The 144179-nt window shown below is 39.7% G+C and overlaps 1 protein-coding gene across 1 annotated transcript; it reads left to right on the top strand.

The window, feature by feature from the left end:
• Nucleotides 1–76514: 76514 nt before the first annotated feature.
• On the top strand, nucleotides 76515–124259 carry LOC139323287 (zinc finger BED domain-containing protein 5-like). Its single transcript, XM_070952592.1, has 2 exons — nucleotides 76515–76944; nucleotides 122617–124259. The coding sequence occupies exons 1-2, from the start codon at nucleotides 76515–76517 to the stop codon at nucleotides 124257–124259; spliced, it is 2073 nt and encodes a 690-aa protein (XP_070808693.1).
• The last annotated feature ends 19920 nt before the right edge of the window (nucleotides 124260–144179 follow it).

Raw genomic sequence — 144179 nt, 5'->3', positions numbered from 1 at the left:
CCTCACCCCAAAACCACGGATTATCTCTCCCAGCGGCTTCATATAAATGTTGAACAGAAGAGGTGAGAGGACCGACCCCTGGGGCACCCCACAAGTGAGGGGCCTCATGGCCAACCTCTGCCCCCCCACCAACACCACTTGCGTATGACCCGAGAAGTAAGAGGAGAATCACCGTAAAACAGTGCCTCCCACTCCTAACCCTCAAGGCATCACAGCAGGATACCATGGTTGATGATATCGAAAGTCGCCGAAAGATCTAATAGGACCAGAACAGAGGAATAACCTCTGTCCCAAGCTCTCCAGAGATCATCCACCAGCGCGACCAATGCTGTCTCCATGCTGTATCCGGGCCTGAAACCCGATTGGCATGATGTCAGCGTTCCAAATTAGGCTCTCGTGGATTTAGGTACTCCGCTTCATCCAGGGCCACCGGGAGCTGATGTGCCACCATGCTCTCAACAAACTTTGCAAGAAAGCGAAGGTTGGAGACCGGACAGAAGGTGCTCAAAGTAGCTGGATCCAAGGCAGGTTTCTTGAGGAGGGGCCTAACCACCACCTCCTTCAAGGTGGCAGGAAAACTTCCCTCACCCAAGGAAGCAGTTATCACTGCCTGTATCCAGTCATGTGTCACCTCCCTAGCTGAATAAACCAGCCAGGAGGGACACGGGTCCAATACACACGTGGTCACACTCAGCTTCCTTATACAATCCTTGGTTGTATAAACAAAGGCATAAAATCAAGATCATGTGAAGTATTAGTACTGCTTTATAAAACCCTACTAAGATCATACCTAGAATACGGCAACCAATTTTGGTCACCATACTACAAAAAATATGTTGAGATCTTGGAAAAGGTTCACAGAAGAGCAACTAAGATGACCAAAGGCCTGGAGACTAAAACATATGAAGAACGGCTGCAGGATTTGGGTTTGGATAGTCTAAAGAAAAGAAGAATTAGGGGTGACATCATAGCAGTATTCCAGTATTTGAGAGGCTGCCACAAAGAAGAGGGGGTCAAATTATTCTACAAAGTGCCAAAGGGCAGGACAAGAAACAATGGTTGAAAACTAACGAAAGACAGAAGCAACCTGGAATTAAGGGGAAACTTCCTAACAGTGAGGACAATTAACCAGTGGACTAGCTTGCCTTCAGAAATTGTGGGCACTCCATCACTTGAAGTTTTTAAGAAGAGACTAAGGTAAGGTAAAGGCAAAGGTTCCCCTCGCACATATGTGCTAGTTGTTCCCGACTCTAGGGGGTATTTCAAAGCCAAAGAGCCAGCGCTGTCTGAAGACATCTCCGTGGTCATGTGGCTGGCATGACTAAATGCTAAAAGTGCACAGAACACTATTACCTTCCCACCAAAGGTGGTCCCTATTTTTCTACTTGCATTTTTTTACGTGCTTTTGAACTGTTAGGTTGGCAGAAGCTGGGACAAGTAACGGGAGCTTATCCCGTTATGCAGCACTAGCGATTCAAACTGCTGAACTGCTGACCTTTCGATCAACAAGCTCAGTGTCTTAACCACTAAGCCACCATGTCCCACAAGAAGATACTAGACAGCTAATTATCTGAAATAGTATAGGTTCTCCTGCTTCAGCAGGGGGCTGGACTAGAAGACCCCCAAGATCCCTTCCAGATTCTGTTCTGTCCTGTCCTGTCCTGTCCTGTCCTGTCCTATCCTATCCTATCCTATCCTATCCTATCCTATCCTATCCTATCCTATCCTGCCTGTCCTCATCTGTATGATTTCAGCCACACAATTTTTTTTCAGCCTTGCTCATTATTCTATTACATTTTAATGGTGCTTACAGGTTGTTCAGGATTAATGAGGCAAGAGTTCCCAGTCATAACATTGTTTAAGAACATATTGCTAATGCTAAATTTCATAATTTAATTGGGGTTAATCTTTCTTCTTTTTTTAAAAAAAATGAGATGATTAATAGATATATTGTCCCTTAAACTATAAAAGCTGTCCTGTGTGTATTTTGACACCATGATTCATAATGAACTAGAATCTTGTCTGCTACTTAAATGGAGGGGTTAAGAAAGAATTTTTTCCCTTCATTTGGGCCATCAGGAGCAGAACCTCTGAGGCAAATTTGATGGATTGAAACTCAACTGAGGATTTGAAAGGAGGGGATCTTTTGCCCCTGAGCAAATACATAACTTTCAAGTAAGGAAGGAACAAGACAAAAGTTTAGACAATGACAGAATGTTTATGCAAACCAGAAATCAATGAATAAAAATGGATTATATATGTTTATTTTAATCCAAAACTCCATGTGATCCTCCAATTAAAAACAAACACCCTGTTCCTTAATTGAGGAACATCTTGCAGTAAGCCAAATCCCTAAGTATTTTATTTTCTTGGTTATTTGAATTTTTGTACTACATTCAAATTCTTTCTCTTGTTTCTTTGTAAGATTTTTGGTTAATAATTTGGATTTAATTTTGTTAATTTTAAGTCCTGCTACTTCGTCAAATTCTTCTATTTTTTAAATCAATTTTGGGCCTGATTCTAATGGTTCCTTCACTATAAACACCAGATCATTGGCAAAAGCCTGAAGCTTATATTCTTTTTTTTTTTTTCACAGAAGATCACAGAGAGATGTTAAACCGGCCTATAACAATGCTGGAACTAATGGAAGCCCGCAAAAAACAAAAGAACAATAAGACTCCAGGACTGGATGGAATTCCTACTGAATTCTATAAACTTTGTCAACAATCGATAGACCAAATACTGTTACAAGTTTTTAACGAAGCACTATTGATAGCAGAAATTCCAAAATCCTGGACAGAAACTATTATTACATTAATACATAAAGAAGACTCAGATCCGACGCAAATTAAAAATTACAGATCAATTTCATTACTCAACGTGGATTATAAGCTATTCATGTCAATACTAGCTCAGAGACTCAAAGCAATAATACATAACTATATACACCCAGACCAAAATGGTTTCATACCTAAAAGACAAATCAAGACATCAACTCCAAAATGGCGATATAAATATTGATTGGTGGCACTATACTCAAATATATTCAAGATACAATGCGGATAAAATCAAGTATGGAATTGCAAAAGATCTGAACGAACTGGACAGAATTTTATTAGGAGCAGACCAGAAAATGATTACTAAAACATATAACTACCTTTTGAGAGACAAATTAATAGAAGAAACAGTTAAACATAACATGACAATGTGGGCCAGGGACATAGGACATAATATTCAATTGGCAGATTGGGAGAAATTATGGAAGCAGAACATTAAAATGACAAGAGCCACATCTTACAAGGAGAACCTCATTAAAATGTTTTATAGATGGCACCTACCACCAGCCCGACTTGCCAAAATATACCCAAACACTCTGGCATTGTGTTGGAAATGTAAAACAAAAAAGGGGACATATTACCACACTTGGTGGAAATGTAGGAAAGCCCAACACTATTGGCAAGATATAAAAAATATTATTGAGGAAATAACGAATATTCAAATAGAAAATAGTCCAGAATTCTTTTTATTTGGCATGATAACGGCACAATATCTTAAGGAAACGAAATATCTTATCATACATATCTTGACAGCAGCAAGACTACTGTTCACTCAAAACTGGAAATTAGACCAACTCCCATCCAAAGACAAAATCATCACAAAGATAACAGAATGTGCTGAAATGGACAGATTGACGCTGGAACTCCAGGAAAAGGAAGAAAGTGAATACTATCTTGTATGGCACCAATGGTATCAATGGCTGGAAAGGAAAATCAGCAAAAATGTAGAGGACAGAAATTAGGGTAAGAGTGGGACAAGATAATAAGATATAAAGTTATATTAAAAGAACAAGGAAATCTGAAATCAAAACAGGAATTGGAACAAGATCTAAAGAAAGAAATTGATTGGTGGACATATATGCAAATTCGGTCGAAATTTAAAGAAGACACAAAATTAAATGTGGTACAGACTGAACAAAATAAATTGGATAAAATTATACAAGGGACAGAGGAGAAATTAATTAGTAGAATATATAAATTTTTGCTGCGATATAAAATGGAAGAAGAAATAGTTAAAGATACTGTTATGTATCTAATTTTGGTGGGAAATTAGAGCGGGAAAAATCTCAATACTCATTGGTTAAGACACTTCAAAAGTAGCTATATAAGGAGAGCTGTCAAACTGCAAAGTTGCTGGATTCTCACTGTGTATTAAAGAGTTGTTGTTCACTTCGACCTGTCTCCTGTCTTTCAGTCGCCCGATCTAACACTGGCGATGAAGGTGGGATCAAGGTAGACAGGTTGTGCAAATAAGAAAAATCTGCACAAGCCAAGCACAGCAGAGAAATGTCCACCTTTGCATCACCAATGCCATTCAATCCCACGAAAGAGAAATGGGGATCTTACATGACATGGTTTGAATGCTTCCTTGAAGCAAATGACCTCCAAGGGCAATCAAAAGTGAGCCCTCTTTTTGAGCCACTGCTGCCCTGAAGTGTTTGACACAGCCGAATCGCTGTCAGAGCCAACACCGATGCAGTCTGTACCATGGCAGGTCCTGCAGACCACGTTGAGGATGCACTGTGCCCCTGTGCTGTCCAAATTTGTTCAGTGCTATGAATTTACTCTAGAGGGAGGGCGAGTCGACAAATACACACATGGCAGTGTTACACAAGGCCTCCAGGCGTTGCGAGTACCGTGATCTAGATGATGCTCTCCTAGAGCAACTAATCTGCGGGGTCTGGGACATTCGCCTCTAGAGGCAACTGCTGGCCAAGACTGTCACTGAGTTTTTGTATTTACCAGATGAGCTCATATTTTTGGATTTTCAGACTTTCTGTAGCTTGCCAAGTTCTTATCAGTAACTGATACTATGCATGTCTGCATTCCTTTCTTTCTACTTCACACTTTTCTTTGTTCTCTTGCCAAGAGGTCCGGCAGCAGAGAGGTGGTCGGCAGGAACATTGCCAAAATGTAATTATTTAGATTAGTGAGATGTTTTATTTTCTTTATAACAAATAAATGAGTTTTTTCTTAGAAAAAATATCTTTGGGGTATATTTTCTTGCAAAAGTATGCTTCAAGGGAAAAGTCTCGATCCACGTCTCTAAATCAAGGTGCGATTACCCAAAAAGCAGAATGGGATTAATTAGTGCCCTGACACCTGGTAGCAGAGGACAGTTGATTTATGGCTTTTTTCCTTGCTTGTTACTTTTGATGATAATCGCATAGGCAATTAGTTTTTAGCTACTGAGGTAAGCTAATTATTTTTGCAAATATGCCGAAAAAGAAGAAAAAGGGCAAAATGAAACTCAGAGCATTCCCTATTAATGATTTCAACCTCTCCTACAAAGAAGAGGCAGAAAGGAGGTTTTCAAATTTCCGGCCACTCGCCTCAGCCACTTGGCTAGAGGGAGCTGTGGGAGTAGAAGAAACGGATGAAATGCTCTTACAAAGGCTTCAGAAGGAAGATAAAGGCAGAGCTGCTTTTGAAGGTAATGTGCTGCGACCGAGGTCGGTGACGCCCCCTTCTAATTATGCATGCTCTCAAACAGTCATCCCAGAACCTTCTGAATTTGTAACACTTGGTGCAGGGCCAGATTTTCTACAAACGGCCGAGCATTTTCATCCCCACACAGAGAGAGAAATAATTCATTATTCTCCTCGAAGCTCTGAGCTCGCCCTGGATGAGCAAACTATAAAAGCCTATCATGACCATATAAAATTTTTTGAACATGAGCTATCCCAGGCAAAAATGGCTTTATCTATGTTTGAGCAAGATAAGAGAAAGTCTAGTGCTTTTAAAATCTCTAAAAACGCCATTTTGCCTTCTCCTTCGGAGCCAAAGACACACACCTTGGTGGATTTTCTGTCAGGCCAATCAGAACAGAGAGCTGTGCACATGTCACATTTGTCACATTATGTTCTCTCTGATCAAATTACATATCATGCCACAAAAGCAGAACGATTACCTGAGCTGCCTAAAACTAAAGTTGCAGCACCATCTGCTGGCGAAAGTAATTTACTAGAAAAAGCTGAAATGCACCGCATCTTGAGAGAGCAATTACAAATGTTGCAGAAAACTCTATCAGAGATGTCCTTAACTCATTCAGATATTCAGGCTGCAATGCCACAAGTGTCTCCACAGGCTCAATCTTCAGCACCCCCTAGTGGTGCTGGTGTCCTTTTAGATGGAACACAATGCTTAATGCAGCAAAGGCAAATGACTGCGTCTCCAGCAGTCCATGTTAATATTGCAGCTCAAATGCCACAGCCTCAACCACAAATGCATGCACACGTGCCTCCAGCTGTACAACCAGGACCAGCTCCTGGTCCACCTCCAGTGCAACAAGTGCCTTTACTTCCACAACAAACACAGCAAATACCACAGGTATTTTTACCGGCACAACCAGCATACCAAATGCATGTTCCTCACCAGGCATTTTCTGTTGCTCCACTAGCTGGTGAGTCGAAATTAAAGATGTCAGGACAGAATTATAAGGCCTGGGTCAGTGAGATTGGATTGTTACTTCGCAGAGAAGGTATTCACTGTATGGTTTTTAATCCTCCTGCTCAGCCATGGACTCCTGCAATAAGAGACTTAGAGACTAAACTTGCACAACATTATTGATATCCATGGATACTGAACTGCAGGTTACCTTTCCACCTGATGCAACAACCCAACAAATTTGGGCCCAATTAGAAAATTGCTACAGGCCTGTTTTAATTGAATCTTCATGTTTGCTCATGTCTGAGTTCCATGGTTCGAGATTGAAACCTGGTGAACAAATTGGAGGACATTTAACCAAACTGAAAGGAATCAGAAGAGAATTGAGAGAAAGAGGCTATAATATTGATGATATTCAAATGATCAGCATTATTATTAACTCATTGAATTATGAATGGAAAGATGCCATTACGAAGATTAATCTGCGGGGTTTGGGACATTCGCCTCCAGAGGCGACTGCTGGCCAAGACTGTCACTGCATTTTTGTATTTACCAGATGAGCTCATATTTTTGGACTTTCAGACTTTCCGTAGCTTGCCAAGTTCTTATCAGTAACTGATACTATGCATGTCTGCATTCCTTTCTTTCTACTTCACACTTTTCTTTGTTCTCTTGCCAAGAGGTCCGGCCGCAGAGAGGTGGTCGGCAGGAATGTTGCCAAAATGTAATTATTTAGATTAGTGAGATGTTTTATTTTCTTTATAACAAATAAATGAGTTTTTTCTTAGAAAAAATATCTTCGGGGTATATTTTCTCGCAAAAGTATGCTTCAAGGGAAAAGTCTCGATCCATGTCTCTAAATCAAGGTGCGATTACCCAAAAAGCAGAATGGGATTAATTAGCGCCCTGACAAAGACAAACCTCACTCTTCACATTGCTCTAGATGAAGCCAGAGCACATGAATCATCTAATAAGGCAGCAGAATCCCTGCAGCGACTGGCGCCACCCCAGGTGGCACAAAAGTCTACCCCTATCCACAGGGAATCAGCCCTGACTGATAGTGATGAAGAAGGCGATGAGCACGTCTTCAAAACTGACAGAAAGAAGAGGGATGATGATGGCCGGAAAGAGTGTAATGCTAGTTGTGGGAGATTCCATCAGAGACAGACTTGCCATTTCAAAGATGCCATTTGCCAGCATTGCGACAAAAAGGGACATTTGGCACGGGTGTGCAGGGCGAGTCAACTGTCCAGTCACAAACAGAGAGCATTCGTCAATCAAGCCAGTCAGCCGTGACTTCATAAGAAGGACGGAAATGTCCAACAAAATTGAGGTGCCTATTCCTAGACCCCCGAGACATTCCAGGCCCGCATCGGCCAAGCTCCCCAGAAAAAAAGTTGCATGTAACCATCGAAATTGAGGGATCACCATGCCAAATGGAAATAGACACTGGTTCATCTATTACCATCATGTCCTGGGCCGAGCTAAAAGTGGCAATTCTGGACATCAAGAAACATCAGCTAAAACATCAGTGTCTAAGGCTGAACAACTACCAGGGATATCGCATTCCCGTTGAAGGCTGTGGGACGTTCCAGGTGAAATTTGGCCATTTCAATGAGTGGCTGCCAATCACCGTGGTCAGCATACATCTACCAAGCCTCTTAGGACTCGACTGGTTCAAAGCCCTGGGCATGGGGGTAACTGGGATCCACTCTACCACTGGCGGCCTGACGAATGACCTGCTCTGAGAATTCCAGGACATTTTTGATGACTGCCTTGGCAAGTATGTGAGGACTCCTATTTCTTTTAACCTGGACCCTAATATAGCCCCCATTAGAATGACGGCAAGGAGAATGCCATTCGTGCTCAAGCCTAAAATAGACCAGGAGCTGGATAAACTCATACATCAGGGCATACTAGTACCGGTCGACCATTCAAAATGGGAGACCCCGATAGTCACCCCTCTTAAATCTGATGGGTCAGTGCACATCTGTGCAGACTATAAGTGTACCCTAAACAAAGCCCTCCAGCAAAGGGGAGGGCTGTCCCCATTGTGCAGCACCTGCTTCATTCCTTGGGCACCGGCAAGGTTTTAACTAAACTCAACCTTGCACAGGTGTACCAGCAACTGCCAGTAAATGAACTACCGTGGAAGCACAGACTATAGTAACACATAGAGGTGCCTTCAAGTGCACCAGACTACAATTTGGGGTTAGCGTTGCCCCTGGACCAGTGGTGGGATTCAGCCAGTTCACATCACTTCGGGAGAACCGGTTGTTAACTTTCGGAGCAGTTTGGTGAACTGATTGTTGGAAGAAATCATTAGGGCAGAGAACCGGTTGTTAAATTATTTGAACCCCACCACTGCCCTGGACTGTTTCAAAGTGTCATGGAATGCCTGCTGCAAGGACTGCCAGGGGTTGTGCCCTATTTCGATGATGTCTTAGTTACCACAGCAGATGAGCAACAGCTGCGGGATCGCTTGAGGGGAGTGCTAACTATATTCAGGAACATGGGGCTACAAGTTAAAAGGGACAAATGCTAGATTGCTATACCCACAGTTGAATTTCTAGGGTACAAGATCGATGGGGCTGGTATCCACCCCACCGAGAGCAAAGTCTGGGCCATTCGCAATGCACCCCAATGACCCAGGCGGAACTGCAGGCATTCCTGGGACTTTTAAACTTTTATTCTATCTTTTTAAAAGACAAAGCCACAGTGGCCGAACCACTCCACAAACTATTGGCTAAAAAACCTCTATGGGTTTGGGGTAGGGCAGAAGCCGTGGCATTTGCAGCTGTCAAAAGACTTCTCTCAGCATACAGCCTCCTAATCCAACACAATGAACTGCTTCCCCTTATCCTTGTCTGCAATGCCTCCCCCTTTGGCACAGACTGCCAAGTAGACAAGAAGCCCCCATCACCTATTTCTCCCGTACCCTGTCCAGCGCTGAGAGAAATTACAGCCAGCTGGACAGGGAGGCCCTGGCAGCTGTCACCGGGGTAAAAACGTTTCATGAGTATCTGTTTGGAAGGACTTTTGAACTCATTACTGGTCACGAATCCCTGCTGGGACTTTTGGCTGGGGATCGCCCCACCCTGGCAGCCATGTCCCCCCATCTGATTAGGTGGGCTATTTTTCTGGCTGCCTACTCATATCGACTCATCCATTGACCAGGTTGGTCAATGGGCATGCCAATGCCCTCAGCAGGTGCCCGCTGTCAGATTTGCTGGAGGATCCGACTCCAGGCATCCCTGTTCTGCTTATTGACTCTATGGACTCTGGCCCTATCACTTTTGCTGAAGTTGCAAGGGCCTCTGCTAAAGACTCTGTGTTGCAAACTGTTATTGGCTGGGTGTAGAGGGGATGGCCGAATGGCCCTGTTGGTGGGGAAATTAAACTGTTTGTCTATAAACAACATGAGCTGTCTACTCAAGAGGGTTGCTTGCTATGGGGTGACCAGGTGGTGATTCCATCGTGTCTAAGGGAACAAGTACTGGCCACATATCATATTGGTCACCTGGAAATTGTGAGGATGAAGGGATTGGCAAGGAGCTATGTGTGGTGGCCTAATATGGATGGTTGCTTTGCTGAATGGGTGGCCAAGTGTACTCCCTGTCAAGAGTCTCACCCCGCTCCCCCGACGGCCCAGTCCAAAGAGTGGGAAAGGCCCCAGGGACCATGGTCCTGCATTCATATTGATTTTGTGGGCCCATTCCATGGTCAAACCTTTCTGATCATGGTGGACACTTATTCTAAGTGGCTGGAGATCATTCTAATGCACTCCACCACTGTGGAGGCTGTAATTAAAGTGCTCCGGAAACTATTTGCCACGCATGGGCTCCCTGACACCCTGGTGTCAGATAATGGACCTCAACTTATGGCTATTCAATTTGAAGGGTACCTAGCTGAGATAGGGATCTGTCACGCACTTACAGCACTTTTTCATCCGGGCAGTAATGGTCAAGCTGAAAGGCTTGTTAGATCGGCCAAAGAGGCATTGGCCAGACTTGGACTGGGAGACTGGCAAGCTAGGATTGATACTTTTCTAGCAGCCCAGCATGTTACCCCGTGCATGGCAACAGGACAAAGTCCAGCAGAGCTCTTAATGGGCCAGAGACTCCATTGCACCGTAGATAGGCTACACCCCAATTACTCCCCTGAGGGATACATGGAAGCCAAAAGTAAGACTAGAAGTTTTTCTATTGGGTCCACTGTCTTTGTAAGAAATTATGCGGACGGTCCCCTCTGGGTGGCTGGGCAGATCACTGACATTACCGGGCCCAGGTCATATATTGTAGAAGTCAGTAATGGAAGGGTATGGCGAAGACATATTGACAAGTTAAGGAAGCATCTGGGCCAAACAATGCCCGACGAGTCAGAATGCTGATGGAATCTGATAGGTTCCAGATGGAGCTTGGGCCATTTCCTGAGGCTCTGGCACATGCCTCGACTGGAGAAGTAGTGGCCGCCTGGGATAGGTCGGCCACTGGAGCTCTGGATCAGGTCGTGCCTTTGCGGCCTCTGACCCTGCGCCAATCTCACCTGGCTCCCTGGTTCACTGAGGAGCTGAGGGAGATGAAGTGCCAGAAAAGATGCCTAGAGAGCAGTTGGAGGGCCAGCCTTTCCGAATCCGACTGGACACTGGTAAGATCTCATATTACGAATTACCTAGTGGCAATAAAAGCAGCAAAATGTAATTATTTTGCTGCTCTTATTGCATCATCAGATAATCACCCGGCCACCCTGTTTAGAGTGACCCATTCCTTACTCCACCAGGGAGCATGGGAGGACCCCTTGGAGGGTAGAGCTGAGGATTTTGTACAGTATCTGCATGACAAAATCACTCAGATTCGGGAGGATCTGGACTCTGACTGGGTAGGTTCAGGGGGGGACGACTGGGGCAGGTCTTGAGAATGTTATCTGGGATGAGTTTGATCCTGTGACTCCTGATGATGTGGACAGGATTCTGGGTAGACTGAATGCAACCACATGTTTGTTGGACCCGTGTCCCTCCTGGTTATTGCTGGCTTCCTGGGAGGTAATGCGAGGCTGGCTCCAGGGGATTATAAATGCTTCATTGGGTGAGGGTGATTTCCCCGCCACCTTGAAAGAGGCGGTGGTGAGGCCTATCCTCAAGAAGCCTTCCCTGGACCTGGCAGTGTTGTCTAATTATCGTCCGGTCACCAACCTTCGCTTTGTGGCGAAGGTTGTTGAGAGTGTGGTTGCATGACAGCTCCCCCAGCACCTGGATGAAACGGCGTATCTGGATCCATTCCAGTCGGGCTTCAGGCCTGGGTACAGCACAGAAACGGCATTGGTCGCATTGGTGGATGATCTCTGGAGGGCTTGGGTCAGGGGTTGCTCCTATGTCCTGGTCCTATTAGATCTCTCAGCGGCTTTTGATACCATCGACCATGGTATCATGCTGCACTGGTTGGAGGAGTTGGGGCCGGGAGGCACCGTGTTGCGGTGGTTCTCCTCCTTTCTCTCCGACCGGTCGCAGTCTGTGTTGGCAGGGGGGCAGAGGTAGACCCCGAGGCGCCTCATATGTGGGGTGCCACAAGGGTCAGTCCTCTCGCCCCTTCTGTTCAACATTTATGTAAAGCCGCTGGGTGAGATCATCTGTGGTTTCGGGGTGAAGTACCACCAGTACACTGACAATACTCAGCTGTACATCTCCACCCCAGACCACCCCAATGATGCCCTTGAAGTGATGTCCTGGTGCCTGGAGGCTGTGCAGATCTGGATGGGAAGTAACAGGCTCAGGCTCAATCCATCCAAGACTGAGTGGCTGTGGTTTCCGACATCCCAATATAGTCAGTTGATGCCATCGCTGACTATTGGGGGCGAATCGCTGGCCCCCACGGAGAGGGCTCGCAACTTGGGCGTCCTCCTAGATTCATGGCTGTCTTAGAAGAACACTTGACGGCCGTGACCGGGAGGATTTTCCATCAGGTCCGCCTGATTCACCAGTTGCGTCCCTTTCTGGATCGGGACTCCTTAAACACAGTCACTCATGCCCTCGTCACTTCCCGCCTGGACTACTGTAACGCTCTCCACATGGGGCTCTCCTTGAGGAGCACCCGGAGGCTCCAACTGGCACAGAGTGTGGCCGTGCAGGTGGTTATAGGAGCGACGTGGCGTTCCCATGTATCACCTCTCCTGCACGAGCTGCACTGGCTCCCGGTGGTCTTCCGGATGTGCTTCAAGGTTTTGGTTACCACCTTTAGAGCACTCCATGGCTTAGGGCCTGGTTATTTACGGGACCGCCTGCTGCCGCAAATGGCCTCCCACCGGCCGGTACGCTCTCACAGAGAGGGACTCCTCCGGGTGCTGTCGGCCAAACAATGTTGGCCGGCGGCCCCCAGGGGGAGAGCCTTCTGTGTGGGGGCACCTACTATCTGGAACGAGCTCCCCCCGGAGATACAGAGGATCCCGGATTTACGCACCTTCCACCGCGCTCTCAAGACCTTTTTATTTCACCAGGCTGGTCTGGCCTACCCTCTCCCATTCTCTTTTTAATGTAAATTTTAACGTAAATTTTAATTTGTTCTTAACCTGGGGTTTTAAATTTATCTTGGGCTAAATTGATTTAATTCGATTTTATTTCTGCTCTTAAATTTTTGTATTCTATGTGTTTTATCTTGTGCCTGTTCACTGCCCTGAGTCCTTCGGGAGTAGGGCGGTATATAAATCAAATAAAATGAAAATGAAAATGAAAAGAATGCAAAATAGACTAACCAGTCCTTGACTCACCGGTCATTCATCCAACAGTTAACTCAAATCCAAAGTGGCCGGAAGACTTACCTGATGACTTCGGTGTCCAGCGCCGCCTCCTCAAGAAGCCAGGCCCATCCAAAGTGGGCGATGCCCATCAAGAAATCTAGGAGGTTCCATTGGCTGGACTGGGAGAGACAAAAGGTCCCTCTGACCAGCCCAAATCCCTGCCTCAGACTGAATTACACAGGTCAACTAGAATCAGGGAACGCCCTAGTCACCTGCACGATTATGTATGTAAATAGTTTGGTAAAATGCTTTCTGGGAGGGGAGGAGTGTTATGTATCTAATTTTGGTGAGAAATTAGAGCAGGAAAAATCTCAATGCTCATTGGTTAAGACACTTGGAAAGTAGCTATATAAGGAGAGCTGTCGAACTGCAAAGTTGCTGGATTCTCACTGTGTATTAAAGAGTTGTTGTTCACTTCGACCTGGCTCCTGGCTCCTCACTCGTCCGATCTAACAGATACAATGATTAAATGGGCAAAAAACTTTAACCACTCAATAGAATTGGAGAAATGGGAAAAAATGTGACAAATAAATACAAAATTAACAATGTCCACGGCATACAAGGAAAACCAGTTGAAGATGTTTCATAGATGGCATCTACCTCCGGCTAGACTTGTGAAGATGTTTCCAAGTAAATCTCCAGTATGTTGGAAATGTAACAAGAGCTACGGAACATATTACCATCTTTGTTGGACATGTCCAGCTGCAAAGAAGTTTTGGGCTAAGATTAAAAAATGGTTAGAGAAAATAATAGAACAACCTATGAGCGGAAAACCAGAGAGATTTTTATTAGAGATATTTACTGAAAAATACACTAAGGAAATAAAATATTTGATTTTACATATTATAACAGCTTCACGTATAGTATACACACAAAATTGGAAAAAAGAAAATATACCAACAGAAGAAGAGTTGATAAAAAAAATCTTAGAATGTGCCAAGATGGATAAATTAACAAAAGAGCTTAAAGAAAAGGAGGATACGGAATATTATATAATCTGGCACAAATGGTATAAGTGGCTGGAGAATAGGAATAATGAAGAAGAAAAATAGGGGTGAAATGTAAAAAAAGGAAAGAATGAATATGTCAATATATAGAAAATATAAAATTAATATGAGTGTTAAGAAATACACTGTAATTAAAAGAGAAGGGGCAAGAAGAAACTGGAATAATATAAAGGAAAAGGGGGAAATGTGAATATTAGAAGATCATCACAAAATAGCTGTTAAAAGAGTATACATATAAATGTTGTATGTCTTGTAATGTCATTTTATGTTATAATAATAAAAAATATTTTTTTTAAAAAAAAAAAACCAAACAAACACCCTGTTATTTGCATACAGGCTCAGATAATCCTCAATTTATGTCTGCTCATTTAGCAAACTTTTGAAGTTATAAAGGACCCTTCCCAAAAAGTTATTTACAACCTGAGTCCGATGCCCAGCCCTCTATGTTCACATGACCACATTTTGGGTGCTTAACAACCAGCTTGCATTTACAGCTTTTGATAGCATCCCATATTCTCATGACCACAAATCATGTTTTTGTGGAAAACTGGCATTTAAGATGTCTTGCTCTCAAGTCATGTTTCCACCAAATTCTACGATCTGAAATATGTATTACCTAATTCTTGCTTGTGCTGAGCTTCCCAACTACCCTAGTTTTGCAACTAAGCGCTGTGATTACAGAAATAAGGTCTAATTTATAGATAGAAATAAAAATGCTGCTTATTTTTGTGGATCTTAAAACCTTCCAAGTTGCACTGTAGCAATTATTATCTAGGAAGGTCAATGAACCTATTAACATGTAAGTCTCAGAGTATGTGTGTGTCATTTGTTCTCCAAATCCTTCTGAGGACCACAAATAAAGTGTTTTAGCTAAAAAAAACATTCCACTCCTAAATTGTGTAACTATTTTCAAGGTATCTCGGTGTTTTATGTGTTATCTGTTTGTGTTATGTACCCTCTGAGGAGAAAAAAACATCTTACCTGAATGATTCCCCTTTCCCCACCTTGAGCTGACAATGATTCTGATAGACAATCCAGCTGGTATGAAAAAGCCTTTTTTTCCTTCTTGCAGATTAAAGTTTGTACCCAGTTCAGTCAGTCTAAAAAAACAAGTGAGAATGCCAGTAGCCAGCCAATTTGGCAGCTTCTGTCAAGCTTGTCAGTTGCCAAGACAATTTCTGAAATCATACACCTAAAATGCCCAGCTTTTTGTATTCCCCTAGGGCTGCTAACAATGAAATTCTACTGTTACTATTGAGGATGACAAAGATCTTAAGAAGAGGTCTCTCAGTTTGACATCAGCTAGTAAATCAGTGACATGAGATGAAAAGGGGGAAAGGGCACATAGATACATGTTAGAAGCTTTTGTTACAGGCAGCACTTCGTTCAGCGATGGCTTCTTTCCACCATAGATTGTTGAATAAATTACAATTGACTCGGTTCCCTGAATAGTTAACAATGCTTGAGTTTACCATGGTTTCTAGTCTGGCAAATAAAAATGCCTACTTCTACAATAAGCCGAGTCCCAACCAAACTGATCACAATATCGCTTAGGGCAATATTGATTTTGTGATCTATCCAATATTGAATTGTACCCTTCAGGATTGAGGCAGGTTATAAGCAGGGGTGAAATTCAAAATTTTTTCCTATCGGTTCTGTGGGCGTGGCTTGGTGGGCTTGGCTTGGTGGTCATAATAATAATAATAATAATAATAATAATAATAATAATAATAATAATAATAATAATAATAATAATAATAATAATAATAATATTTTATTTCTATACCGCCCTTCTCCCGAAGGACTCAGGGCGGTGTACAGCCAATTTAAAAACACAAGACACAACAATGATTAAAATTTAAAATAATAATTAAATAGATTTGGCCAGTTTAAAACCCCAAAAATTTAAAATACCCCAATTTAAAATTATTATCTTGATAGCCCGGCCTGGCGGAACAACAGGGTCTTCAGTGCGCAGCGAAACACCCGGAGGTCGGAGATCTTACGTATTTCCGGGGGCAGTTCATTCCACAGGGCTGGGGCTCCCACAAAGAAGGCCCTTTCCCTGGGTGTCGCCAGCCGACATAACTTGGCTGATGGCACCCTGAGGAGACCCTCTCTGTGGGAGCGGACTGGTCGGTGGGAGGCTATTGGTGGCAGAAGACGGTCTCGAAGGTACCCGGGTCCTATGCCATGGAGCGCTTTAAAGGTGGTAACTGGGCAGGCATGGCTTGGTGGTCATGTGACTGGGTGGATGGGTATGGCCAAGTCGACGTCACTTCTTTGCCTTAATGACCTACAAAAATAAGATATAACAATTATTTCGTGCATTTAATACTTAAATAAGAATAAACGTTCAATTAGGTTCTTATCGGAACCTAATTGAAACCTTATTGATGAAAAATAGCATATATCTTATCAATAAATGTTTAAAAATTGTTTACTTGCTTTATTTCCTTTATGGAGTCATCTAAAACAAGTTGGAGGCGATGGTTTAAGCAGTGCCATATTATGATCTTTAGAAACTCTTTTGCCATTCTAGTGCTCACTCCAGATTTTCTCCCAAGCATAACGCTGGCATCATCAGAGCAAAATGCTATTAATTTTTTTTTTTGGTAGTTCTGGGTAAACCCAACCTTACGTAAACTTTCCAAAACTGAAGAACATATTGTCTCTGCATCTGGTTTCTTCAATTCAACAAGCTCAACAAAAATTGTTGGTGGGTTCTCTGAATCCTCAACTTTTACAAAAACTCACAACTGGTTTGCAGGACTGTTGAGGTTTCGTCAATGATCAAACATATTTTCAGATTCTGTTCAATAAGGCTACTAAATATTTTGGTTTTAATTTCATTTGCAATGCACTCAACTATTTTCATTGCAGTTGGCCTTGAATGCAATCCTATTCCCAGATCTACTCCATTTTCAGTTTGCAATTCTATCAGTTCTTCTATGCGTGAAAATGGTCTACATCTTTTTACCAGGCTGTAAACAGTTTTGAATATGTTACAAGTGGTGCTTAAAAGTTTTTCAGACATCTTATTGATTCCTTTTGTTATAGTATCCTGCTCCCCTTGTTTTATGTTCTCTCTGCAAATGGTATGAGTTTTTGATGTAAAATGTTCTTTCATTTTCTTTGTTAGAGACACTTGCTGTACTTCTCTATTTTTCCCAGATGCCTCAATCTTGAAATGCTTCCATCCTTTAGACACCTAAACACCATTCTCTATTGCAAAGTCATGTTTCGCACAGTACGTGCAACCTAATTTCTTGTTTGAAACTTCCAGTCCCTCATACTTCTCTTGAAAGTTTTTCAACTGTTGCACATTCCAGCAGTCAGGAAGTTTAATTTCAATTTCGGTTCAAATCCAAATTCCTCTAAATCTTTTCTATATCTAGATTGCAATTGAAGATATGGCTTCCAATCTATGGTTATTCCCTGTTCCTTTAATTCTTGGTTAGTTTTTAATCTTCCTCCATTGTCCAAAATTTCATTGTATTTTACCATTTTACCAATATCTAATGTGTTGGCATAGATCATTAGATAAATTATTGACAGGCCCGGAAGAGAAATTATTATCTAAAATATATAATTATTTATTAAATTTTGATTTAGAAGAAGAAATTGTAAAGCAACCAATGATAGCATGGGCAAAAAATATTGGGCACAACATTGAGTTGGAAGAATGGGAAAAAATATGGGAGAAAAACTATACATTAACAAAATCCGCTGCATATAAAGAGAACCAGTATAAAATGTTCTATCGGTGGAACTTAGCCCCAACAAGACTCGCAAAAATGTACCCCAATTTAAAATCTAATTGCTGGAAATGCAATCAAGTACAAGGCACTTACTTCCATGTATGGTGCCTTTGCCCAGAAGTTAAAAAATTCTGGATTAAAATACAAAAATGGCTAAAAGAAATTACACACTATAAAATAGAATTTAAACCTGAACTGTTTCTTCTGGGGATTATTAAAGAAAATTATCCTAAAAGGATAAAATATTTAACTATTCATATAACAACAGCAGCTAGAATTGTACTTGCGCAAGCTTGGAAAATGTCCACTATTCCAACAGACTGTGCAATAATCCAGAAAATTTTTGAATGTGCAGAAATGGACAAACTTACTTTAGAATTAAATAATAAGGAAGACTCGGAACATTACTTAACTTGGGATAATTGGTATCAATGGATAGAAATTAGAAATGAGGAATGTATAGAATAAAATATATATCCAGGGAGCCTGGATAGCTCAACAGACAGAGCTCTGTAATTTAACACCAGCTGTCTGCAATTAAAGTAAGATCGAATCCCGCCAGGCTCAAGGTTGACTCAGCCTTCCATCCTTTCTAAGGTAGGTAAATTGAGGACCCAGTTTGTGGGGGCATAAGCTGACTTTGTATAAATATACAAAAGTATGAAGGCTATTGCTTAACACATTGTAAGCCGCCCGGAGTCTCCGGAGAAGGGCGGCATATAAATCAAATTAAAAAAAAGATATAAAATGTGATTAAATATGTTGATTAAGTAGGAATATGTGGGAATAGATGAAGAAAGTTAAGAATTAAGTCCCTCATACTTCTCTTGAAAGTTTTTCAACTGTTGCACATTCCAGCAGTCAGGAAGTTTAATTTCAATTTTGGTTCAAATCCAAATTCCTCTAAATCTTTTCTATATCTAGAAAAGATATTTTCTAATCTACAATTAACACATTGTAAGCCGCCCGGAGTGATTAAAATGTGATTAAATATGTTGATTAAGTAGGAATATGTGGGAATAGATGAAGAAAGTTAAGAATTAAGTGCTGTCAGAAAGACGTTGAATTGTATAATTATTACGGATGTATTTTTGTTATAGAGGTATTTTAACTTGTATTTTTGGATTTTAAGTGTTAATAAAGGTTTTTCAAAAATTTTAAAAAAAATAATTTCAATTTTGAACTTGGGTGACTCAATACTTGTTGCTTTCTCCAAGTTCAAGCAGTGGAAGTGGTGGTGTTTGTGACAGTTTTTTGGATCATCCAAGGTCAATTCTGATGGTTGTTGTTGTTCCAGTTTTGGTTTCTTGGTGAAGAAACTGGCCAAACTCTGTTGCCTCTTCATCCTTCCTATTAAAGGCTACTACTGCAAAAGAAAAAAATTGTGCTTTATCAACTGAGGACTAGTATTAACAGAAGGAATCTCTGTTTCACCCAGCAATGTGCAGTCTTTTCGGGATGTGACTGGGGTCCAATATACAAGTAAGATATAGTTTTTCATCTAAGGAATTAGATCAAGAAGAATGAATTTCATAGGTACATTCACAGAGCAATACTGAATTCTTTTTCTGAAAATTTATTCCTCAGTTCAAGAGATAGTGGTGTCATGGTTAGAAACAATGGAAAAGCAACATATAGATTTAAAACCAGAAATATTTTGTTGGGTATTTTAAAGGGAATACAATCATATTTAATTTTACACATGTTAACAGCTGCTAGAATTGTGTTTGCACAATAGTGGAAAAACAAAGAGATCTTCATCTGAATAAAAAAATGTTAGAATGTGCAAAAATGATGAAAATTAAGGAGAAGGCTTTGAATACTTTTTAATGTGAGATTTGCTTTATCAATAACTAACTAACAGAAACAGAAGTTAGAAATCTAAAAGTAAAAAAGAAAACACCAATTATATAAAATTCACTAAAATGGATAAGCAATTTTTTTTATTTTTTTTTATTAGATTACATTGTAATACAATACAAAAGATATTGGTCTGACAGTGGTAATATATATATAGGTTAGATACATTCTTTTATTATAGTATCTCCTAATTTACCCACTTATTTTACTATTTCTTATCCCTTCCTTATTCGATCTTCCATCCATTTATACCAGTGGGTCTCAACCTTCCTAATGCCGTGACCCTTTAATACAGTTCCTCATGTTGTGGTGACCCCCAACCATAAAATTATTCCATTGACCATTGAAAATATGTGTTTTCCGATGGTCTTAGGCGACCCCTGTGAAAGGGTTGTTCGACCCCCAAAGGGGTCCCGACCCACAGGTTGAGAACCACTCATTTATACCAAAGTCCCCACACCGTATAGTATTCCGATTCCTCTTTCTCATTGATCTCATATGTTAGTTTGCTCATCTCGGCACATTCTAGGATTTTCCGAATTATATGTTCTTCCGGTGGTGTTCCTTTTTCTTTCCAGTGCTGTGCATATGTTAATCTAGCTGCTGTAATGATATGTATAATTAAGTATCTCTTTTTTTTCTCGTACGTCCTCTTTAGTACTCCCAGGAGGAAGGTTTCGGGTGCCAAATCTATATTTTCCTCAATTACTTCTTGGATCCATTTTTGGATCTTTTTCCAATATTTCATCGCCTCGGGGCACGTCCACCACATATGAAAGAAGGTACCCTGGTGGTGACCGCATTTCCAACAATTTGGGCTTATGTTTGGGTAGATTTTGGCTAGTCTTGTGGGGGCTAGGTGCCATCTATATAACATTTTATATTGATTTTCTTTAAACGCTCTTGTCAATTTATAGTTTCTATTCCAAATTATTTCCCAATCATCCAGATTTAAACTATGCCGTATATGGTGAGATTTGAACTTGCAGTAATTGCAGGCAGCTGGTGTTAAGTTCCCCTATCTTTCTAAATCTTCTTTGATTTTTTTAATCAGGGGTATTGTTGTGGCTCCGACCCCTGAGCCCATCTTATCGGAGGAAGAAGGCGCCGAACATGAAGGAGAGGAGCCGGCCAGGCCTTCCTCTCCAGGCCCCTCCTCTCTGGCTATGCCTCAGGTGTCTGCCGAGGGAGAGGAGATTGGCCAGGAGCCAGGTGTCTCCGATGACAGCGATGGTGATACATTGTTCCTGGATCCACACCAATGAAGGCGAGATAAACGTTTGCAGCAGATGAGGAGGCATGCCAGGGATTAAGCTGAGTCACTGGACCACACCCCACAGGCTATATAAGAGAGTGTGGTGGCCATTTAGACTCTGTGACGGACAAAGCTAACTTCTGGCTAGTCACTTTGTACAACGCCTGAATCTGCTGAAGGTTTCTGTTTGAGCTGGACTGTTTTTGAAAACTGTGTGTATTTGTCGGTGTTTATCTGGTGGAGGAAAACTCCCTCTTCTTGAAGTAAAGCACTTGGCAGATGGTTATCGTATTGCTGCCAAGTTCCTGATAACGAACCTGGTGTGTGCCAAGTAATTCTTTAACCCCCGGCTGGCTGTTTGTGTGTGTGTGGGGGGACGGGGACAGAACAGGTATATAATTATCCTCTTTGAGGGCTGAGCATCTTTTTTTTTTTTATTGAAAAAGTTTTTCAAATACAAATTTTCCCCCCTTCCCCCCCTCCTCCCTAACCCTCCCTCCCCCTCCCCTCCCCCTGTGGCTTCTTCATAATAAAACCCAAATTCATAACAGATTATATAATACTTTACCATCCCCTTACTCTATCCCCATATGCTGACCCTTTCTTTCTAATAATATTATCATATCCCCCTTATACTATACATTTCAAAATGACATTCTACTATAACATTATATAATAACTCCTAATTTAGCATAATATTATTATTATATCTCCCAGTTTAGCAATTTCTGCTCATAATCTACCCTTTTTCTACCCCCCCCATATATATATCTCTTAAATCAAATATTTTATGTATATTAATATAACATTTCAAAGCAACCTTCCACTATAAAACTATATAATAAATCCTAATTTAACATTTATTCAATTCATAGTCTACCCATTTCCTTCACCCCCATCGTTATATCTCTTAACTCAAATCTTTTACATATATTCATATCTAAACATAATATCCCTTTTCTTAAACTAAACAATCAATAAATTAACCTGTCTCCACCCACTTTCCTACAAGACTACCATACTTAATAATTCGTAATATCTTTATTCTTCTGCCCACACCACTAAAAAATATTCCCTTATGTAAATAAAATCCTCTTAAAAAAGACTTTAAGCTTGTAATCCATATGATATCTTCTGTAATGTCTTTCAGCTGGATTGTAAACTCCATCACCCATGTTAGGGTAACATCACATCCTAATTCCAACAGTATGTTCGGTATCTTCAATTATCATCTGCCCCCATCAATAGCAAATATCTTCATAAAAAAAAAAAAAAAAAACCACCCGAGTGACTTTATATTTGTATTCCATATAGTGTCTATAGAGGTGTCTTTTATCCAAATTATTAATTCCAACCACCGTAATAGGGTAACAGCCAGATCATCTGCGTGCCCCAATTCCATAACTCTCTCGCCTTGTAGCTCAGCATAAACGTAGTATATTTATCAAAGAGTCCAAAAAAAAAAAAAGATAGTTCCAATCATTTCAGTTTAAGGCCCTTTTCACATCCCAAAAATACAGCACTGCAGAGGTCTGTCACTCTCCTCAGGATAATATAAACCAATACTTCGCCTCAACTATCTTTTCATATATTCAATCATCTCTTAAATAACTGGCATTACACTGTTGTTTGATTTAAAAGTTTTTGTTTTTGTGTGACCTGCTTCTTCTTTTCTTGACTTTTTGTGGGTTAGATCTCCACCCTGATTTCCTTTCTATAAATTGTATATCAACTGTTTGGTTTTCATGCTGATCTATAACTTGATCTTGTTGGTTTTGCTTTTATGGCTTAAATCTCCATTCTGGTTCTATGAGTTTTATATCAACTGATTGATTTCCATGCTGGTCTGTAACTTGATAAGTCATCACTTTAGAATCCAGAGCCGCCTCTCTTGTATTTATAAATAGTCCAGCTGAGACCTCTGAAGGAGAATCCAGAAGCGGCTCATCTACGGGGACCTCTGTAACTTGTTGTTTTTCCATTACTTCCACCTCCTTTTGCTTATCTTGAATTTCTATCTCTTGTTGATTTTGCTTTTGGAGAACCTTGTAGTAAAATTCTTCCGCTTTTTCAACAGTATTTAGCTGATATCTTTCTCCTTGTATCTCAATATTATACCAGCTGGAACGTCCCACCTGAATGAGATATTTTGTTTCTTTAGCTCAGTCACCAAAAATTCAAATTTCTTTCTATCTTTTAGAATCTTAGGCGGCAACTCTTTATATATCCAGATCTTACTTCCATACAATTGTAGAGTAGAATTAAAAGATTTTTGCACAATATCATTTCTTATTTCTTTGTCTGTGAAGTAAATCACCACATCTCTAGGCAATTGCCTTTGCTTTGCAATCCAAGAATTTTCTCTATAAGCCTTGTCAATCTTACAAGATACTTCCTCAGGATGAACCTTTAAAATCCCGGCCAGAACTTGAGCAGATATTTTTCTTAAATCATCTCTATTATTTTCCTGTAACCCTCTCATTCTAACCGCAAATTCCGTGAGCCTGTATTTCATCATTGTAATTTCTTTTTCAATCCCTTGCTTTATATCTTCTGCATTGTAAGTCTCGTGAGCAGCTTCCTTTTTAGACTTTACTTCTAAACTATTGTCTTGAATATTTGTCAAATCATTTTCAATTATTTGTATTTTATTGTCCAAATTATTAATCTTATCATCAACTTCCTCCATTTTAGACTCTAATAACTTGATATTTGTATCCATCTTTATAACAATTTCTGAAAAAGCATTAGTCACTGTTACAATCTTTCGTTGCAAATTATCATACTTTAGTTGTATCATTTCTTTAATTTCTTGCCTAAATTTTTCAAGTTTCTGGTTCACAGTCTCGTGATATCTTGCCATTTCCTCCTGGACAAATTCTTTCAAATTAAAGCCATTCTGCTGAGTCTGTAAGCTCAGAACTTGTTCATATAATTGTAAATGGGGGAACACCCCCCCCACACTGCTTGTTTGTCAGGCTTTATTAGTTTTAATGCCATCCTGCCACACAAACTCTTTTTAAAGAAAGAAAACTTTTCCCCAAGCAAGATCAAGTACAAATCTCCAAGAAAAAAGAAACTTAAAATAGATATTTTTCTTCCAGATTCTAGCCAGCACTGTTTATTCCGCTACTTTGTAGCTTGTTACGGAAGGACTTTCACTTTTGGCTTTCTTCTTCTTCTCAAGCCTCAGCAGTTGCCATTTTAAACTTTTTTTTTCCTTCACTCTGAAACGCTTGTAAAATCATTAAGAATACTTGCGATTTAGGGTCCCAAGTCCAAATCTCGTCCTTTTTAATTAGTCCATCTGTTAATTTCGTTGATTGGTCCGGTTCCAGCACCTAGCTCTGCAAAAAGGCAGAGTTCTCCCGAAGCCCGGAGCAGCGGTGAGCGGAAATAGGGAGCCACAACCTGCTCATTCCCAAGAGTAAAAAAAAAACTCTGGGGACTTCGCAGAGGGCTCTACCTGCCCTCGCCTGCTCTGTCTCACATTTCCTTCAGGAAATGGAGTTTTTTGAGCCGCCTTTCAGATGTAAAGGCGGCTCTTTACAGGCAACGGGGCTGGCGGTCTCAGAGGACCGTCTGGTGGCGATGGAAGCCAGACCGGAAGCCCTAGGGCCGAGCATCTTGATGTTATCCAAATTCCTAAATATTTAATTTTTTAAATAATTTGTAAGTCCAATATCTTTTCTACTTCTTCCTTTTGCCTTTCTGTCAAATTCTTGACCAACATTTAGTTTTGGCTTTGTTTAGTTTAAATCCGGACACCTCTCCGTATCTGCCTAATTCCTCCAAGATTCTTTGGCCCGATTCCAATGGTTCCTCCACAATCAACACTACATTGTTGGCAAAGGCCTATGTTTTATATTCCTCATTCCTGATCTTCAAACCTTTTATTTCATTATTGTTTCTAATCCTGTTTAACAAAATTTCTAAGGCCATAATGAATAGTAATGGTGATAGAGAGCATCCTTGTCTTACCCCCTTCTTAATCTGAAATGTTTTAGTCATATCTCCATTTAATATTATATTCCCCCTTTGTTTGTTGTAGATTGTTTTTATCATTCTCTCAAAATTCACTCCAAATTTCATTATTTTAATTTGTTCGATCATAAACTCCCAATTTAGATTGTCGAATGCTTTTTGGGCGTCTAGAAAAACTAAGGCCATTTGCTTTTCGGGGTCAGCCTCGTAATATTCTAGAATATCTATGACTTATTCTTATATTATTCCTTATTTGTCTGCTGGGGAGGAAGCCATTCTGGTCTGTATGTATCATAACATTTAATATTCTTTTCATTCTTTCAGCCATTATGCTCATAAAAATTTTATAATCTGAATTTAAAGGGAAAATTGGTCTATAGTTTTTTATTTGTTTTGGGTTGGTACCTTCTTTTGGTAGCAGTGTGATATATGCTTCCCTCCACGAATCAGGTGTTTTAGCATCCAATAACACCTCGTTGCAGATCTCCAATAGTTTTGGTAATAATATTTCCTCCAATTTTTTGTATAGTTCTCCTGGGAGACCATTCAGACCTGGTAATTTATTATTCTTTAATTTTGAAATTGCCATCTTTAATTCCTCTTTGGTAACTTCTCTATTCAACACTTCCCTCTCCTCCTCTCCTATCAATGTGGGTTCATCCTCTGAAAGATATTGCTCAATCCTTTTTCTTGGAACTTCTTCCTCTTTGTAGAGCTCTATATAGTATTCCCGAGCAATTTCAAGCTGATCTTCCTCTTTGTCTTGCAGGTTTCCCTTCTTATCTTCCAATTGATGAATAATCCGTTTTTCATTTTCTTTCTTTAATTTGTAGGACAACCATCTGCCCGGTTTGTTGGCATTTTCAAAATAATATTGTTTAGATTGTTTTATTTTATAGGCCAATTCCTCCTGCTCTAGTATATTCAATTTATGTTTTAACATTGTCCAGTTCTCTTTTATCACCTTATCTCCTGGATTTTGCTGCAACTTCTTTTCCACTTTCCCCAATTCTTCCTGGAGAGCATTTTGCACCTCCCGTTTTTTTTTTTATTCTTATGTGCATTGTATGATATTGTTAACCCTCTTAAACATGCCTTCATTGTGTCCCATACATTGGTTCGGGATGTTTCTTGATTCTCATTTTCTTTAAAGAATAATTTTAATTCTCTCCTAGTTTTTTCTATGTATTCTTTATCTCTCAGGAGTTGTGTATTTAATCTCCATCTCCTCATCTTTTTTCTCTGTGAGACCCTCCACTTTATTTCTAGGGGGTTGTGGTCTGCTCATATATTTGGTGTGATTTCTGCGGAATCAATTTTGAGTCCCAGTTTTTTGCTAACACACATATATCTATTCTAGACATGATATTTGAGGGTTTGAATAGAAGGTATATTGTCTCTTATTTGGATGTAGGGTCCTCCAGATACTGTATCTATTAAGTTCAATTCCTCTGTTAGGTCAAAAAAAGTTTTGGGTAGCTTATCCCCCCCCCTTTTTTTTGTTTTTGCCACTCCTATAATCTTTATCAGTGTCCGCTATCCCACTGAAATCACCCACTATGCAGATGTTGCTATATTCCATTTTACTTATTTGTTCATGGAGTTTTTTATAGTATTTTCCCTGATTTTTGTTTGGGGTGTATATGGCTACCAGTAGTACTAAAAAGTTTCCTCTTTTTATCTCAATCATTAACGTCCTTCCTTTAGACTCAACATATTTTTGTTCCGCGGCTATCCCTCCCTTAACATATATTACAACCCCCATCTTTTTTTTTCCGCTAATGAAGTGAAGGTTTTCCCTAATTTATTGTATTCTAAATATCTTTTATCATGCTTACATATGTGGACTTCCTGAAGGCATATAATATCAATGTTTTGTTTGGCTAGTTTTGTGAATATTTGTTTTCTCTTTCTGCTCTCATTCAGTCCATTAACATTGATTGATATTAGTTTCCAATCTTACTTTTGTAGTTTTCCTGGGTGACCTTAATTTTTATTTGCTCGTGTGGCTCTTTGAGTTCTTGGTTTCTTTCCTTTTGTGTCCTTACTTTCTTTTTCTTCTGGTTCCTTCTTTTCCAGGGATCCTTCTTTAGATTCTCATTGATAGGGGATTTCCTCTTCTTGGGCTGCTGTTTCAGTTTCTTCCTTGCTGCTCTGTTCTTCCTCCATCCCTACCAATTGATCAAGGGAGTCTTGCGTGGTTACTAGACTATCAATCTTGATTTTTTTTCCCTAGCCATGTAATTAACATGCCTTCCGGCAGTATCCATCTGAATAAAATATTTCTCTTATTTAATTGTATGGCTAGGAAGCAATAGTCCCTTCTTAGTTCCCTTACTCTCCTAGGAACTTGCTTCAGCATTGTCACTTCCTTCCTCTTGTAAATCATCAGCTCCTCCCTCATTACATTATACAGTATGTCTCTAATTTTCTTCCTAGCAAACCTGACGTGGACCTCCCTTGGCAACTTATTCCTTCTGGCATAGTTAGTCTGTACCTGGTAAACTTCATCCAGCTCCCCTCAGGTTCCCCAAAACACGGTGAAAAATGGGGTTGGGGAGCAGAGATCACTCTCCTACCACCATGTCGCCATGAATCGCCAACCGGAAGATGGATAAGCAAATATTACCAGTGATCATTAATCTGTAGGAAGTTACAGGGAGCATCATACACACACACACACCCCAAAATTAGGAAAACACCAAAAGAATAAAAACAGTTTCCCCCCAAAAGACTGCAGATAAAACCAGTTTTTTCCCTAACCCCAAGAACAGGAAAGACAAAACCACTGGAATACAGAATCTCATAAAGCCACACAACTTGTCTCACACAATATAAAAGCAGCTGGACTTCACATAAAATGTCCCTTGTTGTGGCTTGCAACCTCTCAAAATCACACAATTTTAAAAAAACAATCATCACACAGTGATCAAAACATCAAAAGAAAAAAAAAAACATGATCAAAACACCAAAAGAATGAAAACAGCTTTCCCCTATAAAAGCTATATTTTTAGATTTGTGCAGCTTTGTGAGATTTTGTGTGTTTCGGTAGTGAGTGTGAAACACTACAGAAACACACAAAATATCACAAAGCTGCACAAATCTAAAAATATAAAAGCAGCTAACATTTCTTAAATTTTATATGACTATTTCCTTAAAAAAAACAATAAAATTTCCTTTAAAAAAATCCCCAATTAACTTTTTTTTAAAGAAAAAAAAATGCCACTTACTTACCCAATTGAAGGCACAAGGCAGGCAGGCAGATTCGGTTGCTCGCCAATGAGATGGATGCAGGCTGCAGCTGTGGGATTGCAGGCGAAGCAAGGCAGGTGAGTCTGTGACCAGTGGCTCGGGATTCAGTTCATGAGTGAAGCAAAGTGAAGGTAAGCAAGCTGGAGCCAGGAGGGAAGGTGTGTTAGTTTAACTAGGCCCACCTGGGATGAAGCTGAGGCAACTTAGGCAGCCAGGCAAGACTGGGGATGGGGGGTGGCACACTAGGCCGCCCACAACCAATCGTGGCCAGCGTCGCAAATTATGCAAGGCTGGGGAGGTGGCAGTGGCATGCTAGGCTGCCTGCAACTGATCCCCGGCAGCTTCACAAACTATTCAAGGCCAGGGATGGGGGTGGGGGGGAGCAACATGCTAGGCCGCAACCGGCACTGCTTACCTTTGAGCAAGCATCGGCGAGGTGACTGTGCAATGCACTGAGCAGGGGTTGGTGAGGCGACTGTGTGAGGTGCTGAGCTGAGCGGGTATTGGCGAGGTGATTAGCTGGGCTGCATGGTGAAGGGAACATATATAGGATGGGAGTGGGTGGGTGGGGCAAGCGGCCAGGAGGAGTGAGCGAGCAGCCAGAAGAGGTGAGCGGCTGGCGGATGAGCAGGCAGGTGTGGGTGGGGCCAAGCAGGTGTGGTTTTTACCAGTTTGGCAAACCGATTCAAATAGTCCCTACTGGTTCACCCAAACTGGTCTGAACCAGTCAAATTCCGCCCCTGGCTATAAGCAAGAATAGTACAGTACTTGAAGAAGTAAACAAGCCAGCTTCAAAGGTTTTGCTTATACTTATGTCATTGATCATTGCAAAGGGGAGGAATTCTTCCTCTAGCAGCTTGGTCAGAGCAGATGCTGATTAGTTCACTTCAGATTTCCTGGATATTGACACCACCTCCTGGGAAACCCTGCTGCCAGACATTTGAAGACAGAAGAACAACCATAGAACAAGAGAAGCGAGCACTCCGCAAAGCCAGAGCTACAAATGCTGCAAAAATGGTGCCCACACATCTCTGCCCAACATGTGGCAGAACATTCTGTGCCCGTATAGGCCTTACCAGTTACCTGCGGACACAGCGTGGACAACCCACAACCCGTTAGATGTCAAGGTCCTCTTCAAACACGATGGACGAACATCATCATCATCAATCCAGATTCCCATAAGGGATGGAGTGCGTTCTGGAGAATACCACTGGCAATAGCATTTAGACTTATATGCTGCTTCATATTGCATTACAGCACTCTAGGCAATTTGCAGAGTCAGCATATTGCCTCCAACAATCTGGGTCCTCCTTTTACTGACCTCGGAGGGATGGAAAGCTTGGTCAACTTTAAGCCAGTCAGGATCAAACTCCAGCAGTGAGCAGAGTTAGCATGCAATACTGCATTCTAAACACTGCACTACCATGGCTCAAGAAACAAGAGACGACTCAGTTCAGATAGTTTGTGTGTGAGAAAGAGGGTAAATGCAGCTTCTCCCTAATTGTTCTCAGAATATATGCTTCATGTAGATGGTAGTTTGTTTTTATTTGGCAAGATTGTCTATAGGTGAGGAAAAATAAAGAAATCCTATTTAACAAAACATAACAATATTTAATGTTACAGCAATATTATACAGTCTTCCACAATAATCCTTTAGAAGTGGCAAAAAACAATGGGCACAGTTCTGTTTATAGAAGTTGCAGTATAACAATACTGGACTATAATGGGCAATAATGCTCAACATTATTTTTTTTTGAATATATATATTCAATCACTGCTTGGTGCAGTGCATATTTGATTTGTCTTCATATCCTAGAGATCCAGAGGATGAACATTAGCATATTCAGACTATTGTTCACTTTTAATTTTTTAACTCAATGTATCATTTGTTAAATTAATGTCCAAGCCATTTTTTAAAATCTTCCAGATGCCTCCAGCTTTCAGGCAGTACTGAATGTTAACTACTGATAGCTTTAAAAAAAATGAGAGGGGGTGTTTAACAAGGGAACAGCTTTTCTCCTATTTTAATGAAAAATCTTATAAGAAAGGTCAGTGAAGTATAAGAAATCAATCATTCATAAGGCATCTTAGATTCATGCTAAAATATTTATGAACAATAAACTCAGCCTGACAAGACAAAGTTCAGCTCAGAGGCCTCTTATGACAACATGACCAGGTTCTTTAAGAGTTAGTATGTAATTATCAGATTAATGGGGAACCAATGGAGATGTGTCCAATTTTATTGCAAAAGTCTGCAAACAACAAGGAAGTAACAGAACAAGAAGCTAAATCAAATAACTCTCCGATTTAATCCTCTCTAATATACTTGACAGATTTAACTAGAAACAAGTAAATAATTATAATGTTCACTCCTCCCCTTCCCCACACACACAATATGACAACACTCCCACTAGGATGCCTTCTTGCTGTGTCTTAATATTACAGAAACAGACTGAGAGGTTATCCAAGTGAAAAATATATTTAATTATAAGATTAATGGTTGATTATCTTTTTCTTTCTCTGTATCAATTAAAAGGGTTGGGAAAAAAGTAGTAATTGTTTCATACTACAACCTAAAGACCTAGTAGTTTAGTTGACTTCCTCATATGGGAAAAATAAGTGTGAATAAACCATGCATGGATAGAATAAGCCTGGCTGCATTCTTGGTGACTACGGGATGGGAAGTATGCATAGTGGAAATCCTGGGCTGATCACAATTTTCCATCCAGTGGAAGAGTTTTGCATCTAGAGGTTGGTGTTATGGTTCTGAGTAAAGAACCCAATCGAATCAGGACTCTGAGGCTTCAATCAGGCTCAAAAGACCTTTTATTGAGTACATAATATCGGCACATAGAAAGGTGAAGCTAGCTCTAAGTAATTCCCACGCTTTAGGGTAGTTAAAAGAATACAAACTTCCCACCCGACCTCAGGTGTCCTAGGTCATGTTAACCAATCAGTCTGGTAGCAGCTTCCCCCTCCGTCTCAGCAGATGTTCATTGCCATGACCTTGGTTCTCACACTGTACCTGGTCGATGTTTTCTCTAGCAGGTTAAGGCACCACATTACAATACCTTCTAACCCCACCATTCCCCCCAGAGTGGCAACTGAGAAATGAAATGAAAGTAAGCACGGCTTTGGGCGAAGTCATTTTGAAAGTCAACAGTTGGAATGTGTGAAGAGACATTGCTTCCCAGAGTCACATACAGTATGTGATCAATAGCACACTGACAATAAGGCTCATGCCTATTGATTAAAACAGATTCCATCGAGATTCTGGATGGGGTGCAAATTTTTTATGTGTTATATCTAGTAGTACTCAGCTGTATGAGATGCAAGCCAGAATGAATTTTGCCTAACATTTGTTCTTCCTTAGAAAAATCATGGTAGATGCAGATAAAAATGGTATTCATTTAGAAGCTTTACAAGGCAGTTTGGAGTTTCTTCTATATTTTTATGTTTAAAAGCCTGATATGCTTATAATAGTTGAAGTCTATGAAGAAAGTCACATAGTTATTCTAGGAAGCATGGGAAGAAGGAACCATATTCTTCATAAAATCAACAGCGATTTAAGTATGCCAAGTAGGAGGAGTGGAATCTCAAGAATTGTGGAGTAGGACCTTCTAAAATAAAGGTGATGTCCCTCTCATTCACCTCTTCCTTGGTGCAATCTGGTGAATTTCTATAGAGTATTTATTTATTTAACAACAACAAAAAATAATTTATCATGCCAAGGACAATTCATACATTCAGAAAACTAAAGCGGGTTCTCATAAGCTTCTTATTTATTTATTTATTTATTTATTTATTTATTTATTTATTTATTGGTTCGATTTATATGCCGACTCAGGGCGGCTTACAATGCATTAATCAATAGCCTTCATACTTTTGTATATACCTGCTTAGTAGGGCTTTTGGCCCCCCCAAGCGGTGTTCTGCGAGAAGACCCATGTATTTGAAGAACACATGAATCATGTGTTTGTTTATTTCACCAATCAGGTAGGGTAGGTAAGGTAAGGTCCATAGTAACAGAAATGTTTTGGAGAATAATTTATGGCCATCTCTTTTGGGTTCAGATATGTGGAGTAGCAATTATTGTGTTGCAGTACACTCAATTTGGTTGGGATTTTATGATTCTAGTTGGGTTTTAAATGTATTGCATTGTTTTTCTAGCTTTAGTTGACTTTTGTACACCACCAAGGAATGCATTGGGTGGCCATATAAATGTTATAAACTGTTAATCAATTTTATAAAACTATTATAGATATTATAAAATATATTCTCAGTTCTAGAAACTGGATTGAGTGACACTGTTGCAATCACAATTGTTAATGGGAGGTAGGTAATATATTTCTTTAGAATTTAATGGCTGACATTACTGAAGTGCTTTTGAATGGAGCAGCAAGTTAATATGCAATGATGGATCACATCATTTGAACTTTCATGCACTTCTAATGTTTTTGTTCAAGCAGCAGAAAGAAAAAGATTTAACAATTAGCAACAGATATGTAGAACTGCTAATATATTTCACAATATTCTTGCTAAAGTTTAGTGGCAAAAATAATCTACCAGACTGATTGCTGGGTATCAATGTATCAATGAAAGATCTGGAACCCTAGAGGATTAATTCTAGGGGTCTTATTGCATTTGACACATGAATGCCTGTTGAATGAAAATCAATTGGGATGTTTGGCTTTTGCTTTCTTCATTCTCTCTCCACCCTTGAAAAATAACAAGTTGTACCTTTTCACCCTGTATCAGAACATTTATTTTCAGGTGAATAAATAAAAAGGCATACAATGTATCTCCTGCTTACTCATGCATAAAATTTCATTTGCAGAGTTGTTGCCTAGTCCAGCTTTTATACCATGACAAGGAAATTGTTGTTTGCTGAGGTCTTGATTGTTATGATGCCCTGATTTAACATAGAGAATATTTATATGTTGCTATAGAACCTATATTATTTAAGATTATCTAATTTCAAAAGAAAAGAAATTTCAAGAGAAATAAATTGGGTGAGCAAAATTAATCTCAGCTTTTTATTTCCCATTGGTATTGAGGCTGATTGCTAGAGGAAGGAAGGAAGGAAGGAAGGGAGGGAGGGAGGGAGGGGGGAGGGAGGGAGGGCTTTTTAGCCCATTCTGCAATACAATGTTCTGTTTTTATAGCATTTTTAATAAGCTAAAATGCAAAGTAATCACAGTAAAAGAAAGCCCTAGGCTAATCTGGTCAATTAAAATAAAATCTGTGCAAAGCTGAGCTTAATATTTGGATGAGAAAACATTAGGAAATCCTGCAAGTATGGATGAACTGGAAAACTGAAAGAAGTCTGCAATAAAAAAGTAGCACATCATTTCTTAACAATTCTCTTGACAATTATGGAAATGAAGCTCAACAAGGTTGTGTACTTTAAGATAACAAACAGATATGCTTAATTTCTCCTGTATTTTATAGACATTTGTTAATTTAGTCATTCAATCCAAAAACTAAAAAGAGGTGGTGGTCTGGATTAGAATGGGAATAAAAATAGAACCAAAATTAAATGTAAAGAAAACCAAACTAACAAGAACAAGTAGAACAGTCACCCTTAGAACTAACAGTGAATATATCGAAGTGGTAGATAATTTCTTTCTTTTAGGATCAAACATCAACAGTAAAGGAAAAAAAACCATCAAGAAATTTGCCACAGACTAGCACTTGGTAGAGTAGCTGTGAAGACCTCGGAAAATATTTAAAAAGCTGGAAAAAAAATTAATGTTAGGCAAGGTGGAAGGAAAGAGAAGAAGACCATGACCAGCAGTAAGTTGGATGCACTCAGTTACAGTGGCAATGAGCATTCCACTCGGAGTCATGAAAGAACAGACTAGGGACAGATCACCATAATAATAATAATAGCCTTTATTGTCACTGCACAACAGATGTACAATGACATTGGTGGAGCTCCCTCAGTGCACCCCCCCAACCCAATACAACTCACAGTGGAGACAGAAAATCCCTAACCCAATAAATGATATTAACAAACACCCAGTCCTATTACACCAGTGTGAATATGTTACACATTGCACCAGCCCTGCAAGTCTATTGTACTACATAGTTATGATGTTATTTCACATTCAGGAGTCTGATAGCCCATGGATAAAAACTGTTCTTCAGCCTGTTTGTGAGGCTGGCCATGCTTCTGTATCTCCTTCTGAATGATAGGAGGATAAAAAAGTGCTGACCAGGGTGTGAGACGTCCCTGAGGATTTTCCTCTCTTCTAAGGCAGCGATCCCTAGCAATCTCATCTAGTGGTATCAGAAGACAGCCCATGATGTTTTGTGCTGTGCTCACTACCCTCTGTAATGTTTTTCTATCCATGGCTGTCAAATCGGCATGGAGAAAATCTGTCTTTTGTAATTGCTAGGATTTGAAAATGACTTGATGACATATAATCAACCAATCCTTAAAGTGGTGATTACTTCTGTCTGTTCTCCTACAGTGTCATAATGCTGATGATGTTATCTATACTTTTCAGAAGCCATTTTTTAAAATTAATATGCAGATTTCCTGAAAAGGCTGATGCTTGCACCAAAATTATTTCAAAGGACACTTTTGAAGGCAAAAGTGATTTTTAAAAACAGGTCTGGGGAAATTAACCATTGCAATTATAGCAAGTCAACAATTAAAGGGAAACAGTTCTGCCTAGTGGTGCCTTATCACTTAAACTTTTTGTGAAAGCTGCAAGTAGAGACTCAGCACTTCTATGATAGGACAATTAATTCAATTGACTGAACTTCAAAAGTCATATTAAGTGGCAATGTTTGGGGTCATTAGTTTTAACAATGTCAATGTGCTCTATTTCATTTACCATAATTAGTGTACTTATTATTTAGCATGCTTCACCTACAGATAATTCCCTTGGCTCTCAATAGGCAGAGAACAGAAATAAATGGTTTTCCCTTGCCATTTTGCTCAAGCAAGTATTTATAACAATGATGTGATCAATCTAAATGCAAAGGCAAGGGCTGGGATCAAGCTTGGAAGCTGAACAATCTTTTTTTTTAAAAAAAAACATGTTTTATTTGCAGTTTTCTTTTCATAACATACATACTTTGTGGACAGTGTATGGACTGGGTCAAATCTTTTTTAAACGCTAACAACGCTAACAATAATAATACAAATAAATATGTGTAATCCTAATCTTCCAACTTCAACAATACTATTCTCTCTTCATAATTCTTTATCATTTTTTCCATTAATTCGTTTAAACATAGATAACATTTCTTTGCGCCATGTATTTGTTATCCCCTACTAAATGACTAATATTTAATATTTTAAGAATTACCCATTATTCCACCATAACTGCAATATTCAAAATGTGTAGGATTACTAATAAAGCCAAATATTAACAACATTTAATCAATCCCAGGAGTGTATCTCAAAATCCCCACAATTTCTAATCCTTAATATTTTAAATTCACAATATACTTTAACACACTATTAATGTTAATAATACAATTAAATTACCTAATCCTAAATTTCCCTCTACTAAGCTTAACTTATTTTTAGTTATAGTAAGTTGTATTATCTATTAATATACATACTACTATTTTCCCTATCTTCTCATTATCCATCATCTCTTAATCTTTTTTAAAATTCCATCATTTATTGACTTTTATCTCTCTCTCTTGGAAACTGATAACTCTTTTTAATATTTTTGTGCCTACTGAACATTCCCTTCTGGGTATCCTTTGTCTCTTTATGCTGTATTATTTGAACACCCATCAACAAGACTTTCTTTGTTAAAAAAAGTGATTTTTCTTTTTTTTTTCTCTAAGTCTTTCTTTTTTGAAGATATTTTTCTCTTTTCTCTCTGTTCTATTATAAGCTTTTAAGAAGTTATCTAATTGCTTCCTACTTATTAATCCCTTCTCTTCTTTATTTTTAGCTTCTTGCGTCTCATTTTGATTTTACCCGTCCACTACTTCTTCTAATTTCTCATCTATTTCTTGAATATCGTGTTCTTCTTTTTCCCCCAATTGTTGAGTGACTTCTACATTTATTTCAGTGTCTTTAAACAATCCCCTTGTCTCCTTATTGTTCTTTATAGTTTCATGCACACTTTTTAGCATCAAGAATATTTCTTCATATGTGTCTATTATCCCCTGTAAATCCATTTTATAACAATTTAATAAAAATTACTCAGTATATTTCTATAGTTTCAATGTCTCAATATTTAAAAACTCCTGCTTAATAACATTTCATCAATCCCATAATTATACCTCCGAAACCTCTAAATTTAATGATCTTTAAAATTATTTAGTAATTTACAGCCTTATAGTTTTCTAATTATATATCTTCCCAATTGTCCAAATTTTAAAGTCTTATTAACTTTCCTTCGTTTCTCTTTTCTTCTATCACACTTTCTTCTTTTGTCTCATAGAATGTTGTGTTGAATAATATCAATAATCCAAATCCAAATTAATCCAGTAGATCCCTCCAATCTTTCAGATCCATAATCCAATAGCCAATTTTAATAAAGTTGAGTTATTTGCAAGTTACTTCCTTTTAGAAATCTTCAGAAGGGGAAAAAAAAGACCATTAAATATTCTCAAATTATCCAAGTCATCTTCTAACATAAAGTCAAGGTCAGGCCATCTTCCAGATGTTATTACTTCTATTCTGTGTATTAGATTTTGTGTACTGAGTTCACTTTCACTGAGTATACTGCGGCTATAGTGCTGTAGTACTTCTCTTCTTCCAGTAGATGGCTCTCTTATTCCCAAATCCAAAATTAAACAGTCTGTCAAAAACAGCTGATTATCCGATAGATCCAGGGGGTTTAGAAATACAAATAAACAAGACAGTTTCTTCCAAAATCACCTTTCAAATTGTTTAAGCTTTTTTCAAGCTTTCTGCGTTTTAAAGTTTCCCTTGGACTTCTTTCGCCTCTTGATTTTTAGTTTTTTCCCCTCTCTGTGTATTTAATCACTGCTTTCTTAGGCTTGGAAGTTATCTTTTAAAATTTGTGTACTTAAATCAGGTCTTTAGAGTAAAAGTTGGTAATTATCTCACCCAGTTTTAATGATCTGTCCACGAACCGCTCCAGCACAAATCTTGTGATCCCAGTTGTCCCAGCTTGTGACTGCCAAAAATGGCCATCGTCCCTGCTGTCATTTGGGAGAGCTTCCTTCGGACCTAACAAAATAATTGCAAGTTCCTCATGATCAGTGAAGTACCTCTCCTTCATAGCCGCCCCTACAAGGCAGCTATGACCCCATAGGGTCTCCTGACAGTGGTTACTGACTGGATTTTGCAAGGCTTGGCGGACGCCACTATTTTCCAGCCATTCTCGCTGCAACATCAACCAGAAGTCAGAAGCTGAACAATCATGAATTTACATATATGTTTATGTTTCTCAACTTCTCTTGTTCTTTGTGAGTGAATAGCTAGTGCCAGGCAAAAGCATGCAGAAGAGATATTTAAGGAGAACCTTTTTCCACCCCATTACTTCGACAACTAGAGGCACAAATCTGTATTATTCTGAGATTTTGTTAAGGCAGTAGTATTTTAATGCTATAATGAATTGCAGAATGTTAATACCAGTTTGAGTTCTACCATGGATGTTTCTTCTGCTGCTTTCAAATAAATGAACAGATTTTACTTTTCTGAAGCATGTACTTGCTCTTAAAGCAGCAAGAATAATGATTCAGATTGATATCTAAATTTCTTGCAGGGGATCATGGTTTAATGGAAAGGAGCATATCCAATCTATTCTCTCCAGAATGGCCTTGTGATGTAAATTGGATTGATAGAAAGTAACTAGATCACTCATGTTCTGGTCTAGATATGGATTTGTAATGGTACAGAAGCAACATTGCATACAGTTCATTCTGATTTAGTTTCAATTCTGCTAATACAACAGTCTGGACAGATATTTGTTCATTTGATGCACACAGGAAACTTTTAAAAAAAATAATAATTAAAAAGTATTTATATTAAGAACATATGGTGAATCATACAGTTCACTATATATTCTTAATACCTCAGTACTCATCATTAATTGGTTCTGGGAGGTGTGATGAGTATGAAAAATGAGGAGTACCAAACAACTTTTTCCCATAAGGAATAATATAGTGAGTCACAAGGCAGCTGAAACTGAGAAGTTCTAGCTTGTACATCAAATACAAAACAAACAATGAGTACACGTCAAAATGTGTTGAGTAGTAAATTTGATGAGTTTCAAAGCAGCTGAATACAAGGTACCACTGTAAAACAAAGAACATCAAGAAACTTTACATTAAAAAAAACATTTTTAAGAATAACGGATTAACTGCAGCATAGTAACTTATATTTAAAAAAACAGAAGTTTCACTGGGGAAGGAAGTAAATGGAGTGTTTTTGCAGTAAACTGTACATAAATTAAGGTGGATTTGTATCAATATGTACCTTCCTATCTGTTATGTCTCAGCAGGGATGGGTTCTAAAATTTTTTACTACCGGTTCTGTGGGCGTGGCTTATTTTGTGGGTGTGGCTTGGTCATGTGATGGTGGGAGTGGCTTCATGGTCATGTGACTGGGTGGGCATGGCCAACTCAATGTCACTCATGTCAAGGGGTCCCTTACCTGGCCCCTCCTCTCCCAGCCATTCCTTGTCATACCCAGCCTCAACGTATCTATAGTTCTGTAAAAATGTTGTTCAACTTTTTTCAACTTTATTATCTACATACTATAGATGTACTTTCATGGCTCACTGAAAGGAGGAAATGACTCACATGCTTTGCCCAAGAGTGTGATAGGCAACAGGTTTTTAAGGGGCTGCCAGAAAGAATGTATAGGCAATGTATTTTCCAAAGTACCAGAAGGCAAAACAAGAAGCAATGGATGGAAACTGAACAAAAAGAGAAGTTAATTTTTCTCCTAAAACTAAGGAGAAACTTCCTGACAGTGAGAACCAATATAGGGGCAGAAATATTTCAGTCATAATTTCACATATAAAATAGCCATTGTGCATATTGTTCAAAACAATAATTAGTATTATGGCTGATGTTTGATCACAAGAGTGCTTCTTTCTCTGTATGTATACAAAGCATCACATACCAGGAATAGCATATTAAGATGGACTTATGCAACCTGATGTACAAAATAAACACACACATATTTATGCTCTGGACTATAGACATTGAATGCATGTAAATCCCTGAAAAATATGTGGTAGCCCTGGGCAAAAGAAAGACAGTAAAATCATTCTAGGTGTAGGGACAGTGTAAAATATTAACACATGATAAATAGGGTTGCCAGGTCTGCTTCCAAAAAATAGCGGACAAGCGGGGGGGGGGGGAGTTGTTAAGTAGTAAAAAAAAAAATACAATTAAATTATATATTTTCTTACAAACATTTTAACACGTATTAAAATAATCACTTCAAAACTTTACTTAAAATTCAAAACATCAAATAATTATAATAATATGTAAAATATTAAATTATATTTTACTTTGCTGTCAAGTGTATTTTTTATTTGACTGCCACCTTTGATCAATTCTTTGTGTTTAGGGAATAATTCTTTAATTTCAGTACAACGTTGAGAAATATTAAAAAATATACAAAGTTCACTTCGAATTGATGGTACAAGCAGTCGGTTACGTTCGTCAGTCCACAAATTTCCCATGATGCTGAAAATTTGTTCAACATTTGCATTTGATACCGGAATTGATGCACAATACTGGAACAGTTTCAGTAAACTCGGAGCTGGCTCTTTCTTGAAAAAGTACGTACACTTATCAAGGGATGAATCGCCCTGCAGATGAACATAAACTTCTTCTAAGGCAGAAATTTCATCGAAGAGAGTGTTGGGTGGAAGTTCTTCTTGCCATGGTGATAATAATCAGATGTTCGTCATTTCTTCTAAAGTTGGAGGATTATTGCAATCAATTAGATTGAAACAACTTAGCGTCTCATATACTGAATCGGTGAAATTATAGCACTTTTCTAGGTACGCAATGGCTCTTTGATACACGTTGATGGCTTCTTTCTTGAACTTTTGCATGGCATTCTCAGGCAAATGTTTTTTACGTAAGGCAAATAAAACTTTCATTCCAAAAAACTGCTCATCGTATTTTTTTTGCAAAGAATCACGCAGCTTACACATGATAATGTGAAGATCACATGCAAGAATTTTCTTGCTTTCCAGCTTCAGTAGGGTGTCTTGCATTATTGACATGAAGAAGTGCGTGAAATATAAATACAATTCTGAAATTGTTGGTTCATCGTCCTTTGCGAGTTCATTTTCCTGATCCGAAATAAGGTTCCAGATAACCTTATGGCACTCATCAGATCCAAGAGAAATAAAATACGATTTTAGAGGTATCCAGTTTAAAAGAAGTCTTTCGACCGCTTTAAACAAACTTAACCAACGTGTTGGAACATGGCGCAAAACTTCAGGGAATTCTGATTCGCAAAACTCAAAAAATGATTTCAACTCTTCTCGTTTCTTCGCAGAATTCGAAAATTCGGCAAAAACCTTCAGCACTACATTTTTTATATCAAAAGATAACTGCTTTAATGCATTTTTTGCGCTGTTGTGTAAAATGTGATCATTGAAATGAGCAGCTACAATATTGTCATTTTCCAGCAATAATTTTTGGTAAACAGATTTGTTCATTCCATAATTGACCGATGCATTATCTGCTGAGTAAGCTGAAACATTATTTATTTCCAATTCATTATCACTAAGAACTCGACACAGCTGATTTTTTTTTTTATTGCAAAAGTTTTACAATTACATTTTCACCCCCTTTTTCACCCCCCACCTCCCGCCCCAAACTTCCCATCCTCCCTAACCCTCCCTAACCCTCCCCCCTGACTTCCCTATTACATACTCATAACTAATAACACTAATATATAAGCCTGAACCCGTCCCTCCCCCTATATAATTTTTCCTCTTTATCTCTTTACATTAAAATATTTCTAATACATTATTTTCAAATAAAAGCTATTTGATACTTTCTAGTTTGGTATTTGTTCTGAACATATTCTATCCACCTTTTCCATTCCCATTCATAAGTCTCTTGTGAACAATCTTTTAAATACGCTGAAATCTTCGCCATCTCTGCAAAACTAGCCATCTTCAAAGTCCATTCCTCGATAGTAGGCAAAGCTTCATTCTTCCAATATTTACCTATCAACAATCTTGCTGCTGTTATCATATACAATATTAGTTTTATTTCACCCCGAGTAAAACCCTTAACTATACCCAATAAGAACAATTGTGGAGAAAATTGAATTTTTTTCTTCAAAACATTCTGCATGACCCACCAAATTTTTATCCAAAAAGCCTTAACTTTCCTACAGGTCCACCAAACATGATAATACGTAGCATCCAAACATTCGCATCTCCAACATTTTGGCTGAACATTAGGGTACATACATGACAACTTTTTGGGATCTAAATGCCATCTATAAAACATTTTATAGAAATTTTCCCTCAAGTTCTGGGACTGTGTAAATTTAACATTCTGAACCCAAATATTTTCCCATGTTTCCAACATCACTGGTTCTTCAAAATTTTGTGCCCACTTAATCATACAATCTTTAACTAATTCAGTTTCTGAATCCCTTTCTAACAAAACATTATAAAGCCTTTTAATATGCATTGGGCCTTTCTCTCTTATATGTCTAACCAATTCTTCCTCATGCAACATAATACCAGTTTTTTGGTCCTCTTTCCATCTCAGTTGTAATTGATTATATTGTAACCAAGTTAGATTAAGCCCTTCATCCAACAGTGTCTGTAATGTCTTCAGCTGCCATCTGCCCGCATCTGTAAAAAGAACCTCTTTGTATAAAAACCCCCCGAGTGACATTATATTTGTATTCCACAAAGTATGACCAAGATCCAGCCATAGCGGTATTTTGTAATCCCATTTGAATCGGTGCTTCTTCCAAACTCTCATCAAGGAGTCTCTAAGTATATGACTTTTAAATACTTTATCTACTTTGTCGTCATAAAATAAATAAGCATGCCATCCAAATTCGAGATCAAAACTTTCTGCGTTCAGTATTCCAGTCTTTTTACTTCCAAACCAATCACTTGTTAAAGTTAAAGCTGCAGCATCATAATATAACTGTAGGTTTGGGAGTTTAAGGCCTCCTCTTTCTGGAACATCTTGCATAATTTTCAGTTTCACTCTCGGCTTCTTCTCGTTCCAGACAAACTTATTCACACCAGACTGCCAAACTTTCAATTGTTTATCACTTTTAAGCACCGGAATCATTTGAAACAAAAACAGAAGTCTTGGCAAAATGTTCATCTTAACTGCTGCTATTCTTCCAAGTAAAGACAGTTGCAGCTTTTTCCAGGTCTCCATATCTTTCTGGACCTCTCGCCACAGCACCTCATAATTATTTTGAAACAATTTCAAATTTGATTCTGCAACCTGAACTCCAAGATATTTTACCTTAGGTACAATTTCAAAACCTGCCCTCCTTTCAAGCTCATATTTACGATCTTGTGTCATATTTTTAACTATCATTTTGGTCTTTTTTGAATTCAATCTAAAACCTGAAACTCTACCATAGTCTTGTATAATGTCATTCATCAAGATTATTGATTCCATTGGTTGTGATAGGGTAACCACCAGATCATCTGCAAATGCCTTTATTCTATAATCCTCTTGCCTTATCATTATGCCTTTCAAAATTTTAGAATCCCGTATTGTGTTTAACAAGACTTCCAATGTTAAAATAAATAAAAGTGGGGACAACGGACATCCCTGTCTTGTTCCTTTTTCAATTTTAAACTCTGTCGTCAAACTTCCATTAATAATAATCTGTGCCTTTTGCTCTTGATAAATTGCTGAGATTGCCTGTATAAATTGGTCCCCAAAGTCCATCTTTTTTAAAGTCTTTAATAGAAAATTCCAATCCACTCTATCAAAGGCCTTCTCTGCGTCCAAAAAAGCCAGCACTGCAGGAATCTGTTTATTCTTATCAAGATATTCCAATAAGTCTATTACTTGCCTTACATTGTCCTTCATATATCTGCCTTCAATAAATCCCGCTTGGTCCTCATGAATCACCTTTTGAATTACTGGCATCAACCTGTTGGCTAATACCTTCGCATAAATTTTATAGTCTGTATTCAAAAGAGATATTGATCTATAATTCTCTGGTTTTTTAGGACCAACTTGTTCTTTTGGTATCAAAGATATATAAGCAATTGTCCAAGATGGGGGTATTTTACCCCCTTGTTGAATGTTACAAAATAAATCTCTAAGTTGTCCCACCATTTCAGCTTGCAAAGTTTTATAATACACTGCAGTCAAACCATCCGTGCCAGGAGCTTTGGCTGTTTTTAACTGTTTAATTGCTGCTGTTATCTCCTCCTCTGTTATGGGATAGTTCATTCTTTCCTTTTGTTGATCAGTAATTTTTGTAACTCTCTTATCATTTAAATATTTTTCTATAAGTCCATTCTGCACCTCTTCTTTAGCATATAATTTAGTATAATAGTCCACAAAAGCTTCTTTAATTAATTTTTGTTGAAAGATTTCTTTCCCGCCAATATCAATACTATCAATAGTCCGTATACTTTGTTTTTTCCTCAATGTGTAAGCCAACCATCTGCCCGGTTTGTTAGCGTTGCAAAATGTATTATGCTTTGCATATTGTAGGCTTGTTGCAACTTGTTCCGCCATAAGCATTTGAAATTGGTCTTTCAAAAGTTTTATAGCACTTCGAATTCTTTCATCTGTTGGGTTTTTAATAAGTAGCTGTTCTTTATTCTTTATTTCCATTTCCAACTCAATTCTTTTCTTTTGTCTGAACTGTCTATGTTTAGAGTTCATATAGATAAGTACCCCTCTCATATAAGCTTTACTTGCATCCCAAACAATTTCAATTGGAGTACCTTTATTCAAATTTATTTCAAAAAATTCTTTCAAATGCTTTTTAAGTTCTATTGTATTTTTTTCATATCTAAACAAGTTCTCATTTAATCTCCAGGAACGTCTCTCAACCTTATCCATCTCAATTTCTATCCATACAGGGCTATGGTCAGTCAAAGTTCTTGGAAAAATCTTTGTTCTTTTGGTCTTAACAAGTAGATCATTTGACAACAGGATAAAATCAATCCTAGAAAAAGATCTATGTCTATCAGAAAAAAAAGTGTAATCCAATACGTTTGAATTATGTATTCTCCAAACATCTTTTAATTCCATATCTTCTTTCATATCAAAAAAAGTCTGTGGTAGTCTAATTCTAGACTTTGCCAAGCTCTTTTTATCTAGTTTAGAATCAATTACTCCATTCCAGTCTCCCATAATTAAAATAGATCTATAGTCCCATTGCAATATTTTAGTATGTAATATCTTATAAAAATAATCCTGTTGTTGGTTGGGAGCATAAATTCCAATCAGAAGAGTTGGTCCATTTGCTGTAAACAATTCAATTGCTACAAACCTACCATCTTGATCTGCTTCTATAACTTTCGCTGTTAATTTTTTATTTACATAAATAACCACACCATTCTTTTTCTGCGAAGTCGAAGATATAAAATGTGCTCCTAATTTTGAGTTTATCAAATATTTTTGATCTTGAGTAGTTATATGCGTTTCTTGTAAACATATTATATCATTATTAAATTGTTTCAAATATGTAAATAATTTCTTCCTTTTCTGTGCTGAATTCAACCCATTGACATTCCAAGATAGACACTTAAAGGTCATCAGCCTCTTTCTGGAGCGCGGAGCAATATCTTTGAAGTTCATCCGAAAGCTTCGATCTCGCTCCTCCCATAGCGCCACTCTCTTGTACGGTACTCTTAACTGCCTTCTTGTCTTGTCTTTCCTGTTGTTGTTGTTGCTGTTGTTTAAATAGCTTAGATTGAGCTCTAGTTATACGTTGATCTTTCACTTCAACCAACTGAATCAAATCCAAAATTGGAGAAGAATCCAGCAAGGGCTCACTCAGAAAACCTCCTTCTGCACCTTGCACTGTTTCTAATTCCTGCTTAGACTGTTCTTCCAATTGCCTCTCTTCACTCTCCTTAATCTCCAAAACTGTAGATGTACGTGGAGATGGAGTTCTTTCCTTAAGTATAGTACTATAAAAATGTTGTGCCTTCTCCACGGTATTCAACCGATATCCTTCTCCCTTGTATCTAAAAATTATCCCAGCTGGTGCGTCCCACCGGAAGGGTATCTGTAAATTTTTCAATTCCTTAACAAGAAAACCAAATTCTTTTCTAGCTTTCAGCATTTTAGGAGGTAATTCTTTAAAAATTTCAAGTCGTGAACCCCCCACTTGTACAGAGGTGTGAAAAGATTTTTGCAGGATATGATTTCTAATCTCTCTATCGGTGAAATATATCACCACATCTCTAGGCAGTTGTCTTTGTCTGGCCACCCAAGAGTTGACTCTGTAAATTTTATCTATTTTATGAAATACCAAATCAGGATTAGCTTGTAAAATCTTGGCCAAGGCTTCAGAGCAAACTTGTCTCAAGTCCTGTCTCTCCTCCTCTCGAATTCCCCGAAGCCGTATAGCAAATTCCATCGCCCGGAATTGTATCATAACAATCTCATCTTCAATTCTCTGCATTTTATTGTCAACTTCATCAATTTTATAATCATTGTCTTTCATCTTAACATTAACTTCTGATTTAAATTCTTCAACTTTAAAATCAACTTTCCCAATAAATTCTACCAGGCCAGACGCCACTTCTGATATTTTTTTGGTCACCTTTTTTTGATTCTGATTCACCATGTCTTTAACTTCATTAATTTCCTGCATAAATTCCTGATGTGATTTTTGAAGTTTATCATCTATCTCCTGTTGGGATTTTTGAAATTTATCATCCAAAGTTTTAGAAATAAATTCTTTTAAATCTCCCACATCAAATTCTTTTTTCTGAGTTTGTAACTGTTGAGCAGGGGGAGGTTGCTTTTCATGTTTGTGTGTGGGGGATCCCCCCCCTGATGCCTTCCCTTCCTGCTTCTTTGAAGCCATCCTGGCTCGTGATCTAGTTTTTCTAAAGAGGGAGGTTCCTTTTCCTTTCCCTCCTGCACAAAAACTTCTAAAAAAGTCCCCCAGATTTAATCAAATAAAGACTAGAATAAAGCAAAATCCAGTATTAAAAAGGGAGAAATTGTTGTTTCTCTTACAACAAGCAAGGCAACTTTGTAGCAACTTGGAAACTTTGTAACAAAACAAGATAACTTCACCAATCCACATTCACTGGCTCGTTAACTCTGAGGCTAGGCGCCATGTTTTTTTCTTTTCAAAGCACTTTCACTCACTCGCATTTCTCAAATCGAAAGTCAATAAAGTGCTGATACTTGCGTTTCCAAATTTCAGGATTCAGGTAGTTTCGCTGTTTATTAAAGCCGGTTCTTTCGCTTTAAGTTTCCTGCAGCCGGCTTGTTCTGCAAAAGCAGAATCGTCCCACGTCGCCCGGAGTTTCAGCAGGCTGGGAGGGAGCCACGCCTGTTCTCTCCCCAGAAACTTCCCTGGGGGGTCACAGGGGCTCAACCAGTGCCCTGCGGTCTCTCTTCTTCAATCCTTTAGGATTTAGAAGTTTTCGAGCCGCTTCTTCGTTTCGAAGCGGCTCTACAGGCGGCGGGGCTGGCGGAGCTTCAAAGAGCGCCGCCGACGCCAAAGACAAGGAAACCGGAAGCCGACACAGCTGATTTTTTATTGATGTAGAATATTTTGGTTACATTTTGCGATTTCCCTTGTTTGATGTGTCAGTGGAGAGAGAAAATGGAATTCCAGTTTTAAGATCACTGAGAACCAACTCAATAGAAAAAGGATACAAAACCTCATTGACAATAGCTGGTGATTTGGTTCTTCCACAAGACATCTTTTTTACAATTTCTGAATCATCAAAAAAATTTGCTTCATTAACTTAATACCGCAATCTTGAGCCAGGAAAGAAATATGGTGTTTGATCCCATGGTAAATTTCAGCCATTTCAGCTACAGTCACTTTCTCACTGAAAGAGGAGTCTTTAACAATGAAAAATGAATTGATTCGCTTGTTGCTGGAAGCTATTTTCTCCTTATCTAAATGATTTTTTGTGCTTGCATGCTGTGTGACAGCTTTTATACCATTATATTCAATTGTGAACGATTTCTGACACAATTTACAGTAGGCCGTCGTATTTGTTCTGTTGGTTTCGTTGTTGGTAATCCATGCAAAAGTAGCTTCCCAGTCTTTGGTGTATTTGCACACTCCTCTCTTTCGTTTTAAAGAATTCAAAATCTCGCCGCTGTCACTCTCATCACTCGACGCCATTTTAGGTCAGTCAACACAAGCTACAATACGTTTTAAAAATGTGAACTGTACATAATTTTATAATATATTTTTATTTTAATCTCATCATTATTTTTTTTAGAGAATTGAGTTCAATGGATATTTGATCTTTGTCTCATTCTAACTTATGAAAAAAAAGACAAAATGTGATTCTCCTATCCTTATTCTCTTAGACTGTACAGCTTTAGATTACGTACCATTTCATCATAAAGCTTTTGAATAAAAAAAATGTCCACTATTTTGTGAAAAAAAATAGTGAACATAATGTGAAAAAAGCGGACTGTCCGTTCAAATAGTGGACACCTGGCAAGGGTAATTGATTAGTTTAGCTTGAGCAAGGATAGCTATCAGCCAATTACAATAACCTCTCAACTCAATCTCAGTGCACGTGGGGATCCCCAAACAGTGAGGATGAAGTGTAAGTAAAAGGGTTTACCCTTCCCCCCCTCTCTCTTTCTCTCTCTCTCTTTCATTCTTTCTCCCTCCCTTTCTCCTTTCTCCCTTCCTGTGAAGAACCCCAGAATGTCTTTGGTAGGAGGAAGAAAAGCCAGACATTTTGAAACATTTTGTATCTTAGCTTGAGCAAGGATAGCTAGTGCAGGCACTTACAATAAGCTCTCAACTCAAGCTCAGTGCATGTGGGGATCCCCAAACAGTGAAGATGAAGTGTGAGTAAAAGGGTTTACCCTTCCCTCCCTCCCCACTCTCTTTCTTTCTTTCTTTCTTCCTCCCTCCCTTTCTCCTTTCTCCCTTCCTGTGAAGAACCCCAGAAGGTCTTTGGTAGGAGGAAGAAAAGCCAGACGTTTTGAAACTCAGAACATGCCCTTTGATCATCTGGCATTTTTAGAGCTTCACTATTGATTAGTTTAGCCTGAGCAAGGATAGCTAGCAGCCACTTACAATAAGCTCTCAACTCAAGCTCAGTGCATGTGGAGATCCCCAAACAGTGTGGAAAAATATTTTGTAGCTTAGCCTGAGCAAAGATAGCTAGTGCAGGACTTACAATAAGCTCTCAACTCAGGCTCAGTGCACCAGGGGATCTCCCTAAACAGTGAGGATTTCTTTGTTTCTTTCTCCCTTAAAGTCCCCCACCCCCACCCCGCAGCCTGTTTTGCTTCCAGGGGGCTGCAGGGAGTCTTGCTAGGCACCTCCCTCATGCCCCATTTTGGCCTTAGCAAGCCTCTCTGCAGCCCCTGGGAGCCAAAATGGGGTGTGGGGGGTGACTCCTGTAAGGGGCAGGGAAGGGAAGGTCGCAAGCCCTGTGGGGGTGGCACAACATGCTCTTGGGGGGCCGGGCTAGTGCAACTTACCTGTAGACAAAAGGAGGCAGCACAGTTGGGGCGCAGGGCAGGCACCATGTGGGAAGGCAGCTTAGGCAGGCAACCCGCCCGGGTGGTGAAGAGGAAAAGGAAGTGACTGGGCGGGTTGGGGACTGGTTCGGGGGCATGGCCAATCAGCAATTAATACCGGTTCTGCAATCCTCGCCAATTTATCTCTACCAGTCCTCCTGAACCAGTGCGAACTGGTAGCAACCCACCACTGGTCTCACCACTTGTTTTTTAAAGGAAGCAATATGTAGTTTAAGTACTTTGCAATCCTTTTTTTCAATTTAGTCTAATAGAACTAAACAATTTTGTATTAGAAATACTGAAGCAGTTACACCAGTGGTGGGTTGCTATCGGTCCACACCGGTTCACGAGGACCAGCAGCAGTACTTTGGGCTGGTTGGGAGAACCGTTTGTAATTGCTGGCTTGCCACACCCCCAAACCAGTCCCGCTCACACCCCCAACCGCCTGACACTTGCTCGCCCCGCCCCCCTCCACCCAGTCACTTCTCACTTATGCTGTGTGTGTCCTCACTTGCAGCTTGCCAGCCTGAAGCACTGCACCCCAACTGAGTGGCCCTGATCTGCCTGCCAGGTAAGCCTGCGAGTCGCAGCCTACCTAGCTGCCCCTGCTCCCTCCCTCCATCCCAGCCTACTTCCCCTACTCCCTTTCCCACATCCCGTAGCCCTGCCATGCTTCCCTGCCTTCCACGCGGCCTTCCCAGTGTCCCCGAGACCACCTTGCGTTTCTCTGCGTTTCCATCCCAAGTCAGCTGCCCTCACTGGAAACGCAGAGAAACACTTGGCAAAGCAACTGCCTTTTCCTCTCCGACTTCTGTTGGCAGAGAGAAGGAAGAGGCAGAGGTGGCAGTGGCAGCAGAAGGCAAGGGGTCGATCGCGTGGCTCACTTCAGTGCCACCAAACACAAACACGGAGGCCTTCTTCAAGAGGCTTCAGAGGCCAAGGCTTTTTTTTTTTCTTTTCCCTCTCTTTCAGTCACCTCAAGGGCTTTGTGGTGCAGAGGATGGTGCCTCCCAAGGTTTGGGTAGAGAAGTGGGTCGTGTTAAAGAAAGGTAAAAGGAAAGTGGGGTGGGATGAGATTTGGTCCCCCCTCGCAATCCTCTTCCAAGCGCAGATGTTCCTCCTTTAATATCTGGTCCTGCACTTGACCTGGCTGGACAGCATCCCCACCCCCCAGTGCCCTCCTGCCTGTCCTTCCTTCTCCTGACAGGCTGCAGAGACCAAAGTTCTGGAGGGAGGGCTTTGTTGCTCAGGCCAAGAAGCGATGTGAGAGAGAGAGAGCCAACTTTGCTGGCTGAGGAACTCTGGGAGTTGAAGTCCACAAGACTAAGAGTTGCCAAGGTTGGAGACCCCTGCCCTAGACCACTTTAGGAGCAAAGTGGTGGGTTTTTCTGGCATTTCAGGAGGAAGGGGAGGGAGGGAGGGAGGGAGGGAGGGAAATAAAAAAAGAGAGAAACAAAGAAACAAAGAAAGAAATAGAAAGAAGGAAAGAGGGAGAGAGAAAAGAGAGAGAGAAAGAGACAAAGAGAGAGAAACAAAAAGAAAGAAAGAAAGAAAGAAAGAAAGAAAGAAAGAAAGAAAGAAAGAAAGAAAGAAAAAGAAAGAAAGAAAGAAAGAAAGAAAGAAAGAAAGAAAGAAAGAAAGAAAGAGGAAGGGAGAGAGAAAAGAGAGAGAGAAAGAAAAAGAGAAAGAAAGACAAAGAAAGAGGGAGGAAGGGACAGAAGAGAGAGAAAAAGAAAGAGAGAAAGAAAGAAGAAAGAGAAAGAAAGAGGAAGGAAGGGGGGAGAGAGAAAGAAAGAGAGAAAGAAAGAAGAAAGAGGAAGAAAGAGGAAGAAAGAGGGGGAGAGAGAGAGAAGAGGAAGGAAGGGAGGAAGGACCACAAATCCTGGCACTAGACATGGCTTCAGAAGATGCTTTGAAACAGATCAGGGACCTTAGAGGCCATTTAGTCCAACTCCCTGCTCCAGCAGGAAACCTTACATCATCTGGATTATTTTGGTGCCTCTAACGGGGAGGAAAATTGCCAGAAAGGAGAAGGAGTTTACTAGGACAAGACTGCCATGCAGAGGAAGGCAGAGATAGTCCTTGACTTATGACCAGAATTGAGTCCAAAATTTTGGTTGCTAAGCAAGAGCGTTGTTAAGTGAGTTTCACCACATTTTACTCAATCCATGATCTCTCCTGGCTCTAACAGTCATGTGCAGGCTAGGGAAGTAAATCTGAAAGTGTGTGTAATGTTCTAAATGTACAGAAGTTATAGTTAAATGTGTGACAGAAAGTGGACTCTGGGTGTGTTTTTCCAAATGTAGTAAGTGAGGTTGAATGTGTATAGTTTTAGAAGAGAGGTGTATGTGTGTGTGTGTGTGTGTGTGTGTGTGTGTGTACATACACATACAGTATATATATAGTAAATAAATAGACAGGGAAATTGTATCTCGTTGAGACCTTTGAGGCAAGGAGAGGCCAGGCACCCTAACCCTAACCTTTGACGTGAGTGACATCAAGTTGGCCACACCCACCCAGTCACATGACCACCAAGCCACGCCCACCAAACAAGCCATGCCCACAGAACCAGTAGTAAAAAAATTTGGAACCCACCCTTGAGTTACACTTTGTACAATTTGTTGCATATTGTCATATTATAGGCAGCTATTCACATCCATTTTGTCTTATGGTTAGGTAAGAAAGTTTTTTATTTAAAAAAAGAAAGTTATTTAGTTGCATTATTATTGCTAATTTAATTAAACTGTTTTACAGATGAGATCCAACAATGTAATAATAATTTAAAAACATGGCCAATATTCTCATTAATATGCAATGTAAGGAAACATCTGCCTTTAGATAGTTATACCTTTAGGTATCTATTTTTTAGGAAGCTTTTAAAAATTAGGTGAGTTTAATAAAGATTGAGAAACTAAGAACTGAACACATTTTAGGGGGGATTTTAGTGAACAACTATGCACAAAAACTAGAGGCAAGAGCAATTAAGATTTTTCATGAAATTACAGAATATATGATATTCCAGTGAACTGCTAGGTTATCACATTTGTTCATAAATGCAGTAATAATTTAATTAGGGATAACATCCACTAAAATTACTGGAACTTAATTCCGAGCATCTTTCATCCAATACCCCATTACTTCAAGGGAAATTAAAATTAAACAGGAATGGACCAATTCCTTCATATTAACCACCTTCCTGGATTTTCAAGCAACTTGACTATGTTCTCATGGAAATATAGGCTGCAGGTAGAATCTGAGAGGTGATGCTATTGATAATTAGAACTGCAGGCACGAATAGCATCAAAACTTGGAAGGAAGACAGTTTAAGAATCTTGTATGTTATTTAATATGGTTGGTTGGTTGGTTGATTGATTGATTGATTATGTGCCAAACATTTTTTTCAACTCCTAGTGACCACGTAAAGTTTCATCAAGATAATAAATATCTAGTGTTTTCTTTCAAGTCTCCCCATTAGTGCACTCAATGCCACTGTAACTGAATCCAACCACTTTGCTGCTGGTTGTCCTCTTCTTTTCTTTCCTTCCACCTTTCACAGAATTAAAGCCATCTCCAGACAGCTGGGTTTTCACATGTGTCCAAAGTAGGATAAATTGAGGCTGGACATTTGTGCATCAAGTGAGAACCCTGCTTGATTTGTTCAATAATCCATTAGTTTGTTTTCTTGACTGTCCACAATATTCTCAGAAGTCTTCTCCAATACAAAATTGAAAAGTATCAATACTCTTTCCATCCTGCTTCTTTAAAGTGCAGATTTGGCTTCCATAGAGTGTCATATGGAATACCATGGCTTGCATGGTTCTTATCTTTGTAAGTATAGACACATCATAGCATTTCAACATCTTTTCCAATATGTACTTTTGTGACTGCTTTACCAAGTGCTTTTCTTTGATATATTTCTTCTGCCTCTTCCTTTACTGTTGCCACTTTGATATCTTCATTGTCAACTCTGAGGCTGGTTGATCTACCTATTGCCATTATGTTTCTTTATGTTTAATTTTAGACCAATGTTTTTCACTGTGCTCCTTGATTTTGATTTTTTTTTTTGTCTATTAGAATGATAGTGATAGCACCTAGACTTATATACTGCTTCACAGTGCTTTATAGCCCTCTCTAAGAGGTTTACAGAGACAGCACATTGCCCCCAACAATCTGGGCCCTCATTTTACTGACCTCAAAAGGATGGAAGGCTGAGTCAACCTTGAGCCAGTCAGGATCGATCTGGAGTGAGCAGTGACTTAGCTGGCACTACTGCACCACCATGACTATAATGTTATAATCATAGTTCAGATTATTGTTTTATTCTCCAATTTTAAAACCATACCCATTTTTTTCCAATCCAGTTTCCTTTTATATCTACCTATATCTATATCTATGACATCTATGTCTACATATATCTCTATCATCTCTATCAATTTTCTATCTATCTATCTATCTATCTATCTATCTATCTATCTATCTATCTATCTATCTATCTATCTATCATCTATCTATCTATCTATCTATCTATCTATCTATCTATCTATCATCTATTGTCTATCTATCTATCTATTTATGTATCTATCTATATATCATCTCTCTATTGCTATCTCTAGCTATCATTTACTTGAGAGGGAGAAAAAGAAATATGCACATATTTTAAAAATGTTTTTCCCGTGCTAGATTATTGAAGCTCTATTTTTTACATTTAGTTCTGCATATGAATGAAGTTACCTGTAGGTTCCTGAACCAGATTATATAGTTTCTGTTAAATACCCAGTGTCAGTTTATGGAAAGTACAGTGGAATGAATTCCTGTACAGTCATTTCCACCACTGGTAGCAAATTTACCTCTCAATCCTCCCATTTCACTCTGCAGGGAAAAAAAGGACAGGAGAATTGAAGATTGTCTATTTCAGAAGTTTGACTTCCCATTGTGTGTAAGGTAATGCAATTTCTTAAGAAGATGGGACAATGGATTTACATGATAGCAATCTTTTGTTCATTTAGGACGTAGAGCAAATGTCTCCAAAACCAAAAAGGAATTATACAGGTGAAACTCGAAAAATTAGAATATCGTGCAAAAGTTCATTTATTTCAGTAATGCAACTTAAAAGGTGAAACTAATATATGAGATAGACTCATTACATGCAAAGCGAGATAGTTCAAGCCTGGATTTGTCATAAGTTTGATGATTATGGCTTACAGCTCATGAAAACCCCAAATTCACAATCTCAGAAAATTAGAATATTACATGAAATCAATAAAACAAGGATTGTACATAGAACGATATCGGACCTCTAAAAAATGTAAGCATGCATATGTACTCAGTACTTGGTTTGGGCCCCTTTTGCATTAATTACTGCCTCAATGTGGTGTGGCATGGATGCTATCAACCTGTGGCACTGCTGAGGTGTTATGGAAGACCAGGATTCTTCAATAGCGGCCTTCAGCTCTTCTGCATTGTTCGGTCTCATGTCTCTCATCTTTTTCTTGGCAATGCCCCATAGATTCTCTATGGGGTCAGGTCAGGCGAGTTTACTGGCCAATCAAGCACAGTAATCCCATGATCATTGAACCAGGTTTTGGTACTTTTGGCAGTGTGGGCAGGTGCCAAGTCCTGCTGGAAAATGAAGTCAGCATCCCCATAATGCTCGTCTGCGGAAGGAAGCATGAAGTGCTCCAAAATCTCCTGGTAGATGGCTGTGTTGACCCTGGATTTAATGAAGCACAGTGGACCAACACCAGCAGATGACATGGCTCCCCAAATGAACACAGACTGTGGAAACTTCACACTGGACTTCAAGCATCTTGCAGTGTATGCCCCTCCATTCTTCATCCAGACTCTGGGTCCTTGGTTTCCAAATGAGATGCAAAAGTTGCTCTCAACAGAAAAGAGGACTTTGGACCACTGAGCAACAGACCAGTTCTTTTTTTCTTTAGCCCAGGTAAGACGCTTCTGACATTGTTTCTTGTTCAGGAGCGGTTTGACAAGAGGAATACAACATTTGAAGCCCATGTCCAGGATCCGTCTGTGTGTGGTGGCTCTTGATGCACTGACTCCAGCCACTCAGTCCACTCCTTGTGAAAGTCCCCAACACTTTTGAATGGCCTTTTCCTGACAATCCTCTCCAGGCTGTGGTCATCCCTGCTGCTTGTGCACCTTTTTCTTTCACACTTTTCCCTTCCACATAACTTTCTATTAATGTGCTTTGATATAGCACTTTGGGAACATCCAACTTCTTTTGAAATTACCTTTTGAGGCTCTCCCTCGTTATGGAGGGTGTCAATGATGGTTTTCTGCACAACTGTCAAGTCAGCAGTCTTTCCCATGATTGTGATTCCTACTGAACCAGACTGAGAGACTATTTAAAGGCTCAGGAACCCTTTGCAGGTGTTATGGCTTACTTAGCTGATTAGAGTGGGACACTTTGAGCCTAGAATATTGAACCTTTTCACAATATTCTAATTTTCTGAGATTGTGAATTTGGGGTTTTCATGAGCTGTAAGCCATAATCATCAAAATTATGACAAATCAAGACTTGAACTATCTCGCTTTGCATGTAATGAGTCTATCTCATATATTAGTTTCACCTTTTAAGTTGCATTACTGAAATAAATGAACTTTTGCACGATATTCTAATTTTTCGAGTTTCACCTGTAAATACAGTCAGTGAAATTTCCTGCCACAACTTCATACTTGTATCTCCTTTCTAATTATTCTAAAGTGGAATGGTTCACTAAGACACATATACAGAGTAAATGTCACTCAAAGGTTATAAGGCATCAAAAACCTTCAGGAAATGTACATTGAATTTCAATGATGTGCTTTGTTTTGAAAAGGGAAAATGTTGTCCTGCACTAACTTTCCTGGCATTTGCTACTTGTTTAGAAACAGTGCCTTAGGCTAGCCCTACATCTTGAATATGAAGTGGAAAATGCATTCCGGAAAGTTGAACTCATTCTTGCATGAGTTACATTGACTTACATTAATTTAGCCTCCAAGAGGTGGGAAAAATAAAATATGAAAACAAGGTGAATCAACTAAACTGCAGAAATAGAAGAAAGGTCATTTTCCAGTCCTTCAACTACAGTTTGCTGGAATGGAGCAATACCTATTAGTAGAGCAAATTTTTGAGCTGACAAAAAAAAGACAGCTAATAACCAGAATCTCTAGCTGCAAGGTTCATGCAGAAGGTAATAAGAAAGGTCTCTACCTTGCATAGATCTTCAAAATAGATCTTTTCTTCGCTGGACCTACTATCACTTATCCATTGAAATGAAGCCTGGAAGCATATTATCCTTCTGCATGGAACAACTCCATTGGATCAATGAAAGGAACTTCCTGGCATGCACAACAAAGCGCAAACGCTCCAGTTATTGAACTGAAGCTGCCAACTTTGGTGAATTGGTTCACTTTGAAGCTTTATTGAGGTAGAACAACTGACTTACCAGAAGCAAAGCACCTCATTAAAGCAGAACATGGCTGATCTGCACTGGCTTACTCTACTGCAAGTTCTAGGGAACCACAGCTAATCAAAGGGAGCTGGATAAGTCAATATTCTGCCTTTAGAAAGCAGTTGAAAATATTCAGGCAGCCACTGGCTTGAACAAAAGGAAATTTCAAGAATACTGATTTTATCAACTCTTTTCAAACCCAATACTTAAAAAGGTTATTCAGCAAACTACTTTGTCTCTGAAAGAAGCTGTTTTACAAAATCAGCAAGCTGTGGCTTTGTTATTGTTATAGGTATTCTAAGTTTTCTAAATTTTATAGTCTTATTTAAAAAAAAAATATTCTTCATAATGTGAGCACCAGGAGAGTTAGCTGAAAAAGCAAAAGATAAAATCATAATTTCTTTAAACTTTTCCCTACTTTCCACCTCTCCACTCCACCCTTTTAGTATCTAGGGTCTACTGTGCCTGTTGTAATGATATGTAAATAAGAATATATATGGGGAATGGCATAGGGTGAAAGAAGTCAGCAATTCATTGACCACAATTTTTTGTAAATTTGCACAGAATAAAACACATATCCAGTTATTGTAGAAAGTGATTAGTTTTGGTCACAATACTTCATTGTTTTGTCCCTCCCTCCCTCTCCTTCTTTTTCTCCATCTCTCTTTGTCCCTTTATGTGATTTTATACATAGTCTTCTTTAATATGCTTTAAAATGTTAGTTGTATTTTAATTCTTGTTAGCCAGCTTGAATGCCTTCTAATGAAAAAATAAAAAATAAAACATCCATTAATACCTAAATTTGTCTTTTCAGCCTTATGAAATGAAAGATAATCATTCATAGAATGGAAATAAGGGCCTCAGAGCACCTTGGAAGCATGGCTTATTAAAGGGCTGGGCTCTGGGTTTACCAAACGACCTCCAAAAACAACCCCACCAACATTAGCAAGCCATCAGAAGATAAATTGAGAGAAAACCCCATTCCTTACTAACATTGATGATGGTTACCTAGTTTGGGTAATGAAATATTTGCAAGAAAACAACCAAGCTCAGAGAGTACCAAGGACCCATCAGGGTTTACTAGATATATATTTCCTTTACATTTGGAAAATTGATTTTGGAAGTTTGCTCATGTTTATATTTATCACAGCCCTCTTGCATCCTATGCTCATTCACACTCATATAAACATGGCCATGGTAGAGATTGTATGTCCTGGAGGTAAAGCCCCTATGGCATTAATGGAAAGTTCTCAGTAATCTTAGAATTTAAGTTTTGAAATGCTTGTGTGTCCCAAAACAGCCTCTGAGACATTACAGCTACAGAAGAGCAATGAACAAAGGAACTAGTGAATATCAAAGCTCTATGAAATATAAGACCAGACCAACTACCTTGTTCCTAATAATACTTCCAGGTTCAGATAATGACTTGATTTCTGGTTTTGTTGAAGTTAGGGAGGATAACAAATTTAGCTCATTAAGATTTGTCATTGAACATACTGAATTCCTGTCAATCCGTTACAGATAACAATATGGAATGGGACCGCAGTGTCTCATGTGGTAAGATGCTGGGCTTGCATACCACTGAGGCCGGTGGCTGGATTCCCATGACCAAATAAACCACATAGGGACAAGAAAGGAGCTTCCCCCGATTGCCTACTGGCATTCAGGCATCCTGCAGGTAAAGATAACACCGCCCAAAAAATTCCTTTCACAGAGGCAGCCAGCCACCTCAGTGATCCCTAGCATATGTGCCATATGCTAAAAAAATAAAAAATAAAAAATGGATACATACGATATGCATGAGTGCTTATACTTGCACATTTCTCAAAGTTGCAAAGTCATTCACAACTTCAAACAACCATGAAATGTTAGACGAATAGAGTAAAATGGATAGTAGAGGAAAATATGGACATGTGTCTTACTATGGAAAAGTTGATTTCAGAAAGGGTGCACATTATGAATATTGTTCAAGGAAAATAGGCAAGAATATCAATGGATATTTTCCCCAAAATTCATTAGCCATAAAGATAGACTAAACTAAAATTGATAAGGGATAAATATGGAGAAAATTCAGGTGTGTCCAACTGAAATATATGTATATATTTAATGTCAACTTCATTGACATAAGTCATGAGTATCTGTTACCTGAGTAATTTACACAGATGAAGAACTTAAACTTGTTTTAGAGATGCCAGCAGCCATTGGATCTTTGTAATTGGCATCAATTGGAATCAACTGTAGGCATCTGAGACATCAAAAGTCAATTCATATTATTTTTGCTACACAGTAGTGCAAACTGTTGGGTTGTGTCCAATAGACCTGCAAATTGTTTTGACTGAGTTTCACTTTATTATCTGGGTAAATTAACTTGAATTTGTCAGAATAAAAACAAGGTCTCTCAAGATGCATTAGAAGAAATTTCCTTCCTTTTTTTGCTCTGCACAGAAACTTGTCCATCCCTTTTTGGTTCCTTGTCTACTGAAATTGTGGCTGCAACCACGAGACCATAGTTTCTCTGCAAAAGAAAGGAGATGAAAACAAAACTACAAAAATCACACCATATGGTGACAGGAAGCCTAGAGGTTAAACTCGGGCAATATTTTTCTTTCATTCCTCTCCAGCTGTTAATCTCTTTCTTGACATTTCTGGTATGCTCAGTTCCATGTCAGAGGAACAAATTGTCACATCTTCTTGGCAAGCTTTCAGAAGCTTCTCTTGACTACACCCTCCTCACACCAGTTCCATTGCCAGATGTCAGCTACACATAGGAATAATAAACTCTTGAGTCTGGAAATGATTAATATTTCAATAGGTTTGAAATGATGCAATCTCATGTTCATTTTCTTTCTGATAATTGCGTGTAACAAAGAGAAGCTGCTGCTCTAGTCACAAAGGAATTGTTACAACTTTGATATTTTGAATAGCCATTTCATGACTCTTCTTTACGTTGTGCAAAAGCCCAAAACTCAGCCTGACTTCCTGTCTTGGGACACCAGCTGTTATTTAGACATTTGTTGGTTACTATGCAGATGCCACACTATATCAATAGACATCAAAGATTAACGGAAACTGGATGATCGAATGACAAGCAATAAACAAATGACAACATAAAAAATGTATTTCTTTGTCATGATGTTTCCCTTTGAGATTTAGACTTGTAGCAACTATAGAGCAACTACTCTATAAAATACTGGGCATACAATGGTCTGCTTTGAGTAGTTGATAGATTGCAATGTATTCCAAATCTGGGAGAAGTTCAATATGGCACACAGGATTGACTGCCTTTTAATGTAAGACACTTGTCACAATCACACCTAACCATTGTCTCTTAGACCAGCATAATTAATTCCAAATTTCAATTGAGGTTGGTAAAACATGTCAGGAGACAACAAATGAGGAAAAACCATCATGAATCTAACTCTCATAAGAGCTCATTATTAAGCCTATTTAGTGGTGTTGACAAAAAAACCCCACACATTTTTTCCTCATCCTCCATTGCATCCGCTATGTGACCCAAGGAGTTCTTCCAAGTTAATTCAGGACCTTTTTGGACCTGATTTAGAGAACATATTGATGAATAATGTGCTTGATTGAGTTTGGCTAGCACTTATTCAATCCCTCGTGGTTTAAGAAGCAATAAATTTCTTACTGTGACAAGAAGTCCCAATTTCATTACTGGAGACTCCAAAACAAAATATACTTTTTGGGCAAGGTGGTCATATGTTCTCACAAGTTCAGAATTAAGCATTATTGGATGGAATAGGTTCTCTAAATTTATTTTGATTTGGGTGAGGACTAGTTTGCCACTTAAATATTCTTGGGTTACCCAGTTGGATGAAACCTGCAAGGACAAATATTAAGTGACTGCAACCTTAATTGATTTGCCTGGGGCCTTCAGCAATTTTCAGTACTCTTAACCATAGTATATTTCTGAAAAGGTTGTCCAAATTAGACATGGTGGACAATCTTGAAGCAGTTTCATTTCCACCTGACCTGAACAATCATCTCTGGATGTTAGTGTTGGAAGATTTCTGCTTGATTCCGTGGCATTTATTCTTTGGGGGTGCCACGAAGTTCCATTTTATGACCCACATTGTTCAACATCTCACAAAACCACAAAATGAGATCATTCAGATAAAATGGAATAAAATATCATCAGTATTCTGATAATACTCAGCAATTTCTCTCCCTTTCATTTCAGATGACACTGTAGAATTGGTAAATCATTGTCTATAGTAATGCACAAGATAAAACCCAAGAAACTGAAGTTCAGACTTGACAAGACAGAGGTGCTATTAAGAATACTTCATTTTTCAAGGACAGTTTCTCTATGATGAATGGGACTATGCTCCCCTTAAATGATCAGGATCATATGGGCTGCATCTGGATTTATCTTTAATCTAAAATACCTTTTACTAGTCCTGTTTGATGCACCAGCTGCAACACTACTTGGATTAGCCTTGCAACAACAATCCATTCTGTCACAACTTTTTGTTTAATTTCCTGCAATGTATGTAGATTCAGAAAGTTCAAATAGGTCAAAATGAGTTGGCAACTATATTGATTATAATTGGAAATATAAACAATATATTAATATAAATATAATATAAACAATATATAAACAAACCATACCAAATGTATTTTTTCATTTGATTCCAAGTTCCTCCCTGCTTAAACTTGGGGCCACCAGTTCAAGCAAATTTGAAATTTTCCGGTCTCTTTCTACTAAACTTTATTGGATACATCATATCAGCATGAATCTAAGCAAAACCAATTCTAATTAATCCCATGGTTTTCACATAGTTAAAGAATCAAATTCCCCTCCCCTCATTACGTCAAGTCACATTGTCCAATTAGCAGTCCGAATATTGTTTTAGCAACAATCTGGCCTTAGTAACGCAGAGGGCTGAATGATCTTGGTTCCCACAGAACTGAATTTTGGCTGTTGTCTGCTATCTGGAACCACCATTCCACAGATGGCTCCCCTCCCCCCAGTCTCTGTGGCAACTGAGAAGTGGCAACATTTGAAATCAGCACAGTTTTGCTTTGAAATTGACAGTCGAACCCCCCTAACGAGCAGAAGGAATCCGGAAAATATTAAAAACATACATTAACACTTTTCAGGTTTTATTCTCCCTCCCCATCCCAAATAGGGTCCCAGACACCTGTGGATATTTTTTGTGAAATCTTCTCACCAGTCTATTGGCTCTTACATTTCGAGCTTTCATCCAGCACACCTCTGACATTGGGTAACCTTTCCATTACACTATATACTGCAATCTTCCCACATCCAGTAAATATGGCAAAATGCAAAAAGGCCCAATGCAAAAGATGGCTTCCAGGCTTGACACCTTTATATAATCTGGAGTCTAAGATCTTTTTGATTTCATAATGCTCCTCTCCCTATACTAACACAGTTCTGGGAGCCCCCCCCTCAGCCTACCTCAATCTAGACCCTACCACTATCTTAAGCAAACTACATTGGATGCACCTTCCCTAGCAATCAGGGAAGTTTGAACTCCACCGTGACTGGATTAATTGCTTTTATAATGGGAAAAGAGACTATGTACTTCGGATCCAGCTTCTTACAGGGCAACCATAACATCAAATATTTTGTAGATTTTGTACCTTCTCCCCTACCCTGAGGGGTCCTTGGAGTGATCATCTCTTATCTGCCTGTATCTTTTGACAAATTAACATTTGGCTAATGCTCTCTTTACATTCTCCCATGCATCTTGCAAGAAATCTACCCACTTGTCAAACTTACTAAGGGGGCTCCCTGAGGTATTCTGGCATGGGGACAAAATCAACCCCATAACCACTTTAAATGGGGTAAACCCTGTACTACTATGTACTGTGTTGTTGTAAGCCATTTTCAGCAAATGGCAGGAGTTCTGCTCAATTTGACTGCTGATAATTGACATAACAATACAGGTATTGTTCCACTATTGCATTTGCACATTCTGCAGCCCTGTTAGTACTTGGATGAAAAGCTGAACTAAGCACATGAGATGACCCTATCAACTTTATAAACTCCCTCCAAAACTTCACCATGAATGGTCTGAGATGATTCTTTTCAGCACCCTGTACAGGCAATAGACATGCTGAAGGAAGAGCTTGGTCAGCTTTTGGGCAGAAGGTAGACTCGAGCATGCTACAAAATGGGCTTGTTTTGAAAACATATTGATCGCTGTTCAAATTACATTACTCCCCCGCTCTCTGGAAGTTCCACAATGAAGTCCATCACAATCTCTTCCCAGGGCCAGGTTGGCTCTGCCACTTATTGCAACAACCCTAGGTTCTTCCCTGGTTTCTTTTTTGTATCTGCACATACCGCACAGCATTTTACATAATTCTCAACATCCTTTTTCATCCCTGGCCACCAGAATAGTCATTTGGCCAGATGGAGAGTCTTTAAGAACCTGAAGTGGCCAGCCATCATGGCTCTGCTGCCAGACTTGCACCTGCAAGATGCTCGGGACTTGTCTCCCTTCCATGCCAATCCTTCTCTCAGAGTCAGCTCTCCTTAGTGGTCCCTAAACCAAGCATCCGTCAACAACTCTCTCTTCATCTGTTGCCTCAACGAGTCATACAGGGCTCAATTGCTCCTTTATCTCCTGCTAATTATTTCCTCCCAATTGCTTTTGTATTGTGGCAATCGGGACAATGCATCAGCTAAGAAGTCCCCCCACCCTCAGATGTACTTCAGCTTGAATTCAAAGTGGTTGAAATATTGTACCCACCAGACTTATTTGGGAGAGATTTTTTTGGGGAGTCCTTAGGACCAATAAGTTCTTGTGGTCAGTCCATACTTCAAAGGGAATTTTACTCCCTTTCAAGTAAGGGAGTCTCTAAGTAAGCAATGCCCACCTCACTGCAAATGCCTCTTTCTCCCACAGCCCAGCATTGTTAAGTCTCATTCAGTTACAGGAGATGTATGTGCACGGCTGTAATTTTCCCTCTATGTTCTTCTGGAGGAACACTGCTCCCACTGCAATGTCACTGGCATCTGCCTGGATTACAAAAGGCTCCTCTGAGTTGGGGTGCTTTAGAACTGGCTCAGCTGAGAAAAGTCTCTTAAGTTTTTTAAAAGCCGCTTGACATTCCATAGTCCAGTTCAGTGGTTGGCTTGGCCATGGCTTCTCCCTACCTTGCCCATTTTTAATAGCTTGGTAATGGGCAGGGTGATCTTTGCAAAGGAAGGGATGAATTGCTGGTAGAAGTTTGCAAAAGCCAGGAAGTTTTGCAACTGTTTACGCGTTTTGAGAGCTTGCCACCCTAGGATGTCTTTCACTCTCCCTGAGTCCATCTCTATTCCCTCTCATGACACTTGGTAGCCCAGATAGTCCAGGCTCATCTTATGGAATTTACATTTAGACAGCTTGGCATACAGGTTCACTTTCAACAGCTTTTGCAGAACCTGCCTCACCAGTTTCACGTGCTCTTCCATTTTTTCTAAGTAAATGAGATTGTCATTCAGGTACATGAGGACACCTTTGTACAGATGCTCATGTAGCACCTTGTTAATCAATTGCATGAACCCAGCGGGGATGCCTTGTAGTCCAAAAGGCATCACTTTGAATTGGTAGCTCCAAAGGGAGCAGTTGACTATTCTCTTCCATTTGTTCCCTTCCTTAATCCCTATTTGGTAGTAAACCTCCCTCAAATCCATTTTAGTAAACACTTTCCCCTTGACCAAGTGACCCAGCAAGTCCTTCATGAGAGGAAAGGGGTACATGTTCTCCATGCACACCTCATTTATTTCTCTAAAGTCCATGCATAATCTCAAAGACACATCCTTTTTCTCTTTAAACACTGGGGCTGCCATTCATGACTTCGCTTTCTGAATGAAGCCCCAGGCTAAATTTTTGTCTATGTAATCTTGCAGCTCCACTATCTCCCAAGTGGTCATGGAGTACATTTTTGGCTTGGAGAGTTTCACCCCAGACTATGCCATTTCAATGGCATAGTCTGTTGACTGGTGAGGGGGGTAGGGCATTGCACTCCTCCTTAGTTAACACATCTCCCAAGTCTTTGTCATCTTTATGGATGGGAGGTGCCTCAGGCGATAACTTGGATGCTGCCTTTAAGCTCTCAACTTTTCTCCCATCGTTCCCCTGCTGGCCTGACTCCCCATAGCCTCTTTTTGCTGTGCTTGGGTCCCTTCTCACCATGGTCACCCACCTAGCTTCTTTCTGCCATCACACTATGGGGTTCCAGTTTGTTAACCAGGATAACCCCAGGACCACCTCTTCCTTCATCTTTGGTGCCACTATGAACCAGAGGATTTTGTGGTGGTCGCCCATCTCCATATGCACGGGCTCAGTTAAATAGGCAGGCAGCCCCCCCCCTGACCAGCGATCTGTCTATGAGCGCTGTCATTTCTTTCTGGGCCCCTGACCTCTGTGATATGATCTTTGTGGGGACTAACAAGAAGCTGATGGATCCACTTACCATCAGGTCATCTTCCCCCTCATCTGTACTCTTGTAGATGCTCAGCAGCCATTCCTCCTCGGTCGGAGTTCCCTCCTCATCACTGCTAGTGGGAGAGACCTCCATGTCCTAGGACAGGGGTAGGCAAACTTGGCTCTTTTACACCTTGTGGACTTCAACTCCCAAAATTCCTGAGTCAGCCAAGCTGTCTTAGAAATTCTGGGAGTTGAAGTCCACAGGGTGTAAAAGAGCCAAGTTTGCCTACCCCTGTCCTAGGACATCACCCTTGATTTCTCTCAGCCCTTTTTGGCAGATAGTGTTCTGAATATCATTACCGTGAGCGGGAGGGATAGGTATGGCGGGAGCAGGGGGCCATATCGAGTCAAGGGAGCACGTACCCGCTGTTTACAAACGGTGACATGCTCCAGCCCCCAAGGCTCCACCCGTTCCCCAGGTCGCACAGACCCTCAGGACCCGAACCTTCGGCTGATGCAGTGCAATGCCAGGTCCGTAGTAAATAAGCCCCCCTCATTTGTGATCTTATTTGTGAGGGGGGAGCAGACCTGGCGGGTATTACGGAGACCTGGTTGGGCCAGGAGGGGGGGCTCGTTGAGGTGTGCCCACCAGGTTTCCTTGCATTCCATCGGCCGAGGTTACAGGGCAGGGGCGGGGGAGTAGCGGTTATTATTAAAGAAGGTCTGAGACCAAGGGAGGCCACTGTTCCTCAGACGGCCGGCTGTGAGTCCCTCCTTTTGAAGTGGGGTCATGGGGTTCAGATGAGTTTGCTGATCACATACCTGGCTCCCTGCCACATGGCAACAGCCCTGCCCGAGCTACTCAACGTCATCGCCGCGATGGCGGTTGATACCCCCAGGCTTATGGTCATGGGGGATTTCAATCTGCCATCTGTGGGTGAGGCATCTGAGGTGGCTCGGGAGTTTATGGCTTCCATGACAGCCAAGGACCTGACCCAGTTAATTCATGGCCCTACCCACATGGGGGGGAAACACGCTGGATCTGGTTTTTGTCTCTGGACAGTGGCTGAGTGATCTTGAGATAGGGGATATAGTTAACAAGCCCTTGTCAAGGTCAGATCACTCTCTCCTTCATCTCGACCTTCAAACTGCTGCACCCCGCCGCAGGGAGGCGGAGCCGGTAAGATGGTTCTGCTCCAGGCGCCTGATGGAACCGATAGGTTCCAGATGGAGCTTGGGCCATTTCCTGAGGCTCTGGCACATGCCTCGACTGGAGACCTAGTGGCCGCCTGGGATAGGGCAGCTGCTGGAGCTCTGGATCGGGTTGTGCCTTTGCGGCCTCTGACCCGGCGCCGATCTCATTTGGCTCCTTGGTTCACTGAGGAGCTGAAGGAGTTGAAGCACCGGAAAAGATGCCTAGAGAGTAGTTGGAGGGCCAGTCTTTCTGAATCGGACCGGACACTGGTAAGATCCCATATTAGGAATTACCTAGTGGCGATAAAAGCAGCGAAATGTAGTTATTTTGCTGCTCTTATTGCGTCATCAGATAACCGCCCGGCCGCCCTCTTTAGGGTGACCCGCTCCCTGCTCCATCAGGAAGCATGGGAGGACCCCTTGGAGGGTAGAGCCGAGGATTTTGTTCAGTATCTGTATGACAAAATCACTCAGATCCGGGAAGATCTGAACTCCGACTGGGTAGTCTCAGGGGGAGGGACTGGGGCAGGTCTTGAGAATGTTATCTGAGATGAGTTTGATCCTGTGACCCCTGAGGACATGGACAGGATTCTGGGCAGACTGAACGTGACCACTTGTTTATTGGACCTGTGTCCCTCCTGGTTAGTGCTGGCTTCCCGGGAGGTGATGCGAGGCTGGCTCCAGGGGATTATAAATGCTTCATTGGGTGAGGGTGACTTCCCAGCCGCCTTGAAAGAGGCGGTGGTGAGGCCTCTCCTCAAGAAGCCTTCCCTGGACCCGGCAATGTTGGTTAATTATCATCCAGTCTTCAACCTTCGTTTTGTGGTGAAGGTTGTCGAGTGTGGTTGCGCAACAGCTTCCCCAGCACCTGGATGAGACGACGTATCTGGATCCGTTCCAGTCGGGTTTCAGACCCGGGTACAGCACGGAAACGGCATTGGTCGCGTTGGTTGATGATATCTGGAGGGCTCGGGACAGGGGGTGCTCCTCTGTCCTGGTCCTGTTAGACCTCTCAGCGGCTTTTGATACCATCTACCATGGTATCATGCTGCACCGGTTGGAAGAGTTAGGGGTGGGAGGCACTGTACTATGGTGGTTCTCCTCCTTTCTCTCTGGCCGGTTGCAGTCTGTGTTGGCAGGGGGGCAGAGGTCGACCCCGAGGCCCCTCATATGTGGGGTGCCACAAGGGTCGGTCCTCTCACCCCTTTTGTTCAACATTTATGTAAAGCCGCTGGGTGAGATCATCCGTGGTTTCGGGGTGAAGTACCACCAGTACGCTGATGACACCCAGCTGTACATCTCCACCCTGGACCACCCCAACGATGCCCTTGAAGTGATGTCTCAGTGTCTGGAGGCCGTGCGGATCTGGATGGGGAGGAACAGGCTCAGGCTCAACCCATCCAAGACCGAGTAGCTGTGGTTTCCGACATCCCGATATAGTCAGTTGACACCATCGCTGACTATTGGGGGTGAATTGCTGGCTCCCACGGAGAGGGCTCGCAACTTGGGTGTCCTCCTGGACTCACGGCTGTCTTTAGAAGAGCACTTGATGGCCGTGACCGGGAGGATCTTTCATCAGGTTCGCCTGATTCGCCAGTTGCGTCTCTTTCTGGATCAGGACTCCCTACACACAGTCACTCATGCCCTCGTTACCTGGACTATTGTAACACTCTCTACATGGGGCTCCCCTTGAGGAGCACCCGGAGGCTCCAACTGGCGCAGAGTGCGGCCACGCGGGTGGTTATGGGAGCAACATGGCGCTCCCGTGTGACACCTCTCCTGTGCGAGCTGCACTGGCTCCCGGTGATCTTCCGGGTGCGCTTCAAGGTTGTGATTACCACCTTTAGAGCGCTCCATGGCTTAGGACCTGGCTACTTACGGGACCACCTACTACCACAAACAGCCTCCCACCGGCCGGTACGCTCTCCTAGAGAGGGGCTCCTCCAGGTGCCGTCAGCCAAACAATGTCGACTGGCGGCCCCTTGGGGGAGGGCCTTCTCTGTGGGGCACCTACTATCTGGAACGAGCTCCCCCCGGAGATACGGAGGATCCCAGATCTGCGCACTTTCCGCCATGCTTTGAAGACACTCCTATTCCAGCAGGCCGGCCTGGCCTAATTTTCTCCCCTTCTTTTAAATTTTTAAACTGAAATTTTAATTCGTTTTAAATTATTGGGAGTTTTAAATTGTCTCGGGCAAAAATTAATTAATTGGGTTTTAATCATGTTTTAACTTTTGTATTTATGTGTTTTAGTTTGTGCCTGTTCACCACCCTGAGTCCTTCAGGAGTAGGGCGGTATACAAATTTAATAAAATGAAATGAAATGAAACCATTGGTGCTGGTCTCAAGATTGATGCCAGGCATTCAGGCACCCGGTGCCCTTCCTGGCCACAGTGGAAGTATGTACTCATTCCATGCCTGCGAGGCTCCCTGATGCCACCAGGCACCTCCTTCCCAGTGGCTGCTGCCCCTAGCTCTCCTTTGGCCAGCTCTTGCCTCCTTCCACCTCGGCACCTGGACGTACACTGGTCAGGGGGAGATCAGTGTGAACTCTGCTTTGGCTGTCTTCGGTACCTTCCTGTGCCAGGCATCCTCCCTAACCCAGTGGCAGTCTCAATCAGCTGTGGCCTTGTCCCCCATTGTCTGCCACTCAACCTCCACTCAAGGCTATGGGCTTGGCTCCTTGCGCCTTGGCTGCAAAGTCACCTTGGGCTTGTCCTGGGGCCTCCTTCACCCCACTCCAGGTTTTGCCATCATCTCTCCTTTCTCTTCCATCATTCTCCTCTTCCCTGAGTCTTTGCGGCTCTTCCAGAAGTGGCCAGATAGGCTGTTGGGGCTCAGGACCCCCAGTCCTAGTTTGCTAGTAGTTTTTTTTAAATAGATAGTTGGTTTAATGTCAAGGTCCTGACTGATGAACCCAACCAAGCAAGCAGACTTGAAACTTTTCGGTCTCTTTCTACTAAACTTTTTTGGATACATCATATCAGCATGAATCTAAGCAAAACCAACTCTAATTAGAGTTGTGGTTTACACATAGTTATAGAATCAAATTCTCCCCTCATTACTTTGAGTCACATTGTCCAATTAGCAGTCCAAAATTTATTTTAGCAACAGTCCGGTCTTAGTAACCCAGATGGCTGAATGACCTTGGTTCCCACAGAACTGAATTCTTCTTGTTGTCTGCTATCTGGAACTGGCATTCCACAGGTGGCTCCCCTCCCCCCAGTCTTTGTGGCAACTGAGAAGTGGCAACAGTTGAAATCAGCACAATTTTGCTTTGAAGTTGACACCAGGTTCATTTCCAAGTTCAATTCAGGCTCTCATTTTTAATCAAGCCCTTCATGGTTTGGGAATAGAATACTTGAAGTCTCTTCCTACCTGTTCCTTCCTTAGTCTAAGGTAATCTGGTGTGAGTATTAATTTTCTAAATACGCACACTTATCAGTCACCAATAATTTTATTTGTTGTTAAAATAGCACATGCTTATATATGAATTAAAAAGTAATCCTATTACATATTTCCTGTAAAGAGCTGTACAAATAATCTTGGGAGACAAGGAAGAGCCATAGTCTAGACACCAGTCAGAGAAGAGAAATCTCAGCCCGCAAAAGGAATGGGGGTGAAGAAAGCATACCAGAAGGAATCTTCCCTAGTTTTCTGGAATGTAAAGGCAGGGGAGGGGAGAAGGGCTTTCAGAGTTGCAAAATTCTGTAACTGTAGCATTAAGTAGCATTAAGATTCTTGGTTTTGATTTCCTGGTCTGGATTACCTTGAAGAGGTGACAGTTCTCTTTAAGACAGTACATATCTGATTAATATTAGAATTTATCTATGTGATTGCTAAAAGTAAACAATGATTTGGTGACATATAATCAATCAATCAATCATCAATCAATTGATCCATTCATCCATCCATCAATCAATCTAATTGGTGATAGTCCCAAGGTGCTTTTTCAGGCAACTGGATTTTCTTGGTTTTTTCTTTGAAAACATTTAAATTCTCATCCAAGAATTTTCAGTTCTTCAGAACTTTAGAACTGAAAAATCTTGGCTGAGAAGTGAAATGTTTTCAAAGGAAAAAGAAACCCAAGGAAGTCTAGCTGCCCTTTGAAAAAAATGCCTTTGGGACAACCATGACCTAGATATGAATGAGAATCTCCATAGACATTTGGTGATAGGCTTGCAAGGAAGGATTGTTGTTAAACGCTAAGAGTACAAAGTAGATATGTAAGAAAGATAACATTCTGATCTAAGCCAAATTTGCACACATTTTGATATCTCTTAGACATCAGGCAAAATATGTTTTAGGGATGCAGACATTTAGGGATGCGGTGACTCAGTGGCTAAGATGTTGAGCTTGTCGATCGAAAGGTCGGCATTTCAGTGGTTCGAATTCCTAGTGCGACATAACGGGGTGAGCTCCCGTTACTTGTCCCAGCTTCTGCCAGCCTAGCAGTTTGAAAGCAGTTAAAAATTGCAAGTAGAAAAATAGGGACCACCTTTGGTGGGAAGGTAACAATGTTCTGTGCAACTTTGGTGTTTAGTCATGCCAGCCACATGACCATGGAGACGTCTTCGGACAACGCTGGCTCTTCGGCTTTGAAACAGAGATGAGCAACGCTCCCTAGAGTTGAGAATGACTAGCACATATGTGCAAGGGGAACCTTTACCTTTACTATGCAGGCATTTAAAACTGTTGTCAGATAGGTTATTTAGTGACTCTTTTCAATATTACTATACAGATTATTGCTTTGCATCTTTTAAAAATGTTACTGTAAACAATCTTGAAATATAACACTTTAAAAAGGTGGTGTGTGAAATTAGACTCTGGCTAATGCCTTTTAATAAACATCAGTCTTGAGTGCCTTCACTCAATATGCTGATGAAGATGGCACATTTTGTTCCGTGCCGCGGGCTGCCAACGGCCCGCACCACCGCCTGCTTGTTTCTCCAGCATATCTTCCGCCTCCATGGCTTGCCGGACAGGGTGGTTTTGGACCGCGGTGTACAATTTACAGCCCACTTCTGGAAGAGCCTGATAGCCGTGTTGGAAGTGCAGGTGTGCCTGTTGTCGGCGCACCATCCAGAGACTGACAGGGGAACGGAAAAGGTAATCAGCATCCTGGAGCAGTACTTACGCTGCTTTGTGAACCAGCAGCAGGATAACTGGGCCGATTACCTCTCTCTGGCAGAGTTTGCTTTCAACAATTCCCAGCACACCTCCACCCAAATGACCCGGTTCTATGCCAACGTGGGGTACCATCTGCGACTCTTCCCCTTGGCCCCGTCGGATTCTCCTGTTCCCGAGACCCAGGATTTCATGTTGGAGTTGCAGGCCGTTCAGCAGTTGGTACGTCAGCAGCTAATCTGGGATAAAGAGGATTACAAATGTTTCGCCGACTGCTCCCACAAGGCAACGCCACCATTGACAGTAGGAGACCAGGTGTGGCTATCCACAAAACACCTCCCGTCTGACCGCCTGGTGAAGAAGTTAGATCACCGGTTCATCGGCCCGTCCCTGTCGAGGCAGTTATCAGCCCAGTAGCTTATCGTTTAACTTTGCCACGGTCCATGCAGATTCACCCTGTCTTCCACCAGTCCCTTCTGGTCCCTGAAGCCCCGTCGTGTTCCCTCCGATGCCAGACAGCTCATGTTCCACCCCCCACACCCGGCGAGGATGGCTCACCGAAGTATGACGTGGCAAGCATCCGGGACTCCCATTGGCTGAAGGGGCATTTCCAGTACCTGGTTGAGTGGAAGGGATATGGACCTGAGGATTTCTCCTGGGTGGACGCTTCCGCAGTCCATGCCCCTGACCTTTTATGGGCCTTCCACGACCAGTTTCCATCCCAGCCGCATCCAGACCATCAGACCCGGGGGAAGGGCCCTGCGGTGGGGGATAGTGTTGTGACCCCAGCCCCGGAGACTGATTTATCTTCATATGCTGAGTCGGAGGATGATATGGAGGAGGAGGAAGCTGTCACGAGCTATGTGCCAGAGGGGCTGTCTTCACTAGTGAGGAAAGAACTGACAGTTGCTGATGTGTCTCTGGACCCCAGCCAAATTGAGGAGGAAACAGAGGCTGGTAACGATGAGGGGGAGCCCCTATTGGATGCAAGAGAGAGATGTAGGAGATGTCGTAGAGAACAGCTATTGCCATGTCCCAAGTGTGGTCAGGAGACATAGGGCCACACCCTACAAAGTATAAAAGGGGTGTGACTGGGCTGGAAAGGCGTCATGAACAATTTGTTGGCGTTTTGGATGCAGTGGATTTACAACTGTTAGTTTGGAGTTTTTTGACAAGAGTCTGCATTCCTGCATTAGCCTGCTGGCCGTCTGCCAAGACCTTTGGAACATTGCCTGGTAACTATTGGACTGATATACGCTTTGGAAGAGAACTATTTATTAAAGGGCCAGCTTCAGTCTCTCTACCCTGCGTTTGTTACTGCCAGGCTATTTGAGCCTCTGCAAGGCCACTCATGGGAAGGGACAGAACAGTTGGCTTGAGATTTGGTATCCCAGTTTTGTGTTTCGTAGGATTATTGTCAGTGGAATTTTTATTATTATTATTATTATTTATTCAATTTATATATCGCCCTTCTCCTAGTGGACTCAGGGCGGTGCACAGCCAGAACTAAAATACATAACAATACAAAATTTAAAATTAATTAAAAGAATTATATACTTTGGCCCGAATTAAAACAATGCGAATTAAAACCCATTAACAGATTAAAACTAAACAATTAATAACAATTAAAAACTAAAAAAGTGGGCGGGGTTCACGCCAGCCCTGCTTGCTGGAAAAGAAGAGTTTTCAGGGCATGGCAAATTTATGCGATATTGAACAATAGTGGTGAAAGTGAGTCCTCTTGGAAGATTCCTTATCTGTTGTTGACTTCACCAATGTTCTCCCCATTTGCTGTTAGAACTGTTTTCCATTTTGCATATTTGCTTTCAATAATGTAAAAATATTTTTGCTGATTCCAAAGTTTTCCAAACAGGCATTAATCCAGCTGTGGGGTAATGAGTCAAATGCCTTCTTGTAATGAATCCACACCATATTTAAATTCATTTTCCTTGTTTTGCATTTTTTAGTACCATTTTGTCAATGAGGAGCTGATCTTTTGTTCCTCCTGATTTTTTAATAGTTTCCTTCTTGTTCTACCAAATACAAACTGTTTTCCATCAGATGATTGAATACTGAATTTGCCAGTATTCTTGTAAAAAGTTTGAATGTTGTTGGCAGACAAGTAATTGGACAGTAGTTACTTGGTTCTGTGCTATTTTATGGATCTTTCATTATCAAGTATGTTTGACCAATTGTTAACCATTCTTCGCTTGTTGCATTTTGAAGCATTTCATCAAATTGAGTGGCCCTGCAGTGATGGAGGCTGGTCAGGTGTTTTAGTCAGTATCCATGCAGTTCGTCCAGGCCAGGTGCACTCTTGACCTTCTTTCCTTGTTTTGCAACCGTATCAGTTGTAGCCGCCCTGAGTCTTCGGAGAGGGGCGGCATATAAATTGAATTAATTAAATTAAATTAAATTGTTATTACAATTTACATTTTGTTTCGTGTTGCTTGTTTTTGAATATCTTTGACCCAAGAGATGGTTTTATTGTGTTCCACTGGGTTTTCCCACAGTTCTTTCCAAAAGTTCAAAGTTTTTTCTTTGAACTTTTGGAAACATTAGTTTGGACTTGATTTTCATCAGGTGACTGGTAGAAGAGGTATTGGTTTCTTCTGAAGTGGTCATTTTCATGATATTGTTTTATTCATCCTTCGTATCTTTCGATTGTCTATGCTGTTGCTGTTACATGCTGTTTTAGTTCTTCCATGATTTCCATGATTGCTTTTTTCTCCAGGTTGTATTTTTTGTATAAATTATTTTTCAGCTTTTCATTCTTTAGTTTTCCTTCTTTCAAGTATTTCAAATTGCTGACATCTTCTCGTAGTTTTTAAATTTTATTTTCAAGTCAAATTTTCCATTTGGGTTTCTTTTTTGGCATTTTATAACCCAATTCTGCAGTTATAACAGCAGCTGTGCTGTACATTAGTTGGTTTGTTTCATGTATTTTGCTGGATGGGATGGAAGTTAAAATGTTGTTCATGGCATTTAGTAGATCTTTCACTCATTTGCTATTCACTTTGCGAATGGCAGGCAGTCTTTTTCTTTCTGTGTTTTCTTTGATGTGGCTTTCAATCTTTTCTTTCAGCATTTTTGCTAGATCACTTAGCTCTACACTTTTGAGTTGTTGCACAGGAGGATCTTCATCCTTTTTGTCAGTTTCTTCTGCTAATTGATCAGTTTGTTCAGGTGTTGGAACAATTTCTTTAGCCTGTTCATCATTACTTGTTGTTTTCCTTTTAGCCAGTGTTTCTAGATATTGCATTTCCGCATCTGTAAAAACTTTTTTATGTATGATGAAACATCTTTGATCCATTAATCATTGTTCAGTTATGTCACTTTCTGGGTATTTTTCCAGTTGCATCATTCTTTTTGAAATCCCCTGGCTGTAGTAAACCAGGTAGATGGCTAGTGTTATGTACGGATTGGCTAGAATCTACATAAGTTTTCATGCTCACCATGGATTGGCTAGAATCTGCAAACGGTTTCATGCTCACCACTGATTGGCTGTCCAAACCGTGGGAGATTTAACCTACTGTAATTGTCCGGCTGGTCTGCCTGGAGCTCCTTAAAAAGGTGAGCTCCGGCAGCCCAGCTGGCAAAGCACAGTCACATTTTGCTGGAAATAAAAAGGTGATGAATTCACTAACGACTCTTGCCTGCTGTTGTGCACTGATCTAACACTGGTGACAAAGGACAAAAGGGACCTGAGAACCTCCTCATGAACCACGCAGCTGTCTTGAAACAAGGATCTCAGACCACCTACATGAATGGCATCACAAGTATCGGCAGCCCCAGCGATCTTCGACCTGCAGGTGGAAGACTGGCACACATACATGGGCCATTTCAGAATGTTCCTGGAGGCCAACGATTACCAGGACAGGCCGGGCAACAGGAAGCGAGCATTATTCCTGACCTACTACAGCACCAAGATCTACAAAATGGCACAGACGCTGATCGCCCCAGCAGATGTGGAGACCGTTGCCTGGGCCACCCTGCAACATGTCCTGGAAGACCACTACACACCATCCGCCACCCCCATGGTCAGCTGAAATGAGTTTTACCACCGGCACCAACGAGAGAGAGAAACCGTCAATGATTTTGTGGCCAGCCTCTGGGAAATCGCTACCAGATGCGAGTTCATAAATCCTGAAGAAATGATGAAGGACCGGATCATCCTGGGGATGAGGGACCTCACTCTACAAAAGAAACTGTTGATAAGAAGAGGGGTCTCATTCAAGGACATTGTCAAGGAGGCCAGGGCTGCAGAATCATCAGACAACTCGGCGGCAAATGTAAGGAAGACCAGCGGGGTGCACCACACATACCGGGAGCCCGACTGGTCAACTGAAGTCCCTGAGTACGATGATGACTGGGACAACACAGATGACACCATCCACCGCGTGTACCCAGAAAAGCGGCAGAACCCCAGGGATGTGGAGAGCAGGCAGACACGTTGCCCGGGCTGCATGGATTTCCACACAAGGGCAGCTTGCCATTTCCGGGACGCAACATGCCACCGAAGCCAAAGAAAGGGCCACATTGTAGAAGCCTGCAAAGCACCCCAACCCATTCCCTTTCAGCCAAAGCCTATAGCACCGTCAGGAAGACCAGAGAACCCTAGAGCCAGCCAACAATGGAGCAGATGAAGAGAGGACCAATATCAAGCTCCCAGAGAAATCCATCACACAACCGTGGGACACACAAATGCATATGAGCAGGAGAAATACCATGCAGTCGTGACCATTGAAGTGGAACCATGCAAAATGGAGCTGGACAAAGGGTCATATTTTACAATAGTATCCTGGCAAACAATCAAGAAGTTGAACCCAGCCGCAAGCAGGAAGTTCCTGAAACTGCCAAATGTCCGCCTGAATGACTATCAAGGGAACCGGATAGAGGTACTAGTCAGAATGGAGGTCACTGATGTCCTGGTTTCCGATAATGGCCCACAACTGACAGCCAAGACCATGGAGGCATTCCTCGCAGAGCAAGGGATCCAGCACTTACTCATCTCTCCATTCCACCCAGCAAGCAATGGGCAGATTGAGCAAATGGTGAGACTAACCAAGGAAACCCTCACCCGAATGGGCCCAGGGAATTGGCAAGAAAAAGTCGACCAGTTCCTCCTCGCTCAACACATCACCCCCACATGTGACCACCAACAAGAGCCCAGCGGAGTTGCTGCTGGGAAGAAGGCTGAGGTTGCAACTTGACCGATACCATCCGGACTACCTTCCTGAGATCCCCCTGGATTCTGCACAGCCCATGCAGGCATTCAACGTACAGGACTGGGTATTCGCACGCAACTATGCAGGGTACCCAACCTGGCTGGTGGGCCGAGTCATGGCTGTCACTGGCCCCAAGTCATACTGCATTGAGGTGGAGGATGGGCGGATATGGAGAAGGCATATCAACCAACTCAGACACCACCTGGGGGACACCGAGCTGAGGAACCAGGATGGAGGGCCAGAGCAACAATTGCAGAATCTGAGGTCTCCGCCCCGAGGAGCATGCTCAACCGCCGGCCGGGAAGCAGATGAGCAGGAACTGGACCTACCCAGTGGCCCAACAGGGGGACTACTCGCCAACCAGAGCCACAACCATTCCTTTGGGATTGAGGGCGTCCAGTGGGAAGCGACGGTTTCAGAAGCCGAAGGAACCAGGCCGGAAATCGACTTGCAGGCCGAGGAGCTCCAGAAGGTTCCTTCCCAGGCAGCTGGAGGAACACCAGACTTGACCGCTGCAACCATGATCCCGGGGACAAGTGGACTACGTAGGTCCAGTAGGAAGCCGGCGCACCCCACCTATCTAGAGGATTACATCACATACATAAGCAGGGGATTAGACACTGTTCATTCTAGGAGGGGAGGGATGTTATGTATGAATTGGCTAGAATCTACATAAGTTTTCATGCTCGCCACAGATTGGCTAGAATCTGCCTAAGGTTTCATGCTCGCCACGGATTGGCTAGAATCTGCATAAGGTTTCATGTTCACCGCTGATTGGCTGTCTGAACCGTGGGAGATTTAACCTGCTGTAATTGGCCGGCTGGTCTGCCTGGAGCTCCTTAAAAAGGCGAGCTCTGGCAGCCCAGCTGGCAGAGCACAGTCACATTTTGCTGGAAATAAAAAGGTGCTGAATTCACTAACGACTCTCGACTGCTGCTGTGCACCGCTCTAACAGTTAGCATATAAACTGAAAAAAGAGAGAGAATCAAGAAAAATAATATAACTAATGGATGATCAAGGACAGATTAGATACGGCAATAAAGAGAAGAAAAAAAATTATACAAGAGTACTATAGAAAACTGTATGAGCAAGAGAACTTAGAGGAGGAAAGTGTTAAACAATATTTGCAAAAGGCGCAACTACCCCAGATTTCTAAAGACACTGAAGTAATGTTAGAAAGAAATATAACAATGATGGAATTGACTGAAGCACTTAAAAAACAAAAGAATGGGAAGGCACTGGGCCCAGACATGTTACCAGCAGCATATTACATGACATTACAGGACTCGCTGAATCTCCCATTGTTAGAAGTTATGAATGAAGTTATGTCTAAAAAGAAATTACCCAAATTATGGTCAGAAGCATATATTACACTTGTTCCAAAGGAGGATACTGACGCACAACAAATTAAGAATTATAGGCCTATTTCCCTGCTAAATTCAGACTATAAAATCTTCACTTCAATATTGGCAGAAAGACTTAAAAGATAGTTAAATAATTTCATACATTCTGACCAAAATGGGTTTCTGCCAAAAAGACAGATTAAAGACAATATGAGAATAATTCTGGATACATTGGAATATTATGAGGCACATCCTGAGAAGCAAATGGCTTTGATATTTTTAGATGCTCAGAAAGCCTTTGATAATGTGAACTGACGATTTATGTTATTACAGCTGGAACAGATGGGCTTTGGTAGAAAATTTATTCAAGTCATAGAAGCCATATATTACAAGCAAACAGCAAAAGTAATAATAAATGGAGAATTCACACACTCTATTGAAATAAAAAAAAGGCACGAGACAAGGTTGCCACTGTCACCTTTATTGTTTGTATTAACATTAGAAGTGCTAAATAGATATATTAGAGAAGATAAAGATATAAAGGGAATGAAGATTCAAAAGGAAGAATACAAATTGCAAGCATTTGCTGATGACCTGGTTTTTATTCTCGAAGATCTATTGGAATCAATAACTAAATTGATAGATAAAATAGGAGAATATGGAAAAGTTGCTAGTTTGAAAATAAATAAAGACAAAATGAAGATCTTGACAAAAAATATGTTAATAAAACAAAAAGAAGAATTGGCGGAAACATTGAAGATGCAGGTCACAAATAAAGTCAAATATTTGGGGATTCATCTGACAGCAAGATGTAGTGTACTCAAAGAGAATAACTATAATAAACTTAAGCAACAGATAGAGACTAACTTGGTAAAGTGGGGAAACCTACAACTATCATTGATAGGGAGAATATCAACGATTAAGATGAATATTCTGCCTAGAATCCTATATTTGTTCCAGACAATTCCAATCAGACTGGGGAAAGATTATTTTGAAGATTTGAATAAAATAGTGTTGAAATATATTTGGCAGGGTAAGAAAGTGAGGATAAAACTAAAGTTGTTGAAAGATGCCAGAATATGAGGAGGTTTTGGCTTGCCCAACTGGGAACTATATTACCAAGCAACAAGTTTGATGTGGGTTAAGGAATTGATAACGGTAAGAAATGCCAGATTATTGACTTTAAAAGGGCATGATTATTGGGTTGGCATGCCTTTTTATGGTACAAGGAAACAAAAACACAGGAGTATTTTAGAAGACATTTCATACGAGAGGCTTTGCTATTAAACTGGGAGAAGGTAAAAAAACAACATTATTTAAAAATTCTGGTCTGGTTATCAACTATTGAAGCATTCTCACATTCAATAACTTTTAGAAGGGAACAAATTGTTAGATATAGTGAATTACTGAATGAAAAGGGTGAACTTAAATCTTTGCAAGAATTAGAAGTACAAGGTATAAAGATGAATTGGTTTTCTTATTTGCAAATACAGTCTAGACATGATAAAGACTATAAAACAGAAGGTTTTTATAACTATTTGACTAGTTTAGCAGGTACTGATGAAAATATAATTAAAAAATTGTATGGATATTAGAGGTTAAATTGGAGGGTGAACAAGTTAAAGAAGCAATGATTGCTTGGGGGAAAAATTTTGGACATGGAATTGACTTAGAGAAATGGCAAAAATTGTGGTCGCAAAATTACAAAATGACAATGTCAACTGCGTATCAAGAAAATTTGTATAAGATGTTTTATTGGTGGCACTTACCCCCAACGAGAATTGCTAGAATGTTCAAGAATAAGTTGGAAAAATGTTGGAAATGTCATCAGATACCGGGCTCATATTACCATATGTGGTGGACATGTGTAGAAACTAAAAGATACTGGACTAAAATCCACACATGGGTGGAAAAAATGACACAAAAACATATAGACTTTAAACCAGATTTTTTTTATTGGGGATTGTACCTGAAACATATAATAGAGAATTGATATATTTGATTGTGAATGTATTTACAGTGGCTAGAATTGTATTTGCCAAAAATTGGAAAAATGAGAAAATACCAACGCAAGACAAAGTTATTAAAAAAATAATGGAGTGTGCAGAAATGAGTAAATTGACATTTGAAATTAGAGAACAAGAAGATAAACAATATTATAAGATATGGGATTTATTTTACCAGTGGTTAGATAAAAAGACATGGAAATGAAACATGATTGAGAATTTTTTTAATGTAAAAAATGTAGAATCATATAAAATACAATATAAAGATGAACTATTATTGGAATGATTTAGGAGAATCATTATGGTATAATACAAATTGACTTAAATTCAAGACTATTTTGTATGAAAGAAGGGAAGAAACAGCCATAATTAAATATACGATTAATGAGGATAATAATATATGGATATATATGAATAGAATGAAAATGCACAAAAGATTTGTAACCAACTGACACACTGTTTATATTTGTATTGAAGATGGGTTTTTTTTAATTTGTTTTTTATATTTGTTTTAAAAAATAAAATTTTTGTCAAAAAAACAACAACTGAGCTCTGTGGCCCATTTTTTGATAGATGTCCAGGAGCCATAGCATCCCTTGTTGACCTGGGCAATGACTGATCCAGTGTGGAATTTTGTTGATTTCTTCTCATCATTGAAGATGGTAGGTGCCTGGGTTGGTTCCCAGTGGCTATGCCACTACTGATCTGAAGACCAGTAATCCCATAACCATAGGAACCGCACCCGATAGTTGTCCAGGCCCTGCCACGGTGGGGGCAGGAGAGCAGCCCAACTGTCACTTTGGTGTCAGGAAGGCAGGATTAGATAACAACAGCCCAACAGCCCCTTTGTTGTTGTTATTTTGTTGTTGTTGTTGTTGTTGTTGTTCTTGTTCTTGTTCTTGTTGTTAAAAGTTTAAGAAATGATACTGGCTCTACTCAAATGAACTGGAGCTCATGATTGAGAGTTGAGGCAGAAGCACAAGAGATGCACTCACCAGTCTTTATCATTGACTCCCACTGAATGTAGTCATGTGAAAATAACGAATGGTGTCACCAAAATCTCTGAATTACACCACAGCCCAGAGTAGGTAGTAGATTAGCTGCATGAGAAATAAAATAACCTTAACATCACTGCTCAGGGTGAAAGATAATGACAATGAAGCAAAACTACATGAAGCAAACGATAAAAATAAGGACTCTTTCCAGTCTCATAGTCTTCTTATCCTTAACTTACTATATTGTTTGTGAGCAATGATGGCCTGATTACAAGGATCACCCTGACTGGAGGGCAGATTTGTTGGTAATTGAATTTCAATACTTCTCACCCTACCATTTGGTTTTAGATAAATTATGGAAGCTTCTTTTTTTTTTCTTCCATAATAATTATTTTTACAATATTCTGGAACCTTGGAAGAATTGGAAATGGAACTGAGTGGATTCAAGATCCACCTATTCAACTCCACCTTGGAGAAATGAAATCTAGTCCAAATTATTTCAGTATTTAAACAGTTGTACTTTGTGAATTACTTTTTTTCTTCAGAAGAAAATAAGAATATATATATATGCAAAACCTATCTTTATAGATAAATAACTGTATTTGAAATGATTTAATTTTAAAATTCATTTAATTTTATTTATTTATTTATTTATTGGATTTGTATGCCACCCTTCTCCCGAAGGACTCAGGGCGGCTCACAACAATAAGAAACAGAGAATACAAAAGTTAAAAGACAAATTAAAACAGAATATCCAATAAGTAAGTTAAACGTGGGAATACAAATTCAAATTTAAGATTTAAGAATTTAAAAAGTTACAAAATCAGTTTAGAGTCAACCCAGGCCCGCCTGTTGGAAGAGCCAGGTCTTCAAGGCCTGGCGGAAGGTTCGGAGGTCGGGGATTATCCGGAGCTCCAGGGGTAACGTATTCCAGAGGGTAGGGGCTCCCACAGAGAAGGCCCTCCCCCTAGGGGTCACCAGTTGACATTGTGTAGCTGAAGGTACCCTGAGGAGGCCAACTCTGTGGGAGTGAACCGGGCGATGGAAGGCTACCGGTGGCAGGAGGTGGTCTTGCAAGTACTCTGGTCCTAGGCCACATAGGGCTTTAAAATTTAAATTTTAAACGAAAATGTATTTTTTCTTAATGTATAGTGCAGAAGTACAAAAGGAGTTCAGATCAATAACTTTAAATAGTCCAAATAAATGTCCTTTCAATAAGCTACTATGATTTTGTTTTTAATGAAAAAGTGTCTCATTATTTAATGCAACTGAAATTAAAGAACTATGAAGACATTTTCTTTCCCTTCCGACTTCCCTTACTGGGAAATTATGAAAAATGATTTGGTCCAGATGTGTCCATCCTGCCAAAGGACAGGTGTTAATTTTTACACACAATTTAGGAATTCCCAGTGCGGCTAATTGCTAGAAGATAAATGCAATAATTAAATGAAAGGAAAATAAACATATGCATATATGTCTTTGGAGAAATGTATCATTTGCTTTTCTAAATATGAAGTCATATTAGACAAGATAAGTATGTCATTTACAATCATACCAGATGATGATGGCACATTTTTTTAAAAAAAATATTTTGCTTTTGGGAATGCAAAAATAGGAAAGGAAGATTAAATATCTTTCTGATCACCACAGGTCTCCAGAGTTTCTTTTGTATCAGTTTTTGATTAGCAGAGACTGAATCTAGAAGCTAGACTTCTCCTCCTCCTCCTATCTCTCTAGCTCTCTATCTTCTTCTCTAACTTCCTCTTCCTCCTCCTCCATAATGTCTAAGTCTAGATACAATCCAATAAGAAAGGTTACTTAAAAAAAAAACTAGCTAAAGGCAATTCTCTATATATTTATTTAAATGCAATTGTAAGCAAATCTCCTCTTATTTATTAGTAGAATCAGTTCATAAGACCAGAGATAAAATAGAACATAATTTAAAAAAAACACGGATGTCAGAGAGAAGAAATGAAGCAATACGATTGTTTTTGCCACCTACTTTGTATTTTTCTGTTGAATTCACATGCATATGAATGAGTTATGAATTAGAATCTATCAATTATTTCTATTGTGCATTCTTTTTTATTCACTAGGATTGTTTTAAAGGAGTTTTTATACCATAAGAACTTAATGCATCTAGTTAAATTTTCAAATCCTCTTAAAATACTATTTTATTTGATATAGTCATTATATGAAAAATCCCACTGGTTTTAAATGTCATGCATACTTATAATTTCACAAATAATATTAATAACCTTGAATGTTAAGTTTTGACATGAATGAAAATAATGAACTTCTCTTCTATAAAATCAGGTTGAAACTTGTGATCAATTATTTAGCAAAATATATTCAGCATTGGTAGGTCTGTCAGCAACCATCAGATCTCCAATCCTATAAAGTCATTTGTTTTTGTAATCCTTATACCAAGCATATTTTCTAGTGAATGTAAACTTGGGTGATCAAACAATAGGAGAAAAACCAGGTGGTAAAAATTATTATTTATTTAACATCATTTGAGTTCTTTAATGTTATATCTCATTTAAGTAGGTTTCATGCAAAAAGCAAAGGTAAAGGATGGGCATTAAAGATGGAAAGGAAATCCACCTTGGTTTTCCTTTACATTAAAATATTGGAATGTGTCAATTTAGTTCTGGACACAGCAAAAATGAAAATACATGAGGTTTAGGCTAATATAAAACCTTGAAAGGGTGCTCTTCTTCGCAAAGCTTTAACAAAATGACACTTATATATATTCCTTTCACAAAGTGAAGTACTACCTATTGCGAGGCTCTATATTAGAGATAACTTTGTATTGAGTTGTTGCTTTGAGATCGTGTTTGCTTGCTTAGTTTACTGCCCTTAATTGCTCTGTGACTTCAGGTGCAGAAGACATTTCCACTGAAGCAAAGCAGCTTGATGAAGTGAAGCATTCCCCATGGACATTTTTATTTAAAAGGATCAAGGTGAAATAGTTTGCTTTTGCATGCTTTTTTAGATTTGTTCACACTTGTGGATCAGATTTTGGAGGCAAGGAGACTCCAAAGCCAAGCAGCACCTCCTTGCAAAATCCTAAAAAGATTGTCTATCAGGTTATCAAATAGAATTGATTATGTGCCATCAATTTGTTTTCAACTCTTAGTGATAGATTGATTGATCGATCGATCGAGACAGACAGACAGACTAGAATAAATAACTATAAAAACATCCCATCAGATGTTTAGAAACAGATGTCCAAAAATGTTCCATCAAAACTGACAGAAGAGGTACCGTATGTTATGGGTACTGTCAGCAAGGAGCTACACCTGGCAAGACCCAGAAAACATGCTTTTGTTGGGGCATCCACTCTATGGCATATCATCCCCCCAGAGGTGAGGTTGGTCCCAACCCTGTCACCTTTCCACAAGTCCCTCAAATCTTGATTGGGTCAACAAGCTTGGAGGTCTCAAGGGTATGTTGAGTTGATGAAGAGGCTCCATTGTCTATAATATTTAATACGTCTCTCCTTGCCTTTTAATTACATATAAATGTTTTAATTGTTGATTGTTTTTATTTTCAGCTAACCACATTTTGTGAAGTAGGTGGCTATATAAATAGCATATATGAATAAAAATATTAAAACAACACATATTATTGCAGGCAAGACTGTGCTCATTCAGAAAGGTTGCATACAGTTTTCATACAAATATGTCTAAGTAAAGCAAGTTGAATACTAAATAAGAGTGATTTCTTTGCATTACTTTTTTTAAATATGGAAATCACTTACATCACTCTTGATAGAAATGAATGATAAATCTACATTGCAGATTTAGATTAATCCCTGGTGATCCTACACAAGCAGCTATGAAATGGGAAACATTTGATCTACTCGTCCCTAATGCTATAATTCTGGACAATGCTACCATTAGTTATTTCTGATCATGTTTTCATCTATGACTGACATGACAATTATTTTCTTGGTTGATAAATGCTTGTCTTTTGGGAATTACATCTCCTTCTATTTATTATGCTTGTCCATGACCCATGCTAGGTCATGCTTATGCTTATAGACAATATTGCGACTGTCAGTTCACAACTGTCATGCCCAGTGAAAGTTTACTGTCACAGAAAACCATGTAATGCTCCCAGTGTTTAAAAACCATCTATCACTCTATCATCAAATGTTATAGTTTCAGTGGATGTTCACTCACAGAATGATGATGGCTGCCAAAGGTGGCAAGTGAAAAAGATGGATGGGACAAATGTTGCTAATGAATGTCAGTCAACTGGGGTCCATTTATATTTTGATGTTAAGTTAGTACCTTTCCCACACACATTTCAATTGCAGAACAACATTCAGAGCTATGAAGAGAATCTGCTCTGGGCATGTCTATTTCACAAGTCCTCAGATTTCCTTTGAGATCACAATGACAGTTTAACTAGTTTAAAACAAGTTTGTGTTTATTGTGTAAATGTGCCTAAAGGAAGTTAAAAGTGGCTGGGAATTTTTAAATGTAGTTCGTATTCCCACCTGGATTTCAAGTGTTCTTTTGTCGGGAGTGAGTTACATTTCCAGACTGGTTTATATCACAAACGAAAGTCCCAAAGGACTCTTCAACCAGATGCATTCAAATAGCACAATTAACACTCATACTTCACTGCTTTTTCTGTAAGGCAGGAAATTCTCATAAACCAAAGACACATTTCCTGAAAAATCCTATAAGACAGTATAAAACACCCAAGATGATTCTATGTGGAATAGACAAACCCTACCACACCATCCATTTTCTCTTTACCGTTCATGTCTAACCACCAATGAATCTGATGCAATTTTCTCCAGTATCTATGGAGATTCTCAATCATTCAGGTTATGGTTGTCCCAAAGATGCTTTTTTCAAAAGGCAACTGGAGTCAGTACTGAAGAAGCTTCTTGGATGAGAAACAAAACGTCTTCAACAAATAGAATAGAATAACTTTATTACAGTCATCAACCAGAAATAGACATACAATATATTAAAAAAATAATACTGACATTAATAGTGAATAATAACATCCCTGTTAAGAAAATACATGATCTCAACCCCATAGAAAACCTTTGGAGGGAGTTGAAAGTCCGTGTTGCCCAGCGACAGCCCCAAAATATCACTGCTCTAGAGGAGATCTGCATGGAGGAGTTCAGTGAAATCACAATTCACTAGTTTCTGGGTTTTTTTTTTTTTCCTTCTGGCAACCAGCAGACCCTTTGCTGCCCATTGCTGGCTGCCAGAAGAAAAAAAAAAGCCCAGAAACTAGTGAATTGTGATTTCACTGAACTAGGGCTGCATAATATCTTGGTTTATGTAGGTAGAACCTGGCTAAAGAGAAATACACATAAAACCTACGAAAAAGATATGTATGTATGTATGTATGTATGTATGTATGTATGTATGTATGTATGTATATATTTCCAAAAATTGTTATAGATATCACCAAAAAATTGGCACAAGTTGACAGCTATAATTCTGTAATCAATTTTTTTCTTGTGGACATTGCAGCGACACAGAGTTTTGCCACTGCACGCGTGGTAGCTGGATTAGAGTCTTGGAGGAGAAAGCCTACATAAAAGTCATCTGCCCTCCCTGGCAATCTCTCTAGTAAGGGGAGAATATATACTGACCTATAAACTCTATATAACTCACAGTACAATAAAACATGTGAGATATCTTCACGCGTGGTAGCTGGATTAGAGTCTTGGAGGAGAAAGCCTACATAAAAGTCATCTGCCCTCCCTGGCAATCTCTCTAGTAAGGGGAGAATATATACTGACCTATAAACTCTATATAACTCACAGTACAATAAAACATGTGAGATATCTTCGACTTCTCCTTTACCACATATACATACCCATTCTGCTATTGGTGTTCTCTTGTACCTACCCTGAAGAAGTGCTGAGGGGAGAATATTAAATTTGGCTCTGAAGAAAGCTATTCTTTGTTTTGGGAAGATCAAATCATTTAGGTATCTTGCCGATTCCCACACACCCTGTTTGATTCTATCCCTACTGTGGAGAGGCAACCTATTTAGTTCTTTTTGGAACTCCATGTCCTTCATTCTATCAGTTACTACTTGCTTTGCTTTGTCAAAGCCTAGGGACATTAAGAATACTGGTGAGAGCACATAAGAGCCCAGCTTGTGGTCTATCGCCTGTTTCCAGGAGGAGGGGAAGTTGTCAGTCAACACTAGTGGGGACAGTCCCTCTGGAAAGAAATGCATTTTTAGCAAATAAATGATCATCATCTTCCAAGCTCTTACCTGAATTTGAGGCATTCCTGTCTCAATTCTTAACTGGGCATTTGAAGTTCCTTTTGGTGCAGCTAAAATGGCTCACAGGAATTTGGTTTGTATGGTTTCTAGCAAGTTTTTCTTTGCAAGGATTCCTGTTTGTGCCCCATAAAGAATTTGCACCAATGTTTCAGTGTCAAAAAGTTTTAAGGCAGCAGGTACGAGTTGACCTCCGCCTGTTTTCTTCAATGAAAAACAAAGTCCAGTTGACTTTTGAAAAAGCACCCTTGGGACAATTTTCTCCAGCGTTATTTTCTTCCTTCAAACATGCCACTTCCATTGACTTCCATCAATGTCATGATTCTTTGCTTATTTTATTCTACAAAAAAATGCTTTCTTTATTCCACAAGATTTATGCATACCTCCTAACTGAATTTTTGCAATAAAATATATGAAGATAAAATATCTTTGGCTTTGTCCAGTCAGTTGCTTTTCTACTCTATGGATTATTAGATACCCAAAACATGGGATCCATACAATGTATCTTCATAATGATTCCATTTAATTTACTTCTTATCAAATCATAGTCCAAATTCTTGATTGAGTTGTCTAATCCAATCTTTAAGGGAGGAATAACTAACCTATGTTTTCCAGATGATCTAGACTAATTCTTCAACAAACCCTTACCACTAGCCATGCTAGCTTCAGCTGATAAAAGTTGAAGCACAAAACATCTAGAAGATGTCAGAACAATTACTTCATTTAGAAAAGATGAGGACATTTAAGAAAGATAATTCAATGACATGCCAATGCTCTTGATGATTGGAAGAAAAAACTGTGTGATTTAAAACATCTTCCTTATGTTTTCATACACAAGTTCATATATTAGAGTAGGGTCCTCTGTATTGGTTCAATAAAGATACCAATTTTGTTTTCTAGAAGTGAACCTATTGTAAGAAAATAAATATCATTTTTGGCATTCGTATTTGCCATTTTCCTTTTCTCTCCTATCCTTTTTTCCATTTACTGTTTAATTGAGATGTAAACCTTAACTTTTTTTGTTTGTGTGCTTATTAAGTTCTGAAGCAGAAAAGATGCTTTGGAGAAATGTTTGCACTTGCTGCACTTTGTTAAAATAGTTACACCTTTTTCTCAACTTACATGTCAATAGTGTAATCACAGGAACATTCACATATTGTTAAGGAACTGTAGATAGGGTGCTACGAAGCCATTGTAGTCTGTTGCTGCCCCCTTAAATCAAATATATATTTTCCTATGTTTCCCGGACTATTAAAAAAACTCAAGAAAAGGCATGCCTTCTTTTAGGGGATAGTGACAAAATGAAGATGGGTTTTTTTTCCCTTCCAGAACATAATTCTGATATATGCATTGAAAACATCTAACTCTACTTTTGGATTATGTGCTTGAGTTGGGGAAATAACGAAACTTTGATTTTGAGTTTTGCCGATTAGATAGGTTTAGTGCTATAGAAATGGCTAATATATTATTATATAAAAGTAAAATGTAGGGTTGCCAGGTATCCACTATTTGAGCGGACAGTCCACTTTTTTCACATTATGTTCACTATTTTTTTTCACAAAATAGTGGACATTTTTTTTTTATTCAAAAGCTTTATGATGAAATGGTACGTAAGTTTTGTGAGTCAGAATTCCATGAAGTTTTGTGCCATGTTCCAACACGTTGGTTAAGTTTGTTTAAAGCGGTCGAAAGACTTCTTTAAACTGGATACCTCTAAAATTGTACTTTATTTCTCTTGGATCTGATGAGTGCCATAAGGTTATCTGGAACCTTATTTCGGATCAGGAAAATGAACTCGCAAAGGACGATGAACCAACAATTTCAGAATTGTATTTATATTTCACGCACTTCTTCATGTCAATAATGCAAGACACCCTACTGAAGCTGGAAAGCAAGAAAATTCTTGCATGTGATCTTCACATTATCATGTGTAAGCTGCGTGATTCTTTGCAAAAAAATTTTTTTTGAAGTAATTATTTAATACGTGTTAAAATGTTTGTAAGAAAATATATAATTTAATTGTAATTTTTTTAAAAAAATTTACTACTTAACCCCCCCCCCACTTGTCCGCTATTTTTTGGAAGCAGACCTGGCAACCCTAAATGTTGAGATTTTATGTAAATACCTTATTCTACTGCTTTTTTCCCCCTTCCCCTCTCTACCCTAACTTTTCTCTCTTCCCCTTCTTCTCCACTATTTTACTTTTATTTTCATTTTTCTTTATATTTTTGTATTTTATGCTTTGATAAATTAATAAAATTTTGAACTCAAGAATCTCCAACTCCATTCTAAAGTACCTTTTCAATTTTGAATCCAAATACTTACATATCATTATTTGGAATATCTGATTTTTCTTATTTTTATTGCTTTTACTCATCTTCTGATGTTCATCTTCTGATGTTTTGTTCATCTTCTCCATGCATTCATTTGCTCTATGGTTTGAGATAGGACATGTATTCATAAATAGGCTTCCCAGAATTTAATAAACTTTCCACTTGTCAGGTTATTGTTGGCTTAGAGGAATTTAGACACCATCATATACAGCAATAATTAAATGTAATTGATTTTAGTGATTTTATTGAACTGGGGACAATAGTAATATCTTTCCTTGAAGGTTTTAAAGAATTCTTCTATTTGTCAATTTAGCCTTTTCCAATTAAGTCCTTTGCTTGCACAATTTTGGGAAGAATGTTTAGACTCACCTATGTCCAATAAGGAAAAAAGTCATTAAAAATTCCTGCCAGGTTGCCAAAAATGGGAAAAACATAGTGATTTATGGGTTTGATGTTTAGAAAATATAAAATATGGAAAGAAGGGATAATGTAACCTTTGATAGAGGAGATAAAATATAAATGCATTTATAGCTGCTGTAAAGAAAATTGGAAGCCATTTCCTTATATCTTTTCTTCCATTTTCTTTCTTTGTATTTTTTTCTTTCATTCATTTTCTATTTATTTATCATTTTCCTTTTACTTTACGTTCATTTTTCTTTAAATTTATGTTGTACTTATCTTGTAAAAAATTTTCTCAATAAAAATTTAAAAAGATAATGCCAGGAAAGATTTAGAAGTCGATATTCATACTAAGATACTGGTGAAGCTCATTGTCTAATAATAACATTATTTTCTGTTATACCCTCTTTCTTCTACTCATGCTCATAATTGCAGCCCTGCACAGCCCAGAGAATTGCAGATCTGCAAATCCAACCAATCCAGTCTCCAAATGACAATTTTTTCAGACAGCAAGAAGCATTTCTAGTTAGGAAAAAGACAGCCAAACCTAGCAAAAAGTTCTCTGGGCTGCAGAAAATCATATTATACAATAAGCTTCGAAAAGGAAAACAATTTAGCAGCTAAGGAAATAAAAAAAAATACTTGAAAATGTTAATGGTGGAAAGAAGCTTCTGGTAGTCTCTAGAAAGGACCAAAAAAAGAGAGGCAAACCTGTATTTCTATCTTTTTCTCAGTGACCTTTCCCATCTACTCCCTCTCTCCCCCAATCCATGCCAAATGGTGCACATCTTATAAAACTGTGGAAATCCTCCTCCTGCTCTTTATTTTGTCACTTGCCTTGAGCAGCTATTAAGCAAAGGGAATTATTTTGTAAATTTATCGGGAATCACAATGATTTATCAACCCTGAGAGGGGAAAAATAGCTCAATTTCTCAGCAGAGAATGAAAGGAGGGGAGAAAGTCTTTGAGCATAAACAGATTGCACTATTTATACATGAAATATTCCTCTGCATCTATTAATTTACTACAACCAAGTATTTTAATTAATCACAGCAGTTGCTATGGAAACACTTATCGTTCAATTACAGCTCTGTGAGGCAGTGTTGCAAATTTATGACCATGTGAAATAGGTAGCTTTTTTGCTGAATTAAAATCTGTATTGGACACTCTGGAAATAAAGGTTTTTGGCAACAGTCACTAGGTTGATGCAGGCATCTGTCTACACATGGATATAAATTAAGGCAGAGGGCATAGTGCACATCTATTCTAATTTTGAACCCTGGTAGCTGCTTCTCCTTGCAACATGGATCTGATTGTCCTCAGTCTTTGAAAGTAGTCTCATTCAAAGAATACAAGGAAGTGCATAACTTATTGCATGACAGTAGTGAACTGGAGCGGTAAACTGAAGAGTCATTTTTGAGTTGCTTGCAGTGAAGAATCTTCACATGACATGTACATGTAAGGTATCTGGAGAATTCCTCAAGGTTTCCATTCCCAAGAAAGCCTTTACAAGACAGCTTTTTTAAAAAAAACTGCGGAGCAGCGCCTTCCTTTTTTCTTCCACCCTCCCCTCCATTGCCTCTGCTCATGGACTCTGGCTTCCTACGCCATGCCATCCTGTACCTGATCCTGTCTGCCTGACACCAAATGGGCAGTTGGCCTCCTGCTCCATGCCAGAAGCCGTGCACCACTGCTATTCAGCTGCTGCACCCCCATGCCAGAAGCTTCTTTCCCCCATGCCTGAAGTTGTGTGATTGGGTGGTGGCTAATTGTCCCATGTGTTCAAAGGCCCAGGACAAATGGTGTGTCAGAGAATGGGCCAGGCCGAAGGGTGCATTGGCCAGGGCGAATGGCTGGGGGAGGGCCAGTGGAGGAGGAAAGCTGGCTGTAAATGGGCTGAGGCAAGAGTCTGGAGGCGAAGAAGGTATGGACAAAGGTCGGGAGCCTGAAGGTCCCATTCCGTTCCCAGCTACCTTACAATGCTGGGTTTCCTTGCTGCATTTTTTAGAGATGATGATGATGATGATGATGATACCCATTCAGTTGAGTCTGACTATGGGCCAGATGTCTCTACATTTGCACTGAAACCTGAATTGCAAAATGTAGAGAAGAGAAGAATCCAAACATTTGTTTCCATTTCTTAGTTCAGGAAGCATGAATCATGTCAGTTCACTTTAAAATAAAGATCCAATAAAATCCTTAAGTATTCCTCAAATAAATCTTTCTCATTGCTTCTACAGAGAGTGCAATCACAGACATAACCTTTACATTTCTAATAAAGGAGGAGCTGATGGCTGAACACTACTAGCATCCTTGAAAAGAAAGGCTCGTTTAAATGAATGTTTGGGAAAGGAGTAAAGTTTGGCACTAAAAGAAAAAAAATAAGAAAACTGGCTAAAAAAAATTGACTGTTTTACAGAAAGCCACAAAAACTTCCTGAAAACGGTGTTTTTATTTTCTTTGGAACAATTCTCTTTTAGAATTTGAGCTCTCTTCCTTTCACAGAATAATTTGCCAATCATCTGTCATTTATTGAAAGCATATATCATCTTGTTCAGAATATTGACTGTTTAAAAAATACTTGGGCCCAGGTATTCCATAATATTGTATTTGCCCCTGATAAGAGCAAGAAATCAAGTTTGATAAGCTTTGAGCAATAAATGCTTGCATGGAATGTTAGGTTTTTCTTTCTCTAGTTTTCACTGGAAGCACGATCTTGATCAAGGATTCATCAAAGCGTTCTTTTTCACTTTTGAGAAAACAATCCATATTCTTGGGGGATAGAAGAAGAAGAGGGTGAATCTTGAATTCCAAGTATTCAAAAAGAGCACAGCAGAGATTGCATCGGTCTCCAGACATAAGGTTCATTGATTAGCACAGTTGTTATTCAGAGACCATCAGTAAAAATCTGTGATCTAACTGAATGTGGGGAGGGGGACAGGCTGCAATCACTTCTTTTCAGAGGAAGAAGAGGCTTGGGGGTAGAAGCAGATAATCTGACAACAGCTGTGGATAAGTGAATAGTCTTCTTGGCCTAGAAGACAAGTGTTGGGGCAAAGAATCAGACCATACCCTAGGTTGCAGCATTTAAATAAATCTAAGCCTATACTCAAGAGTATAATCAATTAAAGTTCAATACTAAATTGGTGCCATGGAACTCAGGAAGACTTGGATTGGACCACTTGTGGGAACATAATGATTCTAAGCTGATGACCCGCTTAATTCTGCTTAATTCTGCCCCTCCAGCTCTGCCTGTTATTCTCATTTGACAATTCTAAAACTCCCTGATCTACAAGAACAACAACAACAAAAAAAAGTCCGGACACACTTTTCATCTCAGAATTAAGTGTACACATCTTGAAGACTTTGGAAGGTGAACATTTCAGAAATATTTAGAATTAAATGCCTGGAAAAGTCCTGACTTTGAAGCATTCAGTGCTGGAAAGCAATACTGTAAATATGAATCTCATGTTATCTTCTCTCTTTGGCGCTTGAAATTTCTGGCTATGATTTTGAGGTCTGCATTGCTATTTACCTTGAAATTCCAATGGTTTCTTAAAACTATTATGCATCAACCCTTTATTGCTAACTGCAATGAAGAGTTTCAGCCTTGGGCAGGAGAGAGGGGAGGGGTTGATAGCAAATGCCTTCCTCCATACACAGAATTAAAACACTTCCCACAATATTATTCTAAAGGGAAGTGGGTTAGAGCTGTTCTTCATTCTTTCCCCACTGCAAAGTAAAGCAAAAATTACAGTTACCTCATCTCAACTAGAGTCTGAACTAGAAAGGATGAATTGCAACCAGAATATTTTTTCTAAAATAAAGGTGAAGATTTTTAAATTGGAAATCATTATCCTACTAGCATCTCTAACAACCCATCCAAGACCGAGTGGCTGTGGTTTCCGACGTCCCAATATAGTCAGTTGGTGCCATCACTGACTATTGGGGGGAAATCACTGGCCCCCACGGACAGGGCTCACAACTTGGACGTCCTCCTGGATTCACGGCTGTCTTTAGAAAAGCATTTGATGGCCGTGACCGGGAGGATTTTTCATCAGGTTCGCCTGATTTGCCAGTTGCGTCCCTTTCTGGATCAGGATTCCTTACGCATGGTCACTCATGCCCTTGTCACTTCCCACCTGGACTACTGCAATGCTCTCTACATGGGGCTCCCCTTGAGGAGCACCCGGAGGCTCCAACTGGCGCAAAGTGCGGCCGCGCGGGTGGTTATGGGAGCGACATGGCGTTCCCATGTAACACGTCTCCTGCACAAGCTACACTGGCTCCTGGTGGTCTTCCGTGTGCGCGTCAAGGTCTTGGTTACCATCTTTAGAGCCCTCCATGGCTTAGGACCTGGTTATCTACGGGACTGCCTGTTGCCACCAGTAGCCTCCCACCGGCCAGTACGCTCTCATAGAGAGGGGCTCCTCCGGGTGCCGTTGGCCAAACAATGTCGACTGGCAGCCCCCAGGGGGAGAGCCTTCTTTGTGGGGTCACCTACTATCTGGAATGAGCTCCCCCCGGAGATACGGAGGATCTTCTGCCACGCTCTCAAGACCTTTTTATTCCATCAGGCTGGCCTGGCCTAATTTTTTCCCTTTCCCCCCTTTTTAAAACGCAAATTTTAATTCGTTCTTAATTTATTGGGGTGTTTTAAATCTGTCTTCGGCCAAATTGTTTAATTCGGTTTTATTCAGTTTTAAATTTTGTATTTATGTGTTTTTATCCTGTGGCTGTTCACCACCCTGAGTCCTTCGGGAGTAGGGCGGTATACAATTAAACTAAACTAAACTAAACTAAACTAAACTAAACTAAACTAAACTAAACTAAACTAAACTAAACTAAACTAAACTAAACTAAACTAAACTAAACTAAACTAAACAAGAATTGTAACAAGACAGCTTGAAAACAAAGCACATTTATAGGAGAAAATAATGGTGTTGCATTAGTTAGCATTAGCAAAAGTTTTGGGCTCAGTTGTGGTCATAAATCGAGAACTACCTCTACTGAGTTTTTCAATCAACTTATGCTTTTGGGGGTTGCTGTTTTGACCCCTAATGATGACAAAGGCCTAAGTATGAAGAAGAAAAGAAAGAAAAAAATTAAAGATGACTTGCTAATGAGAACTACAGATTATGCTTTATGTAGCTGAAGAGAAAAAAAGCACACAACACAACACCTGGCTCATTTGACATGACATGAAGAATATGAAGGAAAAGATATGCAACCAGAGACAGAAACATCACTTGAGACATGTAGCAGTATATAGGAGAAAGTGAATAAAATAATGAAATGTCAGAAGATGCATGCTAACCATCACTGTCTTTAAAATAATCATTGTATGGAACAACATTTCAGTGGTGAAATGCCATTCGCAATTTCTGGAAATAGAGTTGTGCAAAGCTTTGATTGGAAACTTTGTTTTGAAAATGAAAAGGCAACTTTTGGAATCCAAATTTTAAATTTTTTGAAACTTTGAACTGGAAGAAATGCTCTTGAAATTGATTCTGTCATTTGTCAGATCAATGATTTGAACTGATTTGATTCAACTCACAATTTCAAATTGAATCAGCTTGATTCCTTGAAGGGAATTGAAAAGTAGATTAAACCCAGGGTGATACACGTGCTCCTACTCTCAAACAAATGTGTAATATGAACTCTTGATAACCTAAAAGGTATTTAATTTGTACATAATGTATCCTGCAACTTTTAATGATGAGTTAAGGAAGGCCTTGTCTACATAAATGCAGTATGTTTTATGGTACTCAATGCTGATTAATTTATCTATCACTTATGGTACATGGCCCTGTCACTGAAAAGGAATAAGCATCACTACTGGGTCTCCCAACCTCCCTACCCTAATGGACCTCATGAGGACAGGCCACTGACTTAATGGAGCATACTGTAAAGAATAAATAGTTTAAACAGTATTACATCACCTTCTAATTTCAGGTTATTGGAGAAAATCACTGAAGCACTATTCACCCAAGTACAGGTCAAAATGGATAATCTCCTTGAGTTGGCTGAGGAACCAGGGAGGCTCATACCAGTTCTGAAAGCAATATTGTAATAAAATGTTGACCTTGGGGAATGAGAGGAAGAGATGCTGCCTAGGAAACAACCAGACAAGAGAAGGAGGAACCCTCAGTGGCTTAATGGTCAGAGGAAAATGCTTAGGGTGGACCTGGCTTAAATAATCAAACAGTTAAAGGTGGTGGATAAGATAAGTTTATATTTTCAGATTTGCAAGATTGAGGTCAACCCTCCCAGCCTAACCAGACAGGAGACACAATTAATGAACTAATCTATTTTATTGTAAGACTACATTAATAGAATCTTGCATATTTCTCCTAAAGTATATTTGAGTTTTTGGAGTGAAAAAATGGCTTTGTAGAATTCAGAAATATAAAGAACAATAGCTTTCCAAGCAAGTCCAATACCTTGAAAATCAGAATTAAGTCCATCCACTTAAAAATATGGTTCAAATTCTCCTCTCCCTTTTTCTCTTGCCTTGTGGAATTTGATGTAAGTTAAAGGTAAAGGTAAAGGTTCCCCTCGCACATATGTGCTAGTCGTTCCTGACTCTAGGGGGTGGTGCTCATCTCCATTTCAAAGCCGAAGAGCCAGCGCTATCCGAACACGTCTCCATGGTCATGTGGCCGACATGATTAAATACCAAAGGCACACGGAACGCTGTTACCTTCCCACCAAAGGTGATCCCTATTTTTCTACTTGCATTTTTTACATTCTTTCGAACTGTTAGGTTGACAGAACGGAACTTGATGTAAGTTCAACTAATTACTTTTGGGTCTAAATCAGCAGTTATAGAAGTAGATGTCTTTTCCAACTTAGTAGTCTTCAGAAGTTTGGGAACTATAATTCACACAATTTCAGCTGGGAATTCTAATCAAAACACATTTGCAGGGCATCGAGGCTGTAAAGTTAAAATTTTAAAAAGTCAGGGAATTTAATTTATACCATCCCTTAGTTTCAGAAATATCTAGTTGCATTTCTAAACCAAGAAGTGCCTAGTCCAAGTGACAAAAGTTATTTCCCGGTTCCTGAGAAAAATATTTCCCAAAGCTGCAGTCTGCTTGAGATCTTTTAACAGGAACTGTCAAAGTTTGAATCCACAAGGGTTCATTACCACTGAGCATTCTATTCTAGCACTGTCCCTCTGCTCAGTTTAAATCTGGAAAGGATAGGTTTTGGGAATCAATAAGAATAAGAAAGCAATGTTAGTTTTTCACTCTGTTGACATGTGTTTAATGCAATGTGATTCAATGAGAAACTAGTTTGCAAGGAACTGAACAGGGCTGTCTGCTTGCCCAGTTGATAGAATGTCAACATCTCTCATTAGGTAACATTCACATTTATGTGCCACCCTTACTACAAAATGTTCAATGCTCCCAGAGGCTACACTTAATTGTAAGTATCATTATATTGATGATATGCCTTTGTAGTCCTTAGGCAACATGTTGCTAGATGAGATCTCCTCTCCTCTCCTCTCCTCTCCTCTCCTCTCCTCTCCTCTCCTCTCCTCTCCTCTCCTCTCCTCTCCTCTCCCCTGTCAAAGTAGACATACAACCTTTCTGTACCCTATGGATCCCTTCCCTTCCTTTTACATAGATAAAGTCTCCCAGGGACTGAATTATTAGGATTAGTTTAGCATCAGGTTCTATTATAACACATTATACATTATGAGGGGTCTCTGTGGGTTTGCTGAGAGCTTCTGAGGGATTCTAAACTATCCTATAGGAAAAAATATTGAGAAGAAACTATTATGCTTTCTTCATCACATTATGGTTTATAGAATGAAAAATAACAGAACTAAACTTCTGTATAGATTAACCTGATGGTTTCCTTGAGGTCAAGAGATGGTCCATTTTATATATTTTGATAGCTGAATCAGCCATTATGATTGAAGGTTTGCACATGTGGGTGACATAAATTGGGGAAAAGCAGGGGTGAAATCTAAAATTTGTTACTACCGGTCCTGTAGGCATGGCTTGGTTGTGGGGGTAATGTGACTGGGTGGGCATGGCCAACTTTTTTTTTTTTACTTTTAAAAGCATTTTTCTACAACCTTAAGAGGTTGCAGAAAAAAATGCTTTTAGAAGCCTCTGATGATCAGGCAAGTTAGCTGGGATCGCCAGAGGCTTTTAAAGGCATTTTTTTCCCTACAACCTCTTCGGCTGAAGGGGTTGCAGAAAAAAATGCTTTTAAAAGTAAAAAAATAAAAACAGCCTCTGATGATCACGCAGCTCAGCTGGGCATTGGGGGGGTGTGCAGGGATTTTTGCTACCAGTTCTCCAAACCACCCGCCACCATCACTACCGGATCAGGCGATCCGGTCCGAATCGGGAGCATTTCACCCCTGGGGAAAAGCCTTTGTTAAATTTGACTTTTGGTTCATTGATATACACTTCAAAAATAAGACCAATGTTTCAAATATAAATATTATTTCAGACTCATATACAAAAGAAGAAAGAATGTATATAAATAGCTATCTTTATTTCCAGGAGGATGTGCAAAGCTTTAATCTGAGGACCGTTTAGTTGAATCATCTTTTCAGAGTCAAGTGTTTAAATTGAATCATTGAACCGATTCAATGCATCAGATCAACCATTAAAATTATACCCCTGGGTGAGTCACATGTCCCTAATTTTTAGTGTTAAGAATATAGTGCTGTCACTTAAAGCAAAGAGTGCAACCAGTAACCAAAACCTGATGGTCCACTGAAATTAGGAAGTCTTTGCAATCATCTCAGTAATAAAAACATTATATTTAAAATATAAAAGGGACAGCAATAGGCCTCAAACTAAATTAGAACATCCTTATGTGGTTACACTAACAACTTTCCTCAGGAAAGTTCAGCATGCTAGTGATATTTGAATAAAATTTCAGTTATTTAAGCATAAAGAAAATGAAATTGTTTCAAGATAGGTCACTACAAGGTGAAATAAAAAAAACCATGGTTTTAGCAATTGCAATAACAATAGCAATATCAGGGTGACCTCCGGTCTGGAGCCGCGACGCCACAGTCGGGAAATTAGCGGGCTCTAACGCGCCTGCGGAAACTCCAACTGACAAACCGCTGTCTGACCGGTCTTCGGGCCGACCCCCATCTTGTAGGGATGGGGGGTGAAGAGGACCGCCTCGGAGGGCCAAGAGGAACAGGCAAGTTCCTCAGAGGCCAGAGGGAATCCTCAAAGTCGGCGGCGGGGGTAGGCAGCCATAGCGGCTGCCACAAAGCCGCGGCAGACCGGGACACAAGATCATGCAGGAGGAAGAAGAAAGAATGAGCATTTCAAAGCCGGGTGAGTGACACCAACCCAGGCAAATAAAGGGATTATTTGGAATATTTTTTTTAAAATAAGACCCCAACCTTAAACAGCGGCTACAGATCCATGGGGCTTGAAGATTTAAAAGAAAGGGGGGAAAATGGAGACCCAAGACAAACTTTGTATTAATTAATTTGGCTTAGAAGAATTTGTTTTTAATAATTTGGAAAATTGGACTTTTATTTTGTTTTGTTTTCTTTGGAGTGGATTGAAGAAATATTTTTTGGGGAATTTAAACCTGTGAAAGTTAACAAAGTTAATGAAGATTGACAGACGGATGGCTACAAAATTGCCATGAAGTCTGCGGTGACTAAGCAGAAAAGTGGATTGAAGAGATTTTACTTTCTGCTTGGAAAAGAAATATCCTAAATGGCTTTCTACTTTGGATTATTATGATTACTTTGGAATTAACATTAGACTAATGGATTTTGGAAATTTCTATCCTGTTCTGGGTGATTTTAAGAAGAAAGATCTTGGACCTTTTCTATAATGGAAACTTACAGACTTAGCAAAAAGAAGGTGTGGCGCACGAACAAAGACAGGAAGTGGAGACATCATGCTTGGAGTAGACATTTATAAGAGCATTAAAGTGATATATAGAACTTTTAATTTGAATAGATGAACTTTGAAGTGGAACATGTGGACAGACAGAAAAAAGAAGAAACAAAATAGATTTAAACTAAATGTAACTAAATTGTAATGTAATGCTTAAAAGCCTAAAGGAATAAAAGGGTTTTTTTTTTCTTTTGGATTAAACAGGAAGGTTTTTGGAATAATAAAGAAAAAAATAATAATAAATGGCAATTAAAATAGGGATTTATATACTAAGTGGTTAAAAATTACTATGAGAAGTGTACACTAATGTGAGATAACTTTAAGAAAACTTATTATTTGTTATAATATGTCTTGACTATATTCTGCAAACAAAGTTAGACTGTTGACTATGATTGATTAACATATTACTAAATGAAACTATGAAATACACAGATGATAGAGATAAATTGTGATCTAATTTAACAAATATGGGAAATGATGATTATTATGAAACATAATGAGAATGAATTTTGATGAATATGCTGAGACATAGAGATTAAATAGATAATTATGATGTAAGGGAAAACTAAAATAATGAGGTGAAGGATACTAACTAGATAAGAGTTAGAGACTCAGAGGAAGTAAGTGGGAAAATAATTAAAATGCTGGAAATCAGCCAAACAATGGCAGGAGAGTTGGAGGAGACTATGCTGGAAATCAGTCAAACATAAAATGCTGGAAATTAGCCAATAAAATGCTGGAAATCAGCCAAGCAATAGGAGGAGAGTTGGAGAAAAATATGCTGGAAATCAGCCAAACAAAGGAAGGAGTTCTGGAGGAGATTATGCTAGAAATTAGCCAAATAAAATATGCTGGAAATCAGCCAAACAATGGAAGGAGTTCTGGAGGAGATTATGCTAGAAATTAGCCAAATGAAATATGCTAGAAGTCAGCCAAACAATGGAGGGAGTCTGGGAGAAGCTTATGCTAGAAACTAGTCAAATACAATATGCTGGAAATCAGCCAATAATGCTGGGAGTTTGGGAGGAGATGATATTGGGAATAATCTCAAAAGAGTTGATAACTTGGAGAAGAATAAGTAATATGTTCTTGTGATAAAACTGTAATATGTGGGATATTAAATTGGAAAGTTCAAGATATTTTGATTTGATAAAAAGGGTCAAATAATTAAGATGTCGATAAAATTGTGTTTTATAAATTTTAACAAAATGGAGTTGCATTGAAATTGAACTTGATAATTTTGGTGATAAAATTGTAAGGTATATAATTAGAATAAGAGACTAGAATATTGTTTTACAAAAAAAAAAAAAAAAATTTTCCCCTGTTCCCCCCACCCTTCCCCCCCTTCATCTCCCTCTCCCCCCCCTGACTTCCCAGAGCAAAATACAAGGTATTTCATTTAATCAAACATAAACTAGATTAATCTACTTATCCTCAAAGTACTACCTCCCCCACTGAAACCTTAACTCCACAACAGATAACCAAATACTTCTAGTACTAACATTCATTCATAAGCTATTTGATATTTTCTTGTCTGATACTTATTTTGAATATAATCAATCCATCTTCTCCATTCCGATACGTATCTTTCTTGCGTGTGGTCCTTCAAGTACGCCGAGATTTTCGCCATTTCTGCTAGGTTTGTTACTTTCAATATCCACTCTTCAATAGTAGGCAAAGAGTCCTTCTTCCAATATTGAGCTACCAGCAGCCTAGCTGCTGATATTAAGTTCAAAATCAATTTAGTCTCTGAAATTGTACAGTCCGTAGTTATACCCAATAGAAACAATTGAGGAGTAAATTTCAACCTTCTTTTCAAAATGTTCTGCATCACCCACCAAATTTTTATCCAAAATGCCTTGATTTTCTTACAAGTCCACCATATATGATAATAGGTTGCATCATTACATTCACATCTCCAACATTTTGCTTGCAAATTCAAGTACATACATGATAATTTCTTAGGATCTAAGTGCCATTTATAAAACATTTTATAAAAATTCTCTCTCAAATTTTGTGCTTGCCTAAATTTAACATTTCTGACCCAAATCTTTTCCCACATTTCCATCATCACTGGTTCCTGAAAGTTTTGTGCCCATTTAATCATACAATCCTTAACCAATTCAGTTTCTGAGTCTATTTCCAGTAATGCATTATACAACCTTTTAATATGCATCTGACTTTGATCTCTAATCTGTTTCACCAAATTTTCCTCATTTTGCATAACCCCAATTTTTTGATCCTCCCTCCATCTAGCTTGAAGCTGACCATATTGAAACCAAGTATAAATTATCCCTTCTTCTTTTAATTCATCTAGAGATTTCAATTGCAACTTGCCCCTTTCCAAAAGAAGAAGCTCTTTATAAGTAATCACCTCTATTTTTTGCTCTGTACTTATATTTTCTATTACATGTCTGGGGTTTGCCCATATAGGTATCTTATCGTTCATCTTATATTGATACTTTTTCCAAACCCTCAACAATACATTTCTAAGTATATGACCCTTAAACAATACATTTCTAAGTATATGACCCTTATCCACTTTTTTTTCATACAACAAATAAGCATGCCATCCATATAACAAATCATAACTTTCTATGTTTAACATTCTTTCTTCAGTTAAGTTAAACCAATCACTAATTTGTGATAAAGCTGCTGCTTCATAATACAATCTTAAATTAGGCATTTTAAGACCTCCTCTCTCACATACATCCTGTATAATTTTCAGTTTCACTCTTGTTTTCTTCCCACCCCAAATAAAAGTATTAACCCCTTTCTACCATTCCAACAGGTTTCCATCTTTTTTAAGCATTGGTATCATTTGAAACAAAAATAAAAACCTAGATAATACATTCATTTTTATTGCTGCTATCCTTCCCAGTAGTGATAGTTGTAACTTTTTCCATTTTTCCATTTCTTTCTGTACTTTTTGCCAAAGAATTTCATAGTTATTTTTATACAATTTCGTATCTGAGGCTGCAATATATACTCCTAGATACTTAACCTTTTTAACTACTTCAAACCCCGTTATCCTCCCTAACTCTTCTCTTTGAGTTATAGACAAATTTTTAGTTATCATCTTTGTCTTGTGTAGATGTCAGCATTCCAATTTATGATCTCCTCCAGCGCTGACATGAATGAGAGAGGGAGAAGCCTTGCTTAATGCTGAGATGAACTTTCACCTAGTTTCCTGCACCTTAGTAGATAGCGTTGCTTGGGAGATGGAGGGAGGGGGGAATTCCTGTGAATAGAAAGTGCTTGGGATGGAGAGATGGATCTGCATGATGGCCAATGGGACATTGGGGTTGAGGAACGGAAAGGGAGGGGTTTGGAAGGAGGTGCCAGTTTTGGCTGCACAAAGAGTTCAGGGATGACGTTGTTTCTATTCTTAAATAAAGAAAAGATTCATCAGAGACTTTGCGTTTGAGAATGAAGTTTATTTAAGATAACACCGAAACCTGACAGTAGATTTACTTTGAATCCAGATACTTTACCATATTCAGCTACTATATCCAACATATAGGGAGCCACTTCTATAGGTTGAGATAAAGTAAGAACCAGGTCGTCTGCAAATGCTCTTAATCTATAATCCTGCTGTCTAATTACAATTCCTTTTATTTTGTCAGAATCACGTAGCTTATTCAACAAGACTTCTAAAGTTAAAATAAACAGCAATGGCGACAATGGACAACCCTGCCTCATACCTTTCTCAATTTTAAACACATCTGTTAAACCTCCATTAATTATTATTTGTGCTGTTTGTTCCTGATATATTGCTCTAATTGAGTATATGAAATACTCCCCAAAGTGCATTTTTTCTACTATTTTAAACAAAAATTGCCAGTTCAGTCAATCAAATGCTTTCTCTGCATCCACGAATATAAACGCTGCAGAGACCTGATTATTTTTCTCCAAATATTCCAATAAATTTATAATTTGCCTAACATTATATTTCATCTGTCTCCCTTTTATAAAACCTGATTGATCATTGTGAATAATTTGTTGCATAACTGGCATTAGTCTATTCGATAGTATCTTAGCAAAAATGTTGTAATCCGTGTTCAAAAGTGAAATTGGCCTAAAATTTTCAGGTTTAATACAGTTTTGATCTTCCTTCGGAATCAATGAAACAAAGGCTGTTCTCCAAGAGGGTGGAACTTCTCCCCTTATTGAATTTTACAAAATAAAGTTCTAAGCGGCTCTACCATTTCAAACTGTAAGTTCTTATAATAAACAGCTGTTAGTCCATCTGTTCCTGGAGCTTTCCCTATTTTTAACTGCTTAATTGCCACAACAATCTCCTCAGAAGTTATTGGTTGATTCAATCCTTCCCTCTGTTCCAACATTAGTTCCAAAATATTCCCTTCCTTTAGATATCTATCTATATCTATACCTTGTATTGAGTCACTAGCATATAGCTTTGTATAAAATTCCAAAAAAGCCTTTTTAATCATATTCTGTTGGTAAACTTCCTTACCTCTATATTCTATCTTACTAATGACTCGTGCTTTCTGTTTTTTCCTCAACATGTAGGCCAACCACCTACCTGTTTTTTTGGAATTACAAAATGTATTATGTTTAGCATATTGTAAACTAGTTGCCACCTGATCAGCCATTAACATATTAAATTGCCCTCGTAGTATATTTATTGTTTCTTTTACTTTCTTATCACCTGGATTAGATATCAGCAATTGTTCTTTCTTTTTTATTTCTTCCTCTCTCTCTTTACGCTTCTTCTGTTGTTTTAGTCTGTATTTATTATTCATATGTATTAAGATACCCCTCATATAAGCCTTACTAGCATCCCAAACCATTTCCATAGGAGTACCCTTATTCATGTTAATAACAAAAAATTCTCTCATTTGTTTTTTAAGCTCCTTTACATTTTCTTCATATCTAAATAAATTTTCATTCAACCTCCAAGACCTCCTTTCTCCCCTCTCCTGTTCAAATTCAATCCAGACCGGACTATGATCAGTTAAAGATCTTGGACATATCTTCCTCTTCTTCACCCTGGAAATAAAATCATTTGTGATTAGTATAAAATCAATCCTGGAGAAGGATTGATGTCTATCAGAAAAAAAAGTAAAATCTTTTTCCTCCAGGTTATGTTCTCTCCAGATATCTCTCAATTCTATATCTTCCATCATATCAAAAAAAGATTTAGGTAGTTTTGCACGTGCTGAGGTCTTTGATAAGCTTTTTTTATCTTTCTGCATATCAATTACTCCATTCCAATCACCCATTAGTATAAAAGATTTATAGTCCCACTGTATTATTTTAGTATGTAAAAATTTATAAAACTTGTCTTGTTGCTGGTTAGGGGCATATATATAAGAAGCATTTTTCCAGACTGTGTCAGTAATTCAGTTGCAATATATGTTCCTTGATCATCTGCCTCAATTAGATTAGCCGATAGTCCTTTCCTTACATATATAACTAGTCCATTTTTCTTCTCTGGCGCTGATGCCACAAAATTTGTACCTAATCTTGAATTTATCAAATATTTTTGGTCTGATAATCTAATATGTGTTTCTTGTAAGCAAATAACATCGTTGTTAAATTGTTTCAGGTAGTGAAATACTTTCTTTCTTTTTTGTGGTGAGTTTAGGCCATTAACATTCCAAGATAGGAATTTAGTTGCCATCTTTAGCCTTTCGAAGCCTTGTAAGCATCAGCTGAAGCTCCTCCTCCACCTTACTCTTCGGCCTAGCTCCCCCCACTGCTTCTGTTTTTTGTACTTCTTGAGATGAATCTTGAAATTGCTGCCCTTTTGGTTGTTGTTGTTGCAATTTATAAGTTGATCAGGTCAGTCGTTGTGCTTTCGGCTCTCCCTTCTTAGGCGGTTCCAAAGTTGGGGGTAAACCCCCAAGATCCAAATCTTCTTCCATAATAATTCCTCCAGCTGCAACTTCAGCGTAGGTTTGTATCTGTTTTCCATCTTTTTCTTGTTGTAACATCTCCATTTTCTTCCTTCCCCCTCCCCCTGGTGAGGGAGGGTATCCAGCCTGTAACACATTTACATAAAAATCTTTTGCCTTCCAAACTGTGTTTAACTGGTATCTTTCTCCTTTATAAGTCACTATTAAACCAATTGGAACGTCCCATCTATATGCCACCTGCTGATTTCGCAACTCGTTTACCTGAAAACCAAAGTCTTTCCTGTTTCTCAACATCTTTGGAGGAATCTCTTTCAAAACCACCACCTCTTGCCCAGCCACCTGAACTTTATTCTTGTAAGAAGCTTGTAAAATTTCATTTCTGATCCTCCTAGTTGTAAAGTAAATCACCACATCTCGTGGCAGCTGTCTTTGTTTTGCCAACCAGGAATTAACCCTGTAAATTTTATCAATTTGGATTGCCACATGTTCTGGTCTTTCTTTAATTATCTCAGCCATAGCATCAGCACAAATGTCTTTTAAATTTTCTTTACTATTTTCCTTCAGGCCTCTCAGTCTCAAAGCAAACTCCATAGATCTGTATTGTAACATTACCAATTCATCATCCACTTTCTCTGTTCTGGTCATGATATCACCCATTTTATTCTCCAGATTTAAATTGGCTTCATTAATTTCTTCAACTTTCCCATCAAGCTGGATAACAAGATTTGATAGTCCTGATACAGCAAAAACAATATCATCTCTTATATTATCATGCTCCTTTGCAACTGCTCTCTTGATCGAACCTATGTCTTCCTCTATTTTCTTAAATTTCCCTTCAACAAGTAATGTTAAATTGTTCATTGCTTCTCTCATTGCTGTTGCTTGATTATTCATGGCTTCTTTCATAGCTTCCTTAAAATCATTAAGTGCTGCGTCTTGACTCTGGGTCTGGCTCTGTGAATCAGCCGGAAGTTGTGCTTTCTGTGTCACCAGTGACACAACTGGGGAGCCTCCCCCTCCTTTAGCAACTCCTGGTTTCACTTGTCTAGAAGCCATTTTTTTTCTTTTTTCTCCCCCCCCCTTTTTCTTTAAAAGCAATGAAGTCTTTAAAGGTGTTAAATTATAGTCTCTAAATTGCCAAACAAGGTAGTTTTTTTCCCTTTATTCTCTTCCCTCCGCACTCTCAGTTCCCAGCAGTTAATAGGCAGCTAATCCACTCTCCCAGCGCAGAGTTCTCAAGCCCTTTCGTTTCAGGCTTTCACTTTCAAAGCCCTAACAAAGACGCCATCTTCTGCCTCCCGCTCAAGATTCAGATTGAAACAAAGTAACTTTGGAGTTAAGCTCTGTATTTTTAAGGCTTGTTCTCTTGTTTTCCACTCTGCCTGCACTTGAAATCAGTCAAACTCACTTTTTAAAAGCAGGATCGGATCACGGCTTCTCACCCTGCTTTTGCAGGGTCGTCCTGGCTCCGGAGCTTCTTGGCAGGCTGCCTGAGGAGCTCTCACCCTCCAAGCCTCTGGAAATGATCCAGAGGACTTTTGGGGGGCTCTACTCTCGCCCACCGGCTCTCCTCTCCTTCTTTTCCCGAAGGAGAGTTTTTTCAGCCGTTTGACAGCTGATTTGCGCTGTCAAAACGGCTTTAACGGAGACGCAGGGCTGGCGGTCATAAATGACTGTCCACGAGCCTGCGGTGCCAACCGGAAGTCGAGACTAGTATATTGCTAATAACTATTTGGATATTGATGAGATATAGATACAGAGATAATGAGTTAAAATTTAATTCGAAGTTAAAACTGTATTGATATATTAGATTTGTTTAGATGAAAGTGTTAGAATTTTATGTTTAAATTTGTTTTTTTTTTTTCCTCAGTTTTAAATTTTTAAAAGACGTAATATTTCCATTATAGAGTGTGTTAAAAGAATGTAAGCATGTTAACCATCTATGACCGGATTGAAACTCTGTTCTTGAAAGTTATATTTTATGTTTATGTTTGGGAAAAAATAAAAAATATTTACACACAAAAAAAAAACAATAGCAATATCACTTAGATCTATATACCACTTCACAGTGCTTTACAGCTCTCTCTAAGCATATTGCCCCCAACAATCTGGGCTCTCATTTTATCAACCTCAGAAGGATGGAAGGCTGAATCAACCTTAAACCAGTCAGGATCGAACTCCTGGCAGTGGACAGAGTCAGCCTGTAATACTGCATTCTAACTACTATGCCACCACAGCTCTTGTTTTTGGTAACAATCCCATCGTTGGCCAATCTAGTTACACTTTAGCCAGACACTGAAATGCTAGGTTTATCTAGGTAAAAATCTTTTTTTCTATTTGCCAAACTTCCTGCAATCCAATTGCAACTTTACTCAGTTGGATAAATTCAGTACAGAACCAGTTATTTTTAATCAAAATGCAGCATAATATCATCCACATCACTGAACATAGGACAGAATTTAAACAAAGTAGTAGAAAAAAAAAGCAACTCAGTTTGCTTTTGCCACTCATGAGACCAATGATACAGCCTTAGGATCCAAAATGAATAAGAGAGCAGAATTTTGCCAGGTATTATTTGAACATGTTTCAGATAAACAGTTCATCTATAATGCATTTGACTAAGTTCTTGTTGTTATAGTGAATTAATTGTTCTCCAGTGGATGGCCACTGAGAATATGTTTGGAAAAAGCATTCCAAATGAAATCACATCAACAAGAACATTTCCAAAGCATTTTGCAAGAAAAATATTTTTTTAAAAAAAGTTTAAATAGAGCTTTTGTTCCAACAGTCTCATCAGATTCCCTAATGGTAAGAGAAATACCCCACAATTATTATTTTTAATCCAGTGTAGGCTATAATGTAGTGTAACATAGCAATGTAGCCTAGATCCAATGCTATTAATGATTCATTATTTTAATTAAAAAAGAAGATATAAAATAGGGCAGTGGTTTCCTCCTTGGGGTTTCAATGCAACTCTGTTATATATCTTAATTGTACTGCCAGAGAATTTCTAATTTAATGACTCTTCATGACATATGATATTACATTAACATTTTATTGAGAGGTTTTCATAAAGAAAGTGGACCAAGACCAACTGTCAAAGCAATTGCATTATGAACCTCTCGAGGGCTACCCTAAAGTGATGACATCCCATTACCCTGTTCTTTATTTTTGATGGCAGAACCTTGTAAGAATGGCAGCTATTGCTTAAGACACTAAAAATCTAGTTTTTATTTCTTGTTTTCAAGAATGCTCCAAGCAACTCAGCAGATACCCTCCAATATTTAATCTTATAGAATACTGCAATAGCTCCATATGATTTTTTTTTTCTGAGTCAGCTGCAATTTATATTATTTCTATGAACTACCTGTTCATCTACACTAGGAAAATGCTGGAAAAACCTGAGGTTCAAAACATTGAAGCTCTGTTTGTTTTAACAAAGCTGGCTTTGGAGTTTAAATTCTAAATAGTTTAGGCAGAGACCTTTAGAACAACTGCATGAACTTACAAAGAAAGTAGCTTTGAATCCAATTACTTGATTCAACTAAATTAAATATGGATTATATGCTGCTTAATTATGGCAGACACTGGAACATCATACACTGGAACATGAACCCTTAGGCAATTAGAACTAAGATTTGGAGTAGTACAATTACCTAGCAGGGACCACTAAGGACTGGATTTTTTTTCTGATATAAAATGATAGGCAGTTTGTAAGGGTGTAGAAAATATATTTGAAGTATACCTCATTTACTTGGTGAATACATTCTGTAAAAAAAAAACCTCTTGCTGCTTGTGTATCGAAATCAACAGGCTAGAAAATGAGAATGTGCTTTGAAACCCAACATTCTGAAATAATCTTGGGATTATATTTTAATCCCAATCTATTTTATTGCCTTAAATGAAAACCCTTTTAGCTACTTCAAAGATGCATGACCTAAGGCTCCATGCAACTCTCAAAAATTTCAAAACAACCACATCACAAATACATGGCACAACATAGGAGAACAAACCCATCAGGACAAGGTTCAGCAATCCATCTGCATTTGAAAGACAAAGATCACTGTTTTGAAGACTGCAAAGTCCAAATTCTGGACAAAGATAATTGCTGCTTTGAAAGAGGGGTCAAAGATGACATCTACATTAAGATTGGACAGCCCTCTCTCATAGAAGGGGATGGATAAGCCATCACCTATCTCTTATTTACAACACAGTTCTTTCAGCAGTTCCAAGAAGGTTCCACACCAATTTGCACTATACAGGTGACCCTGAGTGCACAGATAAACCTCCAAGTGGCCTCAACAATTCTCAGAAAGAGTGCTAACAACCAGATGACTGCCAGGAATATAAATCCTTCCATCCTCCACTATTCAGTCAGAATTGAAGAAGCTTCCTGGATGATGTGAAATGTCCTCAAGCAAAAACAAAGAAAGTCCAGTTGTCTTTAAAAAAAACACCTTTCGGGTAGACTTAATTACTGGACCATAGAGTTTCTAGCAAACATAATGATTCTGTGATGGCTTAACATTGATTTTTCCAAAGTTCTATCCACTTTCCTCATTAAGAAATGAGTGTGAAAGGGAAATGGTTAAAATTTTGTATTGATTTTGAATGTTTCATGAGAAAGACTAGAATCTACTTCAATTTTGTACAAAAGGTGGACTGTTAATAAATGAATAAAATCAATAAAATTATGCAATTTATCCTCTTTTCCTTAGTTTTCCTTTTCATGCACAGTGAACATCTGTGATATTTCTGATGGTATACACTGCAAATTGTTTCTTCAAGTCTTTGCCCCTTTCTCATCCATGCATGAAAGACTACAAACATTCCCAGTATTCTTTTCATCTTCACTAATACCAGGAGTGAAATGCTCCTGGTTCGGACTGACTCGGGCGAGTAGGTAGCGATGGTGGCGGGCAGTTCGGAGAACCGGTAGCAAAAATCCCTGCCCCCAACCCCCATGCCCAGCTGAGCCGCGTGATCATCAGAGCCTTTTTTTCTTTTAAATGGCTCTGATCAGCCAAGCTCTGACCATCCCAGCTGAGTTGCCTGCTAATCAGGCAACTGAGCTTGGATCGCCAGAGCCATGTAAAAGAAAAAAACTTTTTTTCCTTTTAAATGGCTCTGCCTGCTAATCAGTAGCAAAAATCCCTCCCCTTCCCCCCCTCAGCTTGCTTACTTTAGCTGCTGGTCGCAACGCCTTGCTGTAATCCCTGCAATCTAACTATAACTGTAACTATTTTTCCACTCTTATTGCGTCATCAGATAATTGCCCGGCCACCCTGTTTAGGGTGACCCGCTCCCTCCTCCACCTGGGAGTGTGGGAAGACCCCTTGCAGGGCAGGGCTGAGGATTTTGTGCAATATCTGCATGACAAAATTGATCAGATTCGGGAGGGTCTGGACTCCGACTGGGTAGATCTGGATGGGATGATGAAGGTGTGTCTTGAGAATGTTAGCTGGGAGGAGTTTGAACTTGTGACTCCCGAGGACGTTGTCAGGGTTCTGGGTAGTTTGAACACAGCCACATGTTTATTGGACCCGTGCCCCTCCTGGTTGGTGCTGGCTTCCCGGGAGGTTACACGAGGCTGGCTCCAGGGGATTGTCAATGCTTCTCTGAGTGAGGGTTTCTTTCCCGCCACCTTGAAAGAGGCGGTGGCGAAGCCCCTCCTCAAGAAGCCTTCTCTGGACCTGGCTGTTTTATCAAACTATCGCCCAGTCTCCAACCTTCGCTTTGTGGCGAAGGTTGTGGAGAGTGTGGTGGCGCGACAGCTTCCCCAGTACCTAGATGAAGCAGACTATCTAGATCTGTTCCAGTCGGGCTTCAGGCCTGGGTATAGTATGGAAACGGCATTGGTCACATTGGTTGATGATCTCTGGAGGGCTCGGGACAGGGGTTGTTCCTCTGTCCTGGTCCTATTAGAACTCTCAGCTGCTTTTGATACCATCGACCATGTTATGGTGGTTCTCCTCCTTCCTTTCTGACCATACGCAGTCTGTGTTGACAGGGGGGCAGAGGTCGACCCCGAGGCGCCTAGTTTGTGAGGTGCTGCAGGGTTTGGTCCTCTCGTCTCTCCTGTTCAACATTTATGTGAAGCCACTGGGTGAGATCATCCGTGGCTTCGGGGTGGATTTCCATCAGTACGCTGATGACACTCAGCTGTACATTTCCACCCCGGGCAACCCCAATGATGCCCTTAAAGTGATGACCCGGTGCCTGGAGGCCGTACAGATCTGGATGGGGAGAAACAAGCTCAGGCTCAACCCTTCCAAGACTGAGTGGCTGTGGTTTCCGGCGTCCCGTCATAGTCAGTTGGTTCCATCACTGACTATAGGGGGTGAGACCTTGGCCCCCTCAGAGAGGGTTCGCAACTTGGATGTCCTCCTGGACTCTCAGCTGTCTTTAGAAGATCATCTGACGGCTGTGGCCAGGGGGGCTTTTTATCAGGTTCGCCTGATCCACCAGTTGCGCCCCTTTCTGGACCAGGACGCCTTTTGCACAGTCACTCACACTCTCATCACTTCCCGTCTGGACTACTGTAATGGACTCTCTACATGGGGCTCCACTTGAAGAGCACCCGGAGGCTCCAGCTGGTCCAGAATGCAGCCATGCAGCTGATTATGGGGGCGACTTGGTGCTCCCATATAACACCGTTCCTGTGCGAGCTGCACTGGCTCCCAGTGGTCTTCCAGGTGCGATTCAAGGTGTTGGTTGCCACCTTTAAAGTGCTCCATGGCATAGGACCTGGATATTTACGAGATCTCCTTCTGCCTCCGATAACCTCCCACCGACCAGTACGCTCCCACAGAGAGGGTCTCCTCAGGGTGCCTTCGGTTAGACAGTGTCGACTGGTGACCCCCAGGGGGAGAGCCTTCTCTGTGGAAGCATCTGCCCTCTGGAACGAGCTGCCCCCAGAGATTCGTCAGATTTCCGACCTCTGTACCTTCCGCCACACCCTTAAAATGCTATTATTCCATCAAGCAGGGCTGGGCTAAAATATTATTTTAATGGGTTATTGTGTTTTAGATGATTGGCCAAACTATTTAATAATTTTAAATTGTTTTTAACTTTTATATTGTGGGTTTTTATCTTGGCTGTACACCGCCCTGAGTCCCTTTTGGGAGAAGGGTGGTATAAAAATTTGATAAATAAATAAATAAATAAATAAATAAATAAATAAATAAATAAATTGATTGATTGATTGCATCAAGCAATCAAGCAGGCAGGGAGTTGTGGACTTCAACTCCCAGAATTCCTCAGACAGCAAAGCAAAACTGGCTGAGGAATTCTGGGAGTTGAAGTCTACAAGTCTTAAAGTTGCCAAGGTTGGAGACCCCTGTTCAATTGGGTAAGTTTTTTTTCCCCTTTGGGAGCTTTAAAAAAATAGTAATTGGGGATTTTTTTGGTTGTTCTTTTTTTAGACCTAGCCATTTAAAGTTTAGGAAGTTTTAAATTTAGGTGCTTTTATATAAAAATAAAAATAAAATAAAATAATATTTGTGCAGCTTTCTGAGATTTAGTGTGTTTCTGTAGTGTTTCACTCTAACTACACAATCACACAAAATCTCACAAAGGTGTATGTGGAATTTTGTGTGTGTAAAGTGTGAAAGTTGGTTTTTTGGGCTTTTTGTGGCTGTGTGAGGTTCCTGCTTGTTGCAGGGACCATTTTGGGTCTAGCACAGCTGCTTTTGTATTGTGGGTGAGCCAGTTGTGTTGTGTTGTGTTTTATAGGTTAAAAAAGGGCAAAGAAGTGACATTGACTTGGCCACGCCCACCTGACCAACAAGCCACGCCCTCCCAGTCACCTTACCACCAAGCCCCGTCCACTAATTAAGCCCCACCCACAGAACCGGTAGCAAAAAATTTTAGATTTCACCCCTGACTAATACCTAATGTAGCATGGAGAAACATCTCTTCAAACTGTATTGTTTACTTCTATTTGGGAAGGTAAAGATGGCTGTAATATAATAATGTTGGTTTAAAAGCCTGAATTAATACTGTGACTTCCGGAGGAGAAAATAAAGGCAATGTGAGCAGATCTCCCCCCCGCCCCCACCCCAGGCCTTTTTAGGAGTAATTGTGCAGTTGTTGCCACTCTAATATAAGCATGGTTACTTCAACATCATTCATCTTTGCAATAACAAATTGGCTTTTTCATCTATCAATGGTTGTCTTTGTACAGATGTTCTATTTGGATGAGCAGAGAAGCATGCAAAAGCAATCAAAACAATCTTCCAGGATACTGTTCTGATTTTGAAAAGCTTCTCAATTTCATCTCTGTCCACACGCCCTAGCAATCATTTGGAGTTTGTTTGGCATCATGCTTTGTAGCAGTAATATCTCTAATGTGATTCTTTATTTTCATAAGGGGAGAAATGCATTTAGCTTTACAGTGCATTGGGATGTTTAAAGCTATGTGAGCAAACACTGCCTCCTTGGCAGCTTCTCAAATCAAGTGGACAGAAAGAAGCATTTCTGAGCAGCTAAGAGCCAATAGAAGGGAGGAGGGCAGGAGATTTTTGGCTTCTATTAGTTGAGATGGGAACTGTCATTCTTGCAGAGATGTCCAGATGCAAATTGACAAGCATGACTGCCAGCAGAGTGACAGGTAATGGGTTTCATATCTTAGGAAAACAATTTTAGCTCCATTGGTTTTGTTGGTTGATTTTGTTATTGTTTTGTGACATGAATGGTTGGCAACATGTTGTTTAATAGTCAGGGACATGGCAATGGGAAATATAAAGTTGAAGATGTATGCATGATGCTAAACTGGATTCCAAAAATATGGAATTTGACATTTTATGAACAATTCATGCTCTGTTGAACTAAGCAATTGACTAGGAAAACTGTCCTATATGGGTAGAAATAAAACAACATTCCAGATATTAAAGAATAGAGTCAAGAAATGGATTTATTTTTTGTCCATTTCTGAGATGACATTATATTGTTGAACTCAGAAGATGTAATGTTATTGTTCTTTATGGTCTATATTTAACAATATATTAAAAACAATGTTAATTGTATAATAATGTTGCATATTTTTTATTTCAAGTTTTAATTTATTTTTATGAGAGGATGGTGGTGGTGGTAAAGAAGGATTAGTCATGATCTGAATACCACATTTGGTCTTGCAGGATCCAATCTGGGTCAGTTATCAGGACTAGACATTTAGCCTTCCAAGCTTTCAGACTCATGCTGGAGGCCATCCTCAGTGAACTTTCTCCACTCTGATGATTGACAAGTTTCTAACACCCCAATCAACATCTAAAAAGCCACACACAACAGGTACCATATAAATACCAAACACAGAATAGTCCACAATACACTTCTGCTAAAGAAAACTTACCTGAGATGGAGTCCAGTACGAGTTTGAAAGCTCAGAAGACTAAACTTCTAGTCCTGATGACTGATCCAGATTGGATCCTGCAACTTCATCCTGGGACACATATATTCTCCTTGGTTCGTGAGATATTTGGTCTTCTTCTCCAGGAGAATGTATGAGATAACCATGCTAAGCCTGAGGGTGGGGTCAAACACATCATCAGACCAGAGTCTTTTAAAAAGTTGAATTAAATTATTACTCCTATTATTTCAGTTAGATGGATCCATCTAACTGAAATGATAGGAGTAATATTTTTTTTATTTTAAAACAAAAACAAAACATAAAACCATCATCATTCCAATCAGTTACAGACAGTGTATCGATTGGTTAACAAAGAACTTCAAATATTTTATCTTTACATCAACCTCATATTTCATATTTCATTTAACAATTATTTAACAAAGGCTGAACTCCCATAAGTAAACACTTCATATATTTTATCATTACAATAATTTCATATTTCATACTTCATCTCCATATTTTATTATCTATCCATTGATAAAACAAATCCCATATCAAATAATATTGTTTATCTTCTTGTTCTCTAATTTCAAATGTCAATTTACTCATTTCAGCACATTCCATAATTTTCTTAATAATCTCATCATTAGTAGGTAACTTCTCTCCTTTCCAGTTTTTAGCAAATACAATTCTAGCCGCTTGTCAGATCCCTAAAAGTGATACTGCCATTCAAGTGGAGGAAGGGGGGACTTGGATTCGATTTACTAGCATGGCCTGTGTCATCAGATATTTTACAACCTATATCCTGGCGCCAAGGAGGCCTGAGATTCCCTTTACCTGCAGGAATTTATATGATAGCCATGTGGGTTGTCTCACTTTAAAGGGTAATGGTGGGAATGCATGTTTGTTCGGGTTCTCAAAGGAAATAGTAAAGAAAACATCTTCACACTTGTGTATTGGCTGAAATCTGCATTCTGACCTAAAGGGAGGGGTCTCTACCACTTTAATCCTACTGCTTTGCCTATGGGCATTCAGATTGTGCTTTAGCTGGATGGTTTTCACTTCTGCTTAATAAAAGAATCCTTTTGAACAACTACGTTTCAAGAGTTCGTACTTTCTTAAGTTGGAAGGAGAGGCGATCCTTACAGAAAACACAATCTGCAAAACGGTCAACCCAGAGAAGCAATCTTTGCTCTACTGAGGGGACCTTGCAAACCATGTCTGAACAAAGCAGAGAGCTGGGAGAAACTGATTGCTGGGGAGAGACAGCAACCGCCACCCAGTCGGATGCCTGTCTCGTGCAACCCATCGGAGAGGATGAGGTAACCCTGGAGAATCCTGAAAAGCCCCGCTGGTCAATTGGCATTGGGAAGAAAGATGGCTGGGATGAGAGAACCAGAGGAGTCACCCTCAACCGTGGCAACCGAAAACCGGGGTGGAAACTGGAACTAGAAGCCCTTACTGACCAGGGGGGGCTGATCGAAGCACCCCTGAGGGAGGACTATCTGAAGAGGCATATAACCCAATTGGTGATGGAGACTTTGGAAAATCTTAACATCCGAAGGGAGCCAGGACAACAACCAAAGAGCACTGAAAGGGCAGCAGTCATGGATGATGCCAGGGGAGGCACCCCCCTCCTGGAGGCCGCCTATCGAGCAGATGGTGCAGCAGCTGCGGGAGAAGACCCAGCAAACCCTCCCCCCCAGGCAGCACGCACACCAGCGCCCATTCCCAACCAACCCCAGGCTCCTCAGCTGGAAAGAGAAACTCCCCCTCTTGGGGTGAAGTTTGATGGGAACCCGCAACAATTAGGATTCTTTGTGGCACATGTGCTCACCTACATGCAAGAGTATGGGCGTGATTTCCAAACCCAAGGCTCCCGAGTGCGAGTTGTGACCCTAGCCCTAGAGGGTGCCGCAGCCAGATGGATGGTGACCCTACATAATGCCAACGCACCAGAACTGCGGAATTTTGACCATTTCATGATGGCCCTGCGACGTCGGTTCGAGGACCCACTGGCAGATCGCAAAGCACGTGACCGCATTAAGGTGATGAGGCAGGGGTGACGGCCAGTAGCAGAGTATACTGAAGAATTCCGGGACCTCGCGTGTCGTGTGCACTGGCCGGAAGATATTTTGGTGAGCTGTTTCAAGGACGGACTGAGTGATGATCTATACAATGCCTGTGTGGCCCGAGGGGCACTGAATGACCTACATGAATGGTATGTCACCGCCGAAGAAGCTGAGATCGATATGGCCAGAAACCAGTATCGAGCGGGACGAGCATGGAAGAAATCCTCACCCCAATGGAAGCAAGAGCCCCACAAACCACAAACCGCATTCTCCCCGAGATCTTCAGCCTGTTTCAAGTGTGGAAAAGAAGGGCACCGAGCTGCAGAGTGTCATTCACAAACACCCGCCTGGAACCACCCACCGGGGGAGGGTCCTGGAAAACTGGGTCAGCGTGGGAAGGAGACTGCCCTGAGGAGCAGGGAGACTGTAGAAGTCCCATCCCCTCCCCTCTTTGGGGAAGAAACCCTGGCATCCGAACAGGAGGAATCACACTCGTTCGGAAGCGATCCAGATGATGAGCCACTGGTAAGCAAACCAATTAAACCGCTTACCCTCCCCTTAAGACTATTTATCCCAAACCAGGACAGGGAGATAAGTATCCCCACCCTAGTGGATTCGGGGTGCACCCGTTGTTTGATCAGCCCAACCTAGTAGGGAAGTTAGGGATTAACGTTAGAAAGCTGAAAACCCCCATTGCTTTCTGCCAACTAGATGGGTCAATAGCAGGAGGGGAGCCAGCTTCTCTGGCCATCGTGCCTCTACATATAGGCATTGGAAGCCACGAGGAAAGGCTTACCTTTATAGTGGCACCTGACATGGAATGGCCGTTGGTTCTGGGCCTTGCGTGGCTAAAAAGATGGAACCCACAAATCAATTGGAAACAAGGCATCATAAAATTTCAGAGGAAGGTGACTTCTGCTGAGTATCCACATAAAGGACTTGAGGGGGCAGAGAATTGAGAAACAGCCATGCCTGGTCATGCCACACTAACTGAGGGCATACCCATAGAATACAAGGATTTAGCTGAGGTTTTTAGCGAAAAAGCCTCAGATGAGCTCCCCCCCCCCCACCGTGCCACTGACTGTGCAATAGAAATCTTACCCGGCGCGAAACTCCCTAAACCCAAGATGCACAGCATGTCACCGAGGGAGTTGGAAGAGCTGAGAACATTCATTGAGAAAAACCTAGCAAGGGGTTTCATCGAGCCAGCCTGACCAAAAATTGCAGCCCCAGTGTTGTTTAGAGAGAAAAAAGATGGTTCAAAACGCTTATGTGTTGACTATCGAAACCTTAATACTATCAGTGTGCAGAACGTGTATCCTCTCCCCCTTATGAAAGATATGTTAGCACACCTCGCTAAAGGGAAATTTTTTTCAAAGCTGGACTTGAGGGAGGCTTACTACCGTGTCAGAATTAAGGAAGGGGATGAGTGGAAAACGGCATTTAACACCCCCCTCAGCTGCTACCAATTCAAGGTGCTCCCCTTTGGGTTGCAAGGAGCTCCTGCAGTGTTTATGCAGTTAATAAATGAAGTGCTGCATCAGCATTTATATAAGGGGGTTCTGGTCTATTTGGACGACATTTTAATCTATACCGAGACCAAAGCAGAACATGTAAAACTAGTCAGGGCAGTTTTAAACAAACTCCGCACTGCCAAACTTTATGTCAAACTTTCCAAATGTGAGAATCTTCTCTTTCCATCAAGAGAAGATTGACTATTTGGGATACCACATTTCACACCAGGGGGTTGAGATGGATCCTCTAAAAGTGCAGGCTGTACTTGATTGGGACCCTCCACACACACGTAAACAGTTACAGAGCTTCCTGGGATTTGCCAACTTTTACCGCCAGTTTATCCCTGCATTCGCTCAGATTGCCCTCCCCATCACCAAGCTCTTAAAAACAAAGGGGGAGGACAACCCTAAACCAAAGCAACCATTGAACTGGACTATGGAATGCCAGGCAGCATTTGAAAAACTTAAACGGCTGTTCTCAGCAGAACCAATTCTACAACACCCGGACACGGAGAAACCATTTGTCATACAAGCAGATGCCAGCGATGTGGCAATAGAAGCGGTCCTGCTTCAGAAGAATGAGCAAGACCAACTACAACCCTGCGCTTACACATCCAAAAAGTTGAATGAGACTGAGCAAAGGTGGGCTATTTGGGAGAAAGAGGCGTATGCAGTTCGTTGGGCATTGTTAACCTGGCGGCACTTCCTAGAAGGCAGTAAGACCCCTTTTGAAGTCTGGACTGATCATAAAAATCTAGAAGCCCTAAAGACCCCAAGGAAACTCTCCCCAAAACCAGTACGATGGGCTCAGTACTTTAAACGGTTTGATTTTACTCTAAAATACCTCCCGGGGGGGAAAAAACTTTCTGGCGGATGCGCTATCCAGAGAACCGCAATACATTCGTGCAAGGTCAGACGTAATCAAACCTATAGTACAAAACAGTCAACTAGCCGCTAAAGTAGTCACCAGATCCCAGGAAAAACAAGAAACAGTGACAGACAATGACATCACCCAAAATTTTAAACAAGCATTGGCCACTGATGAATGGTTTTTGAACAATAAATCCAGCTGTCTGATGAAAGAAGACTTGGCTTGGGTGGGGGGGAAGTTGTATGTCCCTGCAAGCCAAAGACTATGCTTAATGGTACGGTGCCATGACTCCAAATTAGCTGGACATTTTGGGTTTGTGAAAACTTTACACCTGATTAAAAGACAATTTTGGTGGCCATCACTAAAAAAGGACATAGAAAGCTATGTAGCTAGCTGCCCCATTTGTGCAGCAGCAAAAAGACGCCAGGGGAAATCCCCAGGTCTATTGCAGAAGGTAGCTGAACCTGCAGCGCCTTGGAGAGAGATCGCTATGGATTTCATCGTGGAATTGCCAAACAGTGAGGGAAATACTGTTATTTGGATTGTGACAGACCTATTTTCAAACAGGCACATTTTATACCCTGCCAAAAGATCCCAACTGTTAAAAGTTTAGCCAAACTATTCCTAATACACATTTATCGACTTCATGGTGCTCCACAAAGGATCATATCCGACAGAGGGGCTCAATTCACCTCCAACTTTTGGAGGGCATTTTTGGGCTTACTTGGTACTGGCCAGGGGTTGAGCACATCTTTTCATCCATGTACTAATGGTAATTCTGAAATTTTGAACTCGGTACTAGAACAATATTTAAGATGTTTCATTAATTTTCAGCAGGATAACTGGACCGAACTTTTGCCTTTTGCTGAAGTTGCATTTAATAATGCTGTACATTCAAGCACTGGTTTTACCCCTTTTAGAGTAGCAACAGGCCAGGATTTCAGCCCCATGCCTGAACTACCCACAGAAGAACCCACCATCCCCTCACTTAAGGAATGGATGGATAATTTGCAAAACACATGGCCAGTGGTTAGATTAGCCTTACAGGAAGCTAGAGAAGCTTTTAAGATTCAAGCTGACAAGAAAAGGATGGAACCCAAACCTTTTCATATTGGAGACAGAGTATACTTATCTACAAAATTCTTGAAATCATTACAACCATCAAAGAAACTAGGGCCAAAGTTCATTGGACCTTTCCCCATCACTAGAATCATCAATCCAGTAGCAGTTGAACTACTTCTTCCAAAGACACTCAGACAGATCCACCCAGTATTCCATATCAGTTTACTCAAACGAGAAGTAATCTCATCCCTCAGACCACCTGCATCTACACCACCTGTTCCCATCATGATTGAAGGTGAACAACACTTTGAAATCAAGGAAATCCTTGATTCTAGGATCCACAGAGGGAAAGTCCAATACTTAGTTGCTTGGAAACATTTACCATCAGCACACAATGAATGGGTCGCTAAACACCACGTTAGGGCTCCAATCTTACTGAGAAAATTTCACTCCCAATACTCTAACAAATACTCTAACAAACCTTGTTGATCTACTATCATGAAATCTTGAAATCTTGTGTATATTTGTTTTTGTTTTTTTTACAGGTGGACCCTTTTGTTTTCTAAGGAGGGTAGCATGTCAGATCCCTAAAAGTGATACTGCCATTCAAGTGAAGGAAGGGGGGACTTGGATTCGATTTACTAGCATGGCCTGTGTCATCAGATATTTTACAACCTATATCCTGGCGCCAAGGAAGCCTGAGATTCCCTTTACCTGCAGGAATTTATATGATAGCCATGTGGGTTGTCTCACTTTAAAGGGAAGTGGTGGGAATGCATGTTTTTTTGGGTTCTCAAAGGAAATAGTAAAGAAAACATCTTCACACTTGTGTATTGGCTGAAATCTGCATTCTGACCTAAAGGGAGGGGTCTCTACCACTTTAATCCTACTGCTTTGCCTAAGGGCATTCAGATTGTGCTTTAGCTGGATGGTTTTCACTTCTGCTTAATAAAAGAATCCTTTTGAACAACTACGTTTCAAGAGTTTGTACTTTCTTAAGTTGGAAGGAGAGGCGATCCTTACACCGCTGTTAAAACATTCACAGTTAAATATTGCAATTCTCTATTGTATGTTTCTGGTAAAATCCATAATAAAAATATTTCTGGTTTAAAATCAATGTGTTTTTTTTTATTATTTTTTCCAGCCACGTGTGTATCTTAGTCCAATATCTCTTAGCTTTTATGCATGACCACCACATATGGTAATATGATCCTGGAGTCTGATGATGACACTTCCAACATTTCTCCTATGTGTTCTTGAACATTCTTGTTATCCTCATCAGGGGTAAATGCCACCTGTAAAACATCTTATACAAATTCTCTTTATATGCTGTAGACATTGTCGTTTTATAATTTTGCGACCACAATTTTTGCTTTCTCTAAATCAATACCATTACCCAAAATTTTTCCCCATGCTATCATTGTTTCTTTAACTTGTTCTTCTTCCAATTTTACATCTAACAAGTATCCATATAGTTTTTTAATTACATAGTCATCAGAACCCATTGAAATCTTATCTAGGTTAGTCATAACATTATAAAAGCCTTCTAGTTTGAGATCTTCTTCAAATCTAGAACATATTTGCAAATATGAAAACCAATCCATCTTAAAACCTTGTTCTTCTAATTCCTGCTTCAATTTAAGTTCACCCTTTTCATCCATTAATTCACTATATCTAACAATTTGTTTCCTTCTAAATACTATTAAATATGACAGTGTTTCCCAAAGTGTGGTACTTTGTGTTTCCCCAGGGGTACGGGAAGAGTTTGGTGGGGGTATGCGTTGCACCGGAGTTTGGTGGGGATCATGTGGGAATATCCACTGCACTGTGCTTAGCTGCGCCCACAGAACAAGGAAAGAAATAGGCGCGTATCACAGTTTTTACATGGGAACTGGGGCCATCGTACATCGTATCGCAACTCATTATGGTAGGAACTTCTGCACATCCTTCACGCAGCTCGGGTTCGGCCATTTTTAAACTGCGGGAACATTAACAGTTGATGTTGAGCCGCAGAGCTGTTTAAACGCCAGAGAATTGCAGTGTTATCTATGGTTAGACAGTCTTGTGAGGCGTGACACGGCATGAATATACTGCATTTCGTTACAGAGACAACTTACTTCTTTAATAGTTAGTTCCGGGCGCCTGTTATTGTGCTTTAGTAAGTTCCACTGATTTTGATTATTTTTATAAAATACAATTTTTATCCCTAACAGAGATTATGGATCGTTGGTTGAAATCTGGAACTACTAAACCGAAAGAAAGTAATGATTGTAGTAGCACTCAACGAACAGGAAATAATGAAATTAACGATGAATCAATTTCAATTCTGAAAGAACCTGTTAAGAAAAAAGCAAGGAAAACTCGCAAGTACGACAAAGAATATCTTAAATTTGGATTCTCATGGACTGGAGATGAAAATGAGCCTATTCCACTTTGCGTCATTTGTTTTGAAAATCTAACAAATGAAAGCATGAAACCATCCAATTTAAAGTGCCATTTTGAGACAAACCATAATCAGTACAAAGATAAACCCATAGATTTTTTTGAAAATAAACTTAAGGGTTTAAATCAGTCTCGAACAGTAATGCGGGGTTTGACGGGAGGTGACAATCAAAAAGTACTAGAAGCTTCGTATCGCGTGTCGCTTTTAATTGCCAAATGTAGTGCAGTGGAAACCATTGGCGAAATTTTAATCAAGCCTGCAGCCAAGATAATGGCAGAAATAATGATAGGAGATAGAGCGAAACAAACTTTTGACCACGTTCCTCTCTCAAATAATACAGTTCATCGACGAATCATTGATATGTCTAATAATGTAAAACAAATGTTATTATCTGATATTTCTCAAAGTCGTTATTATGCATTACAAGTCGATGAGTCCACCGACATTGCGAATTTTGCAAATCTTATGGCGTTTGTTAGATACGAAAAAAATCAAGAAATTCATGACTACTTTTTATTTTGCCAGCCTTTATTAGGTCACACAACAGGAGAAGATATCTTTAATGTTATGAATACATTTATGCAAGAGAACAAAATTGATTGGAATAGATGTGTTGGAATAAGCACAGATGGAGCAAAAAGTATGGTCGGAATTAATAAAGTACTCATTGCAAGAATTCAAAATGTTGCTCCAAATGTCATATCCACACATTGTTGCATACACAGAGAGGCTTTGGCAACACGTAAGATGCCCGCTGATCTACAGAAAGTTCTGGATGAAAGCGTGAAAATCATTAACTACATTAAAAGCCATCCTTTGAATGCACGACTTTTTTCGCAAATATGTGAAGAAATGGGAAGTAATCATACTCAGCTGCTTTTTCATACCGATGTTCATTGGCTATCTCAGGGAAAAATTCTAAACCGATTGTTCGAACTTAGACATGAACTTCAATGCTTTCTTAATGATAGATTTGAGTTGAGAAATTGTTTACATGACTGGAAATGGTTTTGTAAACTAGCATACTTAGCAGATATATTCTCTGTTTTAAATTGCCTCAACTTATCGTTACAAGGCAAAGAAATTTCATTGTTTCACATTCAACATAAAGTGAACGCTACCATCACAAAACTAAATTTATGGCAAAAGAGGGTTGGTAATGGAGAAGTAGACTTGTTTCCCTCTCTTCATGAGTTTATAACAAGTTCGGCTACTAAAATTGAGGCTGATACTCTGAAATGCATAATACAGCATTTGGAGAGTTTGCAAGTTGGCTTGAAAAACTATTTCCCTGATTTAAACAAAAATATTGAATGGATAAGATATCCATTCAACATTAACACAACATCCATGCCAGAAGGTTTGTCGCATGCGGAAGTTGGAGTTAGCTTCGGACGGATTCTTGAGAAATAAACATAAGGAGTGTACTTTAACATCATTCTGGTTACAAATGCAATATGTGTATCCGGTTTTAACAGAAAAAGTCCTGAAATACATCTTGCCTTTTCCAACTTCATATTTATGCGAAGTTGCTTTTTCTGCATTTGTAGACATTAAGTTGAAAAAAAGGAACAGACTATTGGAAGTGGAACCGCATCTCAGATTAAAATTAACAACCAGGGAACCAAATTATGATGATCTGTCATCTCAACATAAACAATTTCATCCTTCTCATTGAATCAAATAAGTGTTCTTTATAATATAACTTTCGTTTATTTTGTGTATGTACCAAAAAAATAAAAAAATAAATATATTTTGATTTTTATTAAAGCATATGTTTTTTATGAGGGGTACTCAGCTTTACAAAAATTATAGAAGGGGTACACATATGTCAAAAGTTTGGGAAACACTGCATTAAGCAATAGCCTTCATACTTTTGTATATACCTGCTTAGTAGGGCTTTTTTTGGCCTCCCCAAGTGGTGTTCTAATTTATACAAAGTCAGCTTATTGCCCCCACAAACTGGGTCCTCATTTTTACCTATCTCGGAAGGATGGAAGGCTGAGTCAACCTTGAGCCTGGTGAGAATTGAACTCACAGTAATTGCAGGCAGCTGGCAGCTAAGTGCTACTTTAACAGCAGTTTAGTCCACTGCGCCACCAAGGCTCTTCTACTGTGTTTTACTATTTTGTGTGTTTTATAGTCCAAATTTTCATCCACTATGCATTAAAATCACCCATCATACATATATTGTCATATTCCAATTCAATTATTTTCATATGCAGTTTTCTATAAAAATCGCTTTGATTGTTATTTGGAGCATATATTGCTACTAGAAGAATTTTTGTGTTATTATCTGTTATCTCCACCATGAAAATTCTACCTTCTGCATCTGCATATATTTGCTCAGCGGGTATTGCATTTCTAATATACAAAACTACTCCTCTTTTTTTTACATTGTGGCAATGATGTAAAAATTCTCCAAAGTTTTGGTTGTACCAATAATTGTTTATATTGCTTTTTAATATATCAGATTTTAGTTTCTCTAATTTATGAAAGACCTTTCTTCTCTTAACAGCTGAATTAAGTCCATATATGTTTATTGAAATCAATTTTCTTTCTTCCATGTTCATACTTTATATGTAGGTTTTGTTGCTCTAGTTGATCTCACCTCTCGCTGTTCCTTGTATTCCACAACCCCTCCTACTGCACCTTCTGTTTCTTCAATCATTGCCAATTCCTCCTCTCAAAATTCTACTGGGACTACTGTTGTTTGGGATTATAATTTCTGTCTCCGTTACTTTCTCTTTAAGAAAATCTGCATAAAAAGTCTTCGCTTTATCTATCATATCCAATCTATATCTTTGAAGTTGCCACGTTAACACTAGCCCTTCTGGAACCAACCATCTATAATTCACACCTTTTTGGAGTAGAACTTTAGTCAAAAATTGATATTCTCTTCTCATCTCTCTCACTTTTCTTTGTATTTGCTTCAAGACCACAATTTCTTTCTCCTTATACTTCAGTGTTTTGTCTCTAGCAATCTGAAGTATTTGTGCTTTGGTTGATTTCTTAGTAAATCTTATGTGCACCTCTCGTGGTAGCTTATTGCACATTGCCTACCTACTGTACACTCGATATATCTTGTCCACATCCTCCATCATTTTCTCTTTGGTAATTTCCAGTGCTTCAGCTAGTATTTCTATCATTTCTGGCAAGTTTTCTCCTTTCTCTTCTTGGACATTTTGGAATCTAAGATAAAATTCTGATCTATCCATCTCCCGTCCAATCAATCCGCTCCTGTCATGTTCAACTTCTCCCAGTCTATTATCTATGTCTTTGATTTTTTCCTCCTTTTGTTCCTCCTTTTTCTCAAGGTTTTGTAGTCTCTCTTCATATTTCAACATCACTTGCTGGATGCTTGCCACTTTTTCATTTGTCTTCAATAGTTGTTGTTCTGTCCTCTGGACTGTTTGAAAAATCATCTGTAGTGTCATATCTTTATCTCTTTCTTTTTCTTTGTCTTTTTCCAATTGGAGCATAGCCTGAATTGATTGCTGTCCTCCAGATGGTGACAAAGAAGGCATGGTGGACGAAGATCCAACTGTTGCTACTTTTCTACTCATTCTGTCCAGTAGTCACCAATGTCCAAATATAAGGAGACAAAAAAAATGGTGGGAGTTACCAAAAAAGAAAAAAAGGGAGAAAAATAAAAATGAAAAATAGAAGTAGGTCTTTAGGTTCTTCAAGACCCTAATCCACTTAGTAAACAAAAAAAAAAAAAAAAAAAAAGCAAAAGCAAAAGATGAAAATAAATCTTCAGGTTCTTCAAAACCCTAATCCACTTAATGAGAGAAAAAAATAAAAAAAATAAACAACAACAAAAAAGCAACAAAAAGGGAACAGCAACAAAAAAGAAAAGCCACCCTAGAAGAAAATTAAAAAATCCAGAAAATTCAATCTTCAGGCACTTGGCTACCTTAATCCAATTAAATTATGTAAAGTCAATGAATAAAGAGGAAAGAAAAATCCATTAAACATATTTCAGCAAGGTAAGTATACAGAGAGTTATCCCTTATCCAAAGCCAAGAGGGAAAAAAATGATAAGAGTTTCAATTTCTTCTATGATGCTTCTGGACTCCTACTTCAAATGAATCCACAGAGAACACCTATGTAAACAATGCAGATAGTTCTAACTTGCTCAGATGTTCTCCTCACAATCTCATCAACAAAATAATTCAGTTCAAAGTCCTTGCCTCATAGCAACCATGTAAATTCTCAGCTACAACTTAAATAGAAAAGAATAACAAAGTTTCTTTTCCAGTAGATGGCAATATCACACACTCTCCTAACTCCCTTGCCATTTGTAATCCAAGGCTTCTTTGTCAGTAAAATGGTAAAATAGTAAAAAAAGAGGGGGAGGGAGAAAGGTTTTAATGTGATCTTCAAAAGAAAAAGAAAATAATTAAGGTCCCCCAAAAAAATTGTTTCCAAAGAAAGGCACACCAACTTTCAAGTTAAATTTATCAATCTTTTTCAGTCCAGTCCCAGTTCATTATAAAACAATTATTAAAGTTTTGCCAGTTTAAATGATTTGAGGGTAAAAAAAAAAAAAACTCCAGCTAACTTCACCACTTAATTTCCTCTTATCTCAATTCTCTTGGCACTCTAACTCAGGGTGTTCTTTTCATTAGTTTAAAATAAAGCTCTCTCACCACATCAATCACTATCCTCCCATTCTTCTTCCAGAGCTGTCCCAGCTTCAGCAGCTACAATGGCTGCCACCCCATTGCTAGAAAAAGGGCTTCTCCTGGATCAGCCAGGGACTTGCAATATCCCTGGGGTCATCAGGATGTGCCCTCCACTATCACAGTCAAAACAAGACTGTGAGGTCCAAAAAGGACCGTCCAGCAATGGGGCTTTCGGCAGTGATTCTCAGAGCTCAGGAATCTCCCAGCCATTCCACAGCAACGTCAAGCTCCTCCTTTATCAAAATAAATTTTTGATTATGGCCTAACGCCAGAGGTGGTATTCAGCGAGTTCGCAACAGTTCGCATGAACTGTTGGCAGAAATTTGGCCAAGGACACCGAACTGGTAATGATGGCCAGCTGGCCATGCCCCTGAACTGGTCCCTCAGTCACCGCTCGCCCCACCCACCATGTTCGTCACCTCCATGTTCTTCACATATGCGCATCCCATTGCCTTGCAAATCCAATGGGATGCGCATGCACAAAGAACATGGCAGCGACAGCAGCACCTTTTTCTGCAACCTCCAGTACTTTTCAGCAGCCTGTGGCCAGCCGCTGCAGCCGCAAAGCAGCTCTCAAAGAGGCAGCAGCTGGGAGGCTTCTTTGCCAGCCACTTTCCAGCAGCGGCGGCTGGCTGGGGGCCATCGAAAACTCCGGTCAGCTTGCCTTCCGGACTCTGGACCAGCCACTGTGGAAGGTAAGCAGCCTGAACAAAGAGGTGGTGGTGAGGGGATGAAGCAGGGCTAGGGCTGGGGCCACTAAAGGTGGGGAAATGGGGGTGACTGGCGAAGGGAGGGCAGGGGTAGATAGGTGGAAATTCCAAAAATTTTCCTACCTTTTCCTGTAGGTATGGTAAGGGGGGGTCATGTGACTGAGTGGGTGTGGGCGTGAGTGATGTCAAATTGGCCATGCCCACTCAGTCACATAGCCCACACACCTAGCCACACCCACTGAACCAATAACGAAATTTTTTGAAACCCACCACTGCCAAACACAATAGCTAATTTATCACATTTAGTCATTCCAGTGCCACAAACTGAAAGCAGAAACTTCTGTTTTTGTGTTTGGAATAAAATCTCAAATGTTCTTGGTTTCCTTTTGATAAATTAAATAGTTTGACAAAAGCTTTTGGACTACTCTATATATACTGTACAGAAGGTTAGTTTAAACAAACTGGTATAAGAGTATAGGCATTCTGAGGATTGCCTTTCCCTTTCAGCATAATTATTTTATCCATTGTGGGACCTCACCCTTGTTTATTTGATAGTGAACAATGTCAAAGCAATTCCTTCCACCAGTTTTCATCAAATTTTCAGTGCCACAATTATTTTTAACTCATGGCCACAGGCAAATATTTCAACAGACAGTGTTGTGAATGGTGCAAAGAGAGGTCAAACCCTCCTCTTTCAGCAGGCAAAATGTGTTTGCTTGAATGAATTGCTCAGATACAAAATTGCTGGGAAGTCACATCCATCTTCAGATCTGAAAGTCTCTTTCTCCTGCAGACCTGAGGAGATTCTGAAGAGCTTGATGAGACAAAGACTTTTAGGGTAAATGGAGCAGGCATAAAGGACCTTAAAGACAAAAAATTGTGAGGACTATAGGATAAGAAAGATTGGAACATGAATGAACTATATAAGTGCTATGCCAAATAACATTATTGTGTTCTCTTATGTAGTCTGTCAGAAAGTAGACTACTCTGCCCTTTTTCCCCTAAAGAAGAATACTTCCTTGGCAAAATATTTTTATGTCTGAGAGAAGGATGTGTCAGATTATTTTGCCTCTCATTCTACCTCCATCTCTCCAGGTGTCTGTAGCCTCCTAGGCTTCCTAAACATCAATTAAATTTCAAGAAAAGAGCTCAGGAGGAACTGTTTCTTTTGCTAACAGAAAAGATGGACAAAGAGCTTCCAAATTATTAAACGATTTAAATGAAAAGAAAATCAGCAACCTGTACACCTTTATAACAATAACCACACTTCAAAAATAGTGTTAAGTTCTAAATAATTCTAAAACAACCAAACTTTAGCCAACATTGAGAGAAGCTTATGATTTTTTTTTAAAGAGGCAAGGTAGAGGACAACTGAAAAATAAATATAGGATTTGAGGCGGGGAGGGATCCTGCTGTGTTAATTAATCATAACTGTTAAGTGATATATGTTACTATAGATGTGTTCCAGAATTTGAAGTCATCTTTGCTTTTTACAAAACCAGGCAACAGGTTATGAAAATAAATTTACAGAGGAATTTAAATCTAATTTCTAGTTACCCTAACCTTGAAGTCATTGAGACTTCAGTAAAAATTGCATTTTAAATCTCATCACCCTTAACCAGAGAAAGGTCTTCACTATTTTAATGTTCTTCCATTAGGTCTGTTTGAAAATAGATTTTGGCTGCATCTCCTTGTTGGCTTGGGCAGTAGGCTACATTGTTTATTTATTTTTTTAGCAAAAAATGGTACTTTTTAGTAAATATTCCAGGTGTGAAGGTTCCAACAGTAAAGTGAAGAACTTTATCTTTTCTTTTTTTTCTTTTTTTTATTTTTAAACAAAACAAAACATGAAATAACCATCATTCAATACAATCACAAAAAGTGTGTCGATCGGTTAAGATTCTTTTGTGCATAATCCCATATCCCAAATTACAAATTATTTAATTTCTCTTATTTGACAATTTTATATATCCCTTTATATTATTATTCTCATTTAACAATTATTTAACAAAGGCTGAACTCCCATAAGTAAACACTTCATATATTTTATCATTACAATAATTTCATATTTCATACTTCATCTCCATGCTTTATTATCTAGCCATTGGCAAAACAAATTCCATATCAAATAGTATTGTTTGTCTTCCTGTTCTCTAATTTCAAATGTCAATTTATTCATTTCAGCACATTCCATAATTTTCTTAATAACTTCGTCATCAGTAGGTATCTTCTCTCCTTTCCAATTTTTAGCAAACACAATTCTAGCCACTGTTAAAATATTCACAATTAAATATCTCAGTTCTCTATTATACATTTCTGGTAAAATCCCTAATAAGAACTAATAGATAAGATCTTAGAATGCGCCAAGATGGATAGATTAACAAAAGAAATTAAGAAAAAAAAGAGACAGAATATTATAGAATATGGAATAAATGGTATAATTGGCTTAAGACTAACAATAAAGAACAATAACTATTAGGGAAGAAAAATGGAAGTACAAAATAGAGATGTATCATATGTGTGGAATGGAACAAAAATGTATATAATATGAAGGTAGAAATGTATAAATAGTAAAGATATAATTAAAATGTACAGTTCTCTATAGAGGAAAAAGGAAGGGAAAAGAAGAGTGGGGGGAAGAGGAAAAGGAGGGAAAGAAGACTGGGTAATAGATTAAGATAAAGGGGAAGAAGATTAAAGTAATAACTGGAAGACCACTAAGAAACAATGCTTAAATATGATAAGTTATATGTTGTATGTTGTGTAAATGTCCAATATGTGTTCTAATAAAATTACAAATGTTTACAAATATAAAAATATCTCTGGTTTAAAGTTAATGTGTTTCTTTGTCATTTTTACAAACCATGTGTGGATTTTAATCCAATATCTTTTAGCTTCTGCACATGTCCACCACATATGGTAATATGATTCTGGAGTCTGATGACACTTCCAGCATTTCTCCGACTTATTCTTGAACATTCTGGCTATTCTCGTCGGGGGTAGATGCCACCTGTAAAACATCTTATACAAATTCTCCTTATATGCTGTAGACATTGTCATTTTATAATTTTGCAACCACAATTTTTGCCATTTCTCTAAATCAATCCCATGACCAAAGTTTTTCCCCCATGCTATCATTGTTTCTTTAACTTGTTCTTCTTCCAATTTTACCTCTAATAAATAACCATAGAGTTTTTTAATTACGTAGTCATCAGAACTCATTAAAATTTTATCTAAATTGGTCAAAACATTATAGAAACCTTCTTGTTTGAAATCTTCTTCATATCTAGAACGTATTTGCAAATAAGAAAACCAATCCATTTTAAAACCTTGTTCTTCCAGTTCTTGCTTTGATTTAAATTCACCCTTTTCATCCATTAATTCACTATATCTAACAATTTTTTCCCTTCTAAATATTACTGAATATGAAAATGCTTCAATCGTTGATACCCAGACTGGGATTTTCAAATAATGTTTTTTAATCTTCTCCCAGTTTAATAACAAAGCCTCACGTATATGATGTCTTCTAAAATACCCCTGCATTTTTATTGCTTTATACCATAAAAAAGCATGCCACCCCATCAACAAATCATGACCTTCTAAATTCAATAATCTGGTATTTCTTAACGTTATCCATTCTTTAATCCACATCAAACTTATCGTTTGATAGTAAAGTTCCCAATTAGGTAAACCAAAACCCTCTCTCATTCTAGCACCTTGTCACAACTTTAATTTTATTCTTGCCTTTTTTCTCTGCCAAATATATTTTAATGCCATTTTATTCAGTTCTTCAAAACAATCTTTCCCCAATCTAATTGGAATTGTCTGGAATAACTTTTATTTTCTTTGAACTCAGATAAAATCTCAGCTAGGTCATAGTTTTACATAAGGGTCTATCAAACTCAACATATGATTATGATGCTGGTATGTCTTAGCTTGATTATTTTAATTAAAGTAAATGTAGGGAAAGTGTTACAAAAATACATATCTATAAATTGTACATTTTTTTGTTGTTGTTGCTCTGCATCTCTGATTAATGATTATACTAATTGTTACCTGTTGACTTTTAAACCATCTTAACATACTGTAGAAACATAGGAATGTCTTGACAGGGATGAGGGTAGGGGAAGAAGCTAAATCAGGAATCAGAATCAATAGTTTCCTGTAGCTCAAGCAAGTTTAAATGCGAATAACAGGATTACTTAATTTTCCTTGGTCTGAAAGCGAATGAACATAAAATTGTTTATTTGAAGAAATTAGTTTTTTCAAATGTAACTAGCTTTTTCCTCCTTTGTGATTCAGTGTGTCACAGAGAATCTATTTCCTTATTTTACTTGATTGGCTACATTTAGTTTGCCTTAATAAATATCTAACACTAATCTGGTGATATTTTCATAGAGTTATATAAAGGTGACCCTCATTAAAAAGCATATGATTTAATTTTAGGTTTAAGCATTACCTGTCAACTATGAAGCTGACCTGACCGAAGCCATCTTTAAGCTTCAGTGTTGCCACACTGGAGCTGAAGGATAGGGAGGGGGGAATAGAGATAGCTGGTGTTTTGTAGCCAAAACAAAATACTTTCTCTTGGGAACCAAGAACATTTCCACACCTGATCAGAGAGAGAGGAGGAGTGATGTTACCAGGGAATCGGATGGCATCTTGATTGGACCATGTGACTGATTGTTTGGGGAAAGGAAAAAACTTTTACTTTTAAATAGGTGAAAACTGGGGGAACCTTCAGAGTCAGTTTTCACCAGAATTGTGCCAATATGATATATCCAATAAAACTATTCTTTGAGGAATCTACCTGGCTCAGAGTTTTGTTTGTTATGGGCGCATTACTTGGAACCCTGACATTACCTGGACTTTGTAGCAGGTAGGCCAAAAGCATTATAATTTTTATTTCTCCATAAATACTAAGGCATTTATATGACATGGTGGGTGGAGAAATGAAAAAAGTGTTCTACTGTTAAGTCTTGCCTTGAAATTCACGGCAGTGCTAAAACAAAATAAATGAAAGGGAGCACACTACTTGCGACCACAGCAATTGGACTTTGCCATTTATTCAATTATACCACAAACTGACATTTGGTCTATGTTGACATTTCCAAAGAGTAGTATTTGAAATAAGACACTAGAGAACAGAGACATTGAAACATGTGAGTGAGGCCTTTTAACAAGTTTTATTCTCTATTAAGTCATCTCTTACTGGACAGCCTCCTGACCTATAGCTGCATTTTTTCTTTATTTAACAATATTCATAAATTGTCCCAATCTTAAATGCACACAACATTAACCAAGGTTGATAGATACAATTGGTGATCAAATTCTTGTCAAGAAATCTCTGATGTTTTCTTCATGATTCTGCTGGGTATAACTACTTATAAATCCAAGGATGTAATGGCTTGATCTCAAAATACTGGCAGCAGAAAACAATCTAGGCTACTCTGTTCACCCTGGAAGCAATTCTGAAGAAGAGATGGATATTCCATAATCTAGTGTCTTTCAAGTATTTGACAGTTGATTGATCCTTTGACATGACAGCCAGAAGCCATATCTGAAAATGCTGGTATTCTCTCTGAAAGAGTAACTTTTATGGGAAAGCTAATGCGAATCTGAGTAGCTATCCTCTTTCCCTCCCTCCCCCTCTCTCTCTCACCAATCTTCCTACCTATTTATCTACTTATTTGCCTATTTATCTACCTACATCTGTTTATCTGCCTATCTATCTATCTCAATCAATCAATCAGTCAAACCCATCTCATAAGTGACCCTGGACAGCTTACATTAGTCACATATTAATTTTGCTGTCAGAATAGCTCCTATTTCTTGTAGCAACAAACTATGAGGCCTGAGAAAGGCTTCTGCCTCTATCTATGGGAATATGTTTGTCATCTGGCTAGTTTATGATGACTAGAAAGGTGAACAACTGAATGTGACATACTGTAAGACAGCTTTGTATATAACTTTGATACCTTTCATTGTTATAATCTCATTAGCAAACTGGATGAAGGGGCACATAGTACCAATCCCAGGAACTGTTTTATTACAAAAGTGCTGTAAACTCAGAAACCACCATCCTGCTGCCTCCTTTGCTATTGATCATTTTTACTCAGTGGGATTTGTCTGAGCTTTTTCTTTTTAATAAAAGGAACAAAATCTGTCTCATACTCCAGACTGAGAACCTTTCAACAAGCTCCAGGTTAATTGCTGCTGATTGTGCCATACATATTGTAAAGCTTTCATATTTAGCATTTTTACTCAAATAGGCCCATAGGAAAGTCATTTTGTAAGGCACAAAGCGGAAGCATTGCAATCTACAAAAGATATCACTTTTGAAAAATGACTTTGAAAAATCCTCCCTTCTCCTTCTACTCTCTCACACATACATGCACAACATTGTAGATATTTTTTTTCCTTGCACAAATAGGAAAATGACAGCATTTTCTGCTTCAACCTCTTCAGTTATGGTTGCTAAGTAACAATGGCACAGTAGCTAGTATTTGCAGCAGTGCTTGGTCTAAAGGCTGACAGTTTGATTAATTCTCCAAGGTATCAAACCTGTGCTGTGAATATTTAAAGCAGCTCAGCATTTATGCTGGAAGCTGTTTGCTATTGTCTATGATTTATATAGTCCATTTATAATTAAAGGTGTCATCAAGACCCAGAAAACTCACATAATTGAGAATTGGGAGGGGGAACTAAATTGGCTGCTTTACCAATCTTTATGCTGCCTTTCCCTTCTGTTTCAAAACATGAGACTGTGCATTTTCACAATTGGCTGTGTGCTGAACTGAATGGTTATCTGTTGAGGCTGCGGGCAACAGCATCAAGTGGGACAATTAAAGTTTATTTGTTTTTATGAAAATGTGTGGCTTCAATTGGCTGCTGTTTGATGCCATTGACTTCCCTGTATCTCTCTGTCTATCTTTAGCAATATGCTATGTCTATTATCACCTTTCTTGTGGATTTGTGTAAATGTATAATTAAATTGAACATACAGGTAACCCACAACTTACAACTACAATTGAGCCCAGAATTTATGTTGCTAAGTGACAAATTTGTTAAATGAGTTTTGCTCCATTTTACAACTTTTCTTGTTACATTTGTTAAGCGAATCACTGTAGTTATTAACTTAGTAACCTGGTTGTTAAGTGAATCTGGCTTCCCCATTGATTTTGCTTGTCAGAAGGTCGCAAAAGGTGGTCACATGACTCTGGGATACTGCAACCATCATAAATATGAAACAGTTGTCAAGCATCCAAATGTAAATCATATGACCATGGGGATGCTGCAACAGTCATAAGTGTGAAAATGGTCGTAAGTCACTTTATTCAGTGTAACTTCGAACGGTCACTAAATGAACTATTGTAAGTCAAGGACTACCTGTATTTAAAACATAACCAAACATTGTTTCTAAAACAAAATCTTTAAAAGCTTTGACAAAACATTAACATTTTGCTTTTTAAAAAATATGTTATTGATGTATCATGATTGCAGCTATGAAACAATCAACTATGCATCATAGAAAATAAATGTGAAAAATATCCTATGTTGGGCCTTAAAAAAAGATTTGGAAATTGTTTTTCATTCATGAAGCAGTGGAAAGATAATTAATTGCGAGTGGGATTTATAACCATATGGTGCTGGTGCTGAATGCATTTATGAACCCAGCTCTAACCCTAAGGATATTGTCTTGGAACTTTCTTTTGCAGGGAATAGAATGGAATTAATACTCTTTTCAATGCATGTGCCACAATTGCCTTCTGTTCATGGATGTTTGATCTGTTTCTGGTGTTTGTGGCAGAACCCCTTGCAGACAGAGAGATGGGAGCTGGCTAGTGAGTAAAAAAAAGCAAACCTGAACAACAGATAGTCCTCGACTTACAATAGTTCATTTAGTAACTGTTCAAAGTTACAACAGCACTGAAAAAAGTAATTTATGACCATTTTTCACAGTTACAACCTTTGTAGCATCCTCATAATCATGTGATCAAAATTCAGATGCTTCATACTTATCACCATTGCTGTGTCCCATGATCATGTTTTGCAACTTTTTGACAAGCAAAGTCAATGTGTAAGACAGATTCACTTAACAACCAGGTTCCTAACTTATCAACTGAGGTGATTCACTTAACAACTGTGGAAGAAAAGTTGTAAAACGGGGCAAATCTCACTTAACAAATGTCTCACAACAATATAAATTTTGGGCTCAATTCTGGTTGTGTTGAGGACTACCCAGGGGTGAAATGTTACCAGTTCAGGGCGGTTTGCCTGAACCGGTAGTAAAAAAATGCTTTAAAAAGTGTGACAATCAGCTGTGCCACATGATCATTGGAACTTTTAAAAACTTTTTTTAAAGCATTTTTTTACTACTTATTCGCCCAAACCTTTAGTAAAAAAATGCTTAAAAAAGTAAAAAAAAAAAAAAGTTCCAACTATCAGCTGTGGGACAATCAGCTGTGCCAGGCAATTCTCAGAACTTTTTTTTAAGCATTTTTTTTTTACTACCAAACAGCTGTGCCTGATTGTGAGGTACCTGCTTGCTGCAGGGGCCATTTAGTGTGAAGTCCAGCTGCTTTTGCATTGTGTGTGAGTCAGTTGTGCAGCCACGTCCTCCCGGTCACATAACCACCAAGCCACGGCCACCAAGTCATATGACCACCAAGCCACAGACACCCAGTCACATGACCACCAAACACAGACACCCAGTCACATGATCACCAAGCCACGCCCACCAAGCCCATGCCCACAGAACTGGTAGGGAAAATTTTTGAATTTCACCACTGGGACTACCTGTATTCAAGATGTTAAGAATCTGATGAAAAGTATATTCTCCCCGGAGTCCAAGAACTCAAAATAACATTCAACATGAAATTCCTAACCCAGGAAATAAACAGATCTGGCAGTGAGACTTGAAGTTTGTTCTCCTGCTTTTGTACCAATACATCAACAAGCTTTCCAGCCTCAGCTGTAGGCATATAAGCAACTCCTATTTTTTGCTCGAGGAAGGATTTCCATCTTAAGAACCAACTTTATTATCTGCCTGGGTAATGAGGTGAGTCCTGGCCAGGCACCATGGAAGGAGTGTGTGTTTATAGAGTTCATATTCCTTGCAGTCATCTGGTCATTAGCACTCTTTGCTAACACCAGAGTGCACAAGCAGATGACTCCAAGGAATATAATCTATCACTCAGAACTGAAGAAACTTCTTTCATGAGAAGTGAGACATCTTAAAGGAAAAAACAAAGTGCAATTGCCTTTTGAAGAAAGCACCTTTGGGACAATCATGACCTGGATCACTGAGAATCTCCACAGATTAAAGTGATCTGACCATTTATTGATCTAAATAGATAGTTACTTTGGCACACTGGAAGATGACATACAGGTTTTCCTCAACCATTTCCTTAGTGATCATTCAAAGATACTGTCAGGACCGTGTTGCGCGTTGGTGTGGGAAGGCACGAAGAAGCACACACGACCACCTCTTGCTGTAATAGTTTAATCGCAAGACCTTTTTTACGCTGCACGGCAAACTGGCGGTATGGAGATACACAAAGTCGGCGTTGGGAGCGGCTGCCTCCCAACGCCTTTTAAACAGCGCGCCAGGGAAGGACAGATACCACCGCCCTTCCGGAATTCATTGCGCACGCGCTGCCGAGCCACCGCCCCGTAGGAACGTTGACAGCAAAGAAGAAAAGCGGTCCCTTTCACCGACCGCCCCCGTGACCGGCCGCCTACGTTTAGGCTAACACCCCCCCATCACCAGTGACATCAAAAAACAAAAGCATCCGGCGGCCCATCGCAAGCCCCTCGCAAGCCCCCCCGGCCGTAGCAGCTCCCACGGTAGCCTCAGTGGGTCTTTGATCCCAGCAATCAGGTGAAGTGTCGCGGGGATCACGACAGGCGGCTCCCCCTACCAGGGGCCTTCCTGTAACACACAAACAAACAGGTTAGTACACATCATGGTGCCAGTGTTGTACTTTGGGGTCCTGGCTTATGGGGGTATTTTCTATGAAACTGGTTGAGTAAGCGGTTAGCGCTTATGTCAGTGGCGGCTACCCAGGACGCCTCCTTGAACGGATACCCCTTCCATTTAAGTAAGTATTTTAGTTTTCCCCTACTGAGTTTTGAATCTAACACCTGTTCTACTTCATATCTATCATTTCCTAGTGACCCAGGTTTAGTTAACGGCTCTCGGAGTGTATCTACCGGCTTCAGTAGGCTACTATGGAAAACGGGGTGGACTTTGCCGAGTAATGGCGGTAATTTGAGTTCTACGGTAACTGGATTAATGACCTTTATGATAGGAAACGGGCCAAGGTATTTAGGGCTCAATTTACAATTCGGTGTCCGTAATTTTAAGTATTTCGTGGAGAGGTATACCCTATCTCCAACTGCGAATGGTTTATGGTCTGCCCTCCGTTTGTCCGCTTGGTGTTTTTGCATACGTGTCGACCTTTCTAAAGCCTCCTTTATCTGGGGCCATCCTCTCTCAATATAGGCGGCCCACATACCGGGGTCTACCCGATCTTGGGATCAAATGTCAAGTTCTGGTATGGCAGAAAATTCTCTCCCAGAGACTGCTTGAAAGGGAGTGACCCCTGTACTTCCATGGACTGCGTTGTTATAGGCTATTTCAGCGAAAGGGAGTAGTTCTGCCCAGTCTGTCTGTTGATATGAGACATAACACCTTAAATAGCGTTCTATCATAGCATTTGCCCGTTCTGCCGCTCCATTTGTACTTGGGTGAAACCTGGAACTTAACCCCTGTGACGAACCAATCATGGTTACAAAGGTACGCCAAAACTTTGCGGTGAATTGGACGCCCCTGTCTGATATAATACGGCGTGGCGCCCCATGTAAACGGTAAATATGTACCAAGAATAGCTTAGACAATTTACGGGCCGACGGCAAGCCTCGACATGGTATGAAATGGGCCTGTTTCGAAAAGAGATCTATCACAGTCCATATCACGTTGTACCCGTTACTTTCTGGGAGTTCAACAATAAAATCCATAGCGATTTCCTCCCATGGACGGTTTGGTTCTGCCACCGATTGCAAAAGACCTAGAGGTTTCCCAGGCCGGGGTTTAGCACTTGCACACACTTTACAGCTTTTCACATAATCCTCGATGTCTTTCCGCATACGAGGCCACCAAAATTGACGCCGTGTTAGGTGCAATGTTTTTAAAAACCCAAAATGGCCGGCTGTCTTCACATCATGACATGTATGCAAGACACGTGAACGTAAGGCTAGGGGTACGTATAGCTTGGCCCCCATCCAGGCGAAACCATTTCTATGTGTTAGGACTGACTTATGTTCCAACATCCACTTATCTGACGATAACGCTTTTTTAAGCTCCTTTTCCCAAGAGAACGGTGTACATTGAGACGTCCGGCCCACTTGTTGGGCATCTGGTATCAGGGCTTGTACGACTTGTTCTCTCTTACTGTTATATTGAGGAAGACGTGATAAAGCATCTGCCAAAAAATTCCTACCCCCTGGTACGTACTTAAGGTCGAAGTCGAAGCGTTGAAAATACTGTGCCCACCTCACTTGCTTTGGCGACAGGCGTCTTGGTGCCTGCAACGCTTCAAGGTTTTTGTGGTCCGTCCACACTTCGAACCTCATCCCACTGCCTTCTAGTAGATGCCGCCAGGTAAGTAAAGCCCACCTGACAGCAAATGCTTCTTTTTCCCAGATAGCCCAACGCCTCTCCGTAGGGGATAACTTACGAGACGTGTATGCACATGGGACTAATTCGGTTGTTGTGGTTCTTTGCATTAGGACCGCCCCCACAGCCACATCACTGGCATCGGCCTGTACCACAAAAGGCAAGGTGGGGTCTGGATGTTTCAAGATTGGAGCCTGTGAGAATAAAGTCTTTAACCCGTCAAAAGCTTGCTGACACTCAGGGGTCCAGGGTATTACCTGCCCTGGCCGTGCTTTTTGGCATGTACCTTTCGTACGAAGTAAATTCGTTAAGGGAAGGGCTATCTGTGCGAACGCTGGTATGAACTGGCGATAAAAGTTTGCGAAACCAAGAAAACTCTGTAATTGTTTTCGCGTTTTCGGTGCTTGCCATTCTAACACCGCACATACCTTTTTTGGGTCCATTTCCACTCCATCGCCTGAGATTCTATACCCCAGGTAATCCAGCTTTGTGCGGTGAAATTCGCATTTTGACAGTCAGCCCGTCGCAAGCCCCTCGCAAGCCCCCCCGGCCGTAGCAGCTCCCACGGTAGCCTCAGTGGGTCTTTGATCCCAGCAATTAGGTGAAGTGTCGCGGGGATCGCGACAGGCTCTGTCAGGACCCAGTCTGCTGCCTCTCCTGTTAGAACAGCGGTAATAGCCACCACCATGGACCATTGTGGTGGGAAGAGGTGACCGTACAGGTCCATGTAGCTCAGTATCTGACTTAGAAATAAGGAAACCCTGTCTGGACTGCCATCGAATGTGGCCTGTAGGGGAGGAGGCCCCCATAACTGTTGTGGAGCGTGCCACGGTCCAGGGGCCCAACCGGGGCCCGGGGCCGCCGGCCCTACAGCCTGGGTAGCCCTATCACCACCACCCCGCTGACCATCTCCCTGCTGGCCTCTGTGTCCTCGCAGCCCCTGTTGGCCAGGGTGTGAGCCTCTTGCTTGCATGTTCTCCCGATCCTGACCCCGCAGGCTCGTACGGGTTACGGCCGGAGCGGGTCCTGTTGCTGCCTGTTCCCTATACTCGAGCCTAGGTGGGGCCTTCTCAAGGCGCAGCTTGGGGCTAGTTAAACGAAACCGCGATTCCAATGTACTCTGCGAAGCCCTTTGCCACGTTTGTGTCTCTGACATCCATGGCTGCCACGAGGGGGCGTCTCTGAAACTTGCTTCCCCGAACTTTTCTCGCAAGACGTCCAGTGTGGACGGCCCTAGCCCCGTTGAATGACTTGTATCATATTCATCGTCGTCCGTCCACCTCCGTTCCCTCCATCCCTGGAACGACGACGACCCGCCTAGGTCAGGGGGGGATGGCAACCACTGACCTGGCGGCGCTCCCTCACGCTGGGGACGGCATTCCTCCGTACCAGGCACAGCAACGACCGCCTGCTGCGTGGCCTCCTTCGGCTGTACGACTGGCTGCTCCGAGTCCTCGGCCGCCAGGCTCTCCGACAAGCCCTCCACGTCCGCCTCCAACACCTCCTCGGTCGCCGGGGAACCAGCTGATGACCCCTCCGCCATGCTGCTGAGTACCGCCGAATGCGAGGAGGAAAACGCCGACTTTCTATCAGGACCGTGTTGCGCGTTGGTGTGGGAAGGCACGAAGAAGCACACACGACCACCTCTTGCTGTAATAGTTTAATCGCAAGACCTTTTTTTACGCTGCATGGCAAACTGGCGGTATGGAGATACACAAAGTCGGCGTTGGGAGCGGCTGCCTCCCAACGCCTTTTAAACAGCGTGCCAGGGAAGGACAGATACCACCGCCCTTCCGGAATTCATTGCGCACGCGCTGCCGAGCCACCGCCCCGTAGGAACGTTGACAGCAAAGAAGAAAAGCGGTCCCTTTCACCGACCGCCCCCGTGACCGGCCGCCTACGTTTAGGCTAACACCCCCCCATCACCAGTGACATCAAAAAACAAAAGCGTCCGGCGGCCCGTCGCAAGCCCCTCGCAAGCCCCCCCGGCCGTAGCAGCTCCCACAGTAGCCTCAGTGGGTCTTTGATCCCAGCAATCAGGTGAAGTGTCGCGGGGATCGCGACAGATACAATGTACTGAAAAAAGTGACTTATAACTGGTCCTTGCACTTATAAACTATCACAGCATCCCCACAGTCACATGGCAACCAGCATGTATTTATAATATTTGCAGCATCCAAGGGTCATGTGAATGCCATTTGCGACCTTCTCAGCTGGCTTCTGACAAGCAAATTCAATGGGGGAAGTCAGATTTGTTTAACAATTGCATGATTCACGTAACAACTGTAGTAATTTGCTTAACAACTAGGGCAAAAAATACCATAAAATTGGACATGACTCAGTTAACAACCATCTTGCTTAGCAATAGATATTCTGTTCTAATTGTGGTTATTAGTTAAGAATTAACTGTATCAGATTATTTTTAATGCAATAAAAATGAGCAATAAATCTTGGTATTATTTGTCCTCGGGTGGTGCAGTGGATCAGTGGTTAAGACACTGGGCTTGTCAGCTGGAAAGCCGGCAGGTCAGGTTCAAGACCCAAGTGCCATGAGATGAGATGAGCTCCCGTCCTTGCTCCAGCTCCTACCAATCTAGTAATCCGAAGCTTGCAAATGTGAGTAGATAATTAGGTACCACTTTGTGGGAAGGTAACAGCACTCTGTGACTTCATATTGGGCTTTGAAATGTATTTAGGCAGCTCTGGCTCAATGGCCTTGAAATGGAGATGAGCACCGCCCCTACAGTAGGCAATGACTAGCAGAGTAAAATCTACAGGGACTCCTTTATTATTTGTTCTAAGACCATTTTTATACATCAGAAATACCACTTTGAACTCTGATAACATTTGGTCACAAAGGTTTACAAATATCTTATCAGGAAAATATGTTGAGGTACCTTCCCTCTGATATTGGTAAGACTCTAACCTAATGGAATCATAGAAGGTCTTCAAGAACTGGATCTTCTCCAAGGCCTTGGAATAATAGTGTATGGAACCCTAACAAATATTTTGTAGATTTGCCTTTGTTGATTGCTGGATTACTGTCTTGTATATGTATCTTATTTCATTTCTGATTCTGTTTGTTATATTGTGGACTGCCTGGAGTCAATTGGAGTCAAGCAAAAAACAAAACAACACAGAAATAAATAACAACAAAAATCCAAAAAGGAACATTTCCACCCATACAACTGTATACATATATTTCAAAATAGGTAAGCCATTGGTGGGGGGGGGTTGTTTCTGAAAAAACAACAGCAGCAACAACAACCCTAGACTGCTTTCCACACAATTTTCTCTGTCCTGACAGTGCCACTGCAATAAATCACAGAGAATTATTGTTCATCTCATTGAAATAGATGGCCAAAAGACATGACATCTCCTCGGTTAGCCCAGTTAAGGCATATATTATCTTTTCTAATATGAATGCCTTGTGTACTTAAAGGTTGACTTCTTTCAATAGCCCTAAGGAGACCATTGATCAGAGCTATAAAAGCCAACACCATTTACAATTACAGTTATGAATATGAGGCATAAAATAGACTTTGTTTTGCAATTGCTGTTTCAGCTTTATTCAATGCATATTTATGAACCTAATAAATATGATTTCAAAACTTCTACATATTAAAAACCCGATTTCTAGCCCCTCTCCCACGTAATCAGTGGAAGATTAGAAGACTAACGCCTGTTAGATATACCTGAGTAAACTTTTTTTTTTTTTTGGCTATTATTTCTATGGTTTCTTATACCATGATACTGGGGAAAAAATTGAGTGAAAAAAGGGCCTTTTTTCCCTTTGTCATATCTGCCATATTTTAGAAGTCGCTTCTTCATATATTATATATTTCTTTTCTCATTCTTAATTATATTTTTACTTTTTACTTTTCTTTTTCCTTGCACTTTGTACTCCTCTCTATTCCCTTTTTTCCTTTAACTTTAAGTTTTGTCTCTCTGTTTCTTTCTGTGTGTCTCTGTCTCTCTCTGTGTGTGTGTGTCTCTCTCACACACACAGACACACACACAATAGATCCAATATGGTACAATGATAGTGGAGAAAAACAAGTTTTAATTACTTGTATTATGCTCTAGAACTACAGTACTTTTGGCTGTAGAACATTATCACAAAATGCACTTCCACTTGTTCTATTTTTAAAATAGTGTATACACCTCTGCTCTGAAACAGACCTGTGATCATGTACTGCTTCCATTTCTTTTTCTATCTTGAATGTGGCTTGAATTCCTATATCAACTCTAT

This window comes from Pituophis catenifer, unplaced genomic scaffold (genome assembly GCF_029215685.1).
Source record: "Pituophis catenifer annectens isolate HBS135680 unplaced genomic scaffold, rPitCat1.0.hap2 SCAF_12, whole genome shotgun sequence".
NCBI classification, from domain to species: Eukaryota; Metazoa; Chordata; class Lepidosauria; order Squamata; family Colubridae; genus Pituophis; species Pituophis catenifer.
This window is presented reverse-complemented; position numbering and strand designations above follow the sequence as displayed.

What these genes read in the sequence shown, in the direction of transcription:
- LOC139323287 (XM_070952592.1), top strand. Translation starts at nt 76,515, where the DNA reads ATGGCTGTCACTGGCCCCAAGTCATACTGCATTGAGGTGGAGGATGGG. An exon ending in CCCGGGGACAAGTGGACTAC is followed by an intron (nt 76,945 to 122,616) that starts GTAGGTCCAGTA and finishes TATCCCTAACAG; the next exon opens with AGATTATGGATCGTTGGTTG.